The 144179-nt window shown below is 40.7% G+C and overlaps 2 protein-coding genes across 6 annotated transcripts; both read left to right on the top strand.

The window, feature by feature from the left end:
* Window positions 1–7036: 7036 nt before the first annotated feature.
* LOC127575852 (ferroxidase HEPHL1-like) lies at window positions 7037–62662 on the top strand. Of its 5 annotated transcripts, none has more exons than XR_007957134.1 (21): window positions 7037–7318; window positions 16799–17043; window positions 19234–19446; window positions 24819–24998; window positions 27010–27264; window positions 28634–28802; window positions 31163–31302; window positions 31390–31521; window positions 33110–33321; window positions 38525–38675; window positions 39943–40155; window positions 41204–41411; window positions 47604–47743; window positions 49085–49225; window positions 50320–50426; window positions 51478–51700; window positions 51782–51921; window positions 53642–53804; window positions 55734–55784; window positions 56728–56955; window positions 58222–58361. XR_007957134.1 is itself a non-coding variant. In XM_052026043.1 (21 exons), exons 1-21 carry the CDS (start codon window positions 7167–7169, stop codon window positions 61736–61738), a joined length of 3351 nt encoding a protein of 1116 aa, XP_051882003.1. In that variant the 5' UTR covers window positions 7037–7166; the 3' UTR covers window positions 61739–62662. The 5 variants fall into 5 exon arrangements, 4 of the variants coding, with proteins under 4 accessions (XP_051882003.1, XP_051882004.1, XP_051882005.1 ...); XM_052026043.1 differs by lacking the exon at window positions 56728–56955 and adding an exon at window positions 61724–62662 and having other exon boundaries at window positions 58222–58322; XM_052026044.1 differs by lacking the exon at window positions 56728–56955 and adding an exon at window positions 61727–62662 and having other exon boundaries at window positions 58222–58322.
* A 17125-nt stretch (window positions 62663–79787) lies between these two features.
* panx1a (pannexin 1a) lies at window positions 79788–115557 on the top strand. The gene is made up of 5 exons (XM_052026629.1): window positions 79788–81278; window positions 92656–92792; window positions 105087–105304; window positions 109705–110384; window positions 113726–115557. Exons 1-5 carry the CDS (start codon window positions 81098–81100, stop codon window positions 113842–113844), a joined length of 1335 nt encoding a protein of 444 aa, XP_051882589.1. The 5' UTR covers window positions 79788–81097; the 3' UTR covers window positions 113845–115557.
* The last annotated feature ends 28622 nt before the right edge of the window (window positions 115558–144179 follow it).

Below are 144179 nucleotides of genomic sequence, written 5' to 3' on the forward strand. Positions count from 1 at the left end.
CACCAACGCCTCAGAGACTATCACCTATTTAGCAAATCATATCAAGGAACGGATAACCGAGGTGAAGGAAATAGGGGAACAGTTCCACAATTACAATCCCCCGGGACCATCTTGGTGGCCTTTTAAGGGGTGGTGGACAACATTTATCCAGGGTATATGCATCCTTCCAATTATTTCTATTGGTAGTATTGCTTTTACGATGCTTTTGTATGTTACATTCCTGCCTTAAATCAAATTCACTAAAAGTGGTTATTGTGGAATGATAAAAGGAGGGAATGTAAAAGTAACTGGAAAAGTAAGGGTTAATAATGTACAGCTGTTATTGCTTCAACCATGGCGTGACTATAGTTATGACTGCAAGATGTGCAGGTGCTTGTGTGAAACAAAGAAGTGCTTAAGGCATATCTTGTTTTGCTAGAAGTTTGCTGTAAGCAACTGCCCAAGTATGTGCAACTTCACATGTAGGCTTCTTTATATTAAGTATAAAATGTAAATCTTTGAGTGGGGATCAGTGCAGAGCTCAGGTTACACTGTTTATTCTTTGTCTGAATCCCTCACTCCCACTAGTGTTAAAATAATAAAGCGCTTATTGTATGCTCCTTGGTTCTGTTGCTGTCTGCTTTATTACAGCGCGGATCGACTTACACAGGTTTGCACGCATGCATTATGGTGCAAAGTGCCATGTTCACATCACTTTCATCTTCCCTGAACTGCCCCACTCCTCTTATATTCAAATCTAGAATCCTCTTTCAATCCCCCATTGGTCTTACCTCACCCCTGAATTTTCTCCAAACCCATATTGCTCCAGCAGGAAAGACAACATTTCTCTGATTCTGATCTTTCACACATGTTCTCCTTTCAGATCACTATTGGCTTTGTACCTGCAGCCACCTGGCTTCACCCTGGAGGAGACTTACAGACATTTAAGCTACAGAGTCAAAGGCTATGGAGAGAGAGCAAAAACACTGGGTGGGTGCAATACTTTCAATTGCAAAAGAAAAGCAGAAGAAGGGAACCCCAGATCTAGCAGCTTCAGTGAGACAAGAGTTCCTTCTGTACTTGAGGGATGCAGGGCAGCCATCCCAGCCACATACTTCCCAACCTTTTCATTGTTCATGGTTTATCTTGCAGAAGCAGGAGATTTGGAATTTGGATAGGTAAATAAACATTCTGGTTCAAAGTCATTACTTTTGATGTACCTTATACTGCAGACTAAAGGTATTCAAAACAAAATTAAAACCTTTGGGTCATAGAAGGGAGTTTGCAATATATATATAACAAACATTTACAGGATGTGTTCAACTTTGTGGGTTGTACTGTACAGCAGAGATTAATTTTTTTATTAGTGATGCAAAGGTCTGCTCTTTATTGGAAAATAAGCATGAATGAGATCTTGGTGGGGTCCTTTCTGTAACTGGAGGTTGTTTAATCTCTTACACGTATGAGTGGAGGAATACCATCCTCTTCAGGAGAGGGTAAGAATTCATCATACCAACAAGATTGCCAACTCACCTGGATCATTTATCAGTCACTCAGAATTTAAAAATCTCTTCAAAGATTGCGAAGAGCAACCTGGAGGATCCGCCTATTCGCTGGTCCACTGATGGGCAGGCACGGTATTGTAGCGGTTAGCGTAATGTTATTACAGCACCAGCGACCCGGGTTCAATTCCAGCCACTGTCTGTAAGGAGTTTGTACGTTCTCCCCGTGTCTGTGTGGGTTTCCTTTGGGTGCTCCGGTTTCCTCCCACATTCCAAAGACGTACATACAGGTTAGGAAGTTGTGGGCATGCTATGTTGGTGCTGGAATCGTGGCGACACTTGCGGGCTGCCCCCAGAACACTCTATGCAAAAGATGCATTTCACTGTGTGTTTTGATGTACATGTGACTAATAAAGATATTTTATCTTATCGTATCTTACCTTATCATGAAGGTTCAGGCCATGAACTGGCCGAAAGGATGCACGTGCAGGCGTTGAACCAGCAGGGTTGTCAAATTCAAGGGAGTCAGTCCTTCCCTTTCAACACGTGCACCAGTGTTGAACGGGAAGGACTGTTACATCTCTGTGGGGATAATCTTCTCTCCATCCCAGACAGGGGAATGAGCCATGAGCGAGACAGATGGACGGTGGAAATTTACAGGTTAACAAGCGGCATGAAAATAAGGGAAGGAGACAGCCCTTATCCTCAATGGAGTCTAAAACCATGGCAGGAAGCCAATACCTATTTCAAACTGAAGCTTGGGTCAGGAGTACCTTCTGCTTGGCTTGACTGCTCTTGCATTGGTTACAGAGCAGTTTTTAATGTGGTTTTGTCACATGAAGTACTAATTCAAACTAAACCTCAGAAATAGAGCCAAACATAGCTGGCAACAGTACTGGAAGCATTGGGCCACATCATTACATTTGTCTGACCATTGGATTTACCACCAATGACCCCAAACTTCATTTACATGGGCTGTAAGATAAGATGTACTGACCACACCACACCCAGGAGCATCAAGTGATATATAAGAAGGCTTCTGTAGCAAGTTGGCCTTAGGTGGTGTACCACGCCTGGAATACACTGGCAGCTTTTGACAGGAGGAAAGGATGGGTGGGGCTTTGCCTGCTGAAAAAGTTGTGAAATACTTCAGCAGTTTTTAAAACTCTCAGACAGAGATATTTAAAACTACTAACATTAAAATAAAAAAGCAATACAATTAACTAAAAACACATCAATTTACTAAGAATATTTTTAAACATTAAATTAAAATAAAATGAGTAAAGATTAATAACTTACCTTTGTCATCATCCTAAACTCGAGGTCACGCATCTCCATTCAAATGAATGGGGCCTCAAGTAGTACACCAGGTCTCTCTGATCTGGGATTACACTGGAGGATCTCCAACACAATCTATTCACTCACTAGATTAAAGTGGGTCCACGAAAGTCTGGGATTTACTTGGTGGCAACTGAATGTTGATAGTTCTCTAGAGTTGCCAGACACAGCACAATTTGGCTCATTACTTAGCATTGCAGATACATGGAAATTTACTGCTGGGCTGTATTCTAGAACTCTACCACAGAACCATAGAATTGTACAACACAAAAATGGGCCCTTTTGGCCCACCTCATCCATGCCTATCTACGCTAATCTCATTTGGCTGCATTAGGCTCATCTCCCTCTAAACCTTTCTTTCCTATCCAAGTACTGTCCAAATGCCTTTTAAAGACACGGGGTGGGGGAGGGGGAGGTGGTGGGGGAGTGAAGTGAGATTTCTGTACCCTAGTTAAATCTGTTTCTGTCTCTGACCATAAATGGTATAGAGGAGACAATAGAGGTGGATGCAAGGGATATTCCTAATCACCAATCAAATACCTCAGCAGAGGACCTTAGATTTTGTGTCATGGCAGGTGGATTGGCATCATGATCCCTCGCTGGGTAAAAGAATGAGCATCATGCACTACTAATCCTACAATAAAATTAATCCCTTCCTATTAGTTACATTGAATGGGATTACAGAGGACTTCTAAGGCCATATGCATGCGGCAGGTTCCTCACTGAACATGTGGGAACACTGCCAGTTTATAAATTGCACTGTCACCTTTTTCAGCTGACTTTGCAAAATTAATAAGTGAGGAAAGCCAGCAGAGAAATCATTGATCCTTTTTTATACCTTTTGAAGTTCCTTACTGATTGTTCTGTCTGTGATTTTCTTTCATGCTGCTCCACACATGAGCAAACAGAGGTAGAACTTTAGGCTATGACAGCGAAGGCAGTGCTCTCAAATGGACAGCCGTATCTTGCTACAGTAATGTTTCAGTCATGACATGTGACACAAACCAATTTACAAAGGTACCCTACACACACATATATATTTAGAACCCTACTTCTCCTTTAAAAAGGAAATAGATCGATGCAATGAATCAAACTGTCTACACATTTTATGCAGTAAGTTGTCCACTTACATTAATATACATTTGTAAATTCAACCAATTATGATTTCGCTTGATCTCTTGGTTTTCCTATTCTTTACAACTCTTCACTACAATCTGCATTAGAGGTCTCTAGTATCCTCCAGGCAGTAACAATTCCATGGGCCAGGTCGCCAGACAGGCCTCAAGCACATCTGGTTTCACATTCTATTCTGCATCTGCTTCCTGAATGTAATTGGTTTCATGACTTTGGATATATTGTATTGTATGTTCTGGATCATCATCTTCTTGATGCTATCTGTATATACTGAACTGTCCAAATAAAACTTAACATAGAGTTGAATAACTCTTCCCAATGACTACATCAGTTATAATCAATGTATTTGGTACATTACTGGATACCGTGAACTCATCACAACAATCTCTACCTCTTAAAGTTTTTCATCTTTGTGCCTCTATCCTGTATCCTGACTTCACTTTGAATCATTGTAGATTTCTGAGCTTTCCTCTTTTCCTGCTATCACATTAAAATAATAAAGTGCTTACTGTATGCTCCCTGGTTCTGTTGTCTGCTTTTTTAAAGCACGGATCGACTTTCACAGGTTTGCACGCATGCATTATGGTACAAAGTGCCATGTTCACATCACTTTCATCTTCCCTGAACTGCCCCACTCCTCTTATATTCAAATCTAAAATCCTCTTTCAATCCCCCATTGGTCTTACCTCACCCCTGAATTTTCTCCAAACCCGTATTACTTCAGCAAGAAAGACAACATTCCTCTGATTCTGGTCTTTCACACATGCTCTCCTTTCAGTTCGCTATTGGCTTTTATTCCTGCAGCCAGCTGGCTTCACCCTGGAGGAGACTTACAGATGTTTAAGCCACAGAGTCAAAGGCTATGGAGAGAGAGCAAAAACACTGGGTGGGTGCAATACTTTCAATTGCAAAAGAAAAGCAGAAAAGGGAACCCCAGATCTAGCAGCTTCAGTGAGACAAGAGTTCCTTCTGTACTTGAGGGATGCAGGGCAGCCATCCCAGCCACATACTTCTCAACCTTTTCATTGTTCATGGTTTATCTTGCAGAAGCAGGAGATTTGGAATTTGGATAGGTAAATAAACATTCTGGTTCAAAGTCATTACTTTTGATGTACCTTATACTGCAGACTAAAGGTATTCAAAACAAAATTAAAACCTTTGGGTCATAGAAGGGAGTTTGCAATATATATATAACAAACATTTACAGGATGTGTTCAACTTTGTGGGTTGTACTGTACAGCAGAGATTAATTTTTTTATTAGTGATGCAAAGGTCTGCTCTTTATTGGAAAATAAGCATGAATGAGATCTTGGTGGGGTCCTTTCTGTAACTGGAGGTTGTTTAATCTCTTACACGTATGAGTGGAGGAATACCATCCTCTTCAGGAGAGGGTAAGAATTCATCATACCAACAAGATTGCCAACTCACCTGGATCATTTATCAGTCACCCAGAATTTAAAAAAAACTCTCCCAAAGATTACGAAGAGCAACCTGGGGGATCAGTCTATTTGTTGGTCCACTGATGGGCAGGCACGGTAGTGTAGCGGTTAGCATAATGCTATTACAGCACCAGCGCCCCGGGTTCAATTCCAGCCACTGTCTGTAAGGAGTTTGTATGTGTCTGCGTGGGTTTCCTCCGGGTGTTCAGGTTTCCTCCCACAATCCAAAGACGTACGGGTGAGGAAGTTGTGGGCATGCTATGTTGACGCTGGATCATCATCTTCTTGATGCCATCTTCATGTACTGAACTGTCCACATAAAACTTAGCACAGAGTTGAATAACTCTTCCCAATGTATTTGGTACATTACTGGATACAGTGAACTCATTACAACAATCTCTACCTCTTAAAGTTTTTCATCTTTGTGCCTCTATCCTGCATCCTGACTCCACTCTGAGTCATTGTTGTTTTCAGAGCTTTCTTCTTTTCCTGCTATCATGTTATGGATCACTAAGTTGTCTTCTCCACTTTTCCCATTAGGTACTGTCAACAAGGCTTTCGACTCTAACCTGACTGTGCTGCATTGAGCTGGCATTACTAAGTCCATGCCTGCTGTAACATCCTTCAGAGACTCTTCAGAACGTTGCAACTGTCTCGACATTGTAATCATTCTTCTTTCAAAGCATCCATCTCAATCTGCACTTATTTCAGACCATTCAGCAATTCTGCAGATGTCATCACTAAGCTCGTCACCAGAACTCTCACAAGTTTCTTCTCAACTTGTTTGTGGAACTCTTGTAGTCATGCAGCTGCTTTACTAATACTTCCATGAACAGGCTCTCTCGTGCCATTCAAATGGGATACAGAAAATGCTGGAGATACTCAACACGTCAGGCAACACCTATGGAGAGAAAAGCAGAGGTAAGGTTTCAGGTAGATGACTTGCCATCAGAACAAATTTATTGAGTGTCTGTGCCACTGCAGATACTGAGGTATTTGAGTTCTGGTGTATTGTTTTTCTCTCTCACTCCACGGTGCTTTCTGATCTGCTAAGTATTTCCAGCATTTTGTATTTTTCTTTCATTGTTACTAACCTGTGTTTTTCCTTTCTTCTCTCCTGATTAACTACTTTTGCTTCCGTTGTTTTTTCTCTTTGGTTTATATTTTTCTTCATTTGCTTGTTCCAGAATCCTGTCCCTTTGCATGAAGTTACAAAATATGTAACACAATAACCTTGGAAATATTGGGGCTTCTGAACTTTTCCTCCGGCCATAACATGTATTGGATGTCTGTTGTCTCTACAGGTGCTGAGATGCCTTAATATGCAAGCAGGTACAACGATGAAATGATGGACATATCCATTTAACGGTTGCAAAATTCTTCATAATTAATATATTTTGAAAGGGAAAATGAGAAGATTTTCTTCTATGTAATAATGACTAAAGTCATTAATTCCTGAACAAACAACATACTTAATTTGCTGCATTATATGCAAGAAGACGAATCACATCACCATTTTCAGCAAATTAAAGGCTGTTTCAAAATTGTCACACAGGAAACTGCCAACACACTGAAATGACCGCAGCTTGGCACATCCCGTACTTCCACAGAGACAAGGATTGGCTGACCCTTGCAAATAGCAGTCAATGCCTCTCTATTTCCAGACAGACACATGACTCACTGACGCGAGGAGAGGGGATGAGCTTTCTGTGAGAGTTGTTTGAGTGTCGCCCCTGGCTTCAGAAAGGCGCAGTGTTTTGGTGCGAGTGACACCATGGGTCCCGTCCGTATTCTTCTGCTCGTCAGTCTTTACGAGCTGGCAGATTCTCTCACCCGAACTTATTACCTCGCCGTCAAAGAAGAGGTCTGGGACTACGCGCCCGTAGGCATCAACGAGCTTACGAACCAGGACCTGGAACAGGATGAGTATGTAGAAGAAGGAATAAGTGGAATCAGTGTTAGATGCCGCCGAAAAGCAGTAGTTCGCTTTTCTAAATCTTTTCTCTTATTAAGTGTCTTCAGATAAGGAGATTGCGTTCGTTTTTACCGGTGAGTGTGGTTGAGGGAAGGTAGTCACACCCCCACCTTCACTGTACCGGCCACCTTCCAGTCTCAAGTTTTTTTTTGTCAGTTTCAATATAGTTTGTTACTTCCCTTTTTGTTTTAATGTAGCACGGCAAATCTTTGGAAAATTAAATCATCGATTATGTTTACTTAATAATACGTTGTTTGAAAATGAGCACCGTTATAAATGTTGCAATGTGTGAATACATCTATGTTCGTGATGTGCTGTTTGAAGTTCCTGAACTTCTTTATTGTGGACCTCCGTACCACTGTCCATGTACCCCAGACACTGGCTTTATACTTTAACCCCTGACATGTCAATCATTATAGTCATCTACCTGACCCACCGTCTAACCTTCCACACACCCCTGACAAATACACCCCTTTCACACTTTCTCCCATGTACCTCCCCCAAGCTCCACCAAATAAGTCTTGTATGCTCCCAGGGGCATATATACCACCATTTACGAATTTTTGTAAATAATGGCATCTGTTTTAAAAAGTGAATTAAAATACAATTCCATGTCAATTGTGTAATAGTCCAGCAGTTCACTGCTGAATGAATCCCTGTTGCTGTTAAGATGTGTATAAAGCTATTGCTTTGAAGAAGAATGTCTGGAACACCCTAACAAAGGACAATACTGTCCAGAAATCCAATTGCACAATGCTGGGGAAAATAAGTTTTTTTTTCTCTGGAGTGAAACATGATTTCAGCAATTTCCAGATTGCATTGTGTCACACCAGAAATTCAACCAGGCTTTTCTAGGCATGAGTCATGTTTGTGTTCCTGGTTTCTGTGTTGGGAACAGATGGGATGAGATCATTCCCATGGAAAAATCCCATGGTAGCACTGAAGGGAACATGGACCATATTATCTGGTAAAGAACCATTGATGGTTACTGCTGGAGCAACTGAGATTTCTCAGTGCAATGCTGGGCTGGAACCTCTATAGGCAAGTCCATTAGTTACCCTTAATCCTTTGAGACCTACCACCACCTCCTAATCTCCAATCTACCCTGCAACAAGATTTATTCTCTCCCCCGCTTCCCCCCCTCCCACCCCCACCCCCACCCCCCCCACCAAACTCACCTTAGCACTGGCATCCAATCTCCTGCTTATGATCTCGCAATTTCCTGAGGCCCAGTCCTGTCTGTGACCCCCCCCCCCACCCCCCATGATTCCATGATGATCTGAACATCCAAGCCTCACTAACCTCATCCTTGGCACAATGCTTCACTACCCCACCCTTGACTTAAGCTGGTCAATGCACAACAAAGCATCAGTGGCTCCTGATATTCACCTACCATCACAATACAGGCCTTCCTTGGTATTGGAATTGGTTTATTGTTGTCACTTGTACCTTGTGCAGTGAAAAACATGTCTTGCATACTGATTGTACAGGTCAGTTCATTACAACAGTGCAGTTACATTGAGTTAGTACAGAGTGCATTGAGGTAGTACAGGTAAAAACAATAACAGTACAAAGTGTCACAGCTACAGAGGAAGTGCAGTGCAGGTGCAAGGTCACAACAAGGTAGATTGTGAGGTCAGAGTCCATCTCTTCATATAAGGGACTTATATAAGGGACTTCATATAAGGGACGTATATTTCTTCATGTAAAGTTCAATAGTCTAATCGCAGTGGGATAGAAGCTGACCGTGAGCCTGGTGGTATGTGCCCTCAGGCTCCTGATTCTTCTACCTGATGGAAGAGGAGAGAAGAGAGAATGACCCGGGTGCATGGGGTCTTTGATTATGCTGGCTGCTTCACCAAGGCAGCGAGAGGTAAAGACAGAGTCCAAGGAGGGGAGGCTGGTTTCCGTGATGCGCTGGGCTGTGTCCTTAACTCTCTGCACTTTCTTGCGGTCCTGGCAGAGCAGTTGCTATACCAAGCTGTGATACATCCAGATAGGATGCTTTCTGTGGTGCATCAATAAAAGTTGGTGAGTGTCAAAGGGGACATACCGAATTTGTCTAGCCTCCTGAGGAAGTAGAGGCGCTGGTGAGCTTCCTTGGCTGTGGCATCTACGTGATTTGACTAGGACAGGCTATTGGTGATGTTCACGCCTAGGAACTTGAAGCTCTCAACCCTCTCGACCTCAGTACTGTTGATGGAGACAGGTGCGTGTACACCGCCCCCTTTCCTGAAGACAATGTTCAGGTCTTTTGTGTACCAAACCACATGCCCCCTGGGCACTTGGTGTCCCAGCATGGGGTTCTGATGCCACCAACCTGTTTTTTCCCCCCACCCCCCCACCAAAACTATCACAACACAGGGCTTCAATGCTGTATCACTACCCTTTGGCCACAACACAGATCCCAACTGGAACTATAGCTGTCAGCCACCTCATTCCCTGAAGCTGTCTCAGAATGGGCTACTATTCTGTGTGGCATATTTTCAATTAAGAACATGTACACTACCTGTTCAGTTGCAGGATCAACTGAAGTCTGCAGTTGGAGCCGACGACAGACGCTCATTGGTGCCCCACTGCACTAATCATTTAACCCACCTTTTAGGTGTGCCAGAATTTCTTGGTCAGCTTCTTTAATGTTTATTGATTAAATTTGTATTCTGGAACAAAGTGTCATGAATAGGAATGATATCTTCCTATTCATTACACATTTGACATTCAGTTCTGTTTCTGAAACTGACTTGCAGTTTGGAACTTTTGCGATTACTCAATAGCTGAATGGCAATCAGTTTGTTCAAGTATTTCCTTACCATATTTGCACAATCTGTCGAGTCTAACTCATTTTGAGAATGGATAGCTTTGCATTTATAAATACATTTTTTACTCATTCCAGTTCCTTTTGACAATAAATCACACTTCTGGCATTTCAAAAATTGGATATGAGAGTACAGGGAAAAATTAATGAAATGGAGGAATAGTTCTGTACAGCTGATTCTATAGTGTATGTTTGTAAATTAAGGAGCACTGGAAAAGTTTGTGTAGGATGAACTTGCTCAGTAGCCATCATGGTGCTGACTGGAATACATTTTGGAAAGAGGCAGGTTACTTAATTAAAATATCCCAAGATGGCTGGTGTTTACAGAAAGTTAAAGTTGGCTACTTTCCTAATTTTTTTTTGTGAAATAGTTTGTTTCCTTCTCGCAACCCTTCAGACATCAATCAGGTTGGGCAGGTGCACTGCAGGGAATGTACAGTTAAAGATATCATTGTATTTCATCCTTTTGAGATAATAAGGGACTTGTTCAATAGACAATGTGTGCCGCAAGGCAAGTTTACAATAGTCTCTTTGAAACAGCCACACATTTGTCATCTGCAGTTTATGACTTAACTTCAGTTTTAACAGGGTTCTTAACTAGAATTATACAAGGCCCGGTGAGACCATACCTGGAGTATTGTGTGCACCTTTGGTCACCTTCCCGAAGAAATGATATATTTGCCATTGAGGAAGTGCAATATTGGGATTGCTGTATGAAGAGAAATTGGGTCGACTAGACTTGTATTCACTAGTGCTCATAAAAATAAGAGATCCAATTGAAATGTAAAGAATTTTGACAGGACACAACAAACTGGATGCAGGGAGGATGTTTCCCCTGGCTGGGGGTCTAGAATTAAGGGTAACAGTTTCAGGATATGGGGCAAAACAGTTAGGAATGGGATTAACAGAAATTTAACAGAGTATTGAACCTGTGGGTGAAGACTATGGGAGCCAAATCACTAAATATATTAAATATATTGTTGAAAGTGATGCTGCTCTTTAGTTGCGTAAGAAGGAATAAAAGTTCTTATTTCTGTGATTTGGCTTTGGCATGAACACACGGATGACTTTCTTTTGTATAAATCTCTCTACTTCATCATGGTGCATGGCCAACAAAGTGTGGTTTTGCAATGTGTGAGACCCAAATATGTGGCAAATTTCCTGAAATCATCACTGTTGAACTGGTTCTTGCAGATTGGCCATTTTGTTTGGTTGACATTGAGTTAAAAATTTGATTGTGTTCAGCCAAACAAACTATTTCTGCGAACTATACCTTTTCCTGTAACAGCTATTAATTTCCACAATAATAGTCTTTATGAGTATTTTCTATAATACCACCTGTTAATGACTTTGGGATGATAAAGAGCACAGGATTTGCCGTAAGTGTGACCATGGGTTCATGGTGAACTCTGTGCAAGTCATGTAATGAATATGCAGTATCCTCAGAGGGTGGTGTTTCCCTGGCCTGTTTCCACTTCTGCAACTGAACTGTTGTCATGCAAAATAACAGAGCAAATTCAAAGCTCAAAGCTGCAACAAAGCAAGGTATTGCATTCATGCACATTTGCTTGCTAGGATGTAGAATATGATTAACTATTCAGCCCTTGATGCAAACAGGTTGCTTGCTGCTAAAGTTACCAAACTGACCAACAAGCATTTTATAGTCACAATTATAAAGTTGCAGATAAAAATGTAAATGTCCCCAAACGAACTTTGAATAGTATTGCTTCACAGGCGTTAGCAATCTACTTCAGGTAGTTTCTGTACAACTATTGTCTGTGTTCAGCCTGAACCCATTCAAGTGAGGAAAATAAGTTAAGGCTCACAGAGCTTCACAACTCAGAACTCTTTTAAAAAGTTTATTAAAACCTGAACAAATGTCATGGATAAAATAATATAAATACAATCACTACAAATAAAATGACTTAAGATATTATATGAAATTTCTGATGGTATAAAATATTACAAACTGCTTTACTGTTTTACTTTAATAGGACTTCTGTATTCTGTAACACAACAATTGCTGTTAGCTTTTATACTTTAACAGCATCAAGTCAATTCTGTGTGCCGCTCCCTTGGAAGCTATCCATGTATCTCTGATTGTTTTTTTTCTTCTCCAGCTTCTTGATTGTAAACTTTGATGCATGGCAAGGTTTATCATGAATGAATGAAGAGATCTGGAATATTTGTTGGAAGGGGTAAAGTCACACTTATTCATCTGCTGTTGGATGCTAATTAATTGGGACAAACCTTGCGCTACCTTTCATGCTTTTTTGTATCGTCTGGGGCATTTGTGCAGGGTCAGCTATGCTGGCTGCATAACTGGATTGATCAAGTCCACTTGCTAAACTGACACTGTTACTTTACACCTTTGAAGACAAAAGAAGAAAACATGGTAAAATGTTAAATTGAAGAAGCATATTCGGACAGCCGTTCCATTCCAGGGTAATGTGATTTTTTTTTTGAAGTGTCAGTGTATCATTGGCAGGGTAGCAAACAGAAGGAAAGGACTGTACTAGCCTTGAGTATGCTGGAGGACCCCATGCTCATTCTCATGAGATCCCTCAAGGTTGCCATGTAATGTTGTGGTGGTAGGTCAAGGACTTCTGATGGTTGGGTTCTCTCCGTGCTGCTGCTCTGCCTCATTTTATTATACTTGCTCTTATTCCACAGGCAGAGCAATTAGATGTGATATTTTGTTAAATTTGTACATCTGCCTCCCATTTCAGTTAACAGTGCACTTTTGTGTTGTGATTTCTGAAATTGCACCAATGTTTCAGATGGATCAGCATAAAAGAGCTAATGATGTTTAGGGAACAGCTTGTCACCTGGAAGTTTGGGGTAGGTGTTTTGCAAGGAATATTGTACCAGAGCCATCTCTTGGTAGTTTTCTTTGGATAAGTTACACTTTTGGCCTGTAAGCAAATCAGTAAAGTTTTGCAAGTGCCACTAACTCTGTTTAAAATCACCTTTACTGCTGACTGAACAATCTGCTTTTGAGCATGATGCCTCTGCATCTTTTGGAGCCGCCTCCCTTTCCCTGCAACTGTTGGATGAGGATATTCACAATGTGGCCTCTTCAATAGGTCCTATTGGACAATTTATTTTCCAGGTTTCGTCAAATACTGGGAGTATAAATTTCCACTGGACCATTTGTGTAGCTATCAACTGTTGAATTAGTCCCAATCCTCCATTGGCCATTCAGGAATTGCACACACAGTTTCACCTGCTGCTATAAACAGCATTATTGTTAAATGGGGCGGAAGTTCTGCCACACATTTAAACTCTGAATAGTATACCAGCAACAACTTACAGGCCTACATGACTTGAATTACACAAAACACACGCAAAAGGATCTAATTAAACATGACTCTCAGGTAAGAGGGCAAACTATAAATAAAATTCTCATAAGCTACTGGAGAAGTATCACTCAGTTGGTGAAGTATGGATTCTGTTCTAATGATACCATCAGGGTGGATTATGCTGGCACTCTGTTGGGCCTGGAATTGCTACCTGGGCTGGATGCGGAGGGCCAATCTCACTGGTCCTTGGCACCTTCCAGTCAGTGGCAAGGTCCAGTCAATGCCTAGGCCTTGGATGGCATAATACCCAGGCCCAACTCCTGAAATGTCCTCTCGGGTTTTCAGAAAAACTGGGGAGTTGTGCCTTGCCTGCTGCCAGGGCTGTCACGAATTTAAAGTTTTTAAATTTTTGACATTCAGAAATAATTAAAAAGTATTAAAACTGAAGTAAATAATTAAAAAAGGTTGCATTAAAAACAAAGTTAATTAAAACAAATAGCAGCACTTGGAAATTATTAAGAACAGCAAACTGAAGCATGATAATTAAAAACATAATAACTTGCCTCCCCTTTGGCTCCTGACACAGACCTAGAATCCCCACTGAAACCACTGCTTGCTGCACATTGTTTGTTCTCTCCCTACTTCCAAAATGGTTTTTAAGACCTACACTTTAGCTGCATCTCAGGGTCATCCTCCTATTTCTGTTTGGGTCTGAATCCCAAAATGAGAATTACCTCTAGACATGTTACTTTTTAAATGTGCTATTTAAATGAAATGAAGTTGTTTGAGTTTAACCTCAAATACTTACCATAGACATTTTGTAAAGAATCCTTTCAATGTTTGAAACATTGACCTGTTACAAGTATTAATAAATTTGTTACATAAATTAAGTATATGGTGTCAGAGAGCCAGTTGAATTGGAGCATAAGAATTTCCCAACCAGTACCTCATCCAAACTGTAATTTTACATGAATTGTTAAGGATATTCATTGTAAGCCTTCTCTAAAGTACAGATCAATCTCCAATTACATCGATCCAAACTATAGTTTATCTGAAGCTTGAATGGGCCACAGATAGTGGTTTCCCAGTCTGGGCATAGACATCAGGAGCTGCATCGAGGGCCACTCATGGCAGAATGGAAATTTCTAATGTATTTTTTGAGGTTTTGTGGTTCGTGAATGCTGTTCGTGAGTCCCTGCAATATTTTGCAGAGTGAACATTGCACATTTGTTACCTGGTACATGTTCTACAGCATTTATTAACACAGTGATGGAGGAGGAACATCAGCAACACCAGGCATCATCAGATGAGGAAGACCAGGTGACAGAGATGAATCAGAGGTGTCAGAGATTTTCTTGTAACTCAGTCCTTCTCCTGAGCACTTCACTCTCCTGTCCTTAGGCTTCCATAAAGGTCCTTGCCACAACATTCTTCCTTGTTCAAGCAGGATCAAATGCTGCCATAGAATTACACTGAGCTTCATAGTGCCAATTACGACAAAGGCAATTAATTTCAAATATGATGTTGTCCTCCCATTCAGATTTTCTTTAATGAATGTTTCCCTAATTGACCGCTCCAGGAGGTGGTTCCATAGTGGCCTGAGCAGAGCTGGGGGGTGGTCTCTGGTTGCTTCAGCCTCTGCAGGCCTGACTGCAAAATGCAACGATTTGCTTGGTGCTGGTGCAGCCTGGCACCCTGAGAGAGGACGGTACGTTCCTCTTCCATGAGCCATGAATATTCTTTTGGGCTAGGGCTTATTATTTCCTGCAACCTGGGAGAACAGAATATAACTGAACTCTTCTATTTATAGATGAACGCATCTTTTTGATTTGCTGTCTTCTCTAATGCTGAGCTCAAAATCTGTATGGCAGTTGTTTAAGCTGCAAAGTTTACCAATCTGGAGGCCAGTTACATGGGGTCCATTACAGTCCCCTAGAAGATACTATGCAGTGTGGTCTAGAGTGGAGGGGGGCAGTGTTACTGCTGGATGTGGTGGAGAAACTCCTTGGTTTCTCCTTGGCATTGTTGTCCATGGAAGCTCACTAATTTTCTTCTCGTAAACTGACCCTGAAAAGAGTGATTGATGCAAGACTTCTGAGATTCACATATATTCAGGTTATAATTCAGACAATGTACATTAAAGTTGCTTTATCCGTATTGAGTTGGATTTTGGTACAAGCAATATGGAGACATCCTTCTCGGGTCTCTCCTGGGCCACTGCTCTCCAAAGCTCCCTTTTTTGTATGTGGGTGGGTATTGACATTTGGGATATCTTCACTTACACTGCTCTACTCCCTAGCAGAATCCTCCGTCTTCTGGAAAAAGAGGTTAAGTGTGCCAGCTGAGTGAGTGGTGTGTATGTGTACGGGGGATGTGTTCAAAGGTGCAGGTGAGCTGTTGTGGAAGAAAGAAGGGGTGGCATTTAAAATAAAGTGAAATCTATGATCTGGTGTGAGTAAGAGTGTCGCTTGAGTTGATAATATATTTGAGAAAATAATGATACTATTGCATGGTGTGAGAGAGGAAGGGAAGAGGTGCATGTTTGGAATGAGCTAGGGAGGTGTTTTTATGCTTGTTTGATGTTATGGTGAAGGAAATGATGATGGGAACCATAGGAAAGGTGTGGGTGTGGTATGTTATCAGGCAGTGTTGAGAGTGGGATGTACTCACTCTTGCTATTCATGTGTGATCATAAAATCTTATTTATTGAACTTGAGCCCTAGTTTTCCTCTGTCCTGATAGTGCCTTATGGGTGCTGTGATTGAATTACTTCTTCCCTCTACCAGGACTTCCTGGGGCACTTTAGGAAGGCAGACAACATTGTCGTAGATCTCTGCAGAACCAGGAACTGTGCTAAAATTTGGGCAGGCTCCTGCTTCTATAGGCAAGCCCACTTTTGAAATGTTTATTAAACCAGGGAGCTGTATTCCAGGCCTTGAACTGACTAAAAGTAGTGTCAAGACTCTACCTTCTGCCTGATCATCAAACTAAGGAGTTCTTTCAATCCCTCACCTGAGTATCTAGTTTTCTAGTCAGTAGGCCATCAGGGCTCGCATTCCGACTTCCAATAAAGTTGAAGAAAAATTCCCACTTATCCAAATATAACTGAGGCTATAACTCAGAAAGACAATTCTGAAGCTTTCTAATTTGGAGTTCTTCACAGCCTCTTCATTCCTTTGTCCTTTGACGAGAAAATGAAATTTACAAGAATTTCAACAACTAGTATAGGAATGAATGTCTTAATTGTATGCACTTAATTAACAAAATTTTTGTTTCTAAAACTTATGCTTATTCTTCTTTATGTTTCTACATAGACATGCATCAGAGTTTCTAAAAAGTGGTGAAGACAGGATTGGGAAATTGTACAAGAAGGCCGTGTATAAGCAGTTTACGGATGGAACATATTTGACTGAGGTTCCCAAATCTGTTTGGCTGGGATTTCTAGGCCCAGTGCTCAGGGCTGAAGTGGAAGATGTGATTATCATTCGCTTCAAAAACTTTGCATCTCGTCCCTACTCTGTGCATCCACATGGAGTCTTCTATGAAAAAGATTCTGAAGGTAATATTGCTTGATAAAAGAAAATAACTTTCATTATATAGCACCTTTCCCAACCCAGTTCACAATAGCCAATGAAGTACTCTGAAGTGTAATCATTGCTGTAATGTAGAGAGACAATCTGTGGAAAGTAAGTTTCCACCAGCAGCAGTGTGACATTCATAGATTTTTATTTAATGAGGTTGCAAGACATGGGGAAGAATTTCCTTGCTCTTCCTCAGAACGCTGACATTGGATCTCTGAGAGCAATAGGCCTCAGACTTTGGGAAAAGGATGTGCCCAGTTTGCAGCACTTGCTTAGTACAGTGAAGCTCTGATAATCCGGCATGCTTGAGACTTTGGTGGGGCTGAACCAGCAGGTTTTCTGGACTATTGGATGTTAGTTCTATTAATATCCCAACACAATTTTAATTGACATTTTTAAAGATGTTATACAACATTATAATAAATTTTCCAGGGAACCAGGTAAGTTGAAATGGAGCGTGGTTCCCATGGTCCCGGTGAATGGAAAGGGAATGCAGCAAACATTACCTAGTGGGCCATATGCCAAACCATCAGGATTACCAACTTGTCAGATAGCGGATTATTGGAGTTTTACTCCATTTGGAAGGTTGTGTCATCTTAGACCTCCACATAGATTACATGCTGATGGAAGAATTCATCTAATGGCTGACTGGCATCTTCTGTTTGGTTCCTTATAAGGTGGCCATGCCCACTTGGGATTCTACGATCTCAGTGATTTCAGTGACTTTCAGTTGGATATGATACCATTTGGTACCAAATGACACACTAACGTTGACTATAAGTATTGGCTTTGCTACTCTTTCCTGTAGTCTGTTTTCACTTCCTTCACTACAATCAAACACGCTTTAAATCTCCTCCCTAACTCATTCCAAACATGGATCTCTTCCCTTCCAATCTCGCACCATCCAACAGTATCATAAAGAAGAACTTAAGCTGCCAGAAGTTATTGTTTAGCATTTTGTGTGCTGGGGCTGGGGAAAATAAATTGGATTTTGCGTAGAACAATATGGTGAATGTATCACATGACAAATCTTTGCAGGAGAAAAGTCCTTGTTATTTTATAGATTGTGCCTCTGCAAGCTTGTTCATAATTAACTTGCGAGAGCAGCTGGATTTCCTCTGTTACACCAGGTCTTTTATGTAGCAGGTTAAAAGCTAATCAAGGTGAAGTTTGTGGCGTGGGTGTGTCAAAATAAATCTTTAATATTCTCGTTCCTGCTGATTCCACTTCTTTCTGTACAAGAGTTCTTGTTAATTTTACCTGGAAATCAGTAAGCCTTCCTGTTAATTGCCTTTATTTCACAAATCTATGACATTGCACTTAAATGTTTATCTGTTCTACCAAGAGTAAAGGGGGCATTGGCATTCTATTCTCACAGTCTATTTTCACAAGGTTGGCACATGAAGTTTAAAGTGCATTGCTATATTTCCATTAAACATTGAAGTCCTGTAGCAAAGTGGACCTATGGCAGTCCTTATACTATTCTGTATATGCATAGCTCTTATTGTATGTGTCACACCAAGAATACATGAGATTCAATTTTTAGACATTTAATTCAGATGATCACGAACATGTATAACTCCTTTAACCTTTTTGAATGTCTTGTGGTTTTACGTCAGATTGGCAACTGATATCTGTAATATAAAAATACTGTTTTATGATTTCTGGAACTCTGGTAGGACTGTCAAGATACAAATTGTTAATTTTCAATTTGATGTGCACTACTTTTTTCTTTGTCCATCGTCTGATTAGAATTTGGCTTTGGTATCTCTTGGTGAATTTAAAACTGTGCCCAAAAATCATAAATGGCAGTTCCTGTCAGAGGATAGTGAAATGACAATGGAATGATTGGACAATTTAAAATTCTAAATGGCGTCACTTCTTGGTGGAAACCTAACTCTTAATTTCTGTTTTAAGCATCCTTTTGCAGATTACTATAAAGGAAAATTGTCAAAAAATGTGAAACAAAATATTGGTAATTTCCCTTGCAGAGAAATTGTTGCTTTTGTTCTCTGCTGTCTTGGTGATTAGGACATCTTTTATTTCAATCTTCCCTTGTCCACCACCTTTCCTACCTGATGAAGTTTTTGCCTTGTTCAGGGGTTGAACTTTGTTGCTTGCTATGACTATTCCAATTTTTGTAGTTTCAGAGAGATTCTTTCTTGCAGGTGCTTTTTATCCTGATCGTACATCTGGTAAGCATAAGATGGATGATGCTGTTCCACCAGGGGGAAATCACACATACAAATGGATAGTAAAGAAGCAGTATGCACCAACAGATGCTGATCCAAATTGCTTAACATGGATTTACCATTCCCACGTGGATGCTCCAAAGGACATTTCATCAGGTTTGATTGGAGCACTGTTAACATGTAAAAAAGGTACAGTCAATCATTGGTTGTTCAACCATCTCAAAAACTAAGTTCCCAGTCTTGGAGATTACAGTAATTTTCATTAAATAATTTGATGAATGTGTATTGGCGGAGAAGAGTGTCAAGGTGGAAAATGCCTATTTTTACACTGTTAGCTACCCAATGCTACTGCTACAAAGAGCCTTTCACATACAAATATAAACAAAGACCTCTACTCTGCTAGCTCAGCAGTCGGAGAGTCAGAACACAGTTGGGGTGGAAGGGATAGGGTCTTTGGGATGTGGCTGAGGCATCTGAGGGGGTGGGTTATTATGTAGGAATGCTGTAGGACCTCTGGAATCAGATGAGCCTTCAGGGGTGGGATGGGTATGCCTGAGATCAACCCAGGGTTTTGGGTAGAGGCCGGATGAACATTTACAACAAGGTGGATGGTGTTAGTATGAGGTATTAGGCTAAATCTTAAGGAAGGCCTAACTTCTGTAGGATTCTCAAGACAAAACCGTGACGGGGCTGGGTAAAGCAAGTTGCAATTAACTTGTACAGAAATATGTGCTGTGAAGATCTGCTTCTGTATGTATGGGCTGTGTCATTTGCAGGACAGGCATGTCCAAATTACTTAGCTGTGAGTGACTTCAAACTGTATTATATGCCGTTTGATGGCCTCCCTGTACATGCATGTTTTATGCGCTTGGAGCCTGGTCTAAAAATGGCAACTAACTCAATTTCTACTCTCAGGTAAATGCAACAGAATTTTAGCTTAAATTTGATTGTATAAAATACAAAAATGTTTTGCTACATGATAGGATTTCTAAGCTGACATCTTTGTATTGTATCACAGTGCCACCAGTAGGAGTGATGGGCACTGCAGAGAGTTTGCAGGTTTCCGTGAAACCATATTTGTTAAATTAACTCTGTAAATCATATAGTGGAATTTCTCCTGGACAGGTTGACAGATCCTACAACATTGTTAATTCATTCTGTGAACAATAGCTGAATGTTCTCCTGCACCATAAATGTTACCAAATCCCTCTGGTACAGCAATAACTTAAGTTTATTTTTAACCAGGTGCTGAAGTAATTCCAGAAAAAAAAATTCCACAATCCAATGCTACATTAATCTATTGTTTGACTCTGTTACCAGTTAGGTGACTTGACAGTGATTTAAGATGTTGCAGATCACAATTATTTGTGGTATTTCTCTGTACCTCCCTCTGCAACTAGATCCTCAACTTCCTCATCAGGAGACCACAGTCAGTACGGATTTGTGATAACATCTCTTCCTCACTGACAATCAATACAGGCACACCTCAAGGATGCGTGCTTAGCCCACTGTTCTACTCTCTCTACACACATGACTGTGTGGCTAAGCACAGCTCAAATGCCATCTATAAATTTGCAGATGACACCATTGTTGTTGGCAGAATCTCAGATAGCGATGAGGAGGCGAACAGGAGTGAGATAGATCAGCTGGTTGAGTAGTGTTGCAACAACAACCTTGCACTCAACGTCGGCAAGACCAAGGAATTGATTGTGGACTTCAGGAAGGAGAAGTTGGGAGAACACATACCTGTCCTCATTGAGGGATATGGAAAGGGTGAGCAACTTTAATTCTTGAGTGTCAACATCTCCAAGGATCTATCTTGGGCCCAACACATTGTTGCAATCACAAAGAAGGCACACCAGTGGCTATACTTTGTTAGGAATTTGAGGAGATTTGATATGTCATCAACAACTCTTGTAAATTTCTATAGATGCACGGTGGAGAGCATTCTGACTGGTTGCATCACAATCTGATACGGAGGCTCCAATGCACAGGATCGCAAGAGGCTGCAGAGGGTTATAGATTCAGCCAGCACCATCACAGCACAAACCTTCCCCCCCCCCCCCCCCTCCACCATCAAGGACATCTTCAAGAGACGTTGCCTCAAGAAGGCAGCATCCATCATTAAGGACCCTCATCACCTGGGACATGCCCTCTTTTCATTACTACTGTAAGGGAGGAGGTACAGGAGCCTGAAGACCCACACTCAACAATTTAGGAACAGCTTCTACCCCTCCACCATTAGATTTCTGAACGGTCTATGAACTCATGAACACTACCTCGTTATCCCTTTTTTTGCACTATTTATTTATTGTGTAATTTATAATAATTTTACGCCTTTGCACTGTACTGCTGCCATAAACAACAAATGTCACGTCATATAAGACAGTGATAATAAACCTGATTCTGATTCATTAACATCATAAGAGGATGGGAGAAGGCTCAGATGGAGTGTAAGTGGTAGTATAGAGCATTTGGGGTGAATGTATCTGCTTTACACTTGATGTAACTCTGGGAAATTACATTTAAGGAGTTGCAGATTTTAACTTACTGCGAGTTTTATTATAGGTGAGTAATTACGTAGAAGAGTGAGGATTTATCCCTTTCTTTCTCCAGAGAAGGTTAATTAGCTTAATGAAGATGAAATTGGTCCACACCACTTCATCCCCAGGAAACAAGCTGATAGCATATAACACAACTGATAGCAAATCAGCTGTGTAACAATATGCCCCACCTTCATTTGACTCCAGTGGAGGGAAAACTTTGGCTCAGGATACAGATCGATGTGAACTCATTTTGATCAAATGTTGGTGCTCAGCTTCATATCCTCTATATATTTTGTTGCAATGATAACTGTACAAGCCTGTGAGTCCTATTTCTGCACGAGTGGCTGAAGCAGTCAACAAGCATGTGCTGATGGCTCGTGCATTAGCACATCAGAAATTTGTAGGAATGAAAAGAGGAATCCAGCCTCCATGGAACTCGCAAGGAATTGCCGATTTTCCTTTACAACTACTTTGAAGCAGAATTGTAAAAATAGTGCTCCACGATGTGATTCAAGGTCCAAGGATTTTGCACAGAAACATGAAACCAAGCTGCATTAAATTATAGTTTTCAAAATCTAAGCTTTATAGTTTAAAGCTTTATGGCAGGTACTCTACATGTTTTGAAATAATTAATTCCAGTACTTTAAAAATAACTACTACTTTTTCCATTGCTTAGCATATGTTTTTACATTAAGGCTTCTGCCAGCTGTCATTTGTAGGTATTTGGAGCTTTATATTGAATGCTTGTAACTGTGGCAAGGAATTGGTCTGAACTCAACTAGACTGTGAATCAGTCTGTTTTGTGCATGTCTGCTCTAAATCTCAAATTTGTTGTTACTTATTCTCCTTGATCTGATTTTCTTTTTGGAAAAATGCAATATGTTTGTTTAATTCTTTAAACATTAACCATTGGCAGTAAATAAGCTGTTGTTATCATTTAAAACAGCTGATAAGGTTACATCCACTTAAGGCACAAAAACCCAATAGGAAAAGTAGACCGTCTATGGCTAGCAAGAGAAGTTAAGGAGACCATTTGATCAAAGGTTGTGGGTTATAATGTTATCAAAAACACATACAGTCAGCCTGAGATTGGGAGCATTTCAGAATCCAGCAAAGGAGGACAGATAAATTGATAAAGGAAAGCAGAATACAAGAGTAATATAGTAAGAAACATAAACTAGACTAAAGCTTCTATAGGTATGTGAAAAGAAAAAAGATTATCAAAGGTTAATGTGCGTCTCTTACAAGTTAAAGATAAGATATCTTTATTAGTCACATGTACATCGAAACACACAGTGAAATGCATTTTTTGCATAGTGTTCTGGGGGCAGCCTGCAAGTGTCGCTACGCTTCTGGCGCCAACAACTTCCTAACCTGTCCATCTTTGGAATATGGGAGGAAACCAGAGCACCCAGAAGAAACCCACGCAGACATGGGGAGAACGTACAAACTCCTCACAGACAGCAGTGGGAATTGAACCCGGGTTGCTGGTGCTGTAAAATGTTACGCTAATCACTACACTACCGTGCCTGGAATAAGAAAATGGCAGAAAAGTAAAACAGAGAATTCTCCTTTATGGAAGAGGACACCAATAACCTCCTGGAAATAGTGGAGAATAACAAGTCTATAATGTATGAGGAACTGAAAGAAATTAGCATTAAAAAAATTAATATTGGAGAAATTACTGGTACTCATTTTGAACAGCTGTTGGTGCTGTGTTTCATATCCCCTTTGTATCTTATTGCAGTGATAAATGTACAAGCGTTGTGGAGGGCTGTTTCTGCATGAGTGGCCAATGGAGTCAACAAGCATGTGCTGATGGCTCTTTCATGCATTAACACATCAGAAGTTTGTGGGACCCAAAAGAGGAATTACGGACTCCATTGAACTCTCAAAGAGTTGCCAATTTTTCTTTACAATTACTTTGAAGTAGAATTGAACAGTACTCATAAACATTGTGCTCCATGATGTGATTAAAGGCCAAAGGATTTTGCACAGAAACATGGAACAAAGCTGCATTAAGTTATAGATTTTAGAAAACTAATAAACCCTCAGGACCCAATGAACTGCACCTCAACATTTTGAAAGAGATGCTACAGAGATAATGGAGGCACTGTTATCGTCATCTAAAATTCCAATCATTTTAGAATGGTTCCTACAGATTGGGAGGTTGCAAGTGTATCCCCACTCTTTAAGAAAGGTGTGAGAGAGAAAACTGGGAAGTACAGATCAGTTAGTTTGTTATCAATAAGGCAAAATGCTCAAATCTATTATTAAGGAAGTGATAACAGGGACTTCGAAAAAAATAATAGGATTGACTAAACCAACATTTATGAAAGGGAAATTTATCTGATAAACCTGTTAGAGTTTTTTGAGGCTGTAACTCCCAGGCTAAGTTGTCTAGAACTAAGGATGACAGTCTCAAAGTAACAGGTTAACAATTCAGGACTGAGAAAAAACTTCTTCACTTAAAGAGTAGTGAATGTTTGGAATTAACAGGATTGTGGAGGATTAGTAGCTATATTTAAGGCAGAGAATGATAGTTTTCAAATATTGTGGATATGGAAGGATAGGGAATTAGAGGAGGAAAGTGTTACTGAAATAAAAGATCAGCGATGATTTTACTGAACAGCAGTGCATTCACAAGGGGGCTGAGTGCCCAATTCCTCTTCTACTCCTTATGCTGGACATATCCTGTCATGTTTTAGGAGATTGGTCCATATCCGACGGTATCCAGATTGAATTGATATTCCTGAGTTTTGAGGATTGATGGGAGGTTAAAAGGCATGCCCTTCAGGACAACAGAGTGTGATTGATGTTAATGCTATAAACTGAAAAATGATCTGATACATAGGTGAACATCTTTGATTTATATGATCTACGTTACACTGAGATGAATACAAATCATCTGTAAGTGGATTGTGTCTTTGACAGAATTTAATGTCCTAAGCAGAGCTACATGGAAAAATGACCAAAAATAACACTGATGGCATTGTTCTGCTTGCACTTTTACAGGAATTTTGGATGAGGAGACACTGAAACGTAAAGATGTTGACCGGGACTTTGTCTTAATGTTCAGTATTGTGGATGAAAATCTGAGTTGGTATCTAGATGATAATATTAATAAGTATTGCACCATGCCATCTACAGTTGACAAGGATGATGAAGACTTTCAGGAAAGCAACAAAATGCATTGTGTGTATTTTTATTTGATTTTCTGCCTATTGTTTACTTTAATCATTGCTAAAATTGAATCTTACAACTGATAGCCACTGAAGCACACCAAGAACTTGTATACTTGTGGTCACTGAATTCAATGATGAATAACTACAGCTTTTGACTTGACCTTGCAGTGGTTTTCCATTAATATCATTTTAATTTATTTCATTAAAAATACTATAACGTGAGTGGAGAGTGTAAGTAATGGGTACAAAACCGATTAGTGGATCTTCCAGGTTGACTCCACTCAGTCTGGAAATCACTTTCATCCCATCATGGGGCCACAGACTAACTTAGGAATTTTTCATACTGGCCCTTGTTCTGTTCCTGTCTACAGTGTCTCACTCCTAATCCTTCTCGGGCCTATGTGACAATTATATGGCCATTTTAGAGTGGATTTGTATCCATTACTATGAAAGGTTTTGGCCCACCTCTTGTCCATACCCCTTCCAGTCACTTGGTAATGCCCTCCTTCCTCATCAATACAATCCTCCTCAACTCCCACCCCAAATTGTCACCATTCTATTCTTGACGTCCTGTGTTCTTGCCTGATCTTGCAACTCAGTTTTAAAGTTCTACTTCAGAACATGACAAATATGTGTGGAAAATTGTATGCCTCTTGAGCTCTGCCATTCAGTATGGGTATTGCTGATCTAATCTTTGGCCTCAAACTCCTATTTTCTGCCCCTTTTCCATCCATGTAGTCCAGCTTTGAATATACTTCATGACATAATATCTGTAGCTCCAAGATTCACAACCCTGTAAGAGAGGAAATTCTCCTTATATTTCAGTCCTAAGTGCTTTGGCTCTTTACCGTGAGACTTAGCCTTCTGGTTCTAGATTGCCCCACTGGGAGAGTTGTGGTTACAGCATTTACTCTGTCGTGATCCTTCAGAATCTTGTATTAGTCAATGAGATCTCTCATTCTTCTAGACTTGACAGAGTATAAGTACATTTTGCTCAATCTTTCTTCATAAGATAACCCTCCATGTTCTCACTGCTCCCCCTCTCTCCCACAGCCCTACAACTTTTTTCAACCCTGGAACCCTCCAAGTCTGGCTTCTAAGCTACTTCTTTCACTCCACCAGTGCAGGCCATGCCTTTACCCTTCTAGGCCATTAGCTCTGCAATTCCTTTCCCAAACTACTACTACTTTCCCCTTCTCTCCTCGGAACCTACCCCTTTGAGTCAACTTTTGCCTAAATTGCACTCCTACGAATTTTTAGACGCTGTCTTATACATGATATGTATTTCCATGTTATTATTAATCTTTCTCAGCTGCCACTCTCCCAGGTTTGAAGCCCCATTCAAATGGACCATTGCTACCTTAAATGCCTCTCTCAGCACTCGCCAGAGGTCCATTAAGTTAACCACTATTGCCACTTTTCAGTTAACAGCCCAACTCTCCCGTACTCCTAATTCATTAATCTTCCTGCCGAGTTTTCACTGAGATTTTTTAGACCTGGTATTTGAATTATATATAATGCATCTTAATGTGATTATTAAGAGAAAGAAAAAGCATTTGGGGTTGAAAAATTTGTTATCTGTCTGTTGTGTTAAACACAAAATCCAGTAGCAGTCTGCTTATGTAATTTTATTCTGTTGAATTTCGATTGCAGCCTCTCTATATTGCATGCTTAGCACCAGCTACCAAGTATGAAATTCTGCTCCCATGTGCTTTAAAGGTTCTTCTGCAGAATACATCTTAGTAGATCTCCAATGCAACAATAAACTCCTTAGTAATATGTGCCTACAGATAAATCTCAATTCCTGTTGCATTTTCTAATCTAGGCTTTTTACGTTCTAATCTTTGTACCTCTGCTATAACTAACCCTTATCCCACCCCACTTCATATATCCTTAAGTCATGGCACAAAGATGGAGTTTGAATCGATGAACAAGTTGAATGAAAGAAAATTTGCATTTTCAAAACCATTTTTACTAATAATTAAAATGTCTTAGTTTACATTTCTGTGTTGACTCCTCAGCTATCAATGGTTATGTTTTTGGAAATTTACCTGGCCTGAACATGTGCAGTGGTCAGTCTATTTCCTGGCACTTGTTTTCCATTGGAAATGAAGTTGACGTTCACTCGGCATATTTCCATGGCCAGACCCTCATTAACAGAGGTCATAAAGTGGATGTTGTTAGTCTTTTTCCAGCTTCCTTTATCACAGCACAAATGGTTCCCAGAAATGTTGGAAAATGGCTACTAAGTTGCCAAGTCAATGACCATATTAAAGGTGAGAAACTGACTATCTGAATTGCTTTAACTATTATTCTCTAGGGAAGCTGAACAGAATTTAATGGCTGACATTTTAAATTACATTAAATTTCTGTTATAATTTATTTTGTTAGCATTGTGACCTAGAGAGAGTTCTTTTGTGTATAATAATCTTATACTAACAGAATTGTAGACATCTTTGTGGGTTTATGATTCTGAAGAAATAAGGGAACCATGGTTAGCTGTGTAAGCAGCAGGAGTGATCTCATAGATGCTGATCCCTTCAAATCTGAACTTTACAAAAAGTAGTATAAAATCAGCTTTAAATGTCCAGGCACAGGTCTTGACTGTAATATAATGTAAAATGAGTGGTAGTCAACAGCCCATTTTCCCAATTTTATTTCTAATGAAGTCAACAAAAATAAAATCGAGGAGAAATATAAAACAAGCTGCTAACTTGCTATCATTCATTTTACACATTCTCCCAAAGGCAAAATTTACACTGTTGACTCATTTTGAGTGCTCCTGAATTTCCAACAATAAATGCCACAGAAACTGATTTTTAGAAGTCCTAGACTGTAAAAAGAATTTAAAGTAATTTACAACAGTTTTTAATCGTATTTTCTGTTGGATTTCATGTATTTATTTCTATCATGGAATTGCAGAAAATGCTGATTCCAAATGGTTCTGCAAATGTACTTTTTTAGATGTTCTATTGCAAAAGGGGAATAAAGATTTTGGGCTAGAGAGGATATAAAATACTTTTTTGATGGGAAGGACAGTGAATATGATCCAGCTTCCACCCCATTTTGACTAGATCATAAGAGGAGTCATAGGTGGCTCGTCAGGCTCCTCCTGGACATTTTTGGGAATTTTCTCTTCTTTGACTTATAAAGCCAGTGACCATGAACTGTTGCTAGTGTAAGGTAGGCATTCCTGGTGGAATTTTGCTGTGGGAAAGATTCCAGTGAGGGCCAGAGAGGTTAAAAAAAACCTCATCCAGTTGGTTCTCTGGAGATTTAGCACTGCTTTGTAAGGACAGATTGGCCTGAGTGGAGGTGGGTATCACTCACTGATTCTTACTGTGGTTCTCACCACAAACCATCTTAAATTGAATCCTCTGAGAAATTTCTTTTGTAAAGGCTGGGTCGGTAGGCTGGCTGTAGGTTTGAAGGCATTGCTGTGGTACTTCATTGAATTGTTTCTGACACTTGATGTAAAACAATAATTTGGGTGCAGAAACATTTTACCAGCAAGAATCAACTTCTTTAGGAGAAGTGGGCAAAAACTGGCAAAAATATTAAACTGTTTCCTTTCTTTTTTTGAAATGCTGTGCCTTTATAAATCTGAGTTTACACTCCCCTAGCCTTATTTTGTTTATCTTCCAGCTGGTATGCAAGCATTGTTTGTGGTGCAGGGTTGTGACCGCAATTATTCAGAGACTACACTAACTGGTAAAGAGAGAAAATACTTTATTGCAGCTGAATTGGAGCAGTGGAAGTATGGCCCCACAAACAAGAACTTATTTAATGATCAGCCACTAGATGCAGAAGGAAGGTAATTTTAAAAGTAACCAATTTATGATCAGTAATACCAGTTTAAAAAAATCTATCTTTGCTTTCAATTCTTCAGAATTCATCACCTTGTAAAGAAATAGATTGGCTTTTCCTAATACAGATCTCTGTCAGCAACATTTGAAGTATGAATTTATGTCCCTTCTGTTGAAGGCTCATTGCATATTTATTGTCTGAAATTGCCTTTTTTCTCTGGTGCTCAAGTATTATAACAGAAGAATGATTTTCCTCTAGTTTTCTGGTGTTGTCCAGCTGGAACTCCCTTAAGTCTATGAACAAAGGCACAGGATCTTATATTGCTGACATTTCTGCATTAATAAAATACATTATTAATAGCAATTGTAAGTGTTGTTGGCCATTGGCATATACAGCCCACCCTATCTTTTTAATTTCGCAATAGAAGGTTCAATAGGCCTTTCTTCTTTCCCTTAAATTTGGTATGGCATACTAAATTATTTATTCTTGTTGGTTTCTCTTTGTGCATGTGATTTTGTTTTGAGTTATCCCAGCAGTGTTGAAAGAATAATAGGATTGAGCAGAATTAGCATGAGTTTAGAAGAGAAGATAATGTTTGATTAATCTGCTGGTGTTCTTCGAAGATGTGACTAATAGAAGTGATAAGGGGGAAGCAGTGGATGTGTTGTATTTGAGGTTTCAGAAGGTTTTGGATAAGATTTCACAGAGAAGGTTTAGTCAACAAGATTAGAGCACATGGAGTTGGTGGTGATACGTTGATAAGGATTGAGAATTAATTAAAGGACAGAAAGCAATGAATGGGAATTGACGGGTCCTTTTCAGGCTGGCAGGTTTTGGCTAGTGAGGTACTGTAGGGATCGGTGCTTGGTCCCCAACTATTCACTTAATGACTTGTCTGAGGGGCCAAATATCTTGTTTCCAAGTTTGCCACTGATAATAAACAAGGTGGGATTGTGAGTGCAAAGGAGGATGTAAAAAGCTTCAAGGGGATATGGACAAGTGAATGAAAAGAATGGGTCAATCCCTTTGGTACATAAAGCAAATGAGCAAAGTACTTTTAAAATAGTGAGAGATTGGGTAATGTTGATGTTCAAAGGACTTGTACGCAAGTCGCTGAAGCCAACATGCAGGTCCTGCAGGTGATTAAGAGGGAAAGTGATATGTTGGCCTTTTATTACAAGAGGATTTGAATACAGGAGTAAGGAAGTCTTACTGCAATTTTATCAGGCCTTAGTGAGACTGCACTTGGAGTATAGTGTGCAATTTAGGTCTCCTTTCCTCCATGGAGGGAATGCAGCAAAGGTTTAAGAGACTGGTTCCATTGATGGTGGGTTTGTCATATTCTATGTGATTGTGTAGACTCTGCCTGTGTCTTCTAGAGTTTAGGAGAGAGACAGGTGATTTCTTTCAAACTTGCAAAATTCATACAAGGCTTAACATGCTGGATGTAGGGAAGATGTTTCAAAGGCAAACCAACAAAGATAAGTCTTCGAACAAAACCCCTTAGGAAGTTGGAATGAGATGAGAATAAATTTTTGACTCGGGCGGTGACTATCCCAGAGGGCTGTGGAGATTAAATCATTGAATTCATTCAATCCATGGATCAATGGATTTCTGGATATTAAGGACTTGAGGGATTTGGGGAGTGAGCAGGAAAATGGTGTTGAGGTAGAAGATCAGTCATGATCTTGATGAATAGCAGAGCAGGCTCGAAGGGCCAAATAGCCTCCACCCAATCCTCCTCCTCCTCATGTTCTTTCTTTGTTCCTCAGATAATTCAACAGATTTTCTGAATGTCAAACTGTCACAATAGGGAGAGGTTAGTTTCAAGAGCAAAGGGTGATTGGAAGTCTTGCTTTGTAATTTTATATCTGTATCCAATAGTTTATTCTCAAATTTTTTGTATGGAGGACTTTTGTAAATATTGATACACTCTCATGAAAGGCTGCGCCAGTGCTTCAAGGATGGACAAAAAACATATTATTAATATTGTCAAAATAAATAAAGGGTCATCTTAATCTAATCCAACTAATAAACCTAATCCAATTGGGAATGGCTTTCTATACCTCTATCAATTTTGCTATCCTTGATGGATCATTTATACTGCATTTGCCTGCATAGGAAATGCAGTGGGCAGGCAAGCAGTATGCTGGCAATGAATACTCTGTATTTAACTATTTCCAACTCAGCCATCTCCTGTCTGTCCTGTGGGCATGAAAATAGTGAGGCCAAAATTAAGATCAGTGAACATCTCAGCAAGTACCTACGACATAATTATTCTTGGAGCTCTAATGAGTAACATATACTCTTCAAAATTGTTTTCTGATTTTTGGCACTTAATTCAATGTTGCTTTTAATTCCTTACAGTAATTCTGAGATTTTCTTCAAAAAAAGTGCAGATAGAATAGGAGGAGAATACTGGAAAGTGCGATATGTTGAATATGTTGATGAAACATTTAGCACTAGGAAAAATCGATTACCAGAGGAGAAACATCTAGGAATACTTGGTATGATATATGATTTACTTTTGAAATGTTGTTTTTATTACTTGAAAATAATCAAAAATGACAATATTTTTATTACTTGTTTGTTAGGCCCAGTGATCAAAGCTGAAGTTGGAGACACCATTATTGTTACTTTTATGAATAATGCAGATCGTGCCTACAGCATTCAGCCTCATGGGGTGTATTTTACCAAGGAGTTTGATGCAACAAACTATGTTGATGGTAAAGTAATACATCACATTCTGTTGAAGAGTTTCTGTCTTTATATGTTGCACTTTTATTTTACACATTACACATTAGAATAATGGTTACAAAATTAATAATTGTCATCAATCCCCCTTCTTCTCCTTACAATCATAGCTTGAAATTGAATCTTCAGTGTCTTAGTCTTTAGTTTGATTGGGGTCAGGTGGAGATCTCTATGATAATGGAGCCAGGAAATCAAACCTAAATCAATTACACCTGATCCCTATTTGTTTTAGGCACCGCTCCATTCCTGGGCGATTAGTTATCTTCCTGACTAAACTTGGGCACATATGGGTAGAATCCAGGGTAGAAAATGTGGATTGCATATTATAGTAAGGGAAAGAATTTTTAGCAACCAAAAATTAACTATTGCACGTAAATGCTGCAAATGCAAAACATTTGTACCTGTAGTGAAGATGAGTGTGATAGTGTACTGCTGAAGTGCATTCAGGCAGTGTTTACACATTAAGCAGTAATACTGTTCAGACCGACACCTCTGCCATGTTGGGACCATGGTTTGACGGGTTCAGCTAAATGTGTACATTCATCAGCCCTCTCTCCCCCACTCCAATCTCCTCCCAGCTATCAGATCTCCTTTCTCCTATCGATCTCTGCTCTCTCCCTGTTCTGATCATTTGTTCCTTCTACCTCACACTGATCTTTTACCTTGGATATCTTGTCCGAACCCTCGCCCTCTCCCACCTCTCTGTGTGTAATCTACATTTTCACATTGGTTTTATCCAGGAGCACATGCAATTGCTGTACTGTGTGCATGTTTAGGTCAACTGGGGTGTGGCAGGAGAATTGGAGTGCACAGGATGATGTATAGGTTCCCTCAGCAATTATACAAGTGCAATTGGACATTTGCCAGCATTGAATCTGTAGAACAACAGCTCCTAGGAAATTCGTATTTCTGGAGGAGACTACTGTAGTCACTCTACACAAGGTGTTTCATAAATGGGGGGACTCTGCAGAACGTATTGTTTACCCAGAGACAGTACCTCATCTGGGTATTGTCTCTGACTAAAGGGGAATTGCTGTTAGCCTGTCCTACCCTATAGTTAGGCCTGGGATAGGTATTTAAAGCTGATGCTCAAAGCTAGCCAGGTAAAGGGATGGAGGAAAGGGGCTATGCTCCAAGGTCCAAGGAACTGCTGGACAATGAAAAGATGGCAGAAGTAGATTCTCAGACCAGTCTACAAATCAGAATGGTGTAAGAGGTTGACCAACTTTAAGAGTAGTGGTATTAGTAATTTAGGTTTTTACGAACTTTACTTCTTACTTAGCCCTGTAAAGAAAGTCTCATGTTGTTTGTGGGCCAAGTCTCATTTGACTGAGTAAGCAGAAAGAGTCGTTCATTATGGTTCATTATAGCATCTTAACCCCTGAGAGCCAGCATGGGATTTGTGATGTGCAGTTAAGTTTGTGCTAATTGCTAGGCACCAGTTATAATGATCCATCTCCCCTGTGCACCCCTGCTGATTCAAACTGCAAATAAAAATAATGGCCTTATTCCACAACTATTTTTAAATTTTTTTGATTCTCTTTAAATTGAAATGTTAAGGTTTTGAAAGAAATGGTTCACACGTTGAGCCTGGAACATCCTTCACCTATAAGTGGACTGTGCCACAGCATGTTGGACCTACAGTAAATGATCCACCTTGCCTGACTTGGATGTACTACTCAGCCACCAATATTGTGGAGGACACCAATTCTGGCCTTATTGGACCATTGATTGTCTGCAGGCAGAACACATTAAATCAAGACGGTTCACAGGTATTGTATATTAGAATTAGTTTTTAACTTTTTTTTTAAAGTAGGTTTATTTCCTTTTCATCAGATTTATTGGTATAACTTTTTCTTTCACCTGCAAGATCCTGCTGTGTTTTAATCTGTCTTTGCTATTTCTTGAGATATGTAATATAGATGGTTTTAAATGATTTAATGCTTACATAGATCTACTAGCACAACCAGAACCCCAGGTAAACAGAATCACATATGAGAGAGAACACTTAAGAATAAGGTGCACTAAATGAGCATCGGGAAACCTAGAAGAACAATATACTGTGCTCTGTATATTGCTTTGTTTTTTTAAAACTTTAAACAGTATTCTGGGTAACCACAAGGAGCAGGAAACCTTATCTCACAAATTTGATTTGAGTTTCCTGAAGAGGTGATCAAGAGGATTGATAAGGGCAGGCAGCAGCTGTCGTCTACATGGACTTCAGCAAGGCCTTTAACATTGGTAGGCTGGTCCAGGAGATTAGATCACATGGCGTCCAGGGTGAGTTAGCCAATTGGATACAGAATTGTCTTGGTGGTAGGAGTCAGAGGATGGTAATGGAGGATGGTTTTTCAGATCAAAGGCCTGTGCCCAGCAATGTGCCGCAGGGATCAGTGCTAAGTTCACTGTTGTTTGTCATCTATATTAATGATTTACAGTATACGAGAATGTAGTTGGCTTGGTTAGTAAGTTTACAGATAACACCAAAATTAGTGGTATAGTGGACAGTGAAGAAGGATATGTGAGATTATAACAGGATCTAGATCAACTGGGAAAGTGGACCAAGGGTTGGCAGATGGAGTTTAAGTCAGAAAAGTGTGAAGTGTTGCATTTTGGTAAATCAATACAGGGCAGGATTTGCACAGTGAATGGCTGGGCCCTGGAGAGTGTCGTGGAACAGAGAGGCCAAGAGGTACAAGTACATAGTTCCTTGAAAGTTGGCGACACAGGTAGACAGGGTGGTGAAGAAGGTGTTTGGCATGCTTGCCTTTATCAGTTGGGACACTGAGTACAAAAGTTGTGACATCCTGTTACAACTGTACAAGAGGTTGGTAACACCATACTTGGAGTATTGTGTGCAGTTCTGGGTGCCATACTGTAGAAAGGATGTGGTTAAGCTTGAGAGGGTGCAGAAAAGATTCACAAGAATGTTACAAGGACTGGAGGGCTTGAGTTATAAAGATAGGTTGGGGCTCTTTTCCCTGGAGAGTGGAAAGTTGAGGAGTGACCTTATAGAGGTATATAAAATCATGAGAGGGATAGATAAGGTGAATGGTCAGTCTCTTTTCCCCACAGTAGGGGAGTCTAAAACTGGAGGGTATAAGATTTCAGGTCAAAGGGGACCTGAGGAGCAACTTCCTCACACAGAGGGTAGTGGGTATGTGGAACGAGCTGTCAGAGGAAGTGGTAGAGGTGGGTGCAATTACAAGGTTCAAAAGACATTTAGACAGGTACATGGAGAGGAATGGTTCAGAGGGATATGGGCCAAATGCAGGCAAATGGGACTAGTGGGCAACTAGGTCAGCATGGATGAGTTGGGCTGAAAGGCCTGTTTCCATGCTGTATAACTGTGTAACTCTGAGAACAGCAGCAACCTGGAATTATCCTGAATCTAAGAAGCTGAGAATGAGTGTGACCCTGATCTCCATGGACTAAAAAGCCAAGACTCGCATGGGTTGTATTTGAGGCCCTCAGAAGTCAGAGGTCTCAGTGAGGACAAAGGATACAGTGCGAGCCCTTTAAATGTGGTTAGTATAACCTGGCTGTTCTATGACTAAATAAGAACCACCATTTTTCAGATAAGTGAAGTTGAAAATTTCACTGCAGATGAATTTTGTATGTTGCACTTGTGTTTGGGGGCAGTTTCATGCCAGAAAAATGGTGCTAGAGAAAATTAAAACCTCTTGATGGACACTAAGGCACCCAGGAATGAATTGCAGAACTGCTCTACTCCAGGATCACCTGATTTTCATTGCACAGCTGTATTATTTTTGGAGTTATGTGAATGAATTTGTGGCGCCATGCATTTAAATGGTCTCAAAAATACAGCCTTCACTCAACTAATCTTTCAAATATCTGACTTTCTTTTAAACTTTTTGTCAGCTTCTGTCTGTCTAAGAATTTACTTCATGCTGACATCACATCTCTGGGTAGAGCCTGAACCCACACTTCTCTGACTGAGGTGAGAGTGAAGACACTTGAGCCCATCTGATGCGTTGCCTCACCAGAGTGATGTACATACTGTACCAGTCTGTTCCTGGATTTTCCACAGACACGTAGCCAATGCTTATTTAGCAGAGGGAAAAGGTTGCGGATGATGAAAGTGAAGTTGTTTTGGATGGGAGGCAGCACAATTTTCCCAAATACCCTGCAGAAGTTAACTGCAGGATGCCTTTTAAATGTTTTTAGCATGTTTAGTAGCTGTTTCACTGATGGTTTATCCAGGAAACAGCCAAGTATTAGTCATACAGTCAGCAAGGAAGGCCCATGTGCATGAAGCCAGATTCAGCATTTATGAACATTGATTTATTTTTGTACACAACACTGTGAACATGTGTGGGTCTAATGATTGTCCTTGATGTTGTTAAGTTTGGGTTTCAGGTTTTGACTCTAAGAATTACATGCTGTTCATTACCCAGTGGGGGTTGGCAATGGTGGAGCTAATGGGAAAACCTTTCTTTGCAGTAAATATGCATGGCCTGTTCTGACCCACATGAAGCCTTGGGCCATGTGCCTGACGGACCTCCCCTGTGGGTTGTCTTGCACAAATTGCCCTGGGCTTTCCTGCAGCACCGGCTTTCTGGACATTGTACAAACAGAAACATGGAAAACCTAGAACTGCTGGCTTCAAGTACCTAGTGGTAGGAGGTTTTAAACTTCATTGTGTCTGCAATGCCACGTTGAGTTAGACTGAGCAATATTATAAACTACCTTTAGATAAAATCTAGTTGTGATGGAAAAAGTTTGACATCAGGTAGACTTAGAATATAGTGGGAAAAGGGAGGAAGGGTGGGAGTGGAGTGAGAGAAGAAGAAATTGATGACTGGCTGTTACAAAGATAACATCAAGTTAACATTTGTGCAGATCCTGCTGTTTCAGCTCTCCCTGTACATGTGGAAAATATGTTGGAATGCACAATATTGTTATTTAGTTAAGCTGACCGTGGCACATTTGGCAAAGTCAGTTGACATAGGTGTAGGAGCATTGGTGTACTCCATTTCTCAAAAGGGATTAAATGCCATTAAATGCCATACGCTGTTAATCTACCTCTAACCTGCCAAAGTACTTGACCATGTAGTTTTTCTGTGTGCTTCCCTTGGCTAGTTTAGTGTGAGTTGAATGTTTAAGAGCAAAGCAGCTTTCAATCCCAGCTGCCTGTCATTCCTTCAAATAGTGTTAAATGGCAGTTGCCCACTGCCAAGCTCCCCAGCACCCTCTTGATCTATGGTAGCTTCTCTACTTTTTATTGACCTGGGCAATGTACAATCAATTTTCACGTTTTACAAACTTTCCTACTTTTCTATATCTTCTTGCCTTTAAATCAGATGCTTATGTGGCATAGTTTACAATAGCATTTTGTGAATGAAATGCCTTTGGAAATCCAGGAGAGTTCAAAAGTTCTGGGCAGAAAAGTGAGTGGTCAGTGCTTTAACCACTCCTCCTCTCTTCCCCAGTGATGGGCAGGAGAAATTTAGGTAGGGGGAGCTAAGAACATTAACATGGAGTATTTCCACATGCACCCACTACCTTATAACACCGATGCATTTTCTGGTCACTACCTGCCTGTCCCACTCTGGAGGATGGGACATCTCACTAACATCTTTAAACCTGGCTCACAGAGAGGTAGCTCTGAAATTCACTGCTTTAGTGTAGTTTCCTGAGGTTTGGGTATTCAACAGTAGAAGGACAACGATGCAAATTAGATGCATTTACCATACTTCTTGTGAGCTAAGAGGAACAGGAGTGCCTTTCTTTGGCTCCTCACGGATGTCTTTGGCCTCCCCTCTGTCAGATGATGTCTTCCTTCATGTTCCACCATGATCACTGACCATCTCCCAGTTCTCTGTTGTCAGGGTCACTCTCCAGGGGTCCCAGGCTGGAGGCTCCTATGATTCATTTCCTCTGCAGCCACCAGGCAGGTTTTCAGTTTGCTGGCTGCTGGGAGGGCAAAAAAATCCAAAAATAAAAGAGCTCTGCTGAGATTTTCTGCTTGGACCTCCTCCCCTTCTGCATCTAAATGTCAGGGAATTGGACTCCATTAACACAGTGATTTAACTTGGAACAAGTGGTTCTTTAAACCTCTGTGCATTTAGTCAATTATTAAATGTTTGTCAATCAGCTTTGGCAAGACCCATGATATAACATGTTTTTCATGGGACTGGATTGTGAATGAATGTCACATCAGCAAAGTGGGACTGAGTTCTACCCATTCCCATTAGCCCTTAGAAAACTTGAAGGAGATACAAAGGACAAATATTAATTGTTTTGGATGGAGATGGCAATCTTTTTAAATATATCTTTCAGAGGACCAACTCATATCTTTGTTCTTTTACAATGGGATGTTTTGGGTAGAGGATATTGCACTGTAAATCCTTCAATCATCATTTTTAAATTATGTTTAATTGACTCTTAAATATAGATCATATATTATTTTTTTCCACAGTCCCTGAATTCTTTTAGGAGGAGAGAATCTTATAAAATACTATTCTTAATCTTCCAGGGTTTTGATTGCTCTTTGTTTATAGCATCATGGTTCTCACCTCCAAGAAATTGTTGTTTTCCTGTTTCATGTACATTGAATGAATCAGCTCCATCTCCATGGCATGAGACTGCATTGAGTCTACCTTTCAGTTTGGATTTGTCATTTTCTTTTCTTAACCCCACTGTAGTATGAGGCAACGTTAGATTTCTGCTTATTATAGTGATAAATTTGATTTGTTTTTCTCAGTAGGTCTGGACAGAGAATTTTCAGCTCCACAATAACCGAACGTAATTAAAACTTGCAATGCCTTTGCTTGAAAATCAGCCCATAATGTCCTGTATCTTTGATCCTGTATCCATAATGTCCTGTATCTTATGTAGTACCGTAATTTTGTTTCTCATTTGGAAAATTATAATGTTTGTTTACAAATTTCCATAAATTTCAGTTTAAAAGTACTTTCAAGAAATGAGATGTTCATTTTTTTTCTTTTGTAGAAATATATTGACCAGGAATTTTACCTGTTGTATACAGTCTTTGATGAGAATCTTAGCTGGTATCTCTCAAAGAATTTGGAGACGTTTATTCAAAATACTTCTAATGTTGATTTGAAGGATGAAGAATTTCAAGAATCAAACAAAATGCATGGTGCGTGGTTATTGTCATATTTACATACCATGTTGGGCTTTGCCATGCCCTATTCAAATTTGAGTGGCTCTCATTTTAAGGATGTGTTCATTAAGGATGATCAGTATTTCTCATACATTTCTCATAAGCCTCCTGCATCACTGGCAAATATTCGGTTGATTGGTGACACAAAAGGAAATGATCTTTTTTTTGAGAGTATGGTTTCATCTCAATACCTCAGTGGGTGAATGTTCCATATGGCATGCTACAAAACCTTGTAGGGACCAAGGTTCTCGGTTGATTCCTTTACCGTTTGGAGATAGCAGTTGATGAAATGATTCAGAAGTTCAAGAGTCTCTGGTTTAGTGTGAGAGAAGAATTAATCTGTGAGATGACTAATTGGTGACCTCTGGTGGATAGTGCAGGTGTAACAATTTGGTTGTGATCATGTTTCCTGAAGCCAGGCTAGCAGGGTGTCCTTGTATACCAGTACACCCTGCTAGCTTGCATGTGAGAAAAGGACGGTACTGGAGGGCTGGAATTACCCAGTCAGCCCAAATATAGAATCGAGGACAGAGGAGAGGCAGAGGGGATGCTGGTAAATATTGTCATGTTGCCTCACTGTCACAGACAGGTGTGTGAACTGTGACTCCTGCATAAACAATCAGGTCAACCTTTCAAAATTGCTAATTCAAGAAACATCAAACCAGACAACATTCACTTACATTGAATAAAACATTAATTTATAATTTTAGTAATTAAGTTTATTTCACAATGATTCTGTTGCTTGCAGTACCTTGTTCCTTGGTTTAGTGTGATGGTCAGTAGGGAGCTTGTAACTCTTGTAAGATTCAGTCTGATGAAATCAAGTGTTTTGATTTCATGTCATGTTTCTTTACAATGCACCCGTAATTTAGCTCTGTTTCTCTGATAGTGAGGCTGACTAATGAAATACAAAATTCTTTAATTGGACCAAAGCATTGAACAAACTGCGGAAAACTGATATGGAATTTAATGGACATCAATCTATAGACCCTGTTTTGTACCTTACTTGTTCAATAATACAATGCAAAAAAACTTTTGTTGTCCAGCACTGAACCACAGTCACCAACAAATTTTTGGGATTGAAGTCAGTGGGTTGTGAAATGGACTACCAATTCAATGTTTTCAGTTTAGGGCAACAAATGGACATCCATTGGGTCCCTAAAGTAGTAAATATTATGGATTTTTTTTACTCTGTTATATTATTTAATATCCCTAATGTAAAATTATGGTATTCATTTTCTAGCTATTAATGGTTACATGTTTGGTAATCTGCCTGGACTGGTGATGTGCAAGGGTGACAATGTTTCATGGCATTTGATTGGACTGGGCACTGAAATCGACATGCATGGCGTTTACTTTCAAGGCAACACAATCCAAATGCGAGGGACAACCCGTGACGTGTACAGTCTGTTTCCTCATACTTCTGCAACAGTCTTCATGCAGCCTGATGATGTTGGTAAGAGTTCACTCTTCTTCATCTTCCCCCCTCCACTGAACCAGCAGTTTGAACACACTATTCATATTTTTAATGAATAAATCTTTGAAACTGAGGAATTGTCAACTTGCTGGTAAGGGGAAGAGGACATGGATAAACTCTGGATTTCTCCAGGAAAAATCATGCAGAGATCTTTCTGTGCTGTAAGCTATGTTTTGCACTGGCCTTGTATACAGATTTTTTTCCAAAATGCAATTTCAAATATAAAACATTGAGCTGGTTGACTGATCTCATCTGGGAATCACGTGAGTCAACTCTGCACCCCTGGGAGTTGTATGGGGAGATGTAGCATTGTATGGGTTTCAGATGGCATATTGTGAAGCTCATCCCTGGAACACCCTGACACAGGCAAGGATGGGGGCGTAGTCTCATTTTTAATGAAACTCAGAGGCATTTATAAGAGTTTTAAATTTCACCGGTATTCAAAGACATTTAAAAACTATTAACATTCTTCAAATAATTAAACATTATTAATTAAAAAGTTTAAAAAGAAAAGAAGCATAAAGACACATATTTCTTCTCGTCAGGATTTTGATTCTATGTTAGATCTGGTTGGCACAGAATTGCTGAGACAGTTTCATTGTGGTAGTGCAGGGGAGTCCCGGAAAATATGGGCTCCACTGTCAGGTTCCACATGGAATCCAGTGACCAAGAAGAGTGATGGATACGCTGTCATCTGTTGTGTAACTCTTTCCAGACCGGCTGTATGTAAGCTGAGGATGTACTTAGCTGGGAGCAGCTGAATGCCAGTGGTTCCTTTAGAATGGAACTACAGCGCAGTTTCTATTTGAAAGACTGGCAACTTTCAAATCAAAATGCGATCAGCAGAATGGACATTTTGAGAATTTAATTAGTGAGTGTGAGGATAAGGGAGTGGGGAAATAGACCAGAATTGCACCTTCAATATCCCAATTCTAGCTTTGAAGCCATATAAGATCACACTACAAAATTCTCTACTGTTAAACTTTTCAGTTATAATTATTATTAATTTAACTTATTTTTAATTTAGGCACCTTTAAGGTCATTTGCCGAACAGCTGATCACTATATGGGTGGAATGAAACAATTGTATCAGGTTACAAACTGCAATAAAAGTATCCCAGACCAGACATTTGGGATAATCCATACATACTACATCGCAGCAGTGGAGATGGATTGGGACTATTCACCTGACAGGAGTTGGGAGCTGGAAAGATTCAATACAACTGAAGAAGAAAGGTGAATCCTTTCATTTAGTTCTTTCATGAAAGTCAAAAAACTCAAATATTTGCATTGAAATCTGACTCGCTTCTAAAACTAGAGAATGTTTCTTTCTGCCGTTATGCTTGTAATAAAGCTGGTTTTATAAAAGTGCAGTCAATGCCACTTGTCAGTGTATGCTCTGATTAGTGAAGCTCTACACTGGTAAAATCTGTAAAGCAAACACTTCCCAGTGTTCTTAAATATACTATCATTTTGCATATGTTTTCAGATCACGTGTAACTTGGCTGTCCCTCTGAACTCTGAGCCAAATACCCCAAGCCAGCTTCCTCACCATCACCTTAAGTTAGTATTCCTACTCTGTCCTTTTCCACAACAAAAATGGGGAGCTCGCAATGATGGTGAACCTACCCCTCAGCTGTCTTGATCTTTTAACCACTCTCAACCCCACTTGCATGTGTATTAAGGCCATTCTGCCCAGGTGCTCTTTTGCCCAGCTCTGGGCAAAGTGATAAGCCCAGCTTGTTATTCTCTGGGTTCTCTGCTGTCTTTGCCTATTCTCTCTCTGGTAAGTCTTGTTTGTAAAACCAGCCTCTTGTTCCCTAGACACCAATCCCAATAAACTGCCGACTTCATAATTTGTATTCAGGGTAATTTAATGCAGGGTTTTGACCCGAAACATTGACAATTCCTTTACCCCCTCGGATGCTGCTCGACCCACTGAGTTCCTCTAGCAATTTGTCTTTTTTCACGTCAAGTGCTGTTCTCAGCTCATCTGACATCACAATCTACCCATCTCTAGTCTCCCTTTCGATTCTATAAGTGCTTGAAAATGTTGTCATTTCTTGAATTTGTTCCCATTTTACCTGCAGCTTAACTTTTTGAATCTCTGCAATCAATTTCCATTGTGTTACACCACCAAAATGACCCTAATTGTAATCACAAATGACTTCTCCTGTGGTTGTGGCACATTAAGCTCTTTCAAGCTCTCTGCAGCCTTTGACATGTCAACCAGGCCATTCTCCAACACTCGTCCTCCATTATACATCTTGGTGGGAATATTGTCACTTCATTCAACTCACGATCACAGAAAACCTTTAGCAAACACCTCTTTTTTAATCTCTACACCATTAACTCTGGAGCTCCTCAATCATCTAATATTGTCCTTCTGCCCGATTTACATGATAGCCGTTGATTCATAATTGTAAGGTCAGAATCTGCTTGTATACTTAGAACACCCAACATTACCACTGCACTAGCTCCCTTGACCACTATACTGCCTTAGAGCACTCATCCAATCTTTGCTGCAGTTCTGTCTACCTAAACACAGGGGAAAATTAAAGTCATTACCTTTGGCTTCTCGCATCTCATTAACCCATGTAAATGATTCCATTCCCCTCCATTGCTGTCACAGGCTGAACTATACAATACACATCCTCGCTGTCTTCCTTCATTCCAAGCTGATCTTCCAACCCCATTTCCTCCACAATAAACAGCTCACCTGTCTGCCATCCTTCCTTTAGTTCTACCTTTTCCCATTTTCTGCTGAAATCTTTTCTCACATCCAGACTAATTCACACAGTCCTGGATGGCTTGCAGTTGTGGATCCAAATCTAGGTGGAGGGATCACAGGGCTACATCAAAAACTCAGTTAGGACCAGTTAGAGAGGTGGTGTTTGGGGCATTCAGAGGGTTGGGGAAAGAGAGGGATAGTGCCTTTGGTGGATGGGTGGATGGTTGCTCAGGCCTGGGGGTAGGGTCCAGAAGTGAGAAAGAAGGTACTTGAGCTCAGGAGAATTCCTGGCCCAGCACTGGGGCCTCCTGAGGGAATGGCATCATCAAAACATGAAGGTTCTGAGAGTACCCAACAATGTCAGAAAATTGCGGCCCAACCTGCTGAGTATCTCCAGCTTTTTCTGTTTTCATGTTAGATTTCCAGGATCTACAGGTTTTTTCTATTCTAAGAAAGGGTATTTGTGCAAGGGGAAAGGACATGCCAGCAAAGGAGCTCATATGGCAAATAAAATCCTGGTCTTCATAAACTGGGATGTGGAGTACAAAAGCCATCCTCAACCCATATAAATAATATTTGGTCCCAGGTGGAGATTTGTGTCCAATTCTGGGCCCCACACTTCATGAAGGATTGATGACTTTGAAGAAGGTCAGCTGAGATTTTCTGGAATGGGCTAGTGACAGTTTTATGGATAGGCTAAAGAGGCAAGAATTGCTCTCCTTAGAACAGAGAAGCCTAAGAGAAGGTTTGAGGAAGGTGTTTAAAATCATGAGTTATTCAGATAAATGAAGTGAAATTTACTTAGGAATTTAAAACTGACTGGTAATGCTGAATGTACTTTTTGTATATAGTAGAGATGGCTTATCATATTCACTTTCACTGAAGTTTGCCCTGTGACAGCAGGAGACATGCAGTGTAAGCAGAACAGTATGTGAGTCTGAATGTAATGCTGATTTAAAGCCCCAGTGTCATTTTGAAACTTCGTGCTCTAAGCACCTCATGTTGATCAACTGAACATGAGGTTAGACAGCAAGAGGAACCACCCACCAATGCTCTTTAAAGGGATCACGCAATGTTTGGAGGTTTGTTGCCAGGTCACTATTCTGAGTATTGGTAAACTTTTAGACATTTTTAAATCTTTCCCATACTTCATTCTTCTACAGGAGTGATCTTGGTCAAAATACTCTGGTCATAGAATTTTTAACTAGATGTAGGTACCCTGCTGGGACTTCCTTGAGGAAGAGTTTCTCTGGTGCTGAGAGAATGAAAGAGGCCATGTGGTCCAAGGAAAGCTGAAGGAAAGGGAGGAGGAGAATTTCCAGTGAGAGGCGAGATCCTTTGATGGAGTCCAGTGAACAATTCCATTCTGCAAGTTCAGTAAGGACTAACATATGACATGCATTCACTTCACAAAGTCACTGAAGTACGTCCACCATCGTGACTTCAGAACGCAGCAAACAAAGCATTGGCTGCAGATTGGAATTGAAATTGGTTTATTATTGTCACATGTACCAAGGTACAGTGAAAAACTTGTCTTGCATGCCGTTCATACAGATCAATTCATCACACTGCATTGAGGTAATACAAGGTAAAACAATAATAGAATGCAGAATAAAGTGTAACAGCTACAGAGAAGTTTCAGTGCAGGTGGACAATAAGGTGCAAGGTTATAACAAGCTAGATTGTGAGGTCAATAGTCCATCTTATCATACTAGGGAAGTGTTCAACAGTCCTATAACAGCAGGATTGAAGCTGTCCTTGAGCCTGATGGTACATGCCATAGATACTTATATGCTTAAATCCCTGATTTTTTTTTTGTATATATGTTTCTCTTTCCATGCAGGCTAATCTTTGGAGATGGAAGCAATATCTCATCATTTCAAGTTGTTGTGCAGCAAAAGAATCACTCCCACAATCTGTTCTCAGCTTGAGAGGGAATGTATTTATTCAATCAATCTGCAGAAGGGAGAGAGGCCTATTCACACATGACATTGTTTTTAATACATTTAGAAATAAGGTCCAACATCTTCACCAGTGAATGGACATTCAGTTATCACTTCTTGACCAACCCAAAATGAGAAAGCATGTAATCAGTCTCTCCCAGTAAAACCTTCCTGCACGATCATCACGTGCCTTACACTTCCCTGCCTCTTCTCAGGGTCTGGCAGTCTCTTCCCTTTGCTTAGTTAAAACCTTGGTTAATATAGTGACAGCACTAAGAGCAGACCTGTTATCTCCATTTACCATATTGCTCCAGGGGTCTTCCGATATCTCGTATCTCATGCTCTGTTAGTAGCTATATGCATTGCCTGCACTTAATTGAGAGATCATTGCCTAACAATATGTTATTACTATATGCATCCAGTCAGTGAATTCTGTCCTAACTCAGGCCCCTGGTTAGCATGGAGATGGTCTTCGACACAGCAGTGGAATTATCCCCACTCTCATTGAGACAATCCTGGAGCTAGCTCCGTTATTTCTCTAAATGTTTACCTATAGGAGGGAAAGACTCACCCATTCACCTTACCAGTGTGCTCCACACACTCTCAGATTGTGCAATGCATGCCATTTTTATATACATTTGGAGATAGGTGCACTGTCTTCACTAATGAACGGATGTTCAATTATCACTCCTTGACCTACCTAGATCAGTTGCCTCTGACATCACCTTCCCTACATGATCAACACATGCCTTGCACATCATGTCTGTGGTCAGGGGTCTGGTGGCTTCAAGCCTGAAATATCCCCTTGTTCAGTTAAGACCTTGATTACCATGGTGATGGTACTAGGATAAGATAAGATATTTATTTATTAGTCACACGTACATCAAAACACACAGTGAAATGCGTCTTTTTGCATTACTGAGAATGTGCTGGGGGCAGCCCGCAAGTGTCGCCACTCTTCCAGCGCCAACATAGCAAACCTGTATGTCTTTAGAATGTGGGAGGAAACTAGAGCACCCAGAGAACGTACAAGCTCTATCAGACAGCGGTGGAATTGAACCTGGGTCGCTGGTGCTGTAATAGCGTAACACTAACTGCTACATATGTGCCATGGGAGTAGGCCCATTATCTCCAATTACCACATTTCTCCAGAGGCCTTCTGCTACCTCTTGTCTTGTGCTCTGTTAGGAGATACAGTATCTGCATTGCCCACATTTACTTGAGAGAACAAGTATCTATCGTTGCCTTCCAATATGTCATTACTGTATGAAAATGTCTTTGTGTCCCTTTCAGAGGATCTTGTCTTAACTCAGGCCCCTGGATACCATAGAGGCAGCCTGGAGACTGCTCTGGAGTTATTCACACTGTGATACAGATGGCTTCATTACCTCTCAATACATTAACACTAAAGACTGCTGTGTCCTTGTAGTCTCCCAGGGTCATGTCTAAGTGAGCTGCTTGTTTCTGAGCTTGTTGGCTCAGTTGCTCAAAACACAGCTGATTTGTTTGATGAGGTTGAAATATACTTTTGTTTTATACTGTGCATAATATATAAGAAACGCATTCATTTTGTTCACGTTTATTAGAGACAACCTAAGGAGTGAACATGAAGCTTTGTGTGGTTTTCAGGTTTCCTCATTATTTCCCCACATTGCCTTGTGTGATCCTCAGCTAAACTCTGCAGCCTTTATCAATAGAAACTGATTTCCCTTCCTTGATATTCATGTGAATGACAGTTATTGTGACATTTGTTTTGATGCCTTTGTAACGTTGCAGTCATTTGAGCGAAATGTATTCTAACCAACATGGTCAAAACCTGGATGTCTAAGGCTATGCACTCAAAGCTTGGCCTATCACTTGGGTCTAGAACATGCGTGCAAGTGGAGACTGTGGCTCGCAATGAGGACCACACTACTACAAGGAAAATCATGGTGAAGACCATCAGTACTCTCAGCTAGCTTTTTCACAGCTTGGTTTGCATTGGAAAGCTTTGCAGTTCTCAGCCATGAAAGTACTGAGTTTTATACTGGTAAATAGTGAGACAATGCTGGAAGCACTCAGCAGGTCAAGCAGCATTACTGGTGAAAGAAAGAGAGACAACATGATGCATTCATTATGAACAGTGAGCAAACTTGTGCATTAAGCTGTAGGGGAGGTGGGTGAAGGGGGACCAAGGGGAATGTCTGATAGGGTGCAGGGTAAAGTTGTCAGGGTAACAATTACTTTGACGAACATCAGTTGGAGACAGAAAGTACAAGTTGAATCAGAGAGGCACAGGTATATCTTGGAAAGAGAAAGAGAAAGGAGTGATTTACCTGAAGTTGTTGAATTAAGTTCTAAGGGGTGCAGTGTCTGCAGATGAAAGATGCTCATGCACGTGGGCATGGATGGAGCAATATAGCAAGCTAAAGGCAGTGAGGTTGGAGTGGGAATGGGACAGACAATCAAAAGGACAGGTGACTGAATGCTTAGCCAGTCTTGTGGGCTGAATTGTGGTGTCTGAAGAGGGATTTCCCAGTCTGCGTTTGCTTTCTCCTGTGTAGAGGGGAGAACATTCACGAGCATCATGATTAAATTGACTAGCTTGCAGTTTTTTATTGAAATGTTTTAATCAGACTGGCTGTCAAAAGTTTTGGTGTTTACAAAAGAATTTACTAAATGCAGTTCTCAAAAGTTTTATGATGTAAATTGCAGATTAAATTTTGAAAGTAGCCAAAAATAGCTTTGCTAATTATTAATTTCTTTTTCTTTCAGTCCTGGCCATGTGTTTGTTGGTACAGGGGAAGGTAAACTCGGGTCAAAGTACAGAAAAGCTGTTTACAGGGAGTTTACGGATGGAACATTTACCACACAAAAAATAAGATTACCAGAAGAACAGCATTTGGAAATATTAGGTATTGAATATTACACATGTAACTTCCCCTGGATGTGATGTGTTGGTTTTTCAATGACAATTGGAAGGTGTTTTCCAATAATCAGGAATCTGGATGTTACACATGTATTCTGCAAATCTCAGGTTTAAAATGTAAATATATTTAAAGCCTAAATACTCTCTATTTTATAGTTGGAGTACCTTTAATTAAATTGATGTGGCATTGTGTAGTCTTTAAGAAGAATCCGAAGGTTCTCTCTGATATTCATTAATCAATGCTACACTAACATTCTTCACATCTTAGACTTAAAATGAAATACTATGTTTAGAGGCTAAATGCTCCCTACTTTGTGGTTGGAGTACCTTCTAAGTAAAATAGAATACAATTTAACCTAACCAGCTACTGTAACAGAATGAATCGTCCAGTAACTGCCCTATTTCCAGAGTGGGAGTGATGGGCACAAATCCAACTAACACTTAGACTTGCATTTTCTTCCTTGGCCCCTTCACTGCTGAAGTGGAGACATAGTTACAGTTGGATCAGACAGTGATCTAAAGTGGCACAAACCTTCCCACTGTCAAGCAACTGGCTCACCAGCACCTTGCCTCAGTCAATCAGAAGTTGGGCAATAATGGCTAGCCTTGTCAGCTACCCCACATCCTGTTAATGAGCAAAGGAATTAACCTTACCCTGTAAAAAATTGTTATGGTGGCAGTATTGCTCTCAATATCAAGTCATACCTTGCTCTGTTCCCTTCCTTACGCATTTTCTTCTTGGATCATTTTATCCTCTTCTGCCAGTTTTGCCTCCAATTTTACATCCTCTTTTTGTGCTATCCTCCCTGGTACCATAAAAGTACTCTCACTGAGATATCGGTACCACTCTTGCTCATCCTCTGCACCAAATGGTTTTGCATTCTCAGTTATTGTGAACTCCATCTTAATTCTGATTTGCTCTCTGTCCTTTGAGTTTATTGATCAGCCAGCCTGCATTAAACTCTTCCTCAGAATAACAAAATAGTGGCTTGGATACCAACCAGTGTAGGCACAATGATCCTAGAAACAGTAATGTGTCTTTACCAGATTCACATTCACAAAATACAAATGTGTTTTTCACTGACTGAATGTGTATGGGGTATTTGGACCAAGGTGTCCTTGTGGTGGAACAGTAAAGTCAAGTCCAAATGGAGCTGTGATTGCTATAGGGAAAGAAACATAACAAGTGAAATGCCAAAGCAGGAATATTAAAGGAAGATTTGTTTGGCGATAGGTTTTTTAGCTTACTGAAGGTCTCATGGAAGTAGTTCTTGCAGTGGCCTGGTAATGTAAAATAAATCTTTATTGTATGATCTAATGCACTTAGGTCCAGTCATCCGAGCAGAGGTTGGTGATGTTATCCTGGTAATATTTAAGAACTTAGCGTCCAAGCCTTACTGTATACATCCACATGGTGCTGAAGAAGTAAACGGTGGTAAATATCTCAAAGTACCAGTTACTATGCCAGGTGAGTGATATAGCACATTTCTCCATATTCATTCATTTTAATTTAACATTTATTTTCTTCAAAGTTCCTTATCTAGAAGTAACTCCTCACATTATATATGCAAAGCTGGAGTTCCAAACACTTTTTTTCCTCCTTTTTAGAAATATGATTACCAAACTCCCAATTAGTATTTTTGAGGGTCAGAGGATCTGTCAACTTGTAACATGGAATTTTGCAGAAAACTACTGAAATATAAAATAACAACTACATTCTCATTTTATTATTGGTGCTCTCCCCAAGGACTTGATATTCCTCTGCACTGATGTTTCTGACAGATCAATGTACAAGTTATTTTGTTGAAATTGGAGCACTCAAAAGGCTCTCAGCACCCAACCAGGACAAAAATGGATGAAACTATTTCTCCAAGTACCATCCATCATTATTAGAGAGGATATTTGTTTGTATGACCACCGTGAATAAACATTTTATCATCTTACGTATTCTGTGCTGAGTGATGTCATTTAAGACAATAAAGTTTTAAAAGTTGTAAGATTACTACAATATGTATTAGAGATGTGTGAAGTGACTTGAAGTGATGCTTTCAAAATGTAATTATGAATACATTTTATCCATTTAAAAATATAAGAATTTTTAGAAATAGAAAAAGATCATTAAGCCGAAAGAAACCTTTTATGTTAAACTCCACCATAAACATCTATTACTTCTCAAAGTGAGTTTCCCTGCTGCATTCTGCTACAGGTCTATCACGATTTGGATGAAAGTACTCAGCTTTCTTTCTCCCATGTTAGCCTGTGGATTTTTACTGGCATATCATAGTATTTGCACTGTGAGCATAACAGGTTTGTTCTTTGTTGCTACAAACAATCTGCTGGAAGAACTGAGCAGGTCAAGCAGCATCCAAAGGAGGAAAGGAATTGTCGATGTTTCATGTTGAAACATTTTGTTCTTTGTTGCCACGTTTATGGTCATAAAACGTAATCAATAGATTCTGTCAAACAAAGTATATTTAGTTTTTAATGTTTTCATTCTGTTTTAAGTTAGCTTTATCACTTTGTAATTCATGTCTTAATTAGATGTATCTGATATTATTTTAGGTGAGATCAAGACCTACAGATGGAATGTTCCAGAAAGATCAGGTCCTGGTAAAGGGGACTCAAATTGCAATACCTGGATCTATTATTCAGCGGTAAACTTTGTAAAGGTAACATTAAATTTAAAATGGTATTGCATTATGGAACTAGATTCTCTGAAGCATTAAAGCAACTTGCTGATACTATGTTTGGGTTGAGAAGATATTTGGTCATAACAGTATTTTAAGTTTACATTACCAGTCGCTGGAACATTCTCAAAAGGTGTCTTTTTTGAATGTTTCTTGTTGGATTATGATTATGTTTATTTTCTTGTCTAACATAATAAAGAATGCAAAGGCACTGTGCATTGAGATATTAGATATTAATGCTTAATATTTTTGGGGTACAAATTTCTTAGTAAAATTTATTTTAGAGGTAATAATAAGCCAGTTATTCTGAATTGTTCAACTAATCCAAAGAGAGGGGAGGAAAGAATTTTGGACTATTAATATCCCATTGTGTGATTCCAATGACTTTTCCTTTAATAAAAGGGTAATGACATTTTGGAAGTGCCAATATCTGTTTTTTAATTACTGCTTTATATCTGTGCATTTCCACAGCTAATGGTGCAGCAGCTTTGACACTAACACTGTAGGAGCTTTGTCACTCCCTTTATTAAACTGCAATGTAATAGAGCTATAATAGCTGGTTTTGAGTGCTGAGTTATAATCCCAGTGCTTTCTGGCTAAACAAAGCAAAGCTTTGCTTACGCAAATTCCCAGAGCTATGCTCACCAGCATTTAAATACTGCTTAAAATATAAATGATGGTGAACAGCTGACAAGATATTCAGCTCTTTTCTCAAATACAAATGTATAGAAAATATTTTGAGAACTCGTCAGTCTACAGCCAGTGCAGAGATGAAGCAGAAAGAGGCTATCTGCTTGAGATGTGATTAATTAAAGTAAATTTTAAACCCGATCCATGCTGAATCCAGAGCAACTGCACTGTCACTTGTGTTGTATTGATGGAAATTTAAGTGCAGCTCGCCCCCATTGCGAATTGTTTCATCTTCCAAAATTAGCTTTTTAGTGCTTGTAATTACTCATTTGCCTGCATAATTTATTGTAAAGCAATGTGCAAAGAAATAAAATGTACTAACTATTTAATGTTTTTATTTCAGGATCTGTACAGTGGGTTGGTTGGCCCTCTGATTACCTGTCGTAAAGGAACACTTGATCAGAACGGCAGGAGAAAAGATGTTGATCGGGAATTTGCCTTATTGTTCCTGGTATATGATGAAAATGAATCCTGGTACCTGAATGACAACATCAGAACTAACCTTCACGTGGATGCAACAGAGTTCAAGAAAACAGATGAATTTACAGAAAGCAATAAAATCCATGGTATGTCTGCATAATTGTAGTGGAGCTGTGCATTACTTTATGGAGTTAGCATGGTAGATTTTACAAATATTTTTATTTCAGCAATTAATGGGAAGATCTATGGAAATCTTCATGGACTGACCATGTTTAAAGGAGACAAGGTTGACTGGTATTTGTTGGGAATGGGGAATGAAGTAGACATGCACACGGTTCATTTCCATGCACAGAGCTTTATCTATAAGGTAAGCAACCTTTAAGTGATGGTTTAATGGAATTTTATATATTTTTTCATGGAAATTGTCTCTGCATCAACTAGTTATTATACAATGATGTAGGTTGTTGTAGTTTTATACTTTATGAACTACAGAATATTAACTTTAAATTCAAATTTAATTGTGAGGATATAATTTAGTTGCAAAAGAGCAAAACCGCAGTCAAACGTCTATGCAGAGATATTTGGTTGGAATTTGAAAAGATGTTGTCAACTGTTCCAAGTAATTTTCAAGAATATGCTCTGATATTGAAAGCTTCATGTCATCCAGCATGGAACTACAAAATTGCGGAGACACCCACACTCACGATGAGTTCCTGCTTAGCATTTTAGGGAGTCCAACATCAGTTTTAACCAGCTACTTCATTTGGCCTCACAGATTTATACATGGAATCAAAGCTTGCACGTATTAGGTGCCAACCATCTGACCCTATTACTAACTTGTGTTTTGTGTTTGTTTTAAACAGTGATACATACTAATTTCTATCCTGGAAAGTTAGAACTAAATGCAGCATAAAGTATGTGTCACATGGTTGTTTAAATATAGAAGCAGTAATAAACAAAAGATAAGGTGCAGGAAGGAGTGACTATTGAAAGTAAGCTAGTGATTTGCTGATGCCCTGGCAGTAAATACCATAGATGAACTAAAGATTGCCTGAACACTGAAGGAATGGATTCTGAATTAAAGATTAATGTGAACAGCTAAAGTTGTGATGGTTTCTGGGAATGTAAGTGAAAGAATAAGCACTTCTCAATTAATTTGAATAATTGAATAATATTTCAATTAATTGTATCAAGTAGGCAATTAAAATAATGAGGAAGTACAATGATGGAAGACAGCAGATGTGCCAGGGAGGTAAGAGCTATGGTTACAGTGGGAAATGTTGAACTTAATGGAAAGGTGATCAGCATAAGACAAGATATCTTTATTAGTCACATGTACATCGAAACACACAGTGAAATGCATTTTTTGCGCAGAGTGTTCTGGGGGCAGCGTGCAAATGTTACCACGCTTCCAGCACCAACATAGTATGCCCACAACTTCCTAACCTGTATGTCTTTGGAATGTGGGAGGAAACTGGAGCACCCAGAGGAAACCCATGCAGACACGGGGAGAACATACAAACTCCTTATAGACAGCAGCTGGAATTGAACTCGGGTCGCTGGCGCTGGAAAAGCGTTACGCTAACTGCTACACTATCGTCAACCCCCCCCCCCCCCGGACCATTGGACAACTGAATAGAGAACTTAAGTAAAAAATTTAGTGAAGAACTTAATATAACATGGAGCACTGAATTTTTTATGCTCGAGATGTTGGGTTTCTGTAGAGGTTTAAAATGTTGTAGTGTAGAGAAAATAAAATGGTTAACAGATGCTGATGATAAGAAAAATTTAGTCTGAATGATGATGTCAAAAAAAAAGACACATCAGCAGAGATGCTGGAAGTGCAAATTATTGGAAAAGTTCAATGAAGAATGCTTCTGGACTGCCAAAGGAATGGAAGATTGTATGAAGAACTGAAGTACAGGACCACAGATGGCAGTGACGAAGCAGCCATAGCAGAGCAGAACTACACTTTATTAACAATAAATTTGTGCTGTAAAATGTCATCAATCAGAAGCAGAATCAGATAATTCCTTGGGTACATTTTTATAGGGTAATATTGGATGTTTTATGTTGTTTTGTTACAGATGAGAAATGATCACAGAGCAGATGTGTACGATCTCTTCCCTGGCACATTCCAGACAATTGAAATGGTTGCATCAAATCCCGGAACTTGGCTGTTACATTGCCATGTAACTGACCACATTCATGCTGGCATGGAAACTGTTTATACTATCCTGAACCAGACAGGTAAACTCAAGACATATAAAAGAAAAACTTATTCCATTAAATTGTAAACAAAGCATTTTATGCTCATTTGAATTTGACACTGTTACTTACATTAGGTGTACGTTGCTCACCAAACAGTATACATCAAACTAGATTTGGTCCAGATCAGATTAAATCAAGCCATCATTTGTACTTCTGGGACAACTATGCATTAAACCTTCACTTAGAAGGAATACTCTTTCCAGAATCTCAATCCCATTTCTACTGATTAGCACTTTAGCAATCTTACATTTCATTATAAGGCACCAAAGTTATTACAGCAAATATAGATTTTTAGCTCGTTGTTTTTGAAGAATCTTGCTTTGATCAAAGTAGAAATAGCATTTATCCATTTAACAGTGGTTCTGCATTTCTGAACTTTATCTGGTTTAAAGTATTTCTGAAAAAGATGATGAAACATGAGTTAACATTTTCCTTCTTTCTATTGTTAGTTTATGTGAACCACCATTGATTATTGAATTACTTTGAACTGTATTACAGATGTTGATGGCTGTTTAGCATTAGTTTAAAGCATAATTGTAACTATGATTAGCCTGTTTGACAATAGGTCAGGGCTCCCAATTTAAACTTTAAAGGAGACTGAAACTACCTTCTTTGTTGGTTGGGTTAGAAGAATAATTTTTTTAAATCTTAAGTTTCTAAACATTCTTCAAAACTATTTCTCATAAAGAACTATTTTAAGAGTGTGTTTTCTAGGATTGATTATTATCTAACAAAACTTCATGAACATTCAGTAAGACATTTTTCCTTCCTTGAATTGCTGTATACTTTTAATGGGCAAAATCAGAAAAGGATGAATCACTCATGCGTGCACACTTCAAAACACAGGTCAGTAGACGTTTCAAACAGCAAGCTACCAAGCCACTATGCATTAAGTAAAATCACATGATCTTTAGTGAATAGAAGATGAGGAACAGAAGCAGAAATATGTCAATTGCCAACCCCACCCCCAAGTCTTAATATGATGGTGGCTGATCCTTTCGTGCTACTGTCCCACATTAACCTCACATCCCTTGATTTTATTATATTTGTTGATCTCTCTTGAATATATTCAGCAGCTGAACCTCCACTGCCTTCTTGGGTAAAGCATTCCATAAATTCTGTACCCTATGGGTGAAGAAATTTCTCTTTAACTCAGTCCAGAAAGGCCATACCTTTATTTTGGGACTGGGTTCAATGACGATCAAGCCAGGGAGACATCATCCCTTCATTCACCTAGTCAAGCCTCACAAGAATTTCATTTGTATCAGTGATATCACCCCTCATTCTTCTAAACTCTAAAGATTATAAACCCAGTTTCTTCTAAACTCTAAAGATTATAAACCCAGTTTGTTTAATCTCTCCATATTCAATTATTCCATCCTCACAGGAATCAATCTGGTGAACTTGGGTGCAATCCTGCTATCATGGGTATGTCCTTCCTTGTAGGGAGACCAGACATGTAGACAGTAGTCCAGTTGTGGTTATGTCAGGCCCTATATAATTTCAGTAAGACGTTTTTACTCCTGTGCCCAAATTCTCATGCAATAAAGGAAAAATACCATTTGTCTTCCTAATTGCTTGCTGTATCAGCATATTAACCTTCAGTGATAACATTTTGAAATGCTGCATGTGGTCAAGGTACCCTATAGTGCAATTAGGTAAGTAGTTTCAAGAGTAGACTTTTTAGTCTTAATTGTCAGACTGTAGTTTTCATTCCTCATGGACAAGATGCGCATTGAGTTTTCTACATTGTCAGGTTGACAGTTCTGTGTTCTTTGTTCATTTATGACAATAATTCTAATGTTGCTTTACACAAGGTTTGAATGTAATTTTTTTCTAATATACTTTTAGATCTTTGGGAGTAATGTAACAAAGTATTTATTAATTTATACTTTCATGTTTTCATAGATGGTGCAGGGGTTACTGTGAAAAGCCAGTCTACAGATTCTGCAGCAAATGGTGTGTGATTGTAATTGAACAGAGAAGTTATATTTACATTTTAATACATTTTAAAAAGTGAATGTCTTTCTGGCAGCATTCTTGCCATTGAGCCACCTGTGACAGGTTTGGGATCCATTCTACATGGCCCCAGTGAAACTAGTGTGGTCTCCAATTGGTTTGTTGACAGCTAGGAGTGAGATAATCGTGACAGGACAGTTTATGTTAGTAATCCCCATCTGAATTAGCAGTTTGTCTCGGGCCTGGCTGCAAGTGGATGAGATCGGAATAACAACCCTGAATATGGGGCAGAAGATAAGATAGATAAGATATCTTTATTAGTCACTTGTACATCGAAACACACAGTGAAATGCATCTTTGCGTAGAATGTTCTGGGGGCAGCCCGCAAATGTCGCCACACTTCTGGCGCCAACATAGTGTGCCCATAACTTCCTAACCCGTACATCTTTGGAATGTGGGAGGAAACCGGAGCACCCGGAGCAAACCCATGCAGACATGGGGAGAACCTACAAACTCCTTACAGACAGCAGTGGGAATTGAAACCGGGTCGCTGGCACTGTAATAGTGTTATGCTAACTGCTACACTACCGTGAATACAGTAAAATAAATCTACAGGTGACTGCCCCAATTGTGGAGGTGGATGGGATACATTAACTAAGACAAGGAGCTCTGCAGTTATAAACTATGAAGCAAGAAACACAAAATTTCCTTGATTTTTCCTCTGGAAAATGGTTCTAGAATCTCCTGTGAGATTTTAGTTAAAGTTGCCCACAAACACCATGGACAAAAGTACGTGTGTGTGCCCATCTGTAATACAGCAGGTAGTACTGTTAGGTACTACTTTGACCATTTATGTAAGCTTCTGAGGTCAGGTTCTCTTTTGCAATTGATAAAATGTGAATAAGGTTTAGAGAAAGTCTAAATCTATCATTTAATCTCACAGTGTAGCGATGGGACACCAGAACTTCTGATTGGAACAGTGGGAGGAAGAGGGCTGTATTAGCCAGAGTTCTTGTTCCTCATTATCACCCTTTGATCTTTGAAAAATGTTTCTGAATAAACATCAGTTGGAGATGAGGTCAACTTTTTCTCTGATATCCATCACAGTGGAATTACCTGATGCCCATTAAAAAGATGCTGTGGCCTTGGAAGGGTCCTGAACTGGAGGAAGGTATTTGAAGACATTATGCCTTCAAGTTGAAAATAAGAATGACATTGAAATGTGCTCTAAATCTGTATTTGCATATCTTAAGTCACTTTGTTCTTGTGAAACCTAAATCATTTTCCTAAATCTTAATCAAGGTCAGCACAATGGCATGTCTAGTAGAGCTGCTGCCTCATGGTGCTAGAGATCAGAGTTCAATTCTGATCTCGGGTGCTGCCTGTGTGGAGTTTGCATGTTCTCCCTATGAATGCATGGATTTCCTCTGGATGCTCTAGTTTCCTCCCATATCCCAAGGATGTGCAGGTTGGTAGGTTAATTGGTCACTGTAAATTGTCTCTGAGGGGAGTTGATGAGAATATGGGGAAAGCAAAAAAGGGATTAATTGTAGTGTTACGAACCAACAACAAATGAAACACACTGAGTCATGATTCAGTGTTAAAAGCTATTTTATTAATAACTACTTATGATGATAAGAAAAATAAAAGTAAAAATGTTAGTATGTTAGAAGTAAAAATGTTAAACCTTAAACATTAACCCCAAAAACTAAACTCTTCGTGCGTGTGTGTGTGCGTGTGTGTGTGCGTGTGTGTGCGTGTGCGTGTGAGTGCGTGTGTGTGCGTGTGTGTGGCAAAGTCCCAAACTCCAGGAATGGTTCTTAAAGTTCAGTTCAGCAAGCCATAAGGTGAAACATGAGCAAAGGCTTCCTCAACAACCACTGTTGTCTGAAGATAAGATGTAGATGTAGAGAACATAGAGAGAGTAATTACAAAATCCAAATGTTCCACGATGGAACCCAAACGACACCTCAGTGTTTACTCGGTAGTGACTTCCTCACCCCGAAAAGCATCCAAATCGTGGCCGTCCACACAAATACCGGCATGAACTCTGTGGGCCAATGGGTCTGTTTCCTTGTATCTCTGTTTGACTCTATGGCTTTGGAATTAAGTAAAGTTAAACAAGTTTAAGTTTTCTCACTAAAAATATGAACTGAGTCAATTTGTAAAATATAATATATGTATAACACGATATGCCAAATGTTGAGAAAAATCAAGATGGATTATTGCATAAATGTTATAAATTAGGTTAATATTATTAATTTTGGGTAGAATTTAGCAACTGGCTATTAAAAAAATGGGTAGAAAACTTAGCCAAAAATATTTTTTTGTAAATTGGGAAATAACTTGTTTATTGAATTATCTATAGTCGCTCTGTTTTGTGGTTAATATGGATAAAAGACAGACTTGTACAATAAAACACTTCTTATTTTTACAGGTGGTACTGCATTAACATTAGACTTCTTTGGGAACAAGCTTGATAAAAAAGAAGTCAAACTAATGCTGGCGTTGCTCCTCATTATCGGGGCCCTTCTATTGGTAATGGTTTTGGTATTTCTCGGTGTTATTATTTACCTGTGCAGAAGGAACTCCTATAAACAAGTAACCCATTCTTCACTTCCCATGAATAGAATTTGATTTGTTGCTGTAGTTGCTGCTGTTTATTCATTGTGTTCAAAAAAAAGTTATTTTTTAATTCTGTTGATACAAATGAATGTACATTTATGCAATCTGATAAAGTCTTCTATGATTAAGGTTTATTTGACTCAATCCAATAATTATAATCAAACTGAAATTCCAGGATGAAATTCTGTAAATGAGTGTCATGTGAGAAGCCTCTTTTCAAAATAAACTCACTAGGATCAGTTTTAATCCTCCAACTACCCCATACTCTAAATCACCTCTCAACCATGAGGTCACAGAGTAAGCTCCTGAAATAAACTTTGGACCTTTTTATGATTCTGATCTTTCTTTTCCATACCCCGTTCCTTCAAGCATAATGTTGTTTGCAACCCACCCCAACACTGGGCCTGGCACTTACTTTGTCCACTAACCTTGATGCCATGCCTGATGCTTAGGATATGAGACAGATGTGGAATATTACAGTCAGGCCCACTGGTTAAAATTGCAGGACCCCTGCTCTTAGTGTTTGGCAAGCACGCCTGTTGATTCAGTTCAAGGACCTTCACTGTAGGTTCACCATTTGTCCTTGTAATTCCCCATTAATCCCAAATACTTTTGAGACTTGTTTTGAATCCCAGGATTGATCTAAATGGTTCAGATCTGATTCTCACCCCAGAGCAGCGGGAGAAGGTCTCTAGAGAATTAATGGAGGAGTAGGAATCATGGCAGGAACCAAGGAAATGGCCTCCACCAAGGAATTCATGCCAGACATGGCCATCTGTTGACTGCAGCTGGGAGAATGGTGTTGTTGGGGGGGGGGGGGGGGGGGAAAGTGGGGCGGAAACCCCTCCTTAGGTATTGGTATTGGTTTATTATTGTCACTTGTACCGAGGTACAGTGAAAAGCTTGTCTTACAAACTGATCTTACAGGTCAATTCATTACACAGTGCAGTTACATTGAGCTAGTACAGAGTACATTGAGCTAGTACAGGTAAAAACAATAACAGTACAGAGTAAAGTGTCACAGCTACAGAGAAAGTGCAGTGCAATAAGGTGCAAGGTCACAACAAGGTAGATCGTGAGGTCATATCCATCTCATTATATAAGGGAACCGTTCAATAGTCTTATCACAGTGGAGTAGAAGCTGTCCTTAAGTCTGGCGGTACGTGCCCTCAGGCTCCTCTATCTTCTACCTGACGGAAGAGAAGAGAAGAGAGAATGTCCCGAGTGGGTGGGGCCTTTGATTATGCTGGCTGCTTCACCAAGACAACGAGAGGTAAAGACAGAGTCCAAGGAGGGGAAGCTGGTGTCCGTGATGTGGGCTGTGTCCACAACTCTCTGCAGCTTCTTGCAGTCCTGGGCAGAGCAGTTGCCGTACCAAGCCATGATACATCCAGATAGGATGCTTTCTATGGTGCCTCGGTAAAAGTTGGTGAGAGTCAAAGGGGACAAACCAAATTTCTTTAGCCTCCTGAGGATGTAGAGGTGCTGGTGAGCTTTCTTGGCCATGGCATCTACGTGATTTGACCAGGACAGGCTGTTGGTGATGTTCACTCCCAGGAACTTGAAGCTCTCAACCCTCTCAGCCTCAGCACCATTGATGTAGACAGGTGCATGTACACCGCCCCCTTTCCTGAAGTCAATGACCAGCTCTTTTGTTGACATTGAGGGAAAGGTTGTTGTCATGACACCATTCCACTAAGCTCTCTATCTCTTCCTGTATTCTGACTCTCTGCTATTTGAGATACAGCCTACAACAGTGGTATTATCTGCAAACTTGTAGATGGAGTTAGAGCAGAAGGTTTAATTTACACTCGACAAAGCACATCTTTGCTTACTAACCTTTTCAACATGTTCTAAAAAAAATGGGAGGGGGGGTGTGGAAGGGTTGACACAGATTGCCAGCACCTCCTCCCTTAGGAACTACCTTTGTATCTGTATGGCATCATAGAGTGTAGCAGAGGCACTGGTGTAAGACCACAGTGATGACTTGTTCTTCGTTCTCTGTTCTGCTGACTGCCTCTATGCTACCACTCGGGGTTGTCCATAGAGTACTCGACAGAAACAGTGACATCCCTGTTGGGCACCTCTTACTTTCCTTGCTCCAACCGGAGTTGGCGTGTGTAGATTTTTCCTGCCACTGGTTAGTGATGTACTGGCCCCTGGGGGTTGGTGGAAAAGCGGCTCTAAGGCAAGCAGCCATAGACCAAGGCAGAGTTCATTGACTGCTGGCAGAAGATAGGGGAGATCATCAGAATGTGATGCCATCAGCCAATGCATCTCCCCCTCCCCTTTCTACATTCCGAAGGAATCATGTCCTCCACAACTCCCCAGTTTGCTATTTCATTCCCACAAACACCACCTCCCCTTTTCACAACACCTTTTCCTGCAGATGTAGGAGATGGAGAAACACTGGCCTTTCCCTGTGCAACATGCAGGGATTCAAAACACTCCTTCCAGATGAAGCAGCAATTTTGTGTACTGCATTCTGTGCCTGTGCTGTGGTCTCCTCTACATGGATTGATCACTTTACAGAATACCAACATTGAGTCTGCATGGGTGACCCTGATCTTCACATTGCCTGTCATTTTAATTCTCCACCCCACTCCTACTCTGGCCTCTCTGTGTTTGACTTCTTGCCCTGTTCCAATGAAGCCTAAAGTAAGCTTGAAGAACAGCATTTCATCTTCCAACTCTGTATGTTATGGCCTTCAGGACTTAATATTGAATTCAGTGATTTCAGCTAAGCTGCCTTCCCAGTTTGTATCCAAAGTGGGCAGATCAAATGAAAGGCCATCAAGTTGCAAAGTTAATTCCATTTAACTCTACAGATGCTGCCTGACCCTGTGGATATTTATAAGCATTCTTTTTGATTTCAGATTTCCAGAACTGTGGGCACAAGACAATGTTTTTTTTCTTCTGTCCTTATTCTATTTACACCTCCTCCAGACAGATCAGCTGCGATTAATCAGCCTTCCCCACCCTCTTTTAGGCGGCACCACTTGTGTCATTCATCCTCTTTTGATCTCTACCTATCACAGGCATCCCCTTTGTTCTCTCCACACTCCTTCTCTGCAATTTATCATGTATTTGATTTCTAAATTCTACTGCTGATGAAAGATCATCATCCTGCTTCTTTATCCACATATGGTGCCTGACCTGGTGAGTATTTTGGGCATTTTGTGTTTTATAGCAAAGTAATCGACCAGAAAAATATGCTTTGTAGTTGATAGACACTGCCACTCTTTTGTTTACATGGGCAGCTACCGATCACTTGACTGGAAACCAGCGTTTTGAAACTTGCCTTGTATTTTCAGCAGAGGCTGCTTTGACTACATTTGCACAATGAACGAGCAGTCAAGCCACCTCGATTGTATATGCAGCTAACTCAAAGAAGCGCGCCTGCATTGGGTTGTTTGCAGCCATGCCCGTGCAGGGCTGAGATGGGAGCAGCAGGAGATGGCGCCGGAGAGCAGGCAACTGGCTGCCCATTAAGATGCCAATGAAGATCTGGTTCATTTTATGAAGTCAAAAGAAAAATATATCTAAAAATCGGAAGGGACTTTTTAACAAATGAAATTACTCCAGGGTAAACAGTCTGGTAACTTGTTTAGAGCAAGAAAAGCATCAAAGCATCTAAATTTCTCCACAGCTGGTGTAATCTTCCATTCCTTGATCTTTCTGCCCCATATCAAGCATGGCTGCATTCACTCTGCACTATTATTTATTATCCTGGAGAACGATGATAACTCATCATTATCTACCTTTAAACTGTTATCTGATGCTGTTCTTTATCACCAGAGGCAACCTGTACAACTGCTTCTGCCCCTGAAACGGTGTGTTTCCCTGAACTTTATCTGTATTGAGAGGCAAGTCTGATGGATTCATAATCTGAAACAGACAGTGATCCATCCAACTCCTTGATAAGTGAGGCCTGGGCTTCATTCACAAGCCTGCTCGCTGGTGGGAATGATGACACCACTGGTGAGAGGGATATTAGAATATAGAACAGTACAGCACAGAAATAGGCCCTTCAGCCCACAATGTCTATGCTGAATACTACGCAAAATTAAATTAAATCTTTCTTCTGTCTGCACATGATCCATATCCTTCCATTCCTTGCCTATTCATGTGTCTATCTAAAAGTCTCTTAAACACCACTATCATCTCTACTTCCACCACTACCACTGGCAGCCTGTTCCAGGCACCTAGACTTTTTGCTTTTTGTGTAAAAACAAAATCTCCCCCCCCCCCCCCCCTCCATATCTACTTTAAACTTTCCCCCTCTCACATTAAATGCATGCCCCCTAGGATTTGACATTTCTGCCGGGTGGGGGGGGGGGGGGCGCAATATTCTGAATGTCTACTCTATCTATGCCTCTCATAATTTTATAAACTTCCATCAGGTCTCCTCAGCCCCTGAAGCTCCAAGGGAAAACAACCTAAGTTTGTCCAACTTCTCCTTAAAACTCATACCGTCTAATCCAGGCAGCATCCTGGTAAACCTCTTCTGGACCCCTTCCAAAGCCTCCACATCCATCTTGTAATGGGGTGACCAGGATTGTACACAATACTCCAGGTGCATCCTAACCAAAGTTTTATACAGCTGCAATATGACTTCCTTACTCCTGTACTCTATGCCATGATGAATGAAGGCAAGCATGCCATATGCCTTCTTTACCACCCTATCTACTTGTGTGGCCACTTTCAGGGAGTTATGGACTTGGAGTCTAAGATCCCTCTGTACATCAATGCTGTTTAGCATCCTGCCATTAACTGTATACTTTCCCTTTACATTTGACCTCCCAAAGTGCAGCACCTCACACTTGCTTGGATTAAACTCCATCTGCCGTTTCTCCACCTACAGTATATCTGTAACTGATCCATATCCTTCTTTATCCTTTGATAGCCCTCTACGTTTTCTACAACTCCACCAATCTTTGTGACGTCTGCAAATATTGAAATTCTTTCTGCGGTGGAAAGGCAATTGCCAGGGACCTAGAGAAAAATGTCTCTCTGAGGTGGTTGAGTGATGGGAGGTGCTGTGAATTGGGAAGATTCATGCTAGGGGAATAGAGTATCCTAAATAGGTGACATGCAGGGGACATATAGAAATCACTAACACTTCAAGTATTCTCTAGTTAGCCTTGAGTTTGTGAGCAGGTGAACCCAAAGCACTATTTGCGAATGTTTACATGCAAGGAAATGAAGAGCTGCTGTGAGAGGTGATGGAGTGCACAGAGTGCAGTCAGGAGAAAACTGAAGGCTGGAGAGAATGTGAGGTGGCAATAATAACTATGGAAAGGTGTGGTTCATCTAAATGGATGCAGAAAGAACACCATCTTCCCCTAGCTGTTGAGGCTCTGCACTGAACCTTCAGATCTACAAGCAATAAGAATAAGAGCACAGCATTGGCACTTGAGGATTTTAATGTCATTAATCCTAACCACTTAGTACCTATTTTTTTTCCTTTCATGTTGCCTTTCAGTGCTTGTGACAACTTAAGGTGAGAGGGAAATGGTGCAAGAGTCAATCTCAAAATCCTTCCTGCCTGCAGCCAGAAACTAGTACCATTATAATTAGAAGCACACAACATGCTGGACCAGAGACTGATTCTGAACTGCAGCTGAAGGGATCATTGATCAGTTATGGATTAGAGCAAGTGAGCTTTTGTTTTTGTGTAGGATAACTTTTCATAGTAATCAGATAAATAAGGGATTCCCAAACAAATGAGAATTAATTTTGTCAATAATATGAACGTATTGTCAATTTGCCCTCAGATTGGAGCATGAAATACAGTAAATGTATCTAACAACAGATTTGGTCTTGAATGAGTCACATTAGTAATTGTAGAAAAGATTAATGTCTTCTTGAATTTTACAAAATTGCCTGATTCCCTTGCAAAGGTAAATTAAACATCTTGTTTTTTAAAATCTGAAAATGGTCTATATAACCTTTCAGAATAGTAACATGAATAAGGTAAGAGGCTATTTGGTCTTTTGGGTCCATGCCATCTGTCTTTTGAAGAGCAAGTTGAATAGTTCCACTCACCCTTCCTCAATATTCCTGTAGTATCTTCTCCTTCGTTTATCAATGTTTACTATTGGTAGTGCATACCAACCCTGACCACTTTCTGCCAAAAAAAATCTTTTTTCCTTGTTGTTCTGTGGTGTTAGTCTTCATAAATTGCCATATCAATGCTTTCTTGTTATCAAAGGTTCTCCAGTATATCCGTGTAACTATAATCCTCATCCATCAAACCATTTGAATAAATATCTTCTGCGTCCACTCAAGGCTTTACAAACTTCCTAAATTGTAGTGCTGGGAAGTGAATGCAATTCTCCCCCTAGAACAGACTAGTACTTTATGTAAGTTTTTTACTCATTCGGAAGAAATATGTCCTAGATCAGTAGCACTAAATACAGTATGTAGTAGCAATAGTGCACCTTGCTTTAAAAATTCAGTTATCAAGTTGTGTATTTAATCCTATTGATTGAGACCAAATTTCTGGGCATGTATCACATTAACAAAAGCTAAGAACTTCATCAACTGCTCTGTTAACCTGTCCTGCCAACTTTAATGATCTTTAAGCAAGTGACTCCTTTTTTTGGCGAGAGGAATCGGCCGAGGACTTCCGAGCAGCTAAGTGTTTTTTTTTAACTACTCGGGCATAGTGGGGCAAGACAGTGCAGGCGTGTGACGTCAGTGGGTAGAGTGCGCAAGGTTTAAAAAGAAGACCGCTATACCCAGCGGGCAGCATTCGGAGCGGGCAGCGGAGTGAGAGGTAGCAGAGTGATTGGGCTTTGTCTTAACGGGCTTAGGCGGTAACGGGCTTAAGTGGTGGCGAGGCGAGGTAGGTGCTAATTGAGGAAAGGAAGTAGTATGAGTGCGGTTTTCTGTGCTCTGTGTCAGATGTGGGAGGTCCTGGAGTCTCCCAGCCTCCTGGATGGCCACATCTGCACCCAGTGTGTCGAGCTGCAGCTCCAAAGGGACCGCGTTAGGGAACTGGAGAAGCAGCTCGATAATCTTTGGTCAGGGAGAATGAGGAGGTGACAGAAAGGAGTTATAGGCAGGTGGTCACACAAGGGCCAAGGGAGACAAGCAAGTTGGTCACAGACAGGAAGGGGAAGGGGAAGAGGCAGGTACTGGAGAGTACCCCTGTGGCTGTACCCCTTGACAATAAGTTCTCCTGTTTGAGTACTGTTGGGGGAGACAGCCTACCTGGGGGAAGCAACAGTAGCCGTGCCTCTAGCACAGAGTCCTGTGGCTCAAAAATGTAGGGAAAGGGAGAGGAAGACAGTAGTGATAGGGGACTCTATAGTTAGGGGATCAGACAGGCGATTCTGTGGATGCAGGAAGGAAACTCGGATGGTAGTTTGCCTCCCAGGTGCCAGGGTCTGGGATGATTTAGATTGTGTCCAAGATATCCTGCAGTGGGAGGGAGAACAGCCAGAGGTCATGGTACATATTGGCACCAATGACATAGGTGGGAAAAGGGATGAGATTCTGAAAAAAGACTACAGGGAGTTAGGAAGGAAGTTGAGAAGCAGGACCACAAAGGTAGTAATCTGTGCCACGCAACAGTGAGTATAGGAATAGAATGAGGTGGAGGATAAATGCGTGGCTGAGGGATTGGAGCAGGGGGCAGAGATTTAGATTTCTGGATCATTAGGGCCTCTTTTGGGGCAGGTATGACCTGTACAAAAAGGACAGGTTGCACTTGAATCCCAGGGGGACCAATATCCTGGCGGGGAGGTTTGCTAAGGCTACTGGGGACAATTTAAACTAGAATTGTTGGGGGGTGGGAACTGAACTGAAGAGACTGGGGAAGAGGCAGTTGGCTGTCAGATAGAGAAAGCTTGTAGACAGTGCGGGGGGCAAGGATAGGCGGATGATAGAGAAGGGATGCGCTCAGACCGACGGTTTGAGATCTGTCTGTTTTAACGCCAGGAGTATTATGAACAGGGTGGATGAGCTTAGAGCTTGGATCAATACTTGGAGCTACGATGTGGTGACCATTACAGAGACTTGCATGGCTCAGGGACAGGAATGGTTACTTCAAGTTCTGGGTTTTAGATGTTTCAGAAAGGACAGGGAGGGAGGCAAAAGAGTGGGGGAGTGGCACTGTTGATCAGAGAGAGTGTCACGGCTGCAGAAAGGGTGGACGACATGGAGGGATTATCTACAGAGTCTCTGTGGGTGGAGGTTAGGAACAGGAAGGGGTCAATAACTTTACTGGGTGTTTTTGTAGGATGCCCAATAGTAACAGGGATATCGAGGAGCAAATAGGGAAACAGATCCTGGAAAGGTGTGATAATAACAGAGTTGTCGTGATGGAAGATTTTAACTTCCCAAATATCGATTGGCATCTCCATACAGCAAGGGGTTTAGATGGGGTGGAGTTTAAGTGTGTTCAGGAAGGTTTCTTGACACAATATGTAGATAAGCCTACAAGAGGAGAGACTGTGCTTGATTTGTTATTGGGAAATGAACCTGGTCAGGTGTCAGATCTCTCAGTGGGAGAGCATTTTGGAGATAGTGATCATAATTCTATCTCCTTTACAATAGCATTGGAGAGAGATAGAAACAGACAGATTAGAAAGGCGTTCAATTGGAGTAAGGGGAATTATGAGGCTCTCAGGCAGGAAATTGGAAGCTTAAATTGGAAACAGATGTTCTCAGGGAAAAGTACGGAAGAAATGTGGCAAATGTTCAGGGGATATTTGTGTGGAGTTCTGCATAGGTATGTTCTGATGAGACAGGGAAATTACGATAGCATACAGGAACCGTGGTGTGCAAAGGCTGTAATAAATCTAGTTGAAAAGAAAAGCTTACAAAAGGTTCAGAGAGCTAGGTAATATTAGAGATCTGGAAGAGTATAAGGCTAACAGGAAGGAGTTTAAGAAGGAGATTAGGAGAGCCAGAAGGGGACACGAGAAGGCCTTGGTGGGCAGGATTAAGGAAAACCCCAAGGCATTCTACAAGTTTGTGAAGAGCAAGAGGATAAGATGCGAAAGAATAGGACCTATCAAGTGTAACAGTGGGAAAGTGTGTATGGATCCGGAAGAAATAGCAGAGGTACTTAATGAATACTTTACATCAGTATTCACTATGGAAAAAGATCTGGGTGATTGTAGTGAGGACTTGTAGCAGGATGAAAAGCTTGAGCATGTAGATATCAAGAAAGAGGAGGTGCTTGAACTTTTGGAAAGCATCAAGTTGGATAAGTCACCGGGACTGGATGTGATGTACCCCAGGCTGCTGTGGGAGGCGAGGGAGGAGATTGCGGAGCCTCTGGCAATGATCTTTGCATCATCAATGGGAATGGGAGAGGTTCCGGAGGGTTGCGGATGTTGTTCCTTTATTCAAGAAAGGGAGTAACGATAGCCCAGGAAATTATAGACCAGTGAGTCTTACCTCAGTGGTTGGTAAGTTGATGGAGAAGATCCTGAGAGGCAGGATTTATGAACATTTGGAGAGGTATAATATGATTAGGAATAGTCAGCGTGGATTTGTCAAGGGCAGGTCCTGCCTTATGAGCCTGATTGAATTTTTTGAGGAAGTGACTAAACACATTGATGAAGGAAGAGCAGTAGATATATGGATATAGATTTCAGCAAGGCATATGATAAGGTACCCCATGCAAGGCTTATTGAGAAAGTAAGGAGGCATGGGATCCAAGGGGACATTGCTTTGTGGATCCAGAACTGGCTGGCCCACAGAAAGCAAAGAGTGGTTGTTGATGGGTCATGTTCTGCATTGAGGCTGGTGACCAGTGGTGTACCTCATGGATCTGTTCTGGGACCCTTCCTCTTCGTGATTTTTATTAATGACCTGGATGAGGAAGTGGAGGGATGGGTTAGTAAGTTTGCTGATGACACAAAGTGTGGAGGGCTGTCAGAGGTTACAGCGGGACATAGATAGGATGCAAAACTGGGCTGAGATGTGGCAGATGGAGTTCAACCCAGATAAGTGTGAAGTGGTTCATTTTGGTAGGTCAAATATGATGGCAGAATATAGTATTAGTGGTAGGACTCTTGGCAGTGTGGAGGATCAGAGGGATCTTGGGGTCCGAGTCCATAGGACGCTCAAAGCAGCTGCACAGGTTAACTCTGTGGTTAAGAAGGCATACAGTGTATTGTCCTTCAATCGTGGAATTGAATTTAGGAGCCGAGAGGTAATGTTGCAGCTGTTTTGGACCCTGGTCAGACCCCACTTGGAGTACTGTGCTCAGTTCTGGTCGCCTCACTACAGGAAGGATGTGGAAGCCATAGAAAGGGTGTAGAGGAGATTTAAAAGGATGTTGCCTGGATTGGGGAGCATGCCTTATGAGAACAGTTTGAGTGAACCCGGCCTTTTCTCCTTGGAGCGACGGAGGATGAGAGGTGACCTGATAGAGGTGTATAAGATGATGAGAGGCATTGATTGTGTGGATAGTCAGAGGCTTTTTCCCAGGGCTGAAATGGTTGCCACAAGAGGACCCAGGTTTAAGGTGCTGGGGAGTAGGTATAGAGGAGATGTCAGGGGTAAGTTTTTTTTGGTGAGTGCATGGAATGGGCTGCCGGCAACGGTGGTGGAGGTGGATACGATAGGGTCTTTTAAGAGACTTTTGGATAGGTACATGGAGCTTAGAAAAATAGAGCGCTATGGGTAAGCCTAGTAATTTCTTGTGTAGGGACATGTTTGGCACAGCTTTGTGGGCCGAAGGGCCTGAATTGTGCTGTAGGTCTTCTATGTTTCTATATCTTTCCTCTTTGTACCCTCTTGAAAATTAAGCTATTGAGCATTATTCTCTCTCATTCTTCTTACCAAAGTATAGTGCCTTGCATTTCACTACATTGAACTTCATTTGCCTATTCCCTAGCTTGTTCATGTCCACTTGCAGTCTGTTTGTATTTTCCTCATTGTTTACTACACCAAGTTCCATGTAATCTGCGGATTTTTAGTTTGTGCCTTGAACCACACCCCCCTCAATTCTAAGTGATTAATGTATATCAAAAGACAGCGTTACTTCTGGAACTGAACCTTGGGGAAATACCACTGTACGTGGTGTTCCAGTCCAAAAATCTGCAGTTTTTTTCTATTATGTAGCTAATTTTCTATGTGTACTACTACTGCATGTTTAATCCATGGACTTCAAATGTACTACTGAGCCCAACTAGTGGTATTTTAATAGATGCCTTTTGTGTATATAAAGAAAGTTTGCTTGTAATTGGACTGTATTTTTCTTGATAGATTCTTCCTATAAAGTCTACATTACTACATTTTCTATGTACCATTTTTTAGAAATAAAACACGTCCATTACTTCCGAACTTTTTGTGCAGCTTTTGTGCTATAATTTTGTCTTTCATTTCATTGTTTGCATTTTGGCAGATTTTTTTTCTTGAGAGCCACTTTATGGGAAAAAAAGAGCAAATGTATGGCTTGAACAGCATTCAAATAATGGGCAGTAATTATCACTGTCTTCTGGGGTTTATGCACTTTCCTGTTGAGCCTGCATACACATAATCAGTGAGGCATCCAGTTTGTGTTTTTTGGTCAGTGGTCTAACCCAAGCTGGGAATCACAAGATCACAAGACAAGGGAGCAGAAGCAGGCCATTCGGCCCATCGAGTCTGCTCCAAGGGAAAGGGAAAAAAAGAAATGGGGAATGGGGGAAAAAAAAGAACAAAAAATACTATTCTAATCCCAATTTCTGGCCTTATCCCCATATCCCTTGATACCCTGACTATTTAGATATCTATCTATCTCCCCCTTGAACGCCCACACTGATCTGGCCTCCACTGCTGTACGTGGCAAGGAGTTCCACAAATTCACCACCCTCCGGCTAAACAAATTTCTCCTCATCTCTGTTTTGAAACTGTACCCTCTAATTCTAAGATTGTGCCCTCTGGTCCTGGACTCACCCACCAAGGGAAACAGCCTAGCCACATCTACTCTGTCCTTTCCTATCAACATTTTAAATGTCGCTGTGAGGTCCCCTCTCATTCTTCTGTACTCCAGTGAGTACAGTCCAAGAGCTGACAAATGCTTATCATACGTAAGCCTTTTCATTCCTGGAATCATCCTCATAAATCTCCTCTGAACCCTCTCCAACGTCAGCACATCCTTCCTAAGATGTGGGGCCCAAAACTGCGCACAATATTCCAAATGAGGCCTCACTAGTGCCCCATAGGACCTCATCAACACTTCCTTTTATACGCTATACCTCTCGAAATGAATGCCAACATAGCATTCGCTTTCTTTACCACCGATCCGACCTGGTGATTAACCTTTAAGGTATCCTGTACGAGTACCCCCAAGTTCCTTTGTACTTTGAATTTTCTCTCCTTCTAGATAATAATCTGCCCACTTATTTCTGCTTCCAAAGTGTACAACTGCACATTTCTCAACATTGAATCTCATCTGCCATTTCCTTGCCCATTCTCCTAAACTGTCTCGGTCTCTCTGCAACCTTCCTATCTCCTCAATACTCCCTACTCCTCCACCTATCTTGGTGTCATCCGCAAACTTAGCCACGAAACCATTTATTCCATCATCCAAATCGTCCAATTCAGGTGGTGGGTATAGTCTGTCCTTTCCCTGGCATTGCTTGTCTGAAGTGCTGAGATCACTATATTCTGTTTCTATTGATCAGTTGGACGTACACCATGGAACTGCAGTGCAGCATGAGAGAAATTATAATTGTAAATGGGTAATGCTGGTCTTGGTCACCAGCTTCCCACTACTGTAACTTGTATTAATATTGTGACTTTAACATTGTAAAGTGTCTCTAGCTACTGCATGGGAGGATTATTAAACAAAACTTTATATTTAATCATATAAGGTCACAGCCAAAGTGATAGGTTTGATGGTGTGCTTTTAAGGAGAGGTGAAGTCCAATGAGGACTACAGGAAATCGCAGAGTTGGGGAGAGAGAGAGAGAGAGCTTATGGAGGAATTTAAAATTAAAGATGAGGACTTTCAAACAAAGCTACTTTTTATCTGGGACCTGATGTAGGTCACCGAGCAGAGGGATGAATAAGAATTGGTGTGCATTGAAAGAAGTCAATTCCATGTAGAACAAAAGCATGAATGACAGTTTCCGCAGAAGATGCGCAGAATCGGTAGCATTAAGTGACGTTACAGAGATGAGACTAGATGGACTTACTGATGTGGCATTTGTAGCAGATGCACATTTAACTGCACCCATATTGGAGGAAGGGGGCCAGATAGCTATAGAGTAGGGAATTTTTTTTGGCCCACATACACATAGAAATTGACCAAATGATAAATCACAACATGTCTTAAATAACCAATGAGCATCAGGATAAACGTGTGAAAAGTGAGCTGTGAAAGGAAGGAAATTCAGGATGGGCTGTTGTTTATTTGCTGAAGCTTAACCATCTTTTCTGAACCTCTCATTTGCCTATCCACAAAGCTCTGAAATTCATAGAAAGTAACAATCTTAACTGAAGCACATTAATCAAAAATGCAATAAACCCCCATCTCTATATGATGATGATTGATCTTTTTAACAGAATAGTATTCCTTGGTGACAATTGACTGGTAAGCTCAGATAAATACAATACATAAACTGAATGAAGATGGTGTAATCAAAGGATGAAGATGGGGGAATGGTGAAGGGGTTGGTGGGTGGGGCTAGTAGTGAATTCAGTTGTTTACAGACACATAGTCACCTGATGTAAATTTTTAGCTGAAATGTAACAATTGTACGTATATCAATAAACTCTTGAAACTGTATCAAGGCAAATGTAAGGCTGACACAAGATAGACAACGATGAGATAATTGAGGCTGAATTCTTGCTTACTGAAGGCAAATGCAAACAGTTGAGATCAGAGGGGATCTGGGGAGATGGCTGATATGGCCATTGGAGTTTGGCCTTAAAGGAATAGTCTCTTAGCTGCATAGGTATTGCAGTTAGGGAGAGATGACCTAGGCAGTCACCAGAAGACATTGGCAGATTGACCTCTCAGGATGCTGTGAATCTGGGGTTAAATTTGTAATTTAGAGAGATTATCGAAGTGTCAAGTATCATATTAAATTACTGTAATCTCAACTCCAGTAAGGATGTAACATCACAGAAAATGATATTCTGATGTGCTGCAATTTATTAACTGCCTGGGTTAGACGCTTATACAATCCCAGCCCTTTGTAAATGTAGGGGAGACACTTGTCTTACTTGGGTAAGTGACTAATGGTCATTGTAGGTTGTGAAGATTCTGGCTCAGTGTCAGAATAGGAGATGGATGGAGTCAGTAGCCGGGGAACAGAATATGTGGCAGGAACCAAGAACAGTGATTTCACTCTTTTATGTAGACAAATCATGAAACCTGGGAATCTTTGTTAAAGTCTCACAGCATGTTAGTTACTACCATGGCATTAGGGTAAACCTATGTGGAGTGATTCAGAGGTGCCATTCTGGAAAACATGAGCATAGATTTGGGAGGCCACATTTTGCTCAGTGACTTTGAGGGGAATGGATATTGGAGATGGGCTGATAGTTTGCAAGGATAGTAGGGTCAAGTCCTGTTTATTGAAAAAACCTGATGATGACAGAAGAAGAGGGAAGCCATATCAAGGGAGACAACTTTAACAATGCAGCAAATTTTGCAGTAAGCATCATCAGCTTGCTGCTACCCCAGTGACATGTACAAATTTATCTCAAGCGATCCTCCCAGAAGGAACACCAAGAAGCTACTAAGTGTGTTCCCATGGTAAAGTCATGCACATTGCAAAATCCAGGCTAGTATCAGCCAACATAAGAGCTAGATAAGTTGGTTGCAGGGAGTTTAGTGGAATAAGGTTGAGGGAGCAGGAGGTATGTCTGAGATCAGCTGTTGCTGAACTGACATTCCCTCACTTCTGCCAGAAGATTTTGGGTTTACAATCCAATCCACAGACTTAAACACAACTATTTGATCTGACATCCTATTGCACAACTGAGAAAGAGCTCCATGTCGGAGGTGCTGCCTTTTAGGAGAAAGATTAAAGAACCCACCTTCTTACAGGTGGAATTGATAAAAACCATGCCACTATTTTGTAGAATAGCTGAGAAGTTAACCATGGAGTCCTGGTCATTATTTATACCTTAACTTACCTAACTAAAGCAGATTATTGAGTCATTATTACATTCTGTTTCTGAAGCTTTTATGCACAAGTTGTCTGCTGCACATTCTGCATTACATCAGTGACCACACAGATGCACCTCAATGGGTCTGAAATGTTCTGGGCAGCACTACAAATCTTTTAAGTCTTTCTTTCCCATGGAGAAGAGGAGCTTGGAGAGGGCAGCAAAGGAGAAACTGGAGAAAATATGACTACAGGACCTGGTCCTGGGTAATATTAAAATTAAGTTCAGTATGACAACGAAAGGAAGTAACAGAGGCAGTTGAACAGAGAATCTCAGGACAAGAGTCATCAGTAGTAGATAAGTTACTGGACAAAATTTTGAGGGAAAGGATCAATGATCGCTTGGAAAGGCAGGGACAAGAGCTAGCCAGCATGGCTTTGTCAAGGGCAGACCCTGTCTGGCAATCTGAATGAATTTTTTGAAGAGGTAATGAAATGTATTGATGAGGCAGTACAGTAGGTGTGGTTTATATGGACTTTAATAAGGTCTTTGATGAAGTCCTAAATGGGAGACTGGTCCAAAAAGTTTGGGCCATAGGATCCAGGGCAAGTTGATAAATTAAATGCAAAATTGGCTTGGCAATAGGAGAAAGAGAGTGCCAGTAGAGGGTTGCTTTTGTGATTGGATGTGACTAGTGGTGTTCCACAGGGATCTGTGCTGGGACCCTTGCTGTTTGTAATATATGTGAATGATTTGGATGTGGATGTAGGAGGCATGATCAGTAAGTTTGCAGATGACACAAAGGTTGGTGGAGTTGTTGATTATGTGGAGGGTAGTCTTCAGCTACAGGGTGATAGTGATGTGTTGTTGAAAAGGGCTGAGAAAATGGCAGATGGAATTTTATCCAGTTAAATGTGAGATTGGGACAACCAATGAGGCTAGGACATACACCGTGAATTGTAGGCTGCAAGGGAGTATTGGAGAACAGAGGGACTTTGGTGTACAAGTCCAAAGATCCTTGAATGTGACAGCGCAGGTAGACACAGCTAGTCAGGCAACATTTGTGTCAGGAACAATAGAGATAATGGGTTGGACCTTGCTGGCTGTGGCTGTGTTCTGAAGTGACCAGATGGTGTACTGCGACTGGAATGAAAGTTCTGGACTTAGATGCTCGCCATATTAGTCTGGCACCTACTGAGAGACAGAAAGTGCTGCATTTGTCACTGTGCTCTACTTCTGGAGCTCCACTCAGAACTGTGGCAATCATAGGGCAAACGATCTGAGACCTCCTTCATTTTAAGAGGGATTCTCAGGCTGTGGATTGAGAGGCAAAGGGGAACGTGTATTAGATTTTTAAAAATTATTTTGCTTTAACATTTTTAGTTATATCTGTTCTTTTATGCATTTAACTATTTTTTAATTTAAAAACATTTACTTCTAGTTTAATAGTTTTTAAATGTTTCTGAATATTAGAAACAAGTTAAAAACCATAACAGCTTTGACCAGAGGTGTTACAGGGGTGGGGTCTCTACACAATGCTGTCCTGACATGAGATTGGGGAAGGAAGGAAAAAGATTGCCCAGTGAGTGGGGATATTGAGGCAGAAAGGAGTGGACATTGTGGTGGGGAATGGGGGAAGAGAATATCAGATGTTGCAGTGGTGAGAATGAAAACAATGGTACTGAGGGGATCTTTGTGTTTGGGAGTTGAAGAGACGCTATAATTGGCAGGAAGGGTGCTGGAAGTTTCCTTGAGGTTGTGGTAGCACTCCTGTTCCATCTTATTGTCAGAGACCATCCACAAAATTTCCAACCATGACCCCTGTACTAGCGTGCCCCATCTAGAAGAGCTGTAAATTTGGCTGGCTGCCTGATAGAAATAGATTTTTACAAAAACTGTTAACTATGGCACTCCCACTCCCCCAGGCTTACTGGTTCTTCTGCAGTTCTAGACCTTCCCTGAACCCTCCTCCCTAACCAGAAGTTTCAGGACCTCTGCCATACAAATCTAAATCTAAAATCCTCCAAAAAACACTCCCACATTTAGCTGCTCAATAAACTGAGCACTGCAAATGGTCATATTTAGGAGTAATGACCAAATGTTGTGATTTAGATAATAAACTTTGTGAGTCATTTATCCTGGAAATCCTCTTCTCATGTTGCCTCAAGCAGTAATTACTTGCTTCATTGAGCCAACAGTAGTGGTGAAGCTATCACTTTATTTATGGACATGCAAGGGAAAGAATAACAAAGTAAGAAAGTACAAAGAATAATGTTATCCTAAGGGGATTTTTCTTACCAAGTTTTTCCCTTCGGATAGTTGTACGTTGGGTTATCACCAAATTACAGACTCAAAGGAAAGAAATCAATGTACTAATCTTAAATTAAGAAAATACTGTAGATTTATAAACCTAAAAATACTGTCAGAATCTGATTAATATACAGCAAATTTTGAGTATATTAACACAAGCAGTTTATACGCTTTAAATGCTTTTAAATGACCTGACACAACCAAAATTACAAGAAGACTTATTCCACTACTGTTCTCCTGCAAATGTATTTATAAAAATTTCAACAACTAATTTCAAATGGATGACTGAACCAGAACCATAAATAGAGGGCACCCTCCTGAAAAAAAATCATTGAGAACATTTTTATCAATTTATATTAAAAATGCTACACAATAATAAGCGTCACCCCTCCATGGAAACGTATTAACTAGCAGCCCAAGCAAAAGATATCACCAACTTTTGTTGGGTTTTAAGAAGCAAAGCTGGTTAAGATTGAAGGCAATTTTTTTTCCTCTGTACCACAAATAATATCAGAGGATCCTTCAGCTCTCTTCTATCTATAATCTGAAGATTGCTTTTATTCACAGTAATTCTGAAAGATGCTTTTTCTCTGGATCAGGTTTTTTTTCCAATCCTGTAAACTAACTTTCTTCTGAGATGTTAGTGGTACAGTTTTGAGAGAAGACGCTTAATATATGTGGAAATTCCTGCAGCCAGGGATTCCCATAATTTCTGAGGATGTTAACTAATTTTCAGTAAGAATTTGCTAAGCATCCTTGTAACATTTCCTCTGTCCTGGTAATCTCTTGGCAGGATGGAGATCAGAGTACAATCCTTATTGTGGTTTCTGTAAACAATGTGGATGACAGCTGGTGCTGAGTGATGAGAGCCTCATTGCTGGGTGAGGATGCTAATATTGGTTGGCTTATCCTGCTAGTGGATATAAAGGATTCTGTACTGATAGCAATGGTGATACCTCATCAGTGCCTCAAGATGTCAACTAAGGGTAACCCATGTCCCTGCAGTGTACAGGAGGCTGAGGATCTCCGGTGATTGGTAGCCAAAGAGATTGCAGATAATGCTTGTGTTTGTACGCACTTGGAAGTGCGGAAAAATGGGCCTTAGACAAAACATCTGCAAAACAGAGGTCCTTTCTCATCCTGTTCCCTCTGCACCACACCATCCCTGACAACAAACGTTCATTGTAAGATCTTAAGAAACATGGACAACCTGAACATGACCATGAACCTCTCAGTAAAGGCAAACATTAGTGCGCAATTCACTGCCACCTCCAGTGTGCCAGCATAGCCTTGATAAAGAGTGCTTGAAGATTACCCAATAATGAGATTACCGCAGCAGACAAATGATCCTTTGCAACACAATTTTCCACTCCAAGGATAATAAAGAGTTGTATTTTTTTACATACAGCATAAATCCTACTCATGCTCTGTAATGAGTGGATAATTTATTACTTGTGATTTGATATAACACAAGGTCAAAAGCCTGGATGTGGTGAGGGAATGCTGCTTCCTGCTTAGTAAACTGACACCTGCCCCAGAACGTACACATAGAGTAGAGACTCACTGTGATTGGCTTTATGAAACACCACAGCGCTCTCTTTAGAGGATCCATGGCATGTGCGAATAGAGTAAGCAACGGGGTAGCTTATCAACCAATCAGAGTGAAGGATCCTCAATAATGCATGCAGAACGAGGCTGAATAATTTGGGAATTCTAAATTAGATTTAAATTATAGTCTGAAAGCAAAATGAAAATGGAATTATGAGAGATGCAGGTGAAAAGTTAAAAAAAAGTTTCTTAAATCTCCAACAATAATCCAGTTTTGAAGGACTGAAACTCTAAGCTTTAAAAATCCAGAGAGCTTCTGTGCAGTAAAATGACTGGTTGCCGGCTCTAACTTTTTGTTTTGCTTTTTCTGTATAGTGACTCATGGTGAAATACCACCTCACTCATTACGATGCTGAGTCTAACAGCAAGGAACTGTTATGGTGCAGGGTGTTTAACATCAGAATAACTTGACTGCAAATTCCAAATGTTCATGTGTAGTTGCACATGTGCAGAAATCAGTGTCTGATTTACTGCCTAATGATGATGAGTGTTTGATGGTGATGATGGAGTTGCTAATGATAAGGCCGTGGACATGCCCAGCAGGCCAGAATATACTGTATGTATATAAAATAAAACTGAGCCAAAATGATGTCTGGCAGAAATGGCCAGTTCTGATCCAGTCAAAAAGAGTCTTGAATGCTGCAGTGAAAATTAGACATTGCTCCTCAAGCTTGCATTAGGCTTTATTGTAACAGTGCAGGAGGCCACAGATACAAAGGTCAGAGTGGGAGTGGGATAGGGAATTAAACTGGCTGGCAATCAGAAGCTCATGGTCATTGCAAGTGCTTTGCAAAGTGATCATCCAATGTAGAGGAAGCCACTAGCTGTACACTAGACCAAAGGAAGTGCAAGTGAATCACTGCTTCACCTGGAAAAATTGTTTGGGTCTCCGGATGGTGGGAAGGGAATAGGTTGAAGGACGGGTGATGCACCTCCTCTGGTTGCAAAGAAAAGTGCTGTAAGACAGCAAATGATAGGCAGGGTCAGAGGACCAGGTCAGGGAGTTGCAAAGGGAATACGTGTCCAGAGGTGGAATTTTGTTGGAGTTGGCGGAAATTGCAAAGGGTGATCTGTTGAATGCTGAGACAGGTGGGGTGGAAGGTAGGGACAAAGGGAACTCTGTTCTTGCCCTTTCAACGAGGAGAGGGGCTGAGGGCAGAAATGCAGGAAACAGATGAGATGCAGTCAAAGACTCTGTCCACTATAGTAGAGGGGAAACCACATTCAGAAAGAAGGAAGACATTTCAGAGGCACCTGTGCAGGATGTCTCATCATCAGAGCAAATGCGACAGAGGTGGAGAAGCTGGGAGAATGGAATGGAATCATTACAGAAGGCAGGATGGGAGGAAGTGTGATCAAGGTAGCTGTGGGCTTGATATGACTGTAGTGAGCTAGTCCTCTGAGATGGAGATGGAACAATCCAGAAAGGGAAGAGTCAAAGACCCATCATGTTAAGGTGAGAGCAGAGTGGAAATGTGATGTAATTTGTAAGTCCTGTATGAGGGCAGAAAGCAGCACCAATGTTGTCATAGATATAATGGAAAAGGAGTTGAGTAGTGGGCCTGAGTAGGACAAACACTGTTCCATGTAAGCCAATGTGAGTGCCCACAGCTACATCTTTGATCTGGAGAAAGTGAATAGAGTTGAAGGAGAAGTTGTTCAATGTGAGAAAGTTCAGCCAGGTGAATGGGTGTTGGTGGAGGGGAACTGGTTGGGCCTCTATTCAAGGAAGAAGTGGTAACCTCTCAGACCCTCCTCATGTGGAGGGTCAGAGGGCCTTCCACATCGGAGATATTCCCTTTGTTCTACCCATGCCTCCCCATCTTCTTTGCTACCCAAACTAACTTTTCTAACTTTCAATGGAAAGTTAACTGTTTCTAATACCACAGATGTTACCTGATCTGCTGATAGTTTCCAGTATTTTCTGTTTTTGTTTCAGATTTCCAACATCTGCAGTTTTGTGGGTTTAGCTTAGGGTAGGAGATACATGGCAACACCATCACCATCAAGTTCCTCTTGATAGAATCTGTCTTGACTCGAACATATATCACGATTCCTTTATTGCTGCTGGACCAAACCCAAGAGAAATGTGGGAGTACAGCTCATCACCACGATTGTAGACACACTTTGCACAGACTGAACCACAACTGGGCCATGTACAGGACAGCACAGCGAACACCATTTCTGTCTTGACGTTCTGCACTGCCCAGACCCTGGCAAACAACCATTAACACAAAATGCTAACTTTCCCATCGATGCTCATAAACTGAAGAATGATTTAAAAATTGCCTGGTTGCAGATTACAATTTTATTTCAAGATTATAGATATGTAAAGTATAACAAGAGATACTGGCAAAGGAAAATCAAAGTACTATTGAGGCTGGAAACCTGAAATAAAAATCAGAAAACTACTACAATACTGAGATGGTCAGGTGCCACATTGAAGATCAAGACTGAGCTGGTATTTTCAGTCACCAATGCCTTGTTGGAGAGTGGCAAATATTCCAGATGTCCTGATATTCAAAAAGTGGCTTACATTACTAGATTGCATGAATTCAAATTAGACAAATCCAAAAATAAAGCAATATTGGAAAGCAAAAAAAAACTACAGATGCTGGATCCTCGAAATAAAAGCAGAAATTATTGAAAATACTCAGCATTCAGGCAGTATCTTTGGAAAGAGAAACATGGTTAATGTTTCAGGTGAATAATGTTTCATTTGAACAAGGAAAAGTTAGAATCGAACATATGGAAAGAGCAAAGAAAATGTTTGTGAAACCATGGAGACCAAATGAGAGTGAGTGACGGAAGGTGGTGCTGCTAGCTGAGCGAGGGCGGTAAAAGCTTGTTAATGGCTGCTGATCTATCTGGAGGACATGTGACAGAAAAAACAAAAAATCTATACTGGAACTGTGAGTTGTTAGAACAGGCAGTTGCTGGAAATACCCTCCAGGTCAAGCGGCATCTGCAATGAGAGAAAAACTGAATCACCTTCCTTCAGAATTAGTTCTGATACAAACTGAAAAGGCTGGTTAACTGAAATTGTCATTTTGCGTCTTTCAGTCTTAGTTTCCACCCTCTCGCAGGCAATCTCTTTGTTCTCAGCACCCGCCCCGATCTCTGCATCTTGAAACATGTTTGATTTATAGTTTTTCCAAACTCTGATGAAAAGTCATCGACCTAACACTTAACTCTTTTTTTGTCTCGGACAATTTGAATTAAGCGATCGGATCACGGAGGAGAATCTTAATACCGCGAAAGCGTAATGAATAGGACATTGCTCTGATTGAATTGAACAAGGACTCTTTGATTGAACGGGACCTCTGCTCCCCGGAGACCACCCTCGGCTTGCACTGTTATGGTGCAACACTGTACCACTTTCCCTTTGTGCCTGAGATCGGAACCTCCTCCTGGCGGGGCAGCAGCTGACAAGAGCCGGGGAATCCGGAAGTGCGGTTCCTGCAAACAAAGTTCGAGCCGGTACACGTGAAAGTGAGAGGTCGAGGTGGCCGAGAAGTGCCGCTGAGTGGGGGCAGCGAGAAGGAGCCGTGCCAGATCCCGACCATGCCCAGGGCAGGGAAACAGGGACTCTCACTGTCCTGACGCTGCGCGCCGTCCAGGTCATGGCAACGAGTTCGGTTGTTTAGCTGCAGAAAAGCTCGCTCTTTATTTATTCCGTGAAGCGAGCCGGCGAGGCGATGACCATCACACACGCCGCGGCCGAGTACGTCTTCTCGGACTTTCTCCTCAAGGAGCCGGCCGACTCCCGGCTGAAGGCGGTGAGGCTGGAGCTGGCCGTGGACAAGCTGGTGACGCTGGTGTCGGCCGGCCTGCCTCTGCTGCTCATCTCCCTGGCCTTTGCGCAGGAAATCTCGATAGGTGAGGCTTCTCCCGCGCCCAACGCGGCTCTCGGCGGTGCCCGGGGGCGGGAGTCGGCTCTTTGTTCCGGCTCACAAAACACTCGCTGTGTTTATTTACGTTTGGGGTTTTGTGAAGGGAGCGCCTGCGTGGGGCAAGGCGGCGGAGTGCAGGTGGGCGGGCAGCAGACAGCAGGATGAAGGCTCTGCCCTTGCCCCCGGGATGGGAGCGGCGCCCTCCCCCAGGAATCGATCCAGAGCTTCAGGCGGACGGAGGACACAAGCCCAGCTCCCATGGGCGTCTGCCTTGCAGGCCTGGGTTTTTAAAGGGAAATAATTGCGAGGAGAAAACGAATCAATGCGAATTATTTTTCCCCCACTGTTGCTTAAATTAACCTGAAAGTTGTCGAGTATTAGTTTAGCTCTGCTTTTGCTAAGTGAGCGCGATTGCTGGGAGTGGGAGTTTCGGATGGGGGTCGGAGGGCGGCCTCTCCATCATCAGTGGTTATTAGAGTTCAGCAAAGTCCAGGGCTGGAATATTTGCTGCCGTGCGCTCGATTTGTTCACTGCTGGCGCTGGTTTTTACAAATAAACGGGTTGTAATTGTCATTTCCGACGGAGGACGATGCAAGCGATCTGTGTTTTGTAGATGCGAACTCAAATCCTCTTGCAGAGAGAGGGAGAGCCATATCAATTTTAAACACACTTCGAACACTAACGTCAGTACTCATTAAACAGCTAATCTACATGTATCAGTTAGGCATGGCTATTTGGATAACACAGTAAGACAACAGCTAAGTAAGCACATTGGTGTAGTTTACATAGAATATATTGAGCTGGAGATGTCGATATATTATACTTGCCATTTATTTCATTATTATTTTAACCTCAATGTGTTGTGAATTGAAAATGAGCTACGGGGCATGTTTATTCCTTTTTGTTTAGGGTTTACTGTATCAATTTGGTCGCATCACTTCAGTAAACTAACTTTCAAATGCCCATACTCAATTATTTTAATTATTAGGTGCTTAAATTGTTTTTATGTTCCCCTAAACTGAAATATGGAATCTTCGGAGCTACTGTAGAAATCATCACTTTATTAGTAATACTATTTCCAAATTCCAGATCAATAACAGAATTTAAATTGGGAGTGGAATTTGAACTCGGGTCTCTGGATTGTTAGTCCATGCTTCCAGATTACTAATTTAATTGCTGTGCCACCACTGTACCAATGCAGTCAGATTTATTTTGGGTACGCCCCACATCATAAATGGCAAATTATCTATCAATTGTTCGTATTCAAAAACCAGTCCTTGCTTTAGTTCTACTGTTGACATGTGTATTGGTGAGAGGTTGAACCTTCAGTGGTTACTGAGGCTCAGCTAGCACATGACTTGCCAATTACAAATTATGTGAATCAGATGGTCTCAATAGAGAGAGGGTGTACTCTCTCTCCTAATCTTCTAATCATTGTGTATGTTTTAGCTCACAGATTCAGAATCTTAAATGCATTTTAAAGAAAGTGAATTGGTCACTGTAACTTCCTGTCTTTGACATATTTTCTGTCACATCATGCTGGATGTAGTAAAGTTAACATTACTACTAATAGATTGGCTTATGTATTGTATGCCAACCATTCTGTGGTTCGGTTGTGACCGTTAGTAACTGGAGCTTTTTATGAATAAATAAAACCTAGAACAGGACAGCACAGGAACAGGCCCTTCAGCCCACGATGTTGTGCCGAACTAATTAAGCTAATAACACCTAATTAAACTAATCCCTTCTGCCTGCACGTGATCCATATCCCTCCACCCTCTGCGCATTCATGTGCCTATCTGAGAGCCTCTAAAAATGCTTCTGTCATATCTGCTTTCACCACCACCACCCCTGGCAGCACATTCTAAGCAGCCACCACTCTCTGTGTAAAACAGAATTTTCCCTGCATATCTCCTTTCAATTCCCCCCCCCCCTCACTTTAAATGCATGCCCTCTAGTATTAGACATTTCAACCCTGGGAAAAAGATACCAACTGTCTACTCTATCTATGCCTCTCATAAGTTTATAAACTTCTATCAGGTCTCCTCTCAGCCTCTGCTGCTCCAGAGAAAACAACCCAAGTTTGTCCAAATTCTCCTTATAGCACGTGCCCTCTAATCCAGGAAGCATCCTGGTAAACCTCTTCTGCACCTTCTCCAAAGTCTCCACGTCCTTCCTATAATGGGGTGACCAGAATTGAATGCAATACTCCAGATAGAGCCTAACCAGAATTTTATACAGCTGCAACACTAAATATGACACTCCCTATCCCTACAGATGGTATCCAAGAAAGTGAATTATTTGTATTATGCCTTTCACAATCTTATGCCATTCCAAAGCACTTTTCAGACAAATGCTTCTGACATGTAACCACTGTTGCAAAACTAACTTCTTTAATTTTGTTTCCTGTTTTCCTTCAGGTTATGAGGTCGTGTTTTTTGCTGTTATTCTTGGGAGTTCCTTCTTTTTCATGTTGTCAACTACCACCTAATTAGATTGACAAGATTTTCTCCAGTTTGAAATTTGGAGTATCTATTGACAGCACTGAATTTGAAGCAGGGTGAAGCATGGGATTGTGCTCATGGTGAACAGTCCATTGTACAGCAAACAAAAGTCAAACTACTCAGAAAACAAAGTCTAAAAGAGCAGTGGAAGGAGAATTTATCTGAAACCACTAACTTTTTTTCAATAAAACCAGAAATGTGGTGAGCAGAGGGTAGTTTAGAAAATTATATGCATAAATCAGTCTCGGTCATCATCATCTTGCCTTTCCCTGCATGGGGTTTGGAGAGCCATGATGTTCTCTAGTCTTGTTCATTCACAGTCTGGAGAAGTGCCCACTGCAGTTACATTTTCCACAGTTGCAGTTGTAATTCATGCTTCAGCACCAGATCGGATCATGCTGATGGCCAGCTGTCTGGTCCTTAAAGGACTACCAGCTAGCTACATTACACAAGTCATTTTGTTGAGACTTGCCGGCCTCTGAACTGCAGTGTTGAAGTACGGAGCATGTCGGAGATCTGATGTGAGTGCTTTTGACCTTCCACTCGGTCCTTCAACTTGCAAATGGGTCTGTGGGGCATTCTTTAATGACCTGAGCTGCAGAGCCAAGTATACTTTGTATCCAGCCCCTCGATTGTAAGCCTGACCCATCTAGCATGGCCCCATTTATGTGAATTAAGTCGCTGACCTTTACTGAAAAAAAGTTTTTTTTTCTTTTAGTTTGTTTTAATGAGTATTTTAATTAATAAAGATTAATATGTTCTTTAAATATTACTTTGTAAGTTTCAGTTGATTTTTTTCAACTGTTTCTGTATACCTCTGGTCGTAGACATTTGGAAATGATGAGGAGGCCATCAATGTGGTCTAGGAGTGGGAACTCAATTTGCTTTGCCTGAGGTCTATTCGTAACTTGCATTCTGCAAGTCACGTGGCTGCAAAAAGTCAGTGGGGCCAAAGAGCTAGCATGAGGGGCTGTGACTGTGGGTTGGATTCAGCGTGATCTGGCCTATTTTTAAGTGATATCTTTTTGTTTTTTCAGTTTTTGAAGCACAATTATTGGTAGTGTGTGGTTACTGAAGGAACATTGCGTAATTAGCTCTAATGATTCAAACTACTTTTAATGTTGTCTAATGAGTATGCTACCAGGTAATGGATGTTATATGAGCATGGGTGGGGGAAGCTAAACCAAGACCGTTTCATGCACTTTTCAACAAATAAGCAATTTCACCACTCAGTAGTTCTGATGAATCTGGTAAGGTATGACAGTCACAAGTAGTAAAATTAGTCATCCTTCCTTCTCAGCACAATACAGAAGCTCTGTGATTAGAAGTGTGTGTCAGGCAGTGCTAATTACTGTCATTGATGGGAAAATGTATTTGTTATCCCGCTTTGAGCTATGTCTGGAAAAAGCGCCTCCATGTAAATCACACATTCTCACAATGGAATAAACTTTCCTTTCTGGTGTGGAATTCTTCTGTGACCCTCTAGGAATCTGTGACTTATCTCCTCAATTTTTCAACCTTCAACCTTCAACCTTTAACCTTTCTGTGGGGTGTAGGAAGTAGTTCTTACCCACATTTATGATAGAACTTCATAAGATCAATGGCTACACAAAGCAATTTTTTTCCAAGGCACTCTAATGTTGGTTTTAAAGTGTGAGCAGCAGGCTGATTTCTACCCACAGCACCTAAGGAGTGGATTCTAGTCTATCCAGCTGTAAAGCCAGCACAGGTGACCTCTAGTTGATTTCATTGTAAATTTTTTACAATAATTTGTACACTCTTTCTGTGCACATTGATTCTAATGTCTGAAATACATTTCAGTGAGGGAAGAAAACCCTCAGTACTTACCAGATATTCTTCCCTCACTGAAGTGTAAGTTTAATTGCATATGTCTATGATGCAGATTTCCTACAAGACTCAAAAGGAAAGCAGTAACAAAGCTTGCTGGTTACCATGCTACTTGTGTGGATCTGCTTTTTCCTTTCCTGCAACTGCAAGATAATTTGCATATCTGCATCATATTAGTAGTTTCAATTTTGAAATGATTTTTGCAGTAAGTAATTTGCATACAAATCCTTTCAGTGAAAATTGTGTATTGTAAATTTGCATTCTCTTTGATTTCCATATTTTTCACTTCATTGCTATTGCACAAATGTGTCTGAAGGAAATGGTTGGCTAATATGTCTATAATAACTTGCCTTGTTTCCATTATAAGATAGGCACGATGCACTAACAAGAATTGTGTTAAAAATATCATAGTAATGCTCTACTGCCAAAACTATAATACATAGGTTATTAGGTTACTTTGTTTTAACATTCTGCATTCATATTGGGTGTTACGGACTCAGTGAAAGTCCCTTTAAGATAGAGAGTGTGTGTGTATGTGTGTGTGGGGCGTGCTTACGTCAATAGAAGATAAAGGACATAATGACTATTTGTTGAAGAAGTTAGAAGAAGAAAAAGAGAGAGAGAGAAGGGAGAGAGACACCAGTCTGCTTGTTTTCTCTATCGATGGATGAGAAACAATAACTGTGTTTGCCACTGAAATCCATGTATGGAAGTTGGAAGTAATCCGGTGGAGTTCACTTTGTTGCTGACCTGTAGAAGGAAACAGGTATTTGTGTGTGGACGACCACGGTTCGGATGCTTTTCGGGGTGAGGAAGTCACTACCGAGTAAACACTGAAGTGTCGTTTGGGTTCCATCGTGGAACATTTGGATTTCGTATGTACTCTCTCTATGTTTTTCTACATCTACATCTTATCTTCAGACAACGGTGGTTGTTGAAGAAGCCCTTGCTCATGTTTCACCTTATGGCTTGCGGAACTGAACTTTAAGAACCATTCAGGAACTGGGAGTTTTGGACTTTGTCACACACACACACGAAGAGTTTAGTTTTGGGGTTAACGTTCGAGGTTTAACATTTTTGAATTCTAACATACTAACATTTTTACTTTTATTTTACGTATTATCATAAGTAGTGATTAATAAAATAGTTTTTAACACTGAATCATGCTCAGTGTGTTTCTTTTGTTGCTGGTTTGTGACATTGGGTCTCTGGGAGAAAATCTCTTTGAGCTTTAATGTATGAAAAGTATTCCACAGTAAATTATATTACAGTTGGAACTAGGTTGTGTTTTGTCAAAACTATTTCCTGATGGTCTCGTATCATTTGAGAATAATTCCTCAGATGTGTTATTTCTTGCGTTGTCTGCTATGATGTGTAAATAATAATGTGCCATGGGGTGGCATGAACTGTTTTAATGCATGCTGATGTGCTACTCCAATATGATGTGAACAGAACGACCTAAATTATACACAAGCAGGCTAAGTTAGACAAAAACTAAGTAGTACTTAAGATTGGCAGGTCACAGAATAGCATGAAGAATAACCTGGGACAGTTGTAATAAAAACTAAACGAGCTAAAAATACTCGGGTGTCAAGTAGCATCTGTGGAGAGGAAAACAGACTATATTTCAGGTCAATGACCTTTTGGATGGTTTGGATTCTGATAAAAAGTCATTGATCTGAGAACGTTAGCTGAGAATTTACTGCATTTTCTTTTCTCCTTATGGTTTGCAATGTGTTGAGTATTTTGCTTTTGAAGACAACCATATCTTGATGGTGGAGATCAGCCAAAGAAAATGGAAATATGATTTTGAGGGATGACTCGATTTACTTTGCAGCCCTCCTTTTTAAAAAGACCCTGACAGCAAGGGGTTGCCTTTAGGTCTTTTGGTAAATTAGTATTTCGAACATAACATGCTGGATTGTGTGGTGTTCAATCACCCCTGAGTACATAAGTCCTGGACATGTGGCACCACCACAAACCTGATGCAAACTGATAATGAACTTGGGTGGAATCCAACAGCAGGCCCTGTAAGTGCTAAGATTCCCAGCTTTAGGAGGAAAAGTCAGTTTTTTTTTACCTTATTTTAATGTTTTAATAATTTTCTAGCATTTAAATGTCCTTTTTATATTTTCTTAAAAAGCACTAACAGCAATTTTATTTTTTCCATCCTTTTTCTCTACTATCAAAGACATTCAAAATCTATTTAAAAATTCTTCTAGCTTTTGACTGAGGCAAGACTGTGCTCCCAGCTTTGCTTTTCTGTCAGGGCCTGCTCTAGAGGGTGGACCCCCATGGTACACCAGCATTGCTCTTACAAAGCCTTTGTGTTCAACTCCCAGGCCTCTGTACCGACCACGGTAAGTGTGGGTACAGGTGGGCAGCAGGTCTATCTAGGCATCATGCTCAATCCATCTATGGAAACAAAGGGATGGTCGTCGTTTCAGGTTGTGACTCTGCATCAGGCCCAGAATCATTTACCATCTCTTTGTCTCTGCGGATACTGATTGACCTGCTGAGTTCCTTCAGCAGTTTGTTTTTTTGCTCAAGAGTCCACCATCTGTAGTCTCCTTTGTAGTTCCATGCTCAGTCCAATTTGCTTTTGCTCAGTGTTCACGTTCTGTTGGCTGTAGTGGTCTATTTTGTTTTAAAGGGTTTGTTTTAAGGTACGAAGTCATTGAATTATAGACTGATGTAGCATTGAGAAAGGCCATTCTGCTCAATGCAAATAAAAATAGAAAATGCTGGACACATTCAGTAGGTCGGTAAGCATTAGTAGAAAGAAACAGTTGATGTTCAAAACCAGTTCTTAAGAACTGGAAAAGAGAGATTGTCATTCTAATCATGTCTGAGATAACTAATCTCTTTAAATATTTATCCTATTTCAGTTTGAAAGCTGCTGTTCCAGATTCTGTGTGATGGTTTTTACAAATTTAGTGTGGTATAGATGCCAGTCCATGTAACTGGCACCAATTTTGGGATTTTTATGCATTTACAAATATGGAAGTCTCGGTCAGTGACAAAGATTCACCTTTGCACAGCAGGCTGTGTTACTACGCTGGGATTCAGCAAGAGAGCTGGAAGTTGAGGTAATCCCCATCACGTTGTGGGGAATTTGACCAATGATCCTGTGCCAGATTGGATTAGGTGTAAGGAGAAGAGGGGTGCAAGGGACTTGGATAAGTGCTAACTTAGATTTTGTTTTGGTCTAAAGAAGAATAAAGTTGTTCTTGAATGTTTTGATGATTCAAAAACTTTCAACATTCAAAAGCTCTTAGTTTTTGATAATCTTATGGTGTCAGCTTCTTTTCACATTTAAAGTGATTGGTCTATGGTTAGTGAGTTTATCCCACTGACCTTTTTTGTTTGGTCAAGGAGCTGGGTTAGTTAAGGCCCTCATTCCAGATGCAATGTTGCTTGGGGGCCCCCTCAATGTAGAGGATTGCCCTGCAGAGAATCCTGCCATTTTTGTCGTGGTTCCTTGTGTGGCAATTGTTTCGGATAAGTCTTTATTTTCGAAGTCAGCAGCAAGTACCCAGAAAATCTGCTTCACTTTTGAATTTTCCACATCATATATCTCCTGATATTTTATTTAAAGAGAAAGGTTCCTTGTGCCAGTCCAGATTATTGCAGCGATTGGGGATGTTTTGTGTCCTTTAGAGCTTGACCCTTCTTCCACTGAGAACAGTATCTTTTTATGTACTTTCTGTCCACCCTTCCTGATGTTAAATACCTCTATTAGATTGTCTTGCAATCTACCCTGTTCAGAGATAACAAAACTCTCTCCTGTCTTCTCCATATGACCAATGTACCTTGTCACTGGAATTATTTAAGTAAATGTCTTTTTGCACCCTGTGTAAAATCTTTACATCTTTCCTAAAGTGTGATGCTCTGAACAGGACATAATACTGCAGTTGTGGCTGAACCAGTGTTTTATAAAGGTTCATCATCTTTTCCTTGCTGCCTTTATTCATGTCTTTTATTAAACATTTTCTTAATTTGTCTTGTCACTTGCAATGAATCATATACATCCACTACTAGATCTCTCTCGTACCCATTTTTGAATTTTAGAATAAGGCAGTAGTCTAAATACCAGCTCCCAGGTTACTCTGTTATATTCCTTGAAAAAGAACCTTTTTATTATTTCCTACTACTTAGTTAATTTTGTAATTATGTTGTTACACTCCCTTTTATTCTGAGGCGCTTCAGTCTTGATGACAGGTTACAGCCTGATCAGCCATGGTTTTATTAAATGGCAGAGCTGACTACAGGGACTTGGGCACCTAATTCACACGTTCCTATGACAAGCACATTTGTGGCTCTTTATCAACCACATTTTCGAAGTTCTTGTATACTACGTAACTGCATTTCCTTTCCTTCATTGCCCTGTCAGTTATTTCAGATCAATTAGATACAGTTTGACTTTTAACAAAACCATGTTGGCTTTTTGTTATCCATCCACACTCATCCACCTGACTCTTACAGTTCATTGTTTCTTGAACTTCATCCATCATCAAGGTTAAGGTGACTGGTCTATAGTTGATGAGTTTATCCCAGTGACCTTTTGTTTTGTTTGGTCAAGGATGTAACATTTGGAAAGGAAAGTCTTTGCTTTGCCATGTTAATTTTAATGAGGAATTGAGGGAACTGTTTAGGAACCAAATGGAAATCAGCTAGTATAGTGCTGAAAGAACTAAATGAATATTTTGCATTATGATTTACAAAAGAAGACTGTGCCAAAGCTATGGAAAATAGTGAAGTAATTGAGATATTTGATGAGAAAAATGGGCAAGAGATGCCCAAAAGTCCAGCAAGGTTTGAGTAGTTAAGTCACATGTTCCAAAGTTACTTGGGGAACTTTTCTTGTGTGTTAAATGGCCAAACTATTCATGAACTGTCATAATTTGGAAAAGGATTGTAAGATGCGGGGCTGATCAGAGACCTCAAAAGGACATCTAAGCACGAAGGCAGAGGATCTGACTGAGGTACTAAATGAGTACATCAATATTACACCTTTGTTCGAAAAAGCAAGAAGCATAGAGTTTAATATTGGTGGTGTGGAACATTTAAAAACAATTATTGTAGAGGAATATAGCAGTCACTTAGCCAAGCATGGGCTAATAAAGGAAATTCAACACAGGTTTTCTAGAAAAATTCTCTTTTAAGTAGTTGATCAAGTAACAAATATGGCAGTGCTGTTGATATTGTTATATGGACTTTCAAAAGATGTTTAACAAAATATCTTGATAAAAGGGGCAGTAACCTCATGGATACAAATTGTAATTTATTTTGTCCCACAGCTAGATAAGTGTGGTGAATGGCTGTTTTCCAGACTGGAGAGAGACCACTGCTGATTTTTGGTAATTGTTAATAACTTTGATTTGGGGGTATATGTTGGTTTTAAAGTTTGCAGATAACTGTAGCATTGGAAGTCGAGTACATCATGAGGAAGATGGCAATAGACTTCAAGGGGTATAGACAAGTTGCTGGAAAAGGCTGACATTTAGTAGATGAAACTCATTGCAGAAAAATATGAAGTAATTCATTTTTAGTAGGAAGATTGAGGTACAATCAAATTGAGGGAAACCAGAAAGTTTTGTGCACCATTTTTTGAAGTTAACAAAGCAATTAATAAACTTATGGGATGTTTGATTTTATAAATTGAGGCAAAAGGGACAAAAGCTAAAATACTACTCTATGCATGCATACAATCCTTTGTTCACCCCCTTTTGGAGTATTTTGTCCAAGTCTGACATTGTGAGGATTTGGAGAGAGCACAGAGTAGTTGGTAGAGGGAGTAAGTCATGTAGAAAGACTGAAGAACCAGGCAATAATCTTTTTAAGAGTAGAGGAGGCTATGAGGAGATGTGTTTAAAATCACAAATGATTTAGACAGAGTTACTGAAGATTACTCACAAAAACCCTAAAGGGTTGTTAATCAGAGGGTTAGAGATTTAAGGCAGTTGACAAAGGATCCCTTATTTAACCAAAAATTTGTTAGAGTTTGCAATGCATTGTCTGATTTAGATTGTAATTTTGATCCAATGGTAGCCTTAAAGGGGATTAAATAAATATGTGAAGGAGAAAAATGTGTAGAGAAATTGAGGAGCAGCTGAGTGGGACTAACCAGGTTGCCCTTTGAGTGGGACGTTATAGGAGGACAGGCTGACCGTTTAGGAATCAATGGCTCCTGCAATGTATTATTTTGTGATTCAGGTAACCTGTGGTTCTTTTGCCAATTGCCTTTAATTTCAGGTCCGATTACTGAGTATTCTTCCTTTGGTAACTTCTTATTTGACAAAAATTAAAGTTTTTGAATATGTGCCAAATCTTCCTTAACTCTTTTTTCCTCAAGCATTAATAAGCCCTGTTTTAATAATCCTCCAAGTGACTGATGACCCATACCTCTGGTATCATTCTAATGCACCACTTTTATACCTTTACAACAGCTTTGAGAAGCATCTTAATGTGTGATGTCCAGAATAAGGCACACTATTTCAGCTGGGCATTTAACATGATTTATAAACTTGCATTTTTCTCTCTGCCTCCATAAAACTAAGGATGCATCATGTTTTTTTTTAAACACCCTTCTCATCTTGTCCTGGTACCTTCAAAGATTTGTGTATGTGAAGTCATAGACCTTTCTGCTACCTTTTCCACATTGTACCATGAATAAACCCTTCAATTAAATGTATTTAAGAGTGAACTTAATTTTGTTTATAATTAAGACAAGTGGACTGTCACAGCATGATCTGAGAAAAGAACATGGCCAGTTAACTAACGTTGGTAAATTGAGCACTTGTCCACTGTTAGGTCAGGTGTTACAGCAACTAGTTACATCTCCCTTAATCATTTGGTATTTGGAAAAAGATATGTCAGCAATTTGAAGCAGGCTGTTGTCTAAAACTATTGCTGATCAGAGAATCAACTAGATGGATCATCTGCCTATGGTTTTGTTATTTTCTGCATTAAATTTATTTATATTTATATATTTTTGTTCTTTTATGATAGGTACCCAAATTAGTTGCTTCTCTCCAAGTTCGTTCTCTTGGCGACAAGCAGCTTATGTGGATGCTTACTGCTGGGCCTCACTACATCGGCCTTCCCAAAAGAATGATTCGGAGCGATTACCACTGTGGCTTCATAAGGTAAAATGTGTTTTCCAAAGCTTTCTCTTTTTATTTTACTTTTGCATTTTAGAATGGCTGTTGTGAACAGACTTTGTACAATACTTAATGTACAATTTCTCTTGATGAGAAATCCAAATATTATTTGACTAGCTAGTCCTCCTCCTGCATGGGTTGTATCTGCTATTAGAGAACTAGATGGGCATAGATCTGTCAGATAAAAGCAGTTTTATCATTTGGCAGAGTAACAGCTTTCGGCTGAGGAATTTGTTTCTTTTTAACAATAGAATTTCAGATGTAGGCTGCCTCTCTGTTCCTTTCTGTTCTATATCTTTTAATTATGGAATCATGGACTTGGCTGCTGAGGACCAAACTTCCCCAGTTTTTTAATTCATGTCTGGATCAGCAACAAGCTGCTATCAGGTCTTTTTGTATGACTAAGAAAAACATAAAATTGCCATCAACTGTTGCCCAGGCAAACAAAGTTTTTTTTAAGCTGACAGACATCAATCCATCTCTTCAGAGGCTAAAGAAAACAAACTTTTCCAGACTTTGTTTGGACCAAACCAAATGTTCTAATCTGATCTTGCTAACAAAAACTTGATCATTATCCTGCTTTAGTAGCAGTACAACTTTGCCCTTAACTCTTTTCGGCTTGTGTTCGATTGTTATATACACATCTGGTTATTCCTGTATTAATTAATCCCTTGCTTGCCTTCTGACAGATCAATTTGTACCCTAAATTTTAATATGAATGATCATTCTTAACACCAACATTGCTGCTGCAGTGGGTACTCGGGTAATGAGTATGCATGCATTGAATGAAGTATCAGTTGCTGTTGTGAGATTATGCAATGTGTCTGTGTCCTTTCAAAGCCAGGGCTTTGCAATTACACTATTCCGCACTTATGGAAAAGCAGTCTATGCATTTGTTTTAAATTCCTCCCACTTCTATTTTAACTGAGACAATTACTTGCTTAAAATCCATAGGTTGGTATCCCCATTAATATAACTGAGAATAATTTCAGAAGAACACAGTGGGTTCATACAGCAGTAAGATATGAGGCTGTGCATTCTGTTTTTGAGAGCACTGTATGGTTTATATCCCAGAGAATTTTAACCCAACAGTGTTTGCAGAAATTTCAGACTCTGCTTGTACCTTCTGGTGTAATATTGATATACTAATTTTTAAATGGTATCTTTCATAATATGATGTGAACTGAAGGGCACTTCCATTCTGGAAGGTTAATTCTGTGCACTATATTTCTTCCGCAATTTATTTTAAGTGTGTGTACTGAATGCAGATTATTTCCCTCTTGATTTTCATTCCCCTGCACTGCATCTCCCACTAACTCCATTATAAGCCTGATTAATATTTCATTGTGGAATTTATTTTTTTCTGTGTGCTGTAACTGAGGAATAATGAGAGCAAACACCTGGGATAAAGTGGTCAAGATGAACCTATTCCACTATAGAAACATGTTGCAGTATTTGGAATGACATTATGATAACGTGACTGAGTGATGCTGATTAAACTTGGATAAATGGATGCATCATTTTCTTTTTGTGAGACATGTCAAAAGGACTCAGCATTTCCTAGATGATTTTTAATTTGCTTGATCTTTAAATGTGGCAATGATACTGTGGGGATGTTTGGACTTTTGATACGTATATAAAATGACTATTAGGAAAATAGTCGCCAGTTTTACATCCTGCAGCACTTTACTTTTATTTTTGACTTAAGCGTTAATAGAATGTAACATTAGGAAAACTGTGCAATGGATCAATAATGCATACCACTGCCAAAATTTAATTTCATCTCCTTTTATCTTCTATGAAATTACTATGATTAAACCTGGGAGGTAACCTCTGCATTGAGGAGGAAAAAGCCTAATTATATGTTTTGGTTTGTGGCTTTGTTGTTTGTGCAGGATTCAAAAATTCCTTGTTCAGCTGCACTGCATCCCAAATCTCTTTATTTTTGTTCAATGAAGCAAACAATATGTTAATATATATGGCAAAAAATAGGAATATTAGTCTTGCTTGATACCATTTTTGCTATATTACTGGATTACCGTGCTCTAGTTCGAAAGTTTGCTGTACACATTTGAGCAACTTTGCCTTCTACCATGCTTCGCATTATGATGCCTGATTTCTGAAGTGAGGGAAGTCTCTTAATCTGCTCTGATTCTTCTGCCACTGTGTCTTGATGTTATCTACTGTCTTGAGCAGAATACTCACAGGAAGCTAGTAAAAGTCCTTTCTTAATTACATCCTTCCTCACATGAAGAAGCAGGGTGAAGCACATGCCCCTGTTTGTATCAATAGTGCTGAGGTGGAGATGGTTGAAAGCTTCAGTTTCCTAGGTGTAAACATCAGCTTGTCCTACTCTAACCAAGTAGATGCCATGGCTAAGGAAGCACACCAGCGCTTCTGCTTCTCAGAAAGCTAAGGAAATTTGGCATGTCTCCTTTTACCCTCACCAATTTTTATAGATGCACCATAGAAAGCATCTTATCGGGATGCATCATGGCTTGGTATGGCAACTACTTTTCCCAAGACCGCAAGAAATTGTAGAGAGTTGTCCTCACAGATCAGCATATCACGAAAATCAGCCTCCCCTACATGGACTCTGACTACACTTCTCGCTGCCTTGGAAAAGCTGCCAACAGACTCAAAGATCCCTCCCACTCTGAACATTCTCTCTTCTCCCCTTTTCCCTTGGGCAGAAGATACAAAAGTCTGAAAACACACACCACCAGACTCGACAGCTTCTATCCCACTGTTAGAAGACTATTGAATGGACCTCTTGTATGATAAGATGAACTCTTGACCTCACAGTCTACCTTCTCATGGCCTTGCACCTTATTGTCTATCTGCACTGCACTTTCTCTGTAACTATAACACCATATTCTGCATTCTGTTATTGCTTTTCCCATGTACTAACTCAGTATACTGATGTTGTGAAATCATCTGTATGGATGGCATGCAAGACAAAGTTTTTCACTGCACATCAGTACATGTGACAATAATAAACCAATTACCAATTAAATACGCAGATTGGTGCCAGATGATATAATCTAAAAATCACTTTCACACCTGAGCAGAAGAAGCGTTACTCTTTCTGTCTGACCAGTCCTGTCAGGTGCTGTCTCACAGTCAGACAAAACCCAAGCAGATGATATTTGTATTTTAGGTTTCTTAAATTGTTAAGAGTAAACTGAGCAGGGTTCAGGCAGACCAGGGAGGAAATCTGTGGTAATGAGGGTGAGTCATTGGGATTGGGCAGGCCTCTAGGTTCACTCCACTTTACTTGTGCACAGTACTCCCAAACCTTCCTTTAGACTCGGGGACTAAAGGTTCTGTTCTCACCATTCTGCCACGATCTCCCATTGTTGTGGACAGTGGTGACTTGCAGATTAGGGGCAATGATTGGGATGTGAGAAATTGGAATTGGCCAGGGAATAGCTGTTCGTTTTAACATGGGTATGTGGTCAGATTTAGCAAGTAATGTTAATCATGTTGTAATGCCACTTGAAGTCACTGTTTATGCCATGCGGAGGATCCAGATCACATTTTTAGGAGTAAGTTGCAGAAAATACATGATTGCATATAACGGTGTGGTTTCAGATAACATTAATTTACATTGTACAGTGTGAGAGAATGTATGGTTCAAGATCTGTCTCTTTCTGTCATTTATGCTGGTGAAATAGAAAAATGCTGAGGTAATTACTACCATGGATTCCTCTTTCAGCATTGTCATTCTACTTCTCCCAGAAATGTGCAGACGTAATGCTTCTAAAGCCAGCTGACCACCTGTTTGACAGCATTCCTGCTGCTGCATTTGGATTGGACAATTTTTGCCTTTAATACACCCTACTGAGCACAGAACTTCCAGGAAAAGTAGTCCATTTCTACCAGTACTCAAATGACGGTAATTATAACTTCCATCAAGTGGTCTGTGTGGTTTGAGATGAGTCTGAACACTGTACTTCATGGATTCGCTTGTAAATTCACTTTTAATTTGACTGAAAATATGATGAAATGATACTTGTCACTGCTTCCCACTGTGAACTACCGTGCTTTTACTGGTTAAAAATGCTTCTTTGATGATTACCCCCAATAGTGCGTTTATGTGCTGTTTAATTTGGGCCAGGTCACAGAAAAGGACTTGGCATAACTAAATTTAAAGTGGTGAGAGAATCTGAAGGGAGATTTTTTTATATATAGTTACACAGTGGATGCACTATAATGTGTGTAAGTGTGAGGTTATCCACTTTGGTTCTAAAGACAGAAAGATAACACGCATTCAGGTGTAGCAGGTGGCTAGGAATGCAAATGGTATGTTGGCCTTCATTGCAGGAAGTCATTGCTGCAGCTGTACAGGGCCTTGGTGAAATTCCATTTGGAGGTTTCTGAGCATTTTTCATCTCTTTATCTGAGGAAAGATGTTCTTCCCATGCAACTGAGGCTTTGGAGCACCTAGACCAAAGCAAAGCATGCATCAGGATGCTGTTTATCGATTACAGCTCGGCATTCAACACCATCATCCCCTTATTACTAATCTCTCAGTTTCAAAACCTGGGCCTCTGTACCTCCCTCTGCAATTGGATCCTCACCTTCCTTATCAGGAGACCACAGTCAGTGCGGATCGGTAAACAACATCCCTTAGCTGACGAATAATCAACACAGGCACACCTCAAGAATGCGTACTTAGCCCACTGCTCTACTCTCTCTGCACTCATGACTGTGTGGCTGGGCACAGCTGAAACACCGTCCATAAATTTACCAATGACATCACTATTGCTGACAGAATCTCAGATGGTGATAAGGAGGCCACAGGAGTGAGAGAGATCAGCTGGTTGAGTGCTGTTGCAACAACAACCTCGCACTCAATGTCAGCAAGACCAAGGAATCGATTGTGGACTTCAGGAAGGGGAAGTTGGGAGAACACACCAGTATTCATTAAGGGGTCAGCAGTGGAAAGGGTGAGCAGCTTCAAGTTCCTGGGCATCAATATCTCAGAGGATCTATCTTGGGCCCAACACACTGATGCAGTCATGAAGAAGGCATGCCAGTGGCTCTACTTCATTAGGAGTTTGAAGAAATTTGGTATGTCACCAAAGACTCTTGCAAATTTCTACAGATGTACAGTGGAGAGCATTCTGACTGGTTGTATCACCGCCTGGTATGCAGGCTCCAATGCGCAGAATTGCAAGAGGCTGTAGAGGGCTGTAGACTCAGCCAGCTCCATTGTGAGCACAACCCTCTCTGCCATTGAGGACATCTTCAAGAGGCGGTGCCTCAAGAAGGTGGCATCCATCATTAAGGACCCTCACCATCCGGGCCATGTCCTATTTATGTTACTACCACAGGAGAGGAGGTACAGGATCCTGAAGACCCACACTCAACGTTTCAAGAACAGCTCCTTCCCCCTCTGCATCAGATATCTGAACAGTCCATGAACCCATGAACTCTACCACATTATTCCTCTTTTGCAGTATTTGTTTTTGTAACTTGTAGTAATTTTATGTCTTTATGTCTTTATGTCTTGCACTGTACTGCTGCTGTAAAACAACACATTTCTCAACATATGTCAGTGATAATAAACCTGATTCTGAACTTCAAGAAGATATAGTCATAATTGTAGATTGACTGGGTGTGGCTGATTAAAATTTAATTCTGAAAAATGAGGTGTAATGTTTTGGAAGACGAAGAGAGTCCATATAAACAAAGACACAATTCTAAAAGAGCTATACAAACATTTTTGGTTGAAAGCTGTAAGGAAGTTGAGAAAGTGGTTGGAAAAAACATACAGGATCCTGGGCTTTATAAATAGAGGCATTGAGTACAAGAGCAAGGAAGTTGGGATGAACCTTTATAAAACACTGGTTTGGCCAGTCCTGAGGTACTGTGTCCAATACTGGGGCCCTCACTTTAGAGAGGATGCAGAAGAGATTTATTAGAATGATGCCTGTGATAAGAAACTTTAGTTATGCGGATGGACTGGAGTAGCTGGGTTTGTTCTCCTGTGAACAGATGAAGTTTTGAGAGGATTTAATTGAGCTACTTAAAATCTGAAAGGGTCTGGGCATGTAAAATTGAGAGAAAATAAAAACAGAAAATGCTGGAAATACTCAGCAGGTCATGCCACATCTGAAGGAAGGAAAACAGAGCTAATGCTTCAGGTGGAAGACTCTTTGTCAGGACTGGAAAGGAGACAAAAGCCGCTTGTTAGGTTGTGTGATTCTGTGACGTGTTGATATACTGATCAGGTAAAAGTTAATCAAGGTACTTGAAAGGCTAGATGCATTTGAAATGAATGCTTTTGTTAGTCTAGACATGATGTGGGGGCTGTGTCCATAATCTTCCAAATACCTAATAATACACAGGAGCTGGTGGTGATGACTGACGACTGAAGAACTTCAAATCTTACAGTCAACTTCCAAACAGTCAGTAAGTAATCTTACTCTAAGATTAAACCCAATAAATATAGGCCAGTCATTTAACCTTGGCAGTAGAGCAACTTTTTAGAAACAATAATCAGATACAGAATTAGCAATCACTTGTCTATGTGTGGATTGATTAAGGAAAATGAGCATAGATGTGTTAAAGGCAAAATTAACCAGATGGAATTTTTTGATGAGGTAAAATAGAGGGCTAATGAGGGCAATGTGCTACTTGTGATGTATGCTGACTTTCAGAAGGCATTTGATAAAGTGCCACACAAATCAGTATTGTTCAAATTGATGCCCATGGAATAAAAGAGGCAATAGTATCATGGATAAAAAAATTAGTTAAATGACAAGAAGCAGAGAGTAGAGGTGAACATGTCCAACCCACTGACTGACGAGAACTACCAGTACATACCTTTATTACCATAAGATATAGGAGCAAAATTAGGCCATTTGGCCCATCGAGTCTGCTCTGCCATTCAAACATGGCTGATTTTTTTTTAAGCTCCATTCTCCCACCTTCTTCCTGTAACCCTATCAATCCCTTCCTTAAATACACCCAACGACTTGACCTCCACAGCCCTCTGTGACAATGAATTCCACAGATTCACAACCCTTTGGCTGAAGAAATTCCTCCTCATCTCAGTTTTAAAGGGATGTCCCTTTATTCTGAGGCTGTGCCCTCGGATCCTAGACTTTCTTACTAATAGAAACATCCTCTTCACATTAACTTTGGGCCTTTCGGTATCTGGTAGGTTTTAATGAGTTCCTCCCCTCCCCCCCCCCCCCCCCCCCCCTCCATGTTATGGATTAGGTGACTATTTGGTGAATGTCCCTTTTAAGACATAGCACAGTAGTGTATGTGTGTGTGTGGGTGGGACGTGATTACAACAACAACAGGAGATAACGATGTGATGACGTTCTGGAGCAGTCAGTCAGAAGAGAGAGAGAAGGAAGAGAGACACCCTGCCTGCTTGTCTCTGTATCGATGGATGAAAAACAGTAACTGTGTCTGTCACTACAACCCGTGTATGGATTTTTGGAATAATCCGGTGGAGTCCACTTTGTCGTTAACCTGTAGAAGGAAACAGGTATTTGTGTGGACGACCATGTCTTGAATGCTTTCGGGGTGGCAGATACTTCGGAACAAAGCAGTGAAGATCATCAGGTGTCGTATGGGTTCCATCGTGGAACATTTGGATTTTGTAATGTCTCTATTCTCTCTACATTTTCTCTTCAGTTAACAATGGTTTTACAAAAGCCTTTGCTCACGTTTCACCTTATGGCTTGCTGAACTGAACTTTGAGAACTATTCCTGGACTTGGAGTTTGGGAATTTGCCGCACACACACTTCGGATTTAGTTTTTTGGGGTTAATGTTTAAGATCTAACATTTTTACTTTTAACATTCTAACATTTTTACTTTTATTTTTCTTATTATCATAAGTAGTTATTAATAAAATAGTTTCTAACACTTAAAACAAAAACTCTGTGTTTCTTTTGTTGCTGATACGTAACTGAACTCCAAGTACAAGCCCAGAGGCATCAAACCCTCCTCATGTTAAGCCTTTCATTCCTGGGATTATTCTTGTGAACCTCCTCTCGACCCTCTTCAAGGCTAGCATATCCTTCCCTAGATAAGGGGCCCAAAATTTCCCTCAATATTCCAAATGCAGTCTGACCAATGCCTTATTCCATCTGGAAGTTGGCTGGATCAATGTCTCAGATCACTGACCTGACTAGCCACCCCCTTTCCACTCCTGGCCTCTATGTGGTGAGCTGCTTCCTCTACCACCAGTCCAGAATCCAGTGAGATTTTTTGGTGCATCTGAATTGTTGAATGGTGGGAGACTTCTTACTGATCAAGTCCCCAGGAAGGAACAGGGTCTGGCACCAAGCCTGAGTCTTGGTAGAGATCTGGGGTTTGGAGGATGTATAGAAAATTATATTTGCCTTCACAGTTTTCTGCTTTATGCTCAGCAAAGCCACTGCTGGAAACTTTCTATGGCTTGTGGTTAATCTACAAGAGCGGGGCCTCAGTGCCTAAATTAATTGTAGCAAAAAAACTGCAATGCTCATTGTCCTCAATACTTCACCAGCAATGTATACAGTAACACACATTAATAGCAACTTCTCATTCTCTTCTGGCCATTTTACCCATGCTGAATGGGAAATTAGACTGGATTTTCAGCCTCTACTGCCTCAGAAAGCTAAGGAAATCCCTGATGACTCTTACCAATTTTTACAGATGCACTGCAGAAAGCATCCTATCCAGATAATATCACAGCTTGGTATGGCAACTGCTCTGTCCAAGACTGCAAGAATGCAGAGAGTTGTGAACATAGCATGGTTCATTGCGCAACCCAGCCTCCCCTCCATTAACTTGGGGAACACTTTCTGCTACCTCTGGAAAGAAGCCAACATAATTGAAGACCCCTCCCACCCTGGTCATTCTCTCTTCTCCCTTCTCAGGCAGAAGATACAAAACCTTAAAAGCATATACCACCAGCCTAAGGACAGCTTCTATCCCTCTGTTCTCAGACTCTTGAACACACCTCTCATACCCTAAAAGATGACCTTTTGAACTCCCAACCTACCTTATCATGGCCCTTGCACTTCACTTGCACTTCCCTCTGTAGCTGCACCACTATATTCTGTATTTTGTTTTTCATTTTAATACCTCGAAATACTTATGGATGGCATGATCTACCTGGATGGAACCCAAACAAAAGCTTTTCATTGAATCTCGGTACATGTGATAATATTATTACCAATACTAAGTCCATTGCACGTTCTCTCAAAAGCACACTGCTTTTGCTTATCACCACTCTCCCAATCCAAGCAGAAAATGTGCCAGGCAATTCAGTATTCTTAATGCATCAAAGTATTAATTTAAAATTATGTAAACTGTGATTTTTGTATTTTATTTGGCTAACTTGTTGATTTTTAATTTCAATTGTTGTATGAGATCATATGGCGTTTGAAATTCACCGGGAACTCCAATGACGTGTGCTACTACAATGTGTCATTATTGCTTGATAACCACATCAGAAACCGGTTTTATGAGGTCATCTCCCAAGAGATTTCAAGAATCAAACTGCATTTTAATATTAATCTTTATTTTCTGATCAAATTTAAAGTTTAAGACTAAAACCAAATTTAGTGAATGTTTTCTTCAGCTCTTCAAAGACTTTATAATGAATGTTACTGAACTTGAGAAATGAGTTGGAAAAAAGTACATCTTTTGGGGGAATGGGAAGGGGGCTCCCTTTTAATACATCATCAGTGTGTGTGAGGGCTGATTACGTGCCCTTTTGCAAGTGCTGATGAAATCAGGATGGCTTGGAAATATTGTTTATTGGAGCTAAGGTAAGCAGCTGGTGAGCGGTGAGTCGGATGTTACAGACCAGTGGATGTTGATGACTTGGATTTGGGGTATACACAGCTCAGGTTCCAAAATTGCAAATAACACAAAACTTGGAAGCATAGTGAACTATAAGGAGGATGGGAATAGACTTCAAGGAGATATCGACAGGATCAATTTGACCCAGGTTAATTGCAATCGAGTCTTGACAGGCCAGCTGTAATTGGGAAAAATAGGTCTTTCAGGTGAAAATGTTTCATCTGTAGGTATGTTTCAAGAGGGATAAGGATAGGGAAATTAAAACTGAGTTTCCTGGATATTCAAAATATTAGGGAATCCAAATAGAATAAAGGAGAATATGACAAATGCTAGGTTGTTAATATAGTTGCGAGCCAGGCTGCTTATAGAAATTCACAGGAGAAATAGTTTAAAAAAAACAAAGAGTTAATGAGAGGACATGAGAAAAGACTGACAGCAAATGTAAAAGGAAATCCAAAATATATTCTATAGACATGCAAACAGCAAGAGGTGGATTTGATTGGAAACCAAAACTGAAATTTTATTCATGGAGGTAGAGGCAGGTTGATGCATTAAATGAGTACTTCTGCAGTGTCTTCTTGCTTGATGAAGAATGATGTAGGGAAATTTAATGCTGAGAAATGTGAAATGTTACATTTTTTTGTAGAAAGAATGAGAAGAGGCGATATAAAGGGTGCCAAAGAAGGTGTATGGCATGCTTGCCTTTATTAGTCGAGACATTGAGTTCAAGAGTCAGGAAGTTATGTTGCAGTTTTATAAAACTCTAGTTAAGCCACATCTGAATTATTGCATTCAATTCTGGTCGCCCCATTATAGGAAGGATATGGAAGCTTTGGAGAGGGTGCGGAAGACATTTAACAGGATGCTGCTCGGATTAGAGAGCATATACTAGAAGGAGAGGTTGGACAAACTTGGGTTGATTTCTCTGAAACGGTGGAGGCTGAGGGTAATTTTGATAGAGGTTTATAAGATTATGAGAGGCACAGATAGAGTAGACAGCTGGTATCTTTTTCCTAAGGTCCAAATGTCTAACACTAGAAGGCATGCATTTAAGGTGAGGGGGGTAAGTTCAAAGGCGATGAGCAGGGCAAGTTTTTTTTTACACAGCGAGTGAAGGGTGCCTGGAATATGCTGCCAGGGGTGGTGGTGGAAGCAAAGATGATAGAGGCGTTTAAGTGGCTCTTAGATAGGCATATGAATGTGCAGAGAGTGGAGGCATGTGGACATTGTGTAAACAGAAGGGATTAGTTAAATTAAGCATTTAATTACTAGGTTAATTAGTTTGGCACAACATCGTAGGCCAAAGGGCCTGTTCCTGTGCTGTACTGTTCTGTGTTTTATCTTCCATGTAGAGGGGAGGGCACAATTTTAAAAGGGGCACAAGAACAGAGGGATCAGTGGGTGGTAAATGTGTGTAGTTCATTAAAACTGGCAGGGCAGGTTGAGAAAGTGGTTAAAAACCATATGGGATCTTGAACTTTATAAAGTGAAGTATGGAAGACAAAAGCAGGGAAGTCGAGATGAACTTTAATAAAACACTAATATGGTCATAACTGGGGTATTGCTTCCAGTTCTGGGCACCATCCTTTACAAAAGATGTGATGGCCTTGGAGGGAGTTTTGGATTGCAGGAATGAGGGATGTGTTAGGTTGATAGATGAGAGAAACTGGTTGTTGTCATTGGAACAGAGGAGAATGGAGGAGGATCTGACAGATGTAATTAAAATCATGAAGCATAGATAGTAAGGAACTGTTCTAATTGGCAGCAGGGTCAAAAACTAGAAGACATAGAATGAAGATGATTGGCTAAAGAACGTGATATGAAAACAAACTTTTTCACAAAACAAGTGGTTAGGGTCCAGAATGCATGGCACAGGGAGTGGCAGGGGTGGATTCAATCATTTAGCCGTTGCTTTCAAAGGAGAGTTTGGTAAGGAAAGGAATTTGTAAGGCTGTGTGAGGAGTGCAGGAGAACATGACTAGCAGAATTGTTCTTGGCATAGCACCAGCACAGATTCAATGTGCTTAATGGTGACCATCCAGGTGGTAAACTTTCTGTGATTCTGTTAAGATTTTGATCTCTTTTCTACTCAGTCCTTTAACTCCAATTTTTACTTTCATTTAATAAATGTAAATTTGATGAATTAGAGATCCTGATGGAGAAGGTTATGCAGAATTTTGAATTGTTTTCTCTTTCCCTCATTTTTTACTGCTCTGTTCTTATAAAGCTGGAGAATTAGTAAACATGAACCAGCTCAGAAATGCAGCTTGGACTACTGGTGAAATGTCGATGATCTGAAGTGTTTACTGTTTCTGTGCTCCACAGATGCTGCCTGCCCTGCTAATATTTCCATCATTTTCTGCTTTTGTTGCAAATTTCCATCATGTGCAGTTTGTTTTTTTTGAATTTTCTTAACTTCAGCCGCATGAAAATGAAGTATTTTTTGTTCTCCTTGCAGATTTTTCCATATGTACTCCTGCTGGTGGCTATTCTTATGTATGTTCCGGCCTTGTTCTGGAGGTTTACTGCAGCACCTCAGCTATATGGCGACTTGACTTTTATCATTGAGGAGCTTGATAAGGCCTATAATCGTGGAATCAGATTAGCACAGCACATTGTCAACACCAGTGGATTAGATGCGAACAGCTGCTTTGAATCCTTTAGAGAACAAAGTGGGTATGTAGATGAGTAGATGCGTAATACACTTATAAGGCTGTAAATGTTAGTTATCCCATGCCTGTGCATTGTACACCAGAGGTTTTTTTTTCTATAGTCTTGCAGATTCCTACAAAGGGAAGCTAAAATTTTATGAATAATTACATTAATTATGCCTTATTTTAAACTTAATTACTTGCAAGAGGAAAAATAGCTCTCAAAATTTATCTTTCTCCCTCAAAGTGGTTGTGCCCTATTTCGAGATAAAGGAGGAGGTAGCGCTGGGTCTCTTAAAGAGCATTAAGGTGGATAAGCCCAGGGCCTGATGGGATATACCCCAGGTTATCGAGAGATGCAAAATTGCTGGGGTCTTGACCAATACCTTTATGTCCTCTCTAGCCACAGGTGAGGTTCCGGAGGACAGGCCAGTAGCTAATATTCCAATATTCAAGAAGGGAAACAGGGATAATCCTGGTAACTATAGACTGTTGAGTCTCACGCCTCTGGTAGGGAAGTTACTGGAGAGAATTCTTAGGGATAGGATTTATGAGCATTTGGAAAATCATAGCCTAATTAGGGACAGTCAGCATGGTTTTGTGCAGGGCAAGTTGTGCTAACTTGATTAAGTTTTTTGATGAGGGTGATTGATGAAGGTAGAGCTGTGGATGTTGTCTACCAGGATTTTAGTAAAGTGTTTGTCAAGGTCCCTCATGGGAGGCTCATCCAGAAGATTAAGGTGCATGGGATTGACGGTGAATTGGCCGTTGGGATTCAGAACTGGTTTTCCCCTAGAAGACAGAGGGTAGTGGTCGATGGGACTTATTCTAGCTGAAGGTCTGTGACTAGTGGTGGTCCACAGGGATCCGTACTGGGACCTCTGCTGTTTGTGATGTATATAAATGACTTGGATGAAAATGTAGATGGGTAGGTTAGTAAGTTTGTAGATGATACAAAGATTGGTGGTGTTGTGGGTAGTGTAGAAGATTGGCAAAGGATACAGCGGGATATAGATCAGTTGTGGATATGGGTGGAGAAATGGCAGATGGAGTTTAATCCGGCCAGATGTGAAGTGTGTTGCACCTTGGGAGATCAAATGTAAAGAGACAGTACACAGTTAATGGCAAGACCCTTAACAGTGTTGATGAGCTGAGGGATCTTGGGATCCAAGTTCATAGCTCCCTGAAGGTGGCTACACAGGTTGATAGGGTGATAAAGAAGACATATGGAATGCTTGCCTTCATTAGTCGAGACATTGAGTTCAAGAGTCAGGAGGCTTTTGAACTCAATGTTCAAGAGCCTCTTGTTTTAATGCTGCAGCTTTATAAAACTTTAGTTAGGCCCCATCTGGAGTATTGCTTTCAGTTCTGGTCACCCCGTAAAAGGAAGGATGTTGAGGCTTTGGAGAGGGCTCAGAGGAGGTTTACCAAGATGCTGCCTGGATTAGAGGGCATGTGCTATGAGGATAGGTTGGACAAACTTGGGTTGTTGTCTCTGGACTGGTGGAGGCTGAGGGGAGATCTGGTAGAGGTTTATAAGATTATGAGAGGCATAGATAGAGTAGACAGCCAGTATCTTTCTCCCAGGATTGAAATGTCTAATGCTAGATGCATGCATTTAAGGTGATGGGGGCAAGTTCAAAGGAGATATGCAGGGCAAGTATTTTACACAGAGAGTGGTGGGTGCCTGGAATATGCTGCCAGGCATGGTAGTGGAGGCAAATACAACAGAGGCATTTAAGAGGCTTTTAGATAGGTACATGAATGTGCAGAGAATGAAGGGATAGGGACATTGTGTAGGCAGAAGGGATTAGTTGAGTTAGGCATTTAATTACTAGTTTAATTAGTTGGGCACAGCATTGTGGACCAGAGGGAGTGTTCCTGTTCTGTACTGTTCTATGTTTGACTACAGTTTTCCGCAGTGAGTGACCCAAAACCTTTCCACTAAGGTACAAGTCAAGTATGTGATGGAATGCTCTCCACTTGCCTAGATAAGTGCCGGTCTAACAACTCTCAATTGCACATACTATTTTTCAGCATTAGCCAATTGATCACAAGACAAAGGAGCAGAAGTAGGCCATTCGCTCCATGAGCTAAACTAAAAACTATTCCTATCTAGCCCCAAATTCCGGCCATATCCCTATATCCCTTGATACCATGACTAATTAGATACCTATCTATCTCCTCCTCAAACGCCCCCAGTGATTGGGCCTCCACAGCTGTACGTGGCAAAGCATTCTATAATTTCACTACCCTCTGGCTGAAGAAATTTCTCCTCATTTCTGTTTTAAACCTGTACCCTCTAATTCTAAGATTGTGCCCTCTGGTCCTGGACTCACCCACCAAGGGAAACAGCTTAACCACATCTCTGTCCAGTCCTTTCAACATTCTAAATGTTTCTGAGGTCCCCTCTCATTCTTCTGTACTCCAGTGAGTACGGTCCAAGAGCCGACAAACGCTCATCATAAGTAAGCCCTTTCATTCCGGGAATCATCCTCATAAATCTCTTCTGAACCCTCTCCAACATCAGTACATCCTTCCTAAGATATGGGGCCCAAAACTATACACAGTATTCCAAATGAGGCCTCACTAGTGCCCCGCAGAGCCTCATCAACATTTCCCTACTTTTATACACTATACCTCTCGAAATGAATGCCAACATAGCATTCGCTTTCTTTACCACCGATCCGACCTGGTGGTTAACCTATAGGGTATCCTGCACGAGTACCCCCAAGTCCCTTTGTACTTCTGTACTTTGAATTTTCTCCCCATCCAGATAATAATCTGCCCGTTTATTTCTTTTTCCAAAGTGTACAACAGCACATTTCTCAACATTGAATCTCCTCTGCCATTTCCTTGCCCATTCTCCTAAACTATCTAAGTCTCTCTACAACCTTCCTGTTTCTTCAATACTCCCTACTCTTCCACCTATCTTGGGGTCGTCTGCAAACTTAGCCACAAAACCATTTACTCCATCATCCAAATCATTAATGTACAATGTAAAAAGAAGCAGCCCCAACACCGACCTCTGCGGAGCACCACTAGTAACGGGTAGCCAACCAGAACAGGATCCCTTTATTCCCACCCTTTGCTTTCTGCCTACCAGCCAATGCTCCACCCATTCCAATATCCTACCTGTATTTCCATGACCTCTCATCTTATTAATCAGTCTCTTGTGCGGCACCTTGTTGAAGGCCTTTTGAAAGTCTAAATACACAACATCCACAGCTTCTCCCTTATCCACCCTACCTGAGATTTCCTCAAAAAACTCCAATAGGTTGGTCAGGCAGGATCTTCCCTTCATGAAACTATGTTGGCTTGGTCCTATCTTGCCTTGCACCTCTAGGTATTCCATAACCTCATCTTTGAGGATCGATTCCAATAACTTTCCCACCACCGATGTCAGACTAATAGGTCTGTAATTTCCTTTATGCTGCCTCCCACCTTTCTTATACAGCGTAACTACATTTGCGACCCTCCAGTCCTCCAGAACCATGCCAGAGTCTATCGATTCTTGGAAAATTATCACCAATGCCTCCGCAATCTCTAAAGCCACCTCCTTCAGAACCCAGGGGTGCACCTCATCCGGTCCAGGAGACTTATCTGTTTTAGTCCATTTAGCTTCCCGAGCACCTTCTCTCTAGTGATCTTGACTGAACTCAGTTCTATCCCCTGAGACCCCTGACTATCAGGTATATCGCTGATGTTTTCTTTTTTTTACAATGAAACACAATGACCATTTCAGATCATTTTGCATTACTTTGAAACTTCAACCACGATGATATCATTTCCTGTGCAACTCTCCTTATGGAGCATTGTGTTCTGGGGTGTGTATACACAATGGTCCTGGGACAACATGGTCTTTTCACCAGTGCTGAATGGGAGATGTATATTTTCCATCACCACCTAAAGCACTGAGGCTCCCATTGTCTTGATTTCCAGAATGCACTGCCCTGTTCCGCAGCATCCTGATAGTCTTTTTTGGCCCCCACATCTACCAGCTTACAACCTGGCTACAGACCCACCCCTTGGCATAACTCCCCCTCCCCGGCGTAATTCTGCCGACCCCACGGCTGACAAATTCCCAAGCCCATCTTTAGGATAAGTGGCAACGTGGCACATTCTTTCCAAGATGGTCATTGGCGCCTTGCATCTGCATCATTCTACCTTACTTTAATGGGGAAGTTGGACATTCTTGAAATTCATGGGCATAGTTTATTTATCTGGAGAAGGAAGTGATATAGTTCTCATGTTTTGTACAGTAAATTTTTGATAGCATCACACCTGAATGACACCTTTTCCTGTACCTGATGCGTTGCTTGCCAAAGGAAACAGTAAAAGTCTGAAATAGTATCCAGAAAATGTAAATAGCAATGTGATTTATTTTAAGTGGTTTTTATTTAAAACTATTTTGTTTTTACATAGTTCAAAGGAGAAGAGAGAGAATTTTTTTCAGTTTCCAATTGTGGAGCGTTATTTGAAATCAAAAGAAGACTCCTGCAGCATGTTGACGATGTATCTTATACGCAAAGGCCTCGCTCTCACTTTTCTTATCTTTGCCTGCATCTACTTGGGATATTACATCTCTCTGACCTTCCTTCCGGACGAATTCAAATGTTCAGTCAAAACAGGCATTTTGGGAAATGAAACAAGCATACCAGATTTTTTTCAGTGTAAGCTTATTTCTGTTGGAATTTTTCAACTTCTGAGTATTGTCAACATTGTTGTGTATATCCTCCTCATCCCAGTCACGGTGTACAGTATGTCTTTTCCTTTAAGAAACAACCTCACTTTTCTGAAGGTCTATGAACTTCTGCCGCAGTTTGAGGTGATCATGGTTACTGAAGGCTGTTGGAATGACTTGAGCCTCTACCTTCTATTTTTGGAAGAAAACATCAGTGAAGTGAAATCACATAAGTGTCTTAAAGTATTGGAACACATAAGAGGGAAGGAATTGCTGGAGCCTCCATCATTGACGGATGCAATGTTGCCTTTAATAGCCCTGGGACAAGTCAAGTCAGATATGATAGATGGTTTGATCAAAACCAAGAAGGCTGAGCAGAAATCGGAGTCTGACACAGACCTGAATGCAACACAACTGAAAGGTAAGGTTTTTAAATTTTTGTCCCGTGTTCTTTTTATTCTCTCTCATAGATCGTAAGGATTAAATGCCTGGATAAAATAGTAGAGAAATCTAATAACATCACATTAATTGTTCATGCAGGAATATACTTGTTGAGGAGCATCTCAAGTTTCTTCATTATTCATTTGTGGGATGTGATCATCTCTGGCAGTCTCAGCCTTTATTCCCATCCCTAATTGTCCAAAAGAAGCTGACAGTGAACCACAACTTGGAAATATTACACAGTCCATGTGGTGAAGGGATTCCTATAGTACTGGCAGGTGGATAGGGAGTTCCTGCATTTTGTTCTGGGGATGATGTGGGGCTGGCAATAGGTTTCTAACTGGGAGAAAGTGTGTGACTTGTGGTGTTCCCATATGCCAGCTGCTACTGTATCCTTGAAGTTGTGATTGTAATAAAAGTAGAGTGACTACTACTGTGATCATAATATGAAAAAAATTAGATTGAGTTTAAAAATGCTGTAATTCAATGCAAAAGTAGGGCCTTAAATCTAAACAAAGGGAACTTGTGAATGAATGGGGTGGGAGTTGGCTGTGGTTGATTGGGGACGTACATTAAAATATATGACAGTGAGCAGGCAATGGCTGGTATTTAAAGAGTCACAGGGCACGGAAGCAGGCCCTTAGGCCCCACTGGTCCATGCCAACTAGAGAAGCCATAATGGACTCGTGAAAAAAGCATTCCTCTCAGGCAAAACAAACCAACAGGAAAAGTGGTGAGCCTGTGGTTGACAGGAGAAATTGAAGACGGTGGTAAATCAAATGAAGCTTAAAAGTTGCCAGAAATAACAGCGGACCTCGCGCTTGGGAGCATTTTGAAATTCATCAAAAAAGGAGCAATAAATTTGGTCAAGAAAGGCAAGATAAAATATGACCATAACTGGCACAGAAACACCAAAACACACTGTACGATTTTCTATTAGTAGGCAAAATGGAAAAGACAAGCAAGGATAAAATTTAAAGTATCTTCTATGAACATGATGGTTTTCTTCGGAGTTGTATTCCCAGAGACCTATCTATACCTCAAGATCAGGGATACAGGCATACTGTAGATTGACAGATTTTTGCCCCTTGAGATATGCCATAGGGTTCCTGCCATAGGTGGGTGGAGCTTGGCTGGTTCTTCCAATGAGGGCAGGCCATTCTGAGACATATGAGATAGGAGGGGTGATCCAGGCTCCTCACTTCATCTACTTATTACTGGGAACCATAGCACAGAAATCCCAATAATAGAGGTGCCATGGCTTCCGGTAGACTTGCAGTGATTGTGAGATCTGCAGCTTAGCCTGGGACAAGCCAGTGCCCTCCAGCTAGGGCTGGAGTGTAAAGTCATCTGCAGAATCTTCATTCTTCTTCCCTTTTTATTGTAGTTTGGATCTGCAAATGGTTCAGGGAAGATGTTGTGATCATGGGACAGGGTAAGAGCAGGCCACCATGTGTGGACTGCTTCATTCTAACATCAGGAAAAATGAGAGCAGGAGGTCCATCCTATCATCAAACAGGAGTTCCTTCTGTCTATCCTAAATAACAATCGTTTTACATTACAATTAAATTGTGACAAATAATACAACAGTGGGAACTTATTGCTCGATAAAATTAATTCAAATACTTTGAATTAAAGGGAATAAACCCTTTGTAGCAGAACAATATTGATGAGGGGTAGTGGATCATAGCTGTTTCACAATTCAATTTAAAAATGTATTAAAAATCTGGGCTGTGTGCAAGATAACATCATTGTAAAAATATCGACTTGTACTTGCAGGAACATTTATGCTTGTGTGTGGCACTGTAGATGGCACTTTAAAGGATCACTGCATTGAGAGTAATAGTTTTTATTTAAATACAGTTTTCATGAATGGACCTGAACTCCACACATTAGCCACCTGATGGCCTTGCAGCAGCCTTTTACTTTGCCAGGATGATTTGCCAATTCGAAGAATGAAACATTGCCAGAATCTGGACAGGATGTTCCAACTAAACTAAGGGTGCTGCTCAGGAGTATTTGCTGGGCCAAGTTCAACCCAGCGTGCCAAAGTAGAAATCCTTATTCTCAGTTGTGAATTTGTCAGCTCTTTTCAGTGGAAATAAATGTCGGGTGTTTTTGCCTGAGAAATGAATTGGGAACTCATCATTAAGTCTTTCCTTCTGTCACTCATCCACGGACTGTTCAAACAGAAATATCCATTGATTCCACTGCCCTCTCCCAGTTCGCTACATGCAAATACGTCTGCTTTCACTACTCTCCCTCCTCCTTGGTTGTTCTCTGCCAGTAGGTCAGGCGGCAATTGTGAAGAGAAACGGTTGATATTTCAGAATAATGATATTACATTGGAACCTGAGGTAAAAGGGATAAGCCAAGATCCTGTCAGAGAGAGGAGTGGAGGTTTTCCAAGGAGGGAATTCCTGGAAGAGAAATGTCAGCAAATCTGATAGTAATTTAAAAAGTAAGAAAATTGCCAATGTTGAAAATCTGAAATAAAATAAAATCAGAAATTGCAAGAAATCCTCAGCAGCCATACAATGTACATTAGGGTGGATGGAGGAGCAACTCGTGTGTCAGGAATGTCCACATTTAAGCTCAGCTCCTGTCTCCAAGATCTCTGTTCATCTTTCCCCTTGGTAAAAGGCCATGGATCTGAAATGTTAATTTTTCTCTCCACAGAGGCTTCCTGACCTGAATATTTTCAGTGCTTCTTTGTTCTTATTTCAGATTTTCAGAGCCTCCATTTTCTTTTTGCTTTTCTAATCTTTTGCTTCCTGGCCATCAGCAAGGAACTTCTAGCCAAAGTTGTTTGAATTTTTCTACATGTTAATGAGACCCCTTATTGCAACATGTTCAGATTTTATGTACAGTGGACCTAATCTTGTGTGTGGCCACTAGCTTTTTCAAAGGACCCCTAAACTTATGTAGCACACCTTGCCTTAATTAAGGGCAGCTGCCTTGAAATTATTTGATTTCTAATTGTTTACAATTTTATTTTGAATGATGTTGCATTTTGAAAGAGTTGCACAGAATTATTTAAATCAAAGTTAGACTAAACTGATAGTTTCCTGGATAAATATTAGTTGAAGTGACAATAATAAACTAATACCAATACCAAAATATCATGTCAAATGAAGCCTATCTGGGGCATAGGGACTTAAGAGATACATCCAAGCGTTGCTTGAGGAGCAGAAACCAAAAATATTTAAAGTGAAAACTGTAAATGAAACCACCTAGAATTGAACGATGCTTATCTTTTGAGGAGTTTTTTTGTTTGTTGTACAGACAAGTAAACAGAACCTTTTTTTCAAATGTTTCCAGTTATAACTAAACCAGATTCTGTGGATGATGGCACCAGATCTGCTGATGAAGAAAGGGATGAGTCCTCGGCTGTAAGGCAAAGACTTCTGGAATCTCAGATCTACAGTTCAAATTGTTAAGATGTATGGACTTTGGCTGTGTGGATTCTGTTCCAAAAGACATACTCATCATTTGTTTGTGGCAGTATTAGCAAACTAAGTATTTATTGGAGGTTTATTCCATTATTTCTTAATTTAATTGTTTAATTAACTGGGAGAGTGTTCATTCTGAAAATGGATATTTCATTATTTTTGTATTTCACACATTTTTATAAGTTTGTAATATCAATGTTTTAGTAAGAATATTGAGGAAGCTCAAAAGAGAATGCAAATTGACACACCTGGTTAAAGTTAATCAGGAAATTGTCTGAGTTGAATTCAGTTCTCAATGTGGCATTTAAAAATGTTTTGAATTTTTACTGACACGAATGAAGTTATTTCATCTCTAATTAGTTTATGAGAATACTGGATAGATGATGAGCCTTTGGCTTAAAAGTAGAATTCCTACCACAAGTAAAGAAGGTGAATAGTTGAACCACCATTCTTGGAAGATTCTGTGAGATGAAACTGTATGGAATTTGAACTCTTTCCTTGTAAATAGCTCAAGAATCTCCCATATAAGACTTGAATGGGTAAGCTACAACAGAGGAACTACATTGTTAATGATGTAGTAAAACAAACTTTTTTTATATTGGTCAGATATAGATGCTGTATAACATAACTTGCATACTGGGAGGATTTTGGCAAAATCTCTCTCATTTACAGGTATATGAAAATTTTCATGTCTAGTCATGAGGTAAAACTTCATTGTAACACCTCCAAGATCTTTACACAGTTGTTCAGTCACAGTCACCACTTCCCCTGTGCAAATTGTTGTTACTTTTGAGATTTTGCATGCACACATTGCCCAGACTTTTATTCGCACTCTGTTTACTGGACTATTCATTCATTGATCATTGTGAATAGCAGGAAAATAACTGCTGGTTACCACAGAATGAAATACCAATCTTGTCAGTAAGTTCTGGTTGGAGTGGGATTTCCTCATGTTTTTTTTCCATGAGATTCTATTCCATAAATTGTCTACTTTTCTTGTGTGGACAGGTTTCATAATCAGTGTTAGGAACCAATTTAATAACGATTTACAAAGCAGCTGGCTAAATAAGGACTTTCCCACTGACAGACTTACACAGATTGGGATAACAAGAAACTGGAAAATGCTGGATTATAGCAGGAAGTCAGCACTTGAAGAAAGGAGGTTCTGAAATTTTAGGTGCATTATACATCACACATCTCTGTTTCACCAGTGTTCCTGTTTTTATAAATTCAGATTTGCAGTTTTTCCTTTATTTTTCAAACTTTAGGGATTATTATTATGGAATTTTCAAGAATGTTTACTGCAGAATTTAGGAAAAAATGTGCCAGTGGTTTTCTATTAAAATGATTTAAAATTCTGCCAGCATTTTTTCCAGCTTTGTATTTATTCTTTGTCATGAGATTGTAACCTTCAATTGTAACAATACTTCATACTACAAAAAACATGCACAGCTGCTCTAATTTATTAAGAGTTCTAAGATAATATATGCCTTTAACTTTGGAACAGAGGTATAGATATGAAAATATCAGCTATTTTTTAACTATTTTAAAATGTACCAATCTGCTTAAAACATGCTCGAATTCTTATTTTGCAAGAACATTAGTGTTCTATTCAGCCCGTTATTTCTGTTCTCACATTCAACCAAAACATTACTTAGTTGTACATCATTTCACTTCCCTGTTGTTATTCTGTATCTTTTGATCCCTGCACATGGGCCAACGTTTTGAGGTGAGTTGGGGGGGGGATGGTGGTAGTGGGGGAATTCCACGCTTCACCTTCACTTCCTACTGAAAAGTAGTTCATGATATCACTTGCAACTAAAATTTGTGGTACAGTTGGATCCTACACCATAAGTGTACTGTACAAAAATCTGGTTTTCCTGCTGCATTCTTGGCATGAAATGGATATGGAAGTGTGAAACAATCATAAATTAAAGATGATCTGGGCCCCTAACTTGCAGGACCATCAGCAAGAGAAGAGACAGCAATTCAAGAAGCCTTTTTGGAGAGTTGTCACATTACCCTCAATCAATGAGTGGATCACTGATGCTGGAGCTTTAGGCGAGATGTGGTGGTCCACTTCTTTCTTGAGAGAGCAAGCCTGGAGTGTGAAGAGAAAACATTTCATTTGCTTTGCAAAGGCAGTCAAGCGCATACTGGTGGCTTCTGCCCATGGTAAGGTGCCAGTGTGCCTGGCCTACAATATGCATTCTTCATGGGTGGCCAAGATGAAATCCTAATAGTGCTTGTTTGAAGAAACATTCCCTGAAGCTTACAAACCTTGACTGGATCACTTCTTACATTAGAATAATTGTGACTTTTAACCCTTCTCTCGCCCCATCACTCAATCCAACCCCCCCCCAGAAAATCTTGGCTGCTGATTCTACATCACACGATCATAAACATTTGTACATTATAATTGATTTCAATATTTTTATACATAATGAATGTAGCTTGCTGTGGAGCACTCTTTCTATAATAATTGTTTTGCCAATCAAAATCGATAAAAATGCTTGTTATGTTCTTGTATCAGGTTTTTACTGATTCCACATAATATTTCAGAAGAATCAATTCAGCTGTAGAGTAATTGTAAAAGGATTGCTCATACTGAAGCTGGGATCATTTAGTTTTCTCAGCCTATTTGTTTTTTCAGTGTGCATTTCATCCTGATTGGCTGAAGTCTGCTGCTTCAAGTAAAATGTAATAATCTACATGGCAACATAACAAACATTTTTTTTTGTTGAACTCATTCTAATAACCAGCACAAATGTAGTGGAGCTCTGTTTATGCAAATAATTTTGATGAGGATGAATTTTACATATTCTTGGTTTTTTTAAGCTCATTGTGAATGTCCTACAGGGACTTCGTATGAAAAATCATTTTAACATTCTCAAATAAAAAGCTGATGCTTTCTCATGTATTTGTTGTTGAATCTTGAAGCAAATTAAATAACACAATTATCTGTGTGGATGATAGTGTTGGCTAATGTAGGCCGCTGACAATGAATTTGCATTGTATTACAAAATGTTGTATTCTTTATTGTCTAGAAATACCCCTGGTAGTGTGCACTTGTGTGGCGTGCTCCTCATCAAATTTACCTATGCATTTTCTGTCAGTAACTTGTATTTCAGCACACATGTTCTTAGTTGTTTCCAATATGATCAAGCTTGTGGAGTTTTGGAGCAACTGGTCAATATATACTATGCACAATCAACCTTTCAAATGACAAGTAGTATAATATCACTGCTGTTGCTTTTTTATAGACTTTATGGAGTGGAATTAGCTAACATTAGATTTTTTTTTTAAAGAATTTTGCTTGACTTTGAATTATTGAGTAAAACGTTCAGATTTTAAACCTTGTTATTTCCAGCAGGCATTTTAGCCTTTTGTGAAATATTTTATATGTCCATTTACAACCAGCACCAAAAGTACAAAGTGCATGATTTTAACCTTCAGATGTTTGAGTCAAATTAAACCTTTTACATTGGAACTGCTAATGCAACAAAGAATCTTGAAAACTAGCATAGTATAAAAGTGTTGATTATTAAAATTGTCATTTATTTTGTTTTTCTTTTTGTGGTTGATGGGATTTTCACATTCATTGTTGCCTTCTGAAGTAAAAATGGTCAGGAACATTGCTTACATTTTTTTGTTACCTTGCTGCCTTTTAAAAAGACAACATATTTCAAAACTGCTTTTCCTAATAACAAGCTATAAATATACAGAAGTAATGGGGAAAAAAATTAGCCTGTCCCATGTCTAATGCCTAATGCATCAAGATGCATACACTCCCACATTATAGTAAGTGTAGAAGTAATGGGGAAAAAAAATTAGCCTGTCCCATGTCTAATGCCTAATGTGTCAAGATGCATACACTCCCACATTATAGTAAGTGTAGAAATAGGAGGATGGTGCAATTGAATATGTAGCTTGAGAGCTGGTGCAGGAGATCTAGATTCCTGGATTATTGAGATAGATTCAGGAGAAGACGGGACCTGTGCAGGACAGACTGGTTGCACTGCAACAGGACTGGAAACATTGTTCTTGGCGATAAATTCATTAGTAGTGTTGAGGAGGGTTTAAACCGGCTTGGCAGAGGAGTGAGAAGCCGAGCAACTATTCAGAAGGAAGAAAAATCAGAAGTGGAAGGTGAAAGATACTGAGAGTTTGAAAGACAGTTAAAGGTGCCTGCTGTGCTTATGATAAATACCTAATTGTAAGGAATGCAGTGGATAAGGCAGATGAGTTGGGGGTGCTTATAGACAAAATTGTGATTATAATATGGAAATTTGGCTTAGTGGCCAAGATTGGCAGCTTAACATTCTGTTTACAGGGTTTTTCAGATGAGTTAGGATTATAAAACTAAAAGGAGTGGTAATATTGTGAAATGATTATAGTGATGTCAGGAGATGATATAACAGATGGGTCATCAAATGAGGCTATATAAATTGAAACTAAGCAACAAATTAGGTGAATCACAGGAGTGTACTATCAACTCTGAACAGATGGATAAATCACCAGTCCTGAATGCAATGTATCCCAGGCTGTTGAAGGAAATTGCAGAGGCTCTGATTAAATTTTCAGTCCTCACTGGCTGCATGGAGTGCTGGCAGAGGATTGAAGGACCTCTGACATTGAATTGTTGCTGAAGAAATGAAGTAGGGACAAGCCAATTAATTATAAGACAGCTAGTTTAACTTCAGTGGTGGGAAAATTATTGGAATCCATTTTAAGGAACATTATAAGCCTTCATTTAGAAACGCACAGATTAATAGGCAGGAGGGATTTGTTGAGGAAAGGCCAAGTCTGATTTGATTGAATTTTTTGAGGAGGTAAGAAGAGCCAATGAGAGCAGTGTGTTTGATATAGCCTGTGTGGATTTCAGAAAAGGCTTTCGACAGCTTTGCCAAAAAGTAAGAACTCAATGGTTCCAAGTGAGAATGGCAGCTTGGATCCAAAATTAGCTCAGTGGCAGGAAGCAAAGGGTAATGGTTGAAGGGTGTTTCTGTGATTGGAGGGCTGTTGCCAGTTAAGTTCCACAGGGCATGAGTACTGAGCCCTTGCCTTTTCTAGTACATATTAATAATTTAGACCTCAATGTAGGAGGCACAGTAAGGAGATTTTCAGATGACACAAGAACTGGCTGTGTAGTTGACGGCAAGGAAGCACAATTTTGATCTGCGGTAGGGTGTAGATGGCGTGATGGCAGAAAAAATGGCAAATGGAATTTAATCCAGAGAAATAGGAGGTAGTGTATTTGGGATAATGCAACAAGGCAAGGGAATTAATAATAACAAGGATATTGCATGGTGTGGAAGAACAACAGGAGTTTGGAGGGCAGCAAGGGAAATCAATAAAGTAGATAAAAAGGCACAAAAGATGCAATCCTTTATTAGCAAAGACAGAATATACAAGGAGGTAAGTTATGCTGGAAAGTGTACAACCTCAGTTAGACCACAGTTTGAATACAGCATGTAGTTCTGGTCATCTTACAGGGGAGACAGAATTGTGATGGAGAGATTGCAGGGAAGATTTACAATGATGCTGCTGCAACAGGAAAATGATAGTTGTGAAGAAAGGTTGGATAAGCTAAATGAGATGTTCTCTTTGGAAGAGAGAGGACTGAGAAATGTCTGAATTACAGTGCCTAGACAGGGTAGTAGAAGCAGAAACTCCTATCTTGTTTAAATAGTATTTAGAATCACACTTGAGAAGCTGTACCCTGCAGGGCTGTGGATCAAGTACTGGAAGATGGGATTAGGCTGGAAAACACTTCATCTGGCACAGACACAATGGGCTGAGTGGTGTTCTGTGTCATGAATTTTCTATGGTAGAAGGCTGGTCAATAAGGAGGAAAAATTATAAATTCCATGTGATCACATGTGTACCCACCTCTTACACGGCAATTGACGGCACCCCAGTCAGAGAAAGGTTTGGCCTGCTGTTGAAAGAATGCAGCAAATCAGTGGTTGCTACAGAAGATGGCAGTGTTGTACAGATTAATGGTCTCTCAGAATAGTCATCGGAAATAGCTCTGTCCTTGCGCAAGTTAGCTAGTTGAAATAATTGATTCGTGAAGATAGGATCAAATCTTTTCATTATATTATAAATCTAAAATAAATTGATGCCAAGCCTACGCTTCTTTGAGCATAGAAGTCCAGCCCTGAGGCTGTCTGGGGAGTTAGGATATTTTAGACTGGAAATAAATCACGTTCTCTGCAATCTTTACAAAACGAGTGTTAGCTGTATATTCAGCACTAGACTTGAGCACCTGCATAGCACCAGGCTCTTCTAAGTTAAATGTGATTTAACAAACATAAAGACATCAGCTGGCTGACAATAAATCTTCTTAGGCAGTCCTTTGGGATAATTGTGGGAGCCACAAACTCATCCACAGATGGTGCAGTATGTCCCTGGTGGGCAGGGGGTTAGTTTGGGATCTGTTCCTTCTGCCACTTAGGCAGAGCTTCCGTGTGCATGGCCTTAATGTTCTCAATACCACCCTGAATGCTCCTTTGCTGCTTTGAGAGGTCATGGCTCAGATGCTTCCACACTTAATGGGGTTATTGAATTCCTTCAAAATGACTTTGAGCACATCCTTGAATCTTCCCGGTAATACTTTCCCATGACAAAGCTCAGAATATCTGTTTCTGAGCCTGGTGTCTGGCATGCACCTGACAAGGCCTGGCAATTGTAGCCAGCTGAGTGTAACCAGGGCCTCAATACTGGGGATGTTAACCTGGGAGAAGACATTGACTTCGGATTGTTTGAATTTGGAAGAGTTTGCTGAGATTCATTGGTGATATTTTTCCAGCACCTTGATATGCTTGCTGTAGATAGCTCAGATCTCAGAAGCATATAGGTCAGGGGTCACTGTTTCCTAGTAAATCATGATAAGATAAGATAACTTTATTAGTCACATGTACATCGAAACACACAGTGAAATACATCTTTTTGCGTAGTGTTCTGGGGGCAGCCCGCAAGTGTCTCCACGCTTCTGGTGCCAACATAGCATGCCCACAACTCCCTAACCCGTACGTCTTTGGAATGTGGGAGGAAAGCGGAGCAGCCGGAGGAAACCCACACAGACATGGGGAGAACATACAAACTCCTTACAGATGGTGGCCGGATTTGAACCCCGGGTCGCTGGCACTGTAAAGCATTATGCTAACTGCTACACTGCCGTGCCTGCCGAGTCTGAGGTTTTGATCTTCAAATGCCCTTTTCCTTAACTATCCTTTTTATTGTTTATTCTCTTGCCTTGTAGCATTGTCCCAAATACATCATCTCATATTTCTCTGGATTAAGTTCCATTTGCCATTTGACCAGTGGTGAATTTCATTATCCACGCTTGCCTTCACTGAAAAGTGGCTACTGAGATATAGGAAGTGATCCACATTTTCCAGTGACTCACCAAGAACCTTCATAGTCAGAGGACAGTGTATTGCAGCAGGGGCAAGTTGGTAAAGGTCTTTGTCTTGTGGATTTTGCTTTAGAGAAAACTTCAATGATGGCTTGGAGCTTGGACTCTGATCATGTGCAATTGCAAGTATTGTCGGTATTGTTACTTTATGTTCTGCAAAAGCTATGCTGCATGCAGTCCCTGATAGAGTTGGAAAGTTGTTCCATTTAGATTCTTTAACATTGATTTTTCTTTGTATGTATTGCATTCCCTGTTACATGAATTTTCATAACAGGTAGAGGATTTATAGTCAATGATGACACATTAGAAACATTTTCCACAACTGTGTTGTGCTTCTGACTCTATAGGTCAGAGGTGGTCATGTTTTCAAAATTCTTTTGTAAGCTCCTGATGACTGGTGGAATTGGATAAGGTGGAACAATGGTGAAGCAGAAGGGCTGCTGCCTCACACTTCCAGGGACCTGGGTTTCATTCTGACTTTACAATGGAGGGTATGTGGAAGGGAAGGGTTCGAAAGATCTTAGGGCAGGATAAAATGTCGGCACAACATCGTGGACCGAAGGGCCTGTACTGTGCTGTTATGTTCTATGTTCAGGTGCTGTCTGTGTGGAGTTTGCCTAGTCTCTCTGTGACATGTGGGTTTCCTCTGTGCCCTCTAGTTCCCTCTCACATCCCAGAGATGTGTTGGTTGGTTACTTGGCTACTGTAAATTACCCCCAGCATTGGTTAATGGCAAAAGGGGAGTTGATAGCCATGTGCGAGTGAGAACATTTTGCAAGGATAGAGGGAAATAAGGAGATAATGAGATTGCTACCTGGCAGCCATATGAATGCAATGGACTGAATGGTCTCCTGTGTTGACACAAGATAAAATGTGATCATAGGGACAGAAGGCCATTTATCCTCTTGGGCCTATTTTGCCATTCAGTACAACCATGGCTGGTCTGTGACTGACGCACATATTTGTTAATTGCTTTGTTTAGAAAAGAATCAATCTGAGATCTAAAATCCTTACAATAGAAAATCATGGCCATCAGGTGCATGTTTACAGAAAAAGAGCTATCCAATCTATTGCTGTTTTCCATTTCTTGGTCCACAGCCATGTGGCTTATGGTAACTTGTTAAATGCATTGTGTCTTCTGCTGTTACTGTCCCTTTAGCCAGTGAATTTCAAACCCTAACACCTTCTGGGTGAAAATGTTCTCAGCTCTCCTTTATTTCTTCCACCAATTATCTCAAACCTATGCCCTTTGGTTTTTCTGTCATAAGGGAAATAGTTTCTTTTCCTCCAATCTACCTAGGCACTGTATTATTTAATATCTTTTTTAAGTCTCCCATGACATCCCTCAGTTCCAAACAATATCAATCAACCCAATTCTTGTTCATTGCTAACGTTTCCCAAACCCAGCAAAATTCTGATAAAGGAGAGCGTCTGCATGTTGCCTTCACCACCTTTCCTACCTGTGGGGAATTTTGATATACACTCCAAGGTCCTTCTGTATCTCTAATTATTAATTTATTAATAAGTATTTATGCTGGATTCAATTTTCACACTGCACTGGACTGAATTTTACTGCCCACTTGTCCAGTTTATTGACCACTTCCTACGCTCCAGCTTTTTTCCTCTATGTCAAACACAATTTTTGTATCATCCGCAGACTTCTTAATCATCCCCCATATATTTAAGTCAAAGTCATTGATATGTATCATTAAAATGAGCCTTGCCAAACCTTAATGGAAACAGCGTTTCAGTCACTTGGCACCATCACCCTTTATTTCCAACCTCCCAGACAATCTGATTCTGTCTGCTACCTTCCCCTGGAGACCCATGTCCTTCTACTCTTCTGACTAGCTCACCATGTGGGACCTTGGCAAAAAGCCTTGCTAAAATCCATGTAGGTTACATCAAGTATGCTTCCCTCAATGTCTCTTCTTGTTACTTTCCCAACAAAATTCAAACATAATGCTCCTTTAAATCTTTGCTGACGGTCCTTGATTAATCCAGGTCTTTCTAATTGATCTTCAAAATTATTTTCATTTTTTTTTCATGTCTACAATTAGGATGACTGGCTTGTAGCAACAGCTTCACCATCTAGTTATATAACATGTTTTATGTAAAGAAAATCTAAGGCTGTTCACAAGAATCCTACAAGGCAGATCAGAAGCATAATGGAATACACTCCACTTGCCAGGATGAATGCAGTTCTAACAACACACAAGAAAGTTTGCACCATCCTGTCAAAACAGCCTATTTGATTGGCACCCCAACCACCATCCAAAGTATTCACTTCCTTGCTGTGCATTCCATTCATTACATGTTATTGACCTCGGCTACTCTGATAGCACCTTCTAAAACTGCTACCAAGAAGAAGGGATGTGGTCACCTTCAGACAGCATCACCTGCAAGTTTCCCTCTGAGTTGCAGACCATCCTGCCATGTATTGCTGCTCCTTCAACATTGCTGGGTCTAAATCCTGGAATGCCCTACCCAACACTTTAGTGGAAGCACCTTCATCAGAGGGTTCAGGAATGTGATTTACTGCCACCTTTTCAAGGACAATAAGGGCTACAATGGTGGTCTTGCCTGCAATGCCTAAATCCCATAAGAGATTTTTTTTTAAAACAATATCTCATGTATCCCTTCATTCAACTTAGTGTAGTTGCAACTGGCCTTGTAACTTAAATCAGGGTTCCATCTGACACCCTGAATCTCCTATTTCTCTCTGTTCTATGGTGGACTGAACACCAAGAAGATTCAGAAGGATATGAAGGAGCAATTCTGAGAAAATTGATCTATAAGAGATTCAAGGATTATAGGGAGCAGGCAAGAAAGGACAGATCAAATCAGCCATGGTCTATTTAAGCAGCTGTATAGCCCACTCCTGCTCCTATTTCTCATGTTCTTACTTTCTGCATGGTCTAGAAAATGATGTAGAGGGGTCTATATGTGGTTAAAGGCACAACTACAACAGACAGAAGATGCAAAGTTGGCAGAGAGAGCACAGAAAGACTTTATTTGTCAGAGAGTCCTTCGGTGAGTTGTGAACGCAGTCCAGTCTATCACGCAAACCAGCCTCCCCTTCACTGACTCTGTCTACACTTCCTGCAGCCTCTGGAAAGCAACTAACTAAATCAAGGATCCCTCCCACTCTGGTCATCCCCTTTTCTCCCCTCACTTATCAGGCAGAAGATTGGTATTGGTATTGGTTTATTATTGTCACTTGTACTGAGGTACAGTGAAAAACTTGACTTGCATACTGTTTGTACAGATCAATTCATTACACAGTGCTTTGAGGTAGTACAGGGTAAAAGAATGATTATAGTAAAAGTAATGAGTAGATCTGCAGAGAGCAGCTTGCAACGAGTTGCCATGCTCCGGTGCCATCTTGCTTTACAAAAGCTTGAAAGCGTGTACCACCAGACTGAGGGACAGCTTCTATACCACTGTTATCAGGCTTTTGAACTGACCCCTCACATGCTAAAGCTGAACTCCTGATCTCCCAGTCTACCATGTCATGGCCCTTGCACTTATTTACCTGCACTGCACTTTTTCTGTAGTTGCAACACTATATTCTGCATTCTGATTTTCTTTTTACTACCTCAATGTACTTATTGCTTGATCTGACTGGATTTCACACTAAACAAAAGCTTTTCACTGTATCTTGGTACATGTGACAATAATAAACCAATTACCAAATGCCAATACCAAACAAGCTCAGAGGTGAAGACTTTCAGAACACAGCTTTGAGAAAGCCATTGCTGCTTACATTTCAGAAGTACCTCATGGGATGTAAAGTGCGTTGGGAGAGCCTGAGCCATGAAAGGCATCCTGTAAAGGTGTGTCCTCCTGTTTGGACTCGAACCAAGAAAGGCCCTGTAAAAATTTGGAATGTAAGGCACAAAATTAGAGTTGTGATCTAAAATCTGGAAATCCTCCCACTTGAGCAGACAGCAAAAGGTGCTGTGATCCAGAGTTAAAGTTGACAATGCCCTTTCATTTTGCTTCATGAGCCCTATGTCAACAGCCCTCTTAGGATTGCTTGAGTAGAGCCAGGCCAGATTTGAGGTGGTTAAAACATTATTGATACACAGCTTCAAATACCACCCATTTTCCTGCAGCAGATATCAAATAGGTCAATTAAAATGATGGTGTGCATGGTAGACACAGGCATGACATTATCCACCCTTCCTTTTTCTCACTGGGTGGATGGGAGTAAAATTGGTGCTTTATTTTTATTTTATTCTACAGCACCACTTTCAAACATTCCTGACCAGCCCACTTATTCCGCCACCCCCCAATCCCAGTTCACCGTTCTCCCATGGGCATTATAAATGACAATGTAGATCTTCCACTATATGCAAAACATTTTATCAAATAGAGGCATACATTTTATCAAATCGTTGTCACACAGTAAAAGTTGACTGACAGAAATGGAGCTTGATTGTGACTTTACTATGTCATTAAGGAAAGCAAGGTTATTCCTGATCTTGGTCATCAATCAATCCACCCGCTTGACCTGAATCCCAGCCTCAGCAGATACATTCTAGAGTGTTACAAAGAGCTCACAATAATCAACAAAAACCCTTCAGCATCTGTGGGTTTTCTGTCTGCATTCACTTTCTAATCCCAAGTGTTGCTTTCAACCCAAGTTCCTAGACCTTGCACTGATTCTTAAAGAGCATCTACATTCAGGGTGTACGTGTCACTGGCAAAGCCAGTCTAATATAACTGAGTGGGGTTCCAGGCCACTTCAGAGTGCAGTTAGTGCTAACTGAGGCAGAGTGGAACTGAAATCATAAATATTCTGATCTATTTCCACATAGGACATTGACAAAACTATTGGTTTATCACCACAATTCAGTGGCTTCACTCGAATTGATATCAATGTTTTCATTCTCTGATTTTTTTTAAACTGAATTCAGAATCACTGAACAGTTTTGGATGGATTTGACATGTTCCTTGGACTAGAACATAGAACAGTACAGCACAGGAACAGGCCCTTTGCCAACAATGATGCCAGCTGAAATAATCCCATCCTTCTGCACAGATGTGTATCCCTAATTCCCCGCCTGTTCACGTGTCTGCCAAAATGCCTCTTAAGCATTGCTACCGTGCCGGCTTCTACCACCTCCGCTGGCAGCATGTTCCAGGCACCTACCACTCATTGTTAAGAACTTGCCTCGCACATCTCTTTTAAACTTTTCCCCTCTCACCTTCAAACTATGCCCCCTAATATTTGACATTTCCACCCTGAGGAAAAGACCATGACTATCTACCCTAACTGTGCCTCTCTCATTTTATATTATTCTTTCAGATCTCCCTTCAGCCTCCAACGCTCCAGAGAAAACAATCCAAGTTTGTCCAACCTCTCCTTATAGCTAATACTCTTCAATCCAGACAACATCCCAGTGAACCTTTTCTGCGCCCTCTCTGGAACCTCCACATTCTTCCCGTAATGCAGTGAACAGACCTGCACATAATACTGCAAATGTGGCTGAACTAAAGTTTTACACAGCTGTAACATGACTTCCCAATTTTTATGTTCAATACCCCAACTGATGAAGGCAAGCATGCCATATGCTTTCTTTAATCCGGACAAGTGTGAAACGATGCATTTTGGGGGGTCATATGCACTAGGGAAGTATACAGTAAAAGGCAGGACCTGTGGAACACTGAAGTACAGCGGGATCTTGCAATGCAAGTCCATAGCTCCCTGAAAGTAGCAACACAAGTAGATAGGGCAGTAAAGAATGGCTACCCTCTTACTTTTAATAAATGAATGAAATACCTTGGAATTCTCCTTAAACCTACTTCCCAACAACATTTCATGACTCCTTTTGGCCCTCCTAATTCCTTGTTTAAGTTCTTTCCTGCTTTCTTTATGTTCTTCATAGGCCATGTCCAACTTCAGCTTTTAAATCGTGTAACTAGGCTTCCGGGCTATTCCAGTTGCACAGCCACGAGGCTATTGTAGCTGGTCCTTCTTGCACTCCAGACCATACTCCTGTCTGAAAGCAAAATACTGCAAATGCTGGAAATCCGAAATAAAAACACCTTTTCTGCAGTTGCCAGTCCAGCTAAGAGCCTTCCCTCCTTCCACTTCTGGTATACACTGCCATAGCAACCATCCCTGTTTCTCCTAGAATTCAACTTCAAGTCTCTCATTCTGTTTTAGTACAGTTTTAGGAGACCTTCTGTTTTAGGAGTAGGTCATTCAACCCCTTCAGCCTGCTCTGAAATTCACTAAGATCATGGCCGATCCACCCCTCCCTAAGTTCACTTTCCCACCCTCTCCCCAGAACCCTTGATACCTTTCCATAGAACCATAGAACACTAAAGCACAGGAAACAGGCCATTAGGCCCTTCTAGTCTGTGCCGAAACTTTATTCCGCTAGTCCCATTGACCTACACCCAGTCCATAACCCTCTAGACCTCTCCCATCCATGTATCTATCCAATTTATTCCTAAAACTTAAGAGTGAGCCCACACTTACCATGTCAGATGGCAGCTCATTCCACACTCCCACCACTCTCTGAGTGAAGAAGTTCCCCCCAATGTTCCCCCTAAACCTTTCCCCTTTCACCCTAAAGCCATGTCCTCTCGTACTTATCTCTCCTAATCTAGGTGGAAAGAGCCTATTTGCATTTACTCTGTCTATACCACTCATAATTTTGTAAACCTCTATCAAATCTCCCCTCATTCTTCTGCGCTCCAAGGAATAAAGTCCTAACCCGTTTGATCTTTCCCTGTAACTCAGCTCCTGAAGACCCGGCAACATTCTAGTAAATCTTCTCTGCACTCTTTCAATCTTACTGATATCCTTCCTGTAGTTAGGTGACTAGAACCACACACAATACTCCAAATTTGGCCTCACCAGTGTCTTATACAACCTCACCATAACATCCCAACTCCTAGACTCAATACTTTGATTTATGAATGCCAGGATGCCAAAAGCCTTCTTTACAAACCTGTCTACCTGTGACGCCACTTTCAGGGAATTATGTATCTGAACTCCCAGATCCCTTTGTTCCTCCGCACTCCTCAGTGCCCTACCATTTACTGTGTATGTCCTACCTTGATTTGTCCTTCCAAAGTGCAACACCTCACACTTGTCTGCATTAAGTTCCATCTGCCATTTTCTGGCCCATTTTTTCAGTTGGTCCAGATCCCTCTGCAAACTTTGAAAGCCTTCCTCGCTGTCCACAACACCTACAATCTTAGTGTCATCAGCAAACTTGCTGATCCAATTTACCACATTATCATCTAGATCATTGATACAGACAACAAACAGCAATGGTCCCAACACAGATCCCTGAGGTACACCACTAGTCACAGGCCTCCAGTCTGAGAAACAATCATCCACTACCACTTTCTGTCTTCTCCCACACAGAAAATTTCGAAACCAGTTCACACCCTCTCCATGGATACCTAGTGTCTGAAACATCTGAACTAAGCTCCCATGTGGGACCTTGTCAAAGGCCTTACTAAAGTCCATGTAGACAACATCCACAGCCTTTCCTTCATCTACTTTCTTGGTAACCTCCTCGAAAAACTCTACAAGATTCATTAAACACGATCTACCACGCACAAAGCCATGCTGACTATCCTTAATCAGCCCTTGTTTGTCCAAATACTTGAATATCTGATCTCTCAGAACACCTTCCAATAATTTACCTACTAATGACCTGTAATTACCTTGTTTACTTTTAGAGCCTCTTTTAAACAACGGAACAACATGAGCTACCCTCCAGTCCTCCGGCACCACACCCGTGGCTAAGGATATTTTAAATATATCTGCCAGGGCCCTGCAATTTCTACACTAGTCTCTCACAAGGTCCGAGGAAATATCTTGTCAGGCCCGGGGGATTTATCTACCTTTATTCGCTGTAAGGCAGCAAGCACCTCCTCCTCGTTAATCTCTATATGTTCTATGACACTACTGCTTGTTTCACTTCCTTCCATATACAGTACACTATGCCAATTTCCTGAGTAAATACTGATGCAAAAAAAACTGTTTAAGATCTCCCCCATCTCCTGAGGCTCCACACATAGACGACCACTCTGATCTTCTAGGGGACCAATTTTGTCCCTTACTATCCTTTTACTCTTAATATACTTGTAGAAACCCTTCGGGTTTACCTTCACATTATCTGCCAAAGCAACCTCATGTCTTTTTGCCTTCCTGATTTCCTCCTTTAGTATTTTCTTACATTTTCCATACTCTTCAAGTACCTCATTTGTTCCTAGTTGCCTATACTGCCTATACCTCTCTCTTTTTCTTAACCAGATCGCCAATATCCTTGAAAACCAAGGTCCCCAATGCCTGTTAACTTTGGCCTTTAATCCTGGCAGGAACATGCAAACACTGCACTCTCACAAAATTTGAAGGCCTTGCACTTACTGAGCACATCCTTGCCAGAAAACAACTTATCCCAATCCACTCCTCCTAGATCCTTTCTCATTTCCACAAATTGGCCTTTCTCCAATTTAGAACCTCAACTCGAGGACCGGATCTATACTTATCCATAATTAACTTGAAACTATGACATTATGGTCATGAGCCAAAATGCTCACCTACACATACTTCTGTCACCTGACCTGTCTGGTTCCCTAATGGGAGATCAAGTATTGCATTCTCTCTCGTTGGTACTTCTATATATTTGATTTAGAAAATTTTCCCGAACACATTTGACAAATTCCAGCCATCCAGCCCTTTCACAGCGGTGGGAGTCCCAGTTAATATGTGGAAAGTTAAAATCCCCTACTATTACAATTTTCTGTTCCTTACATCAGTCTGCTATCTCCTACAGATTTGTTCCTCCAATTCTCTCTGACTATTGGGCAGTCTATAATACAACCCTATTAGTGTGGTCACACCTTTCCCATTCCTCAGTTCCATCCATATGGCCTCTGTAGATGAACCCTGCGGGCTGTCCTGTCTACGCACAGCTGTGATATTTACACTGACTAGTAATGCCACTCCTCCCCCTTTCATCCCTCCCTCTCTATCACGTCTGAAACAACGGAACCCCAGAACATTAAGCTGCTAGTCCTGCCCCTCCTGCAACCAAGTCTCACTAATAGCAATAATGTCATAATCCCACGTGCCACTCCGCGCCCTAAGCTCATCTACCTTACCTACAATACTTATTGCATTGAAATAGATGCGCCTGAGAACATTTCTATCATGTACAAACCTTTGATTTCTGTCTATACCTGCAGTCTTCACATGACCTTTACCGTTCTCCATCTCACTATCTGCTCTAACACTCCGGTTCCCCTCCCCCGCAAATCTAGTTTAAACCCCCTGGAGCAGCACTAGCAAACCTACCCGCAAGTATGTTAGTCCCCCTCCAGTTCAGGTGCAAACCGTCCTGTCGGAACAGGTCCCACCTTCCCTGGAACAAAGCCCAATTGTCCAGAAACATGAAGCCCCCCCCTCCTGCACCATCTCCTTAGCCACGTACTTAGCTGCATTATCTTCCTACTTCTAGCCTCACTCGCATGTGGCATGGGTAGCAATCTTGATATTGCAACCTTGGAGGTCCTGTCCTTCAACTTTGCACTTAATTCTCTGTACTGTCTTTGCAGGATCTCCTCCTCCTTCCTATCCATGTCATTGGTCCTGATTAAAAATCCTATCTTTCTCAGCTTTGAATGTATTCAAGGATTCAGACTCCACTGGGACAAGGAGCTCCAAATACTCACCCACCTTTGAGAGAAGAAATTCTTCCTCATTTCTGTCTTACATGGATGCCCTTCCTGCAGGGGAAACGTTCTCCCAGCATTTACCCTGTCAAGCCTCCCAAGAATCTCTTATGTTTTAGTAAGACTGCCTCTCATTGTTCTAAACTCCAAAGAATGCAGACCTAACCTGCTCCATCTTTCCTCACAAGGCAAGAATCATCTGAATATCTGAAAAGTTTCACTGAAACATTTTTTTTGGACCCAGACACTGACGAGGATTATGTGTTTTTGTTTAACAGGAATATAAATTTTGATATTTGCAATAATATGCAATGTGCAAAATATGCAATATTTTGCAGCTAATCCGAGAACACTCAGGTATATCCAAGTACACTATGGGAAGCTGGAAAAGAAATTGCGGGAACCCCGGCTGAGATATATGCATTATCATCAGCAAAGGGGGAAGTGCCAGAAGACTGGAGGGTGGCTAATGTGCCTTTATTTAAGAAGGACTGCTAAGAAAAACCTGGGAACTGTAGACCAGGAAGCCTAACAACTGTGGTGGGTAAATTACTGGAGGGGATTCTGAGGAATAAGATATATAAGCATTTGGAAAGACAGGGGTTGATTAGGAATAGTCAGAATGGCTTTGCATGTGGAAGATCATGTCACGAATTTGACTGAGCTATTTGAAGAAGTAACCAAGAAGGTCGAGGAGGGCAGGATAGCAGACATGGTCTGGACTTCAGTAAGCCCTTTGATAAGGTTCCGCATGGTAGGCTGCTTTGGAAAGGTAGATTGCATGGGATCCAGGGAGAGCCAGCTGATTGGATACAGAATTAGCCTGATGGTAGAAAACAGAAAGTATTGGTGGGAGGTTGTTTTTTGGATTGGAGGCCTGTGACTAATGGTGTTCCCCATCGCTCGGTGCTAGGCCCATTCCTATTTGTCATCTAAATCAATGATTTGGATGAGAATGTACAAGGCGTGGTTAGTAAGTTTGCAGATGACACTGAAGTAGGTGATGTCATAGACGCTGAAGATGGTTATCAGGATTTACAGAAGGATCTCGATTAGTTGGGTAAGTGGACCGAGGAATGGTAAATGCGAGGTGTTGCAGTTTGGGAAGACAAATGAGGGTAGGACTTTCACAGTGAACAGTAGGGCCCTGGGGAGCATTGTAGAACAGAGGAACCAAGTATGTGGTTCCCTGAAATGGCATTGCAGGTGGATAGGGTGGTGAAGAAGTCCTTTGCCGCGCTGGCCTTCATCAGTCAGGGCATTGAGTATAGAAGTTGGGATGTTATGTTGCAGTTGGACAAGATGTTGATGAGGCCGCATTTGGAATATTGTGTTCAGTGTTCAGAGGAGATTTGTGAAGATGTTGCCAGGACTTGAGGGACTGATTTATGGAGAGAGCAATTTGGGACGTTTTTCATTGAAGCATAGGTGAATGAAGGGTGATCTTTAGAGGTATATAAAATTATGAGGGGCATCGATAGGGTGAATGTGCACAGTCTTTTTACCAGGAATGGGGAATCAAAACTAGAGGGCATAGGTTTAATGTGAGAGGGGAGAGATTTAATAGGAACCTGAGGGGCAACCTTTTCACCCAGAGAGTGGTCAGTATATGGAATGAGCTGCCAGAGGAAGTGGTTGAGGCAGGTACATTAACAACATCTAAAAGGTACTTGGACAGGTACACGGATAGAAAAAAGTTTAGAGGGATATGGGACAAATGCGGAAAAATAGGATTAGTTTAGATGGGAATCTTGGTCAGCATGGATTAGTCGGGCCGAAGGGCCTGTTTCCATGCTATATGACTCTATGACTCTATGATTCTATACATCTCCATGTAAGAGTATCTATTTTTAATTCCACTGGTGAACAAAGTACCATAAAGCAGGAGTAGATACAGATGTGGTGGAAGCATAAAAGCCTGAGACAAGATTATTGATTACTGTGTAAAGTGTATCTGAAAGAAAATTCATATTAATTCAATAAAAGCTCATCAAAAGCCATTACTGCCAACCTCAAAAATATTTTACAAATATTTTTCATTTTAAAATTTAATTGCAAAATGAGAATGATTTGATTAATATATGCATTGAGCCAGACAAGTGATAGAAATTCCAGAGTCTGCTTTTCCGTGTTTACAGTTGGCTGTTCTCATGCAAAAGGTGGTTGGGCTTTACAGTTAGCCTCAGTGCCTATGAGCCATGAAAAGGAAAATAGTCAGAATCCCAAAGCTGATCAATACTCATTGACTGGTATTTAAGGAAAAATACCTGGGTGAACCACTTACAAATTTAGGTTAATTACTCCTCAGCAGTGCTGGTCATTCCTATAGAAGGGTTGTGTTGGTATGTCCCCTTTGACACTCACCAACTTTTATCGATGCACCATAGAAAGCATCCTATCTGGATGCATCACGGCTTGGTACGGCAACTGCTCTGCCCAGGACTACAAAAAAATGCAGAGAGTTGTGGACAAACCCAGTGCGTCACAGACACCAGGCTCCCCTCCTTGGACTCTGCCTTTATCTCGCGCTGTCTTGGTGAAGCGGCCAGCATAATCAAAGACCCCACCCACCCGGGTCATTCTCTTTTCTCTCCTCTTCCATCAGGTAGAAGATACAGGAGCCTGAGGGCACATACCACCAGGCTTAAGGACAGCTTCTACCCCACTGTGATAAGACTATTGAACGGTTCCCTTATACAATGAGATGGACTATGACCTCACGATCTACCTTTCTGTGACCTTGCATCTTATTGCACTGCACTTTCTCTGTAGCTGTGACACTTTACTCTGTACAGTTTTTGTTTTTACCTGTACTACCTCAATGCACTCTGTACTAACTCAATGTAACTGAACTGTGTAATGAATTGACCTATACAATCGGTATGCAAGACAAGTTTTTCACTGTACCTCGGTACAAGTGACAATAATAAACCAATACCAATACCATGATCCAGCTTCATAATAGCACAACCCAACCAATCTTGGTTCTAATATAGGTCATTGGGTTGGAACATTCCCTCTGTTTCTCTCTGCAAAGATTGTTCCTGATCTGATGGGTATTTTCAACATTGTTTTGCTGCACGTAGGAACAGTACTGTAAGAAATTCCACAACTACTTTCTCAACTGAATATTAAAGGCCCTCATTTGGATAGCACCCTTAAACTGGTTGCAAGAGGTCATCCTGCCCAATTACCTGCACTGGCCCTTTACAAGAATTATGTGGTCTGCTTAATTTAATGATACTGACATCCAGCCACTGCTATCACATTGTCCTAGCATTATCCTAGCAGCAGGGTGTTGAGATCAGTGAGTGGCAATCATCAGTTCAAACAATCCTCCATTTTATTTTTTCTTTGTTTTTCAGGATTTCGGTTTAAGTAGCAAAACCTGTATTTATTGCCTATCCCAAATTATCCTTGAGAAGTAGCATCGAGCTGCCTTCTTGAAACATTGCAGTCCCTCTGGTGAAGTTTTCCACAATGCTGTTGGAAAGGGAGCTCTTGGATTTGGACCCAAAAATAATGAAGGAACAGCAATGTACATCCGTATCATGACCATGTGTGGCCTTTCAAGGAATATGCAGATGGGGGTGTTCTCACACACCTGAAGCCTTTCTCCTTCTTGACTGTAGAGGCCACATGTTTGTAAGCTTCTTTCAGAATAGCCTGGGTAAGTAACTGCAGTGCATTTTGTAGGTGGTATACACTGCAGCCATGTGCACCACTGGTGGAGCAAGTGAATGCTTTGGGTAATGGATGAGGTGCCAATCAAGTGAGTTGCTGTGACCTAGGTAGAGGCAAGTTTTTTGAGTGTGGTTAGAACTGTGCTCATCCAGGCAAGTGGAGAGCATTCCAACATACTCCTAACTTGTGTGTTGTAGGTGCTGGAAAGGTAATGGGCTATCAGGATGTAAGTTATTCACTAAACGATTCCCAGCTTCTGACCTGACTCTATTTATGTGGCTTGTCCAGTGGAGCTTCTGCTCAATGGTGACAGCAGGACATTGATGATCGGGATTCAGTAATGGCAATGCCCTTGGACATCAAGAATAGGTAGTTAGGCTCTCACTTGTTGGAGATAGTCTCTTCATGTGGTGTAAGTGTTATTTGCAATCATCATTCCATGCCTGAAAGTTGTCTTGATGAATGCAGTTACAAACTGTTTCATTTGTTGAAGAGTTGCAAATGGAATTGAACACTGTGCAATCATCAGCAAATGTCCCCACTTCTGCCCTTAGGATCTTACAATGGAAGGAAGGTCACTGATGAAGTCTGAAGCTGGCTGAGCCCTGAGGAACTTCTAAGTGATGTCCTGGGGCAAAGTTGATTGATCTCCAATAACCACAACCTTCTGTCTTTATGCAAGGTATGACTCCATCATTGGAGTGATTTCCCCTTGATGCCTATTGACTTCAATTTTACCAAGGCTCTTTGATACCACACTTGGTCAGATGCTGGGTTGTTGGCAAAGGTAGTCATTCTTGCCTTTCCTCGCCTACTGGAGCTGAGAGGTCCTGACAAAATCCAAATTGGGCATCAGTTAGTAGGCTTTTCTGGTGAATAAGTATCACTTGATAGCACCTTCCATTACTTTGCTGATGCTTAAGATAGCTGGCTGGGTGATAATTAACTGAATCAGTCCAGTACTTTTTGTGAGCAGGGTATACCTCATTAATTCTACACATTGCTGGAGAGATGCCAGTAAATGGACCGTAACTGTATTGTTGCAGCTTGGCGAAAGACGTGGCTAGTTCTAGAGTGCAAGTCTTCAGTAATGCAGCTGGAATGTTATCTGATCCGATGGCATTTATCCTGTGCTCCCAGCCATCGCGTAGAATGAATTGAATTGGCTGAAGACTGGTGTGTGTGACAGTGGGATCTCAGGATGGAGCTGAGATGGATCATCCATTTAGCCCTCCTGAATGAATGTTTGTAGGTGCTAAGCTGCATTTATTATAGGGAATGTGCAATGTGGCTGCAGCAGGTGGGGGCGGGGCTGGGGGTGGAGGTGGGTGGGGGGGAAATCACTCTGAAGCTTATTGCAGCTCTGAAGAAATGGGAAATCAGGCAGTTACCTAGAACTCATACGGTCCATAAATTGGAGCTCTAAACATCCATCTGTTCACGTCAGTGCACATCAGATGTGACATTTAATTAAGATTGATATGCAGGTATCTAAATGTGCTTTGAATATGTAACAGTTTGTTTCCCTTATTAATATGTGATTTATGATGATTAATGTTTCAATAACAGGACCTGCACAGTAACATGCACATTCATTCACGTGGAGGATTCCAGCCTTTAAAGAATGGGAAATGTATGGCTGTGATTGTTTCTGCTGAAGCAGCTTCAAGGAAGGCAGAGCAACAGAAGGAGCATGCCCTTCAAGTCACAGACATGGGTCTTTCCATCCTTGTGGAGGAGGAGCTACGTCCACTCAGCCACTGATACCAGGGACTTCCAGACAAGAGGTCACAAGATGTGACGGTAGAAGTGATTCCCCTGCCTAGGGGAACAGTGCAGCAAGAGATTCCATGAACCTCACTTGATTTGTCAGGGTTAATGTTCTTCTGCTTAGAAATACAACTCACAAATGCAGCCTTGAAACAGATTCGGCTGAAGCCTTTGCTAACACCACACTTCAACTCATGCAGACAGACTCATTTCCTGCACCTATCTTACCGTGGCAACCATTTCCTCAGCCACCCTCTTACGCCCCTCACTGCTTCTGCCCTTATGCAAAAAAACTCAAAACTCAAAGCACACATCATCTGTTAAATCACAATAATTGGTTGACAATCATGGCATTACTGCACTTTGATATTAACTCTCATCTCTGCCTTCCTGGATAAACTACCCTACAACCAGCAGCTGTCACAACAAACTGGACTGGGACCCCTCTAATCCCAAAGGTTGACCAAACTGGAGGAGAGGCTCCTCCTTCATATGGTTGTTGCCGTGCACAGGCACATACCTTGCTGAGGATGTCACAGGTGTGAAAGGCAAGCTGGTTACCACTGGACCTTTAACATGCTTCCTCCCCACAAGGCAAAGAATGTTCTAGTTGTGTATACCTGTGTGTTTCCCTAACAGTTCCGTGTGATCACCATCATCATTGCCTTTACTAATGCAGAGTCTTGGGAGATGCCACCAACCCAGGCTGCAGTCATACGACTCCAGAGAGGAGAAGTAGAAGGAATACATCTCATCACTGTGCCTTACATTACCAAGCCCCAGCTAAAATATTGGCAAGAAAAGGATTTGGTGGACTCAATTAGATTAGCAACTGAGGTTTTCCATCAGAGTGCAGAATCTGTGGAATGTGATCGTTAATAGAATCACTGGTCATATCCAAAGAGGACCACCCTTCGTCACTGCTTGCCAGCATTCTCCTGCTCTCCAACTTCACTGCCATCTGCTCCACCTTTTCCTCCCCAGCAGCTTTCGCCTCTTCCACTGATCATACATCTCCCCTGGGGGTAATCCTACTCCTCATTCATTTCCCCCTTGTGGTAAGGGTGAGCCCTAATAATAGTGAGGTTATAGCGAATGCACCTGATGATGAAGTTTCCAGTCCTCTCTGGTGAGTACTGCAGAGTATCCAGAACAATGTAGATACTATAAGCTCATCTTGGAGATCCTAATGGCATTCTTCACTATGTTCCAGGTGTGCACGTGATGACTATTATAAAGACGCTCTGTTGCACTAGCTGGAGTATTGACAGGAGTCAGAAGCCAGGGAAGGAATGTAACATTAGACACAGGAGCAGACCATTCAACCCTTTGTACACATTCCACTATAACATAAAATCATGGGGATCTTCTACTTCAGTGCCATTTTTCTGTTAATACCATATCCCTTGATATTCTTAATATCTAAACATTTATCAATCTCTGGCTCAATTCAGTATATTAATCTACAGAGTTTCCACAATGCTCTTGGGTAGAGAATTCCAAAGATTCATCAGCTTCTGGATGAGGAGTTTATTGTCATTTCTGTCCTGAATGCTGACCCCTTTTTGCGAATGTGGTTGTAGACAAACTTCCCACATTTGCCTTGCCCAACCTCAAACATTTTGCATGTTTTAATGAAATCATTTATTCTTCTAAACTCAAGAGTAAGGCCTAATTTGGTTAATCTCTCCTTGTGTTTTTTTAAATACCTGTCAATTAAAGAATCAATCTGGGGAACCTATGTTTCTCTCCCTCCATTGTAAGTAGATCCTTCCTTGGATCAAACTCATATATAATATTCCAGATGTAATCCCGCTAGAGCCAAAACTTATTGGAGCAAGTTATCTTTACTTTTGCGCTCAAATCCTCTTTCAATGAAGACCAACATGCTATTTGTTTTATGAGTTGTTTCCTGTACCTGCAAGTTAACTTTCAGTGTTTCGTCTAGAGCCCCATATTTCCTCTGGTCAAGCTCTCTATGCAAAATGTCAATCAATGTGGAGAACCTGAGAATAAAAGGGACATGCAAGCTCCCCCCACCCCCACCCCTTCAGACACATGGATTAGTGATGTGTCAAACGTACAGTAAGGAAGTGATAAAACTTGGCAATTCATGAAGAGCTCTAGGTTCTGTTAAGGAAACAGAAGCACCAAAGGAGTGCAATCTGTCACTCCCTGAAGTTCAGGGAAGCCTACAATCCTTGAACATCAGTGTGTCTGGTCACCTTAAAGGACTCTGCACGGGCAAGAGGACACACTGCACTTTTCCTTCAGCAGAGAACATTGGTCACGATGTAGCATGCAGCAAACTAGGCATGGATCAGATGGAATGATCAGGCTAGGAAGGATCCAGAGTCTAATTTCAGGGTGACAATGACCACAATCATTAGACCTGCTCAGCTGAATACCAAAGCAGTACAAACAGAGGAATCATTGCTTCAGCACGCATGCAGTCTGCTCCATCAGATTATGTTTGCTGGAGGTACATTTCCCTCATGTGCACATGCTGCTTATGGTAGTCAAAATCTATGAGGCTAGGGGACGCTCAAAAATCAGTGGCACAGCAGATGACTAAAAAATGAACATATGAAAGAAAGAATGACTGCTGTCTGGACACTGGACTCTGGCCAGCAAGATACTTAACATAGGGTCATTTACCAGCTAGGCATTCGAGAATGAAATCTCTTCTAGTTACATATCTATAAATTTATATGTGACATTTGCAATGTAATGTGAATGCAGTCAATGGCATCCCACATTACTGAGATGCCCACAGCTCTACTGTTCTTCGCCTGTTGCTCTTCTGCATGAGAAAAGGGAAAGTATTTGGCCCTATAAGAAAGGAGAGCATCTGCAGCAGCTGAATGGGATATTTCATAGATATCTCCAACTCCAGCTGCGAACGAGACAAGTGCCAACAAGCCCGTGAGAATGTAATATTGATGTTTGTTACTTTAAGACTGCCATCCCATTTATGACCTTGTTGTGTGACTAATTCCTCTCTGGGTTAAGTAACGTTTTGTAGAAAACTCCAGCGATGATCTGTGAAAAACCCTTTGATAAACTACAGCCACTTTGAGCTTCTCTTGCCTTGTGTATATAAAGGTGGAATTTGGCAACAGACTTTTTTGGAGGTTCAGAAATTACTGAGTACATATACTTTGCAATGCTGTTAACCTAAAAACCAGATTATTCACAAACATACAATTTTAAAATATAAATTTAGAGGCCTTTTATTTACAATTCCTGTGTGAGTCATACTACTCAGAACTGCACAAGCTTCGATACTAATTTTCCTTTGATCTTTTCATTCTATTCTTATCACCAATAAAACAAAATGAAACATAAATACACAGAAGTAACAACAAACCTAGCAAAGTGGATAAAGTCCTTCCAACAGTGCATAGCAAGTCCAACAAAGCAAGGGGCAGTCCTGCTTAGTTTTAGGGAATGAATTAGACAAGTGGCAATGGTAATAACGAGAGAGCATTTTGAAGGCAGATATCATAATTCAGTTACATTTATTATAGTTATGGAAAAGGACAAAGATCATCCAGGAGTAAATATTTTATCCTGGCATAATGCCAATTTTACCAGGCTGAATTATGAACTAACAACCGGAAACAACTGCGTGAAGGTAAATCAGCATCTGAATAATAGGACGCATACATGGAGGAAATAGTAAGGATCCAGACAACAAAATCTTCCAAAAATGAAAACCAGAAACTCCCAAGTCTAGATGTCCATGAGTGTCAAGAAATGTACAGGGTAGTATGGTCAGAGGTGCCACTGATGTGCTCCAGCACGTTGCAGTGCACAGGCTTGTAAGTCTGGAATATAATGGTGTGCACTTTGCAGGGAGCTAATCATTCTCAATGGACCCGCTGGCTAGCTGTCAGTGCAATCCAGCCCATTGATTAAATTGCTTTATACTTCCAACATCAAAGGAAGTACTGCCAAGGGCTGAACAACTTCTCACTCTGTAAAGGGAAGAGTGGGAGATGTTCATACCAAAAACAAGCATAATACTGTGACAGCCTTTCAATCACAAGTGAGAGTCTTTCTCACACTCACACATCACTCTCAGAATTGAATACAAGCTGGGTGAGGGGCAGGGGGAAGAAAGTCTTCAACAAGAGGCTTCCATCATCCAGAAGCAATTTCCCTACAACATTTTCAAAGGAAGGCTGGGGAAACACTTGGTCGCACGAAGCCTGGAGTCAGTGCTGAATGAGAAAAATGTCTCCCACACATCAGTTCAAGGTTTGTGTGTCCTCTGGGCTCTTCAACTTAACAATGGGAGGATCAATAAAATCATCTCTGAATAAGTTGGGTTGGACCTGGGTTGGAACAGGAAACATTGACTGTAGCTGGATGGAGAACAGGTGTTAGCCATCCATAATTTAGTAAGGACCTCTTCACTGGATGACATCACAGGGTCCAGCCACAACTGTACAAGTGAAAGGCTAGAACTTCTTTACCAGCAGCTCTTAAGATCACAATGGTCCTTGTAAAGCATGTGTGCTCAGTTCTTAATCTCTAATGAAGTCCATTGTAGAACATCCAGACACCAGGAGCTCAAACAAGGTGTGTGTGATTTATTCAGGAGCCCTTCTCACATAATCTCTGGAACTGAGTGTTGTGCAGACCAGGGAACAGGTAGACTGACCAGTCACATGACACAGTCCTTAAAGGGGTGACGGCCTTGAAGTAACAAATATTGTTTACAACTACTTTTGCACATACTACAGTGCTTTGCCTTTTTTTTTAGAAAACATAAAGTGACTTAACATATTTACAAAGTTCACACCTTAGGTTGAGACACAGGTTGCTGCACTCGCTGTGATGCTGGTGTAACTTGAGTTGAAGTTGGATGTTCACCGGGAGCTGTCAAATCATTCATCTCTGGACTTAACATCTTCTTACTTTGGTTCTTGTTAGAAACATTGCATTTGTGCTCAATTCAGAAACATCTTCAATTTCACAGTCTTCCTTGCTGTACCATTAAAGACTTTACAGAATTTCTCTCTAATTTTTACAAGATTCATTCCAAGATCTCTATGCCTCCACTACTTCCCCAGTATCCTATCTCTGAGCTGTATGGAAGTCTCAGTATATGCACTCTCTCATGCAGACTGAACCTCTTTTTAGCTGGTATCATGATGGCTTCCCTGTTTTATTCACCTCTCCTCTGTCCCCTTTCCAAATTGGTCTGAATGAGACTCCACAAAGTTCTGAGTCTTCCATTCATTGACATTTCAGATGGAGTATGCCCTGTTGCAAAGTGCGACATTGGTCCATTTAGGAGAAGTGCTTCAACAATGTGTTGTTGAAGTTCATTCGACCTTCCATAACCTCTTACTTCATTGCGTCCCTTACTAATGAACTGGCCTTTCTATTTCCTTATTTGAAGCTGGAAGGTAATGTGTTCTCAACTTCTATCTTCTACTTGCTAATGGCCCTTTCCTTAACTTCTGGTCATGTGTATCCTTTCCCATGATGCAGTAGCCTGACGCTGTGTCAATCTCAATGACTTGATTGTAATTTTGAAATTACTGATGTGTACTACTATTTTGACTGTCTACCCACTGTGTGACCATACATACAGAGCTCTTGCTTTCTGCCACTGAGACACCTGGCAGCTCTGAACCATCATAGTGAGTAATTCCTATCACAATGGTAGCAGAGTTTCCCATCCTTCCACTTTGCACGACACTCATGCCCACATGACCTGGACTCAATGTTGGAGCTATACCTACCACCCCACGAGCCTCTGTATCCAGTACATCATTCTCCTCAACTTCTGCCACCTCCAATGTGATCCCACCACCATACACATCTTCCCCTCCCCCTCTTCTGCTTTCCGCAGGGATCACTCCCTCTGTGACTCCCTTGTCCACTTGTCCCTCCGCACCGATGACCCTCCCGGCACTTATCCCTGCAATCGTACAAAGTGCTACTTTCCCTACACCTGCTCCCTCACAACTATTCAGAGCCCTAGACAGTCCTTCCAGGAGAGGCACTGCTTCACCTGTGAATCTGAGGGTTTCATTTATTGCATCCGGTGCTCCTGGTGTGGCCTCCTCTATATCAATGAGACCCGACGCAGATTGAGTGACCGCTTCGTCGAGCACCTTCGCTCCGTCCGCCACAACAGCCAGGATCTCCCGTTGGCCACCCACTTCAATTCCACTTCTCATTCCCATACCGACACATCTATCCATGGCCTCCTCTACTGCCACGTTGAGGCCAGACGCAGGTTGGAGGAGCAACACCTCATATTCCACCTTGGTAGTCTCCAACCTGATGGCCTCAACATCAATTTCTCTAACTTCCAGTAACCCCTTTCTTCTGTTTTCCACCCCTTCCCCCCTCTTTGTTTACCCTCATTCCTGTGGTCCTCTCACCCCCTTCTCTTTCCCATCCCCCACCCTCATGACCTGGCCACTACCTTCCTCCTATTCCCCACCTCCTTCCCTTTATTCCATGGTTTACTGTCCACTCCTAGCAGATTCCTTCTCCTTCAGCCCTTTGCCTCTTCCACCTATCGCCTCTCAGCTTCTTGCATCATTCCATCTCCCCATGTTCCCTCCCCCACCCACCTCCCTTCACCCTCTCACCTGGACTCACCTATCACCTGCCAGCCTGTGCTCCTCCCTCTCCCCCTCCGTCTCCCCCCACCCTTTTTATTCTGGCTTCTGCCTTCTTCCTTTCCAGTCCTGATGAAGGGTCTCGACCTGAAATGTTGACTGTTTATTTCCCTCCATAAATGGTTCCTGACCTGCTGAGTTCCTTCAGCATTCGGTGTGTATTGCTCTAGATTCCAGCATCTGCAGAATCTCTTGTGTCTCGGTATTGGAGCTGCTGTCAGTGCTCTTGCCATTACTCCATACACCACCTTTACACTAACATTCTGTACAGTTGAATGCCCTTTCAAATGTTAGACTATGAATGGTTGGTAATTTGGATTGCATTTGTTTATTCAGTAGTCTATACTCAAACTTAACATGCAGTGTATGATCCAACAGTTTAGTGACGCTACAATGCAGTGACAGACCCTTCACTGCAGTCATGTAGCCACTAACAGTCTCTCCAGAACACTGTTCACAGGTTCCAAACTAATAAAGTTCCCTAATCTTTGCCAGTGCTGGTTTGAAATGCTTTTGTAACTTCTCCATGAAGTGGAACACAGATGGTTCTACAGAGTACAAATAAATTGCTAACATCACCTAAATACCTTACTCAGTTTCTACTACCAAGGCCATCTTACATTTACGTATGGCCACTTTCTGATAATTTGCCCTTGTCCTCTGTTTCAATAAAGTTATTTTCCCCAAAAAACATTTCTATCCTTTCAATGTGTCACAAACACCAAGGTTTCCACACCTTGTCATTCCTATTGAGGTCTGTGACTGGCCTGAAGTTTTGAAGTTTGTATAGTCTACCACATCAATGATTACTTGGCTTGACATTTTTGTCTGCATTCAGTTCTGCACGTGCTGCTTTTTTTCTCATGTTGGAGTCTATGCCTCAGACTCATGGTGATTTATCATCAGCTTCAGATCCCACTTTACCAGCACAGTTATGACATCCTCAAAAATGCCATCTTTATTAATGGCTGTGATTCATCACTATCTTCAGCACCAGTGTAATGTGTGTGTGCTCAGTGGGTCTTAACCTCTAATGATGTCCATTGCAGAATGTTCAAATTTATACACAAGTTAGGAGGAGTTCAATG

The sequence above is a fragment of the Pristis pectinata genome, chromosome 11 (assembly GCF_009764475.1).
Source record: "Pristis pectinata isolate sPriPec2 chromosome 11, sPriPec2.1.pri, whole genome shotgun sequence".
Taxonomy (NCBI): Eukaryota; Metazoa; Chordata; class Chondrichthyes; order Rhinopristiformes; family Pristidae; genus Pristis; species Pristis pectinata.

Excerpts from the sequence above, each read along its gene's own strand:
- LOC127575852 (XM_052026042.1), top strand. The coding sequence starts at position 7,167 with ATGGGTCCCGTCCGTATTCTTCTGCTCGTCAGTCTTTACGAGCTGGCA. Across the intron at positions 38,676-39,942 it reads AGAATCAAACAAAATGCATG|CTATTAATGGTTACATGTTT; the intron begins GTGCGTGGTTAT and ends TTCATTTTCTAG. Across the intron at positions 50,427-51,477 it reads CAGCGGTAAACTTTGTAAAG|GATCTGTACAGTGGGTTGGT; the intron begins GTAACATTAAAT and ends TTTTTATTTCAG.
- panx1a (XM_052026629.1), top strand. The coding sequence starts at position 81,098 with ATGACCATCACACACGCCGCGGCCGAGTACGTCTTCTCGGACTTTCTC. Across the intron at positions 81,279-92,655 it reads TGCGCAGGAAATCTCGATAG|GTACCCAAATTAGTTGCTTC; the intron begins GTGAGGCTTCTC and ends CTTTTATGATAG. Across the intron at positions 92,793-105,086 it reads TACCACTGTGGCTTCATAAG|ATTTTTCCATATGTACTCCT; the intron begins GTAAAATGTGTT and ends TTCTCCTTGCAG.